Source organism: Bos mutus, chromosome 21, assembly GCF_027580195.1.
Source record: "Bos mutus isolate GX-2022 chromosome 21, NWIPB_WYAK_1.1, whole genome shotgun sequence".
NCBI classification, from domain to species: Eukaryota; Metazoa; Chordata; class Mammalia; order Artiodactyla; family Bovidae; genus Bos; species Bos mutus.
Genome location: NC_091637.1, coordinates 1,274,437 through 1,418,615, shown reverse-complemented (window position 1 = coordinate 1,418,615; position 144,179 = coordinate 1,274,437). Strand labels below are relative to the sequence as shown.

The 144,179-nt window shown below is 44.2% G+C and overlaps 3 long non-coding RNA genes, 27 other non-coding genes and 1 pseudogene across 48 annotated transcripts; all 31 read right to left on the bottom strand.

The window, feature by feature from the left end:
* Window positions 1-31,857: 31,857 nt before the first annotated feature.
* Window positions 31,858-31,938, bottom strand: LOC138984464 (small nucleolar RNA SNORD116; annotated as a pseudogene).
* A 14,495-nt stretch (window positions 31,939-46,433) lies between these two features.
* Window positions 46,434-46,528, bottom strand: LOC138984463 (small nucleolar RNA SNORD116). The gene has a single exon (XR_011461759.1). It is a non-coding gene; the product is annotated as a small nucleolar RNA SNORD116 (small nucleolar RNA).
* A 2,357-nt stretch (window positions 46,529-48,885) lies between these two features.
* Window positions 48,886-48,976, bottom strand: LOC138984461 (small nucleolar RNA SNORD116). The gene has a single exon (XR_011461757.1). It is a non-coding gene; the product is annotated as a small nucleolar RNA SNORD116 (small nucleolar RNA).
* Window positions 48,977-52,137: 3,161 nt separating this feature from the next.
* On the bottom strand, window positions 52,138-52,226 carry LOC138984465 (small nucleolar RNA SNORD116). The gene has a single exon (XR_011461760.1). It is a non-coding gene; the product is annotated as a small nucleolar RNA SNORD116 (small nucleolar RNA).
* A 2,416-nt stretch (window positions 52,227-54,642) lies between these two features.
* LOC138984458 (small nucleolar RNA SNORD116) lies at window positions 54,643-54,734 on the bottom strand. The gene has a single exon (XR_011461754.1). It is a non-coding gene; the product is annotated as a small nucleolar RNA SNORD116 (small nucleolar RNA).
* Window positions 54,735-57,448: 2,714 nt separating this feature from the next.
* On the bottom strand, window positions 57,449-57,540 carry LOC138984457 (small nucleolar RNA SNORD116). The gene has a single exon (XR_011461753.1). It is a non-coding gene; the product is annotated as a small nucleolar RNA SNORD116 (small nucleolar RNA).
* A 2,353-nt stretch (window positions 57,541-59,893) lies between these two features.
* Window positions 59,894-59,985, bottom strand: LOC138984456 (small nucleolar RNA SNORD116). Its single transcript, XR_011461751.1, has one exon. It is a non-coding gene; the product is annotated as a small nucleolar RNA SNORD116 (small nucleolar RNA).
* A 2,356-nt stretch (window positions 59,986-62,341) lies between these two features.
* LOC138984455 (small nucleolar RNA SNORD116) lies at window positions 62,342-62,433 on the bottom strand. Its single transcript, XR_011461750.1, has one exon. It is a non-coding gene; the product is annotated as a small nucleolar RNA SNORD116 (small nucleolar RNA).
* A 2,360-nt stretch (window positions 62,434-64,793) lies between these two features.
* Window positions 64,794-64,885, bottom strand: LOC138984454 (small nucleolar RNA SNORD116). The gene has a single exon (XR_011461749.1). It is a non-coding gene; the product is annotated as a small nucleolar RNA SNORD116 (small nucleolar RNA).
* Window positions 64,886-65,129: 244 nt separating this feature from the next.
* LOC138984351 (uncharacterized) lies at window positions 65,130-94,491 on the bottom strand. Of its 17 annotated transcripts, none has more exons than XR_011461599.1 (15): window positions 91,657-91,694; window positions 90,717-90,839; window positions 90,044-90,176; window positions 88,926-89,066; window positions 87,316-87,448; window positions 86,199-86,338; window positions 84,584-84,716; window positions 83,467-83,606; window positions 81,853-81,985; window positions 80,738-80,877; window positions 79,125-79,257; window positions 78,005-78,144; window positions 70,030-70,177; window positions 67,570-67,720; window positions 65,130-65,271 (listed from the first exon to the last, which is right to left on the bottom strand). It is a non-coding gene; the product is annotated as an uncharacterized lncRNA (long non-coding RNA). The 17 variants fall into 17 exon arrangements; XR_011461601.1 differs by lacking the exon at window positions 91,657-91,694 and adding an exon at window positions 91,472-91,488; XR_011461607.1 differs by lacking the exon at window positions 91,657-91,694 and adding an exon at window positions 85,257-85,379 and having other exon boundaries at window positions 90,717-91,203.
* Window positions 67,243-67,334, bottom strand: LOC138984453 (small nucleolar RNA SNORD116). The gene has a single exon (XR_011461748.1). It is a non-coding gene; the product is annotated as a small nucleolar RNA SNORD116 (small nucleolar RNA).
* LOC138984452 (small nucleolar RNA SNORD116) lies at window positions 69,694-69,785 on the bottom strand. Its single transcript, XR_011461747.1, has one exon. It is a non-coding gene; the product is annotated as a small nucleolar RNA SNORD116 (small nucleolar RNA).
* LOC138984460 (small nucleolar RNA SNORD116) lies at window positions 72,161-72,254 on the bottom strand. The gene has a single exon (XR_011461756.1). It is a non-coding gene; the product is annotated as a small nucleolar RNA SNORD116 (small nucleolar RNA).
* LOC138984466 (small nucleolar RNA SNORD116) lies at window positions 74,943-75,032 on the bottom strand. The gene has a single exon (XR_011461761.1). It is a non-coding gene; the product is annotated as a small nucleolar RNA SNORD116 (small nucleolar RNA).
* On the bottom strand, window positions 77,702-77,794 carry LOC138984450 (small nucleolar RNA SNORD116). The gene has a single exon (XR_011461746.1). It is a non-coding gene; the product is annotated as a small nucleolar RNA SNORD116 (small nucleolar RNA).
* Window positions 80,435-80,527, bottom strand: LOC138984449 (small nucleolar RNA SNORD116). The gene has a single exon (XR_011461745.1). It is a non-coding gene; the product is annotated as a small nucleolar RNA SNORD116 (small nucleolar RNA).
* On the bottom strand, window positions 83,164-83,256 carry LOC138984448 (small nucleolar RNA SNORD116). The gene has a single exon (XR_011461744.1). It is a non-coding gene; the product is annotated as a small nucleolar RNA SNORD116 (small nucleolar RNA).
* On the bottom strand, window positions 85,896-85,988 carry LOC138984447 (small nucleolar RNA SNORD116). The gene has a single exon (XR_011461743.1). It is a non-coding gene; the product is annotated as a small nucleolar RNA SNORD116 (small nucleolar RNA).
* LOC138984446 (small nucleolar RNA SNORD116) lies at window positions 88,625-88,717 on the bottom strand. Its single transcript, XR_011461742.1, has one exon. It is a non-coding gene; the product is annotated as a small nucleolar RNA SNORD116 (small nucleolar RNA).
* Window positions 91,354-91,446, bottom strand: LOC138984445 (small nucleolar RNA SNORD116). The gene has a single exon (XR_011461740.1). It is a non-coding gene; the product is annotated as a small nucleolar RNA SNORD116 (small nucleolar RNA).
* LOC138984352 (uncharacterized) lies at window positions 91,712-94,424 on the bottom strand. Of its 3 annotated transcripts, none has more exons than XR_011461614.1 (4): window positions 94,387-94,424; window positions 93,447-93,569; window positions 92,775-92,907; window positions 91,712-91,797 (listed from the first exon to the last, which is right to left on the bottom strand). It is a non-coding gene; the product is annotated as an uncharacterized lncRNA (long non-coding RNA). The 3 variants fall into 3 exon arrangements; XR_011461615.1 differs by lacking the exon at window positions 94,387-94,424 and adding an exon at window positions 94,202-94,380; XR_011461613.1 differs by lacking the exon at window positions 94,387-94,424 and having other exon boundaries at window positions 93,447-93,674.
* LOC138984444 (small nucleolar RNA SNORD116) lies at window positions 94,084-94,176 on the bottom strand. Its single transcript, XR_011461739.1, has one exon. It is a non-coding gene; the product is annotated as a small nucleolar RNA SNORD116 (small nucleolar RNA).
* Window positions 94,487-96,550, bottom strand: LOC138984353 (uncharacterized). Its single transcript, XR_011461616.1, has 3 exons — window positions 96,179-96,550; window positions 95,505-95,637; window positions 94,487-94,524 (listed from the first exon to the last, which is right to left on the bottom strand). It is a non-coding gene; the product is annotated as an uncharacterized lncRNA (long non-coding RNA).
* A 264-nt stretch (window positions 96,551-96,814) lies between these two features.
* Window positions 96,815-96,908, bottom strand: LOC138984459 (small nucleolar RNA SNORD116). The gene has a single exon (XR_011461755.1). It is a non-coding gene; the product is annotated as a small nucleolar RNA SNORD116 (small nucleolar RNA).
* A 2,627-nt stretch (window positions 96,909-99,535) lies between these two features.
* LOC138984443 (small nucleolar RNA SNORD116) lies at window positions 99,536-99,628 on the bottom strand. The gene has a single exon (XR_011461738.1). It is a non-coding gene; the product is annotated as a small nucleolar RNA SNORD116 (small nucleolar RNA).
* Window positions 99,629-102,260: 2,632 nt separating this feature from the next.
* LOC138984442 (small nucleolar RNA SNORD116) lies at window positions 102,261-102,353 on the bottom strand. The gene has a single exon (XR_011461737.1). It is a non-coding gene; the product is annotated as a small nucleolar RNA SNORD116 (small nucleolar RNA).
* Window positions 102,354-106,504: 4,151 nt separating this feature from the next.
* LOC138984441 (small nucleolar RNA SNORD116) lies at window positions 106,505-106,597 on the bottom strand. The gene has a single exon (XR_011461736.1). It is a non-coding gene; the product is annotated as a small nucleolar RNA SNORD116 (small nucleolar RNA).
* A 10,758-nt stretch (window positions 106,598-117,355) lies between these two features.
* LOC138984563 (small nucleolar RNA SNORD116) lies at window positions 117,356-117,448 on the bottom strand. The gene has a single exon (XR_011461844.1). It is a non-coding gene; the product is annotated as a small nucleolar RNA SNORD116 (small nucleolar RNA).
* A 2,664-nt stretch (window positions 117,449-120,112) lies between these two features.
* Window positions 120,113-120,204, bottom strand: LOC138984462 (small nucleolar RNA SNORD116). Its single transcript, XR_011461758.1, has one exon. It is a non-coding gene; the product is annotated as a small nucleolar RNA SNORD116 (small nucleolar RNA).
* A 3,688-nt stretch (window positions 120,205-123,892) lies between these two features.
* Window positions 123,893-123,985, bottom strand: LOC138984562 (small nucleolar RNA SNORD116). Its single transcript, XR_011461843.1, has one exon. It is a non-coding gene; the product is annotated as a small nucleolar RNA SNORD116 (small nucleolar RNA).
* A 7,923-nt stretch (window positions 123,986-131,908) lies between these two features.
* On the bottom strand, window positions 131,909-131,975 carry LOC138984523 (small nucleolar RNA SNORD109A). The gene has a single exon (XR_011461812.1). It is a non-coding gene; the product is annotated as a small nucleolar RNA SNORD109A (small nucleolar RNA).
* Window positions 131,976-144,179: the final 12,204 nt, after the last annotated feature.

The window sequence follows — 144,179 nt, the reverse complement described above, 5'->3', positions numbered from 1 at the left end:
TGATATATGTTTCTTAGTACCTTTTCTGAAAGGTTCCTCAATACCTTTATTGACCTAAATCTTTAATTTTAAAGTAGGTTTCTTGTAGACAACATTTAGTTGTCTTTATTTTTCCTTTCAAAATTCATTCTGGCAATCCCTGTACTTTAAACCATCACATTTAAAATAATTATTAATACTACCAATTAATATCTATCAATTTGTAACTGTTTTCTAGTCATTGAATTATTTCTTCCCATTTTACTGCATTCTCCGCTTTTAGTTGATTTTTACATGATTCCATTTTATCTCTTTTAGCATATAAATTACTCTTTTTATCAGTTTCTCTAGAACTTATAAATTTTCAACTCATCCAAACTCACTTTACAAATTACACTATACCACTTCACATGCAGTACAGGTTCCTTAGACCAGAGTATTATCAATTTCTCCTTCCCATCTCTTGTGACATTACTGTCATTTGCTTCACTATCCATATGCCATAATCAACCAGCATTTTATAGCTATTATTACTTTAGGCATTTTAAGATTATTTAAGAATAATGGGAACTAATAATTTTATTTTACCTCATTTATTCTCCAATGCTCTTTTCTTATGGCAATCCAAGTTTCTGACCTGTATAATTCTTCTTCCTAAAGAACTGCTAGCATTTCTTGTACACCACGTCTTTCAGCAAGAATTTCCTCATTTTTGGTTTGTCTGAGAGTATTTATATCTCCTTTATTTCTGAAGAATAATCTTGTTCTAGGTCGATATTTCTTTCCTGCAACATTTTAAATATCTCACATCATATTCTCTTAACTTTGTTTCTGATAAGTCCACTGTAATTCTCTATAGTTAAGGCATTGTGGGTATTTTTCTAACTTCAAGATTTTCTCTTTGTCTTTGGTTTCCTTCAATTGAGGGCTTCCCTGATAGCTCAGTTGGTAAAGAATCTCCCTGCAATGCAGGAGACCCCGGTTGGATTCCTGAGTTGGGAAGATCCACTGGAGAAGGGATAGGTTCCAGTATTCCTGGGCTGCCCTTGTGGTTCAGCTGGTAAAGAATCCACCTGCATGTGAGAGACCTGGGTTCAATCCCTGGGTTGGGAAGATTCCCTGGAGAAGGGAGAGGCTACCCACTCCAGTATTCTGGCCTGGAGAATTCCATAGACTTGTATAGTCAATGGGGTCACAAAGAGTTGGACACGAATGAGTGACTTTCACTTTCTTTCAATTGAATAGGTTATGCCTAGGCTTTAATGTTGTTTGCTTGTGTTTCTGTGCTTTACATTTTTTCTTGCTTTGTGTTCTCTAAATTCCCACACTTGTGATTTAATGTTTTTCATTTTGAAACATCCTTGACCATTATTACTTTGAAAATTTCTTCTGCTCTCTCTTCTCATTCTGGGATCACAGTTATATATATTTCACTTTTTAAAATTGTTTGACAGTTCTTGGATGGTTTTTCATTTTTTCTTTTTGTATTTCACTTTGTGAAATTTCTATTGGATTGTTTTCAATAGCATTGTTTTTCTCAATTGTGTTGAATCTAGTGATGAGTCTATTGAAGGAATTCATTTTTTTTGGTAGCATTTCCTTTTGATTCTTGTAGTTTTTATTTCTCTGCTTATATATTCTTGCATGATGTCTTATTTTTCTGAGAGCTCTTAACGTATGAATCAGTTATTTTAACAATTTGATAATTTCAACATCTGTGTCCTGAGTCTGGTTTTGCTGATTGTTTTCTCTCTTCAAACTGCTTTTTTCTTGCTCTGTAACACGCACTATAGTTTTTTGAGTTGTGTCTGGTATTTGGAATTGAGGTAAATAAGCATTTGGTGTGAGATTTGTGGTAATCTAACTAGAAGTTGTGTTCTGTTTAATGTTTGTATTGCTAGAGGTATCAGAAGTGTTAAATTACTTTAGTGTGTTTGTTTTTGTCTCCTCTCTTGACTCTGGGTTTCCCTAAGTACTTCTGAGAGAGCTATTGTCTTGAAGCTCTTTCAACTGTATCCACTGTTATTATAGTGAAGCTTATTGGTGGGATGGTAAGCTTGTGGGGGAGTTGAGTGATCCACAACATTTTTGAATAAGTCTCTGGTTTTGTTTGCCTATGTCTTAGGATTGTGGCCTTTACAAGTGTTTCTAAAGTAGCATAGTTGTTTTCCTTCTTGTCCCCTACCCTTTTCCCTGACTCTAGTGTTCCAAATCTATTTCCTTGAAGCACTGACCTCTACTGACAATTGTGTGTGTGTGTTTTCTGATTGGTAAGACTGAATGGCTATAAAAGGCCAGAGTTAGAGGAATGCCCTTCCCTCAAATTTCCAGTCTTTCCTCTGAAGATTAGGCCTCAGTTATGGAAAATTCTTTGGGTTTATTTCACAAGGATCACTCTCCTCCACCACCCTAGTTCCAGAGTCATAAGGGTGTCTTGGTTTTTTTTTTTTTTCTCAAATCCTTATCTTAAGAAACATGTGAGGTTCTTGTAGGTAAAGCCCACAAAAGTGTAAGAGTTTCCAGAAGTTTCTCCCTTTCACTTCATTCTACATTCAGCCCATCTCTTCATCTAAATTGCAGTTGAATTTTCCTACCAATTTGTAGCTTCTGTTTCAACTAGCAGATCTCACCTGTATCTCAATGGACGTCTGTCTCTCCAGATTTTGGGGTGGCAGTTTTCTTTGCAGCTTCAGGCTTCTGATGGATCCAAGGAAATCGTTGATTTTTCTCAGTTTTCCTACCTTTATCTTGCTGTAAGTACAGAAATAATGACTTCTTATCCCTTCATATTTCAGAGTTGAAACCAGAAGTCTTATTTTTTTAATGTAAAAAAGCAACTTTTATTAAATAAGTCACAAATGGTTCTGATGCATTAGTTTTGACATATTTTATGCAATGTGGTTTACTATTATTATATTTAGGATGTTTGCATCTATATTCATAGTAGTCATATTCTATAAATTCATTTTTAACAGTGTTATCAGGTTTAGTTAAGCTCTTCTGAGAAAATGGGAATTAATACTATATTTTTTCCTTAAATACTTGTAAAAATCTACTGGTGAGAATATTCATGACTGGAGTAGTCTCATTTGGAAGGATTTTCAGTTTGGATTCAGTATCTTTACCAGATATAGGACAATTTATACTTTCTATTTATTCTTGTGATTTTTTTTCACTAGCTGTGTTCTTAAGGAATTTTTTTCCATTTCATTGATACAGCTGACCCTTGAACAACATGATTTCAACTGTGTAGATCCATTTATTATACAAATTGTTTTCAACAAGTATGTACTACAGGATCTGGTTGAGACTGTGAATGTGGATCCTTGGATGCAGAACCACAGACACAGAGTGCTGACTGTAAAGTTATATACAGATTTTCAACTGGGGAGGGAAGACTTATTTGTACCTCTAATTCATGTTGTTCAATGATCAACCATATTTTTATTTTTATTTTTTAAAATTTATTTTAATTAGAGGCTAATTACAATATTGCATTGGTTTTGCCATACATCAACATGAATGGTTGGCAAATTACTTTTCAAATGTTATTGATATTTAAATTTTTAATTTAGGAAAAATTAAAATTATCTACAAAGGCAAGTAAGAGTATTTAAATAACAATGAACTTTATGTTTTCACGTTTATGTTTAGGTTTGGATGGTGAGATTTAAAAAAAAGTCACATTTGCCAGAAGGACCTCATCCACATGTACAAAAATGCTGTAAATTCTACTTTCCTGATAAAATTACCCACTGCTCAGGAAGCTGTAAAAGTGGTTAAAACTGGTTTTTAACTAAATCTTTACATTTAGCAAACACTACTAGAACTGATGGTGACTGCAGCCATGAAATTAAAAGATGCTTACTCCTTGGAAGGAAAGTTATGACCAACCTAGATAGCATATTCAAAAGCAGAGACATTACTTTGCCAACAAAGGTTCGTCTAGTCAAGACTATGGTTTTTCCAGTGATCATGTATGGATGTGAGAGTTGGAGTGTGAAGAAGGCTGAGCGCCGAAAAATTGATGCTTTTGAACTGTGGTGTTGGAGAAGACTCTTGAGAGTCCCTTGGACTGCAAGGAGATCCAACCAGTTCATTCTGAAGGAGATCAGCCCTGGGATTTCTTTGGAAGGAATGATGCTGAAGCTGAAACTCCAGACTTTGGCCACCTCATGCGAAGAGTTGACTCATTGGAAAAGACTCTGATGCTGGGAGGGACTGGGGGCAGGAGGAGAAGGGGACAACAGAGGATGAGATGGCTGGATGGCATCACTGACTCGATGGATGTGAGTCTGGGTGAACTCCGGGAGTTGGTGATGGACAGGGAGGCCTGGCGTGCTGTGATTCATGGGGTCGCAAAGAGTCGGACACGACTGAGCGACTAAACTGAACTGAATAGAACTGATTTACTCTCCAATCCTTCCAATCATCTCTATTTAGGTTTGATCAAATCAATCCATCCAGTCAATGTCATTTTTGCTTTGATTTACCCCAAATGCTGCTTATTATAAATTTAGTCAAATTTCGCTCATCCTCAAAATTCTATGTAATTTTGTTTTTTTCTTCAAGAAGCAAAATATTGAAATTTCTCTTTCAGTTTCTCCCAGACCAATAATTTGAAGTAAGTTTAGCACTTGGTTTTAAAATTTAAGCTAATTTTTATGTTTCTCACAGTCAGAGCATTAGTATTAATACAGTAAAGGACACACAAAAATCTCTATGCTCAACATGTTTACATTCTAGTGCAAGAAGGCAAATACTCATTAAAAATATTAAATAGGGTACTTTATATTAGATAACAAGTATTAAAAAATATGGAACAGGATACAAATAAACTTAAACCAGAAATAGAGGATTTAATATGAACACAAAAAAACTAGAAAGGGAAATACTCACATTATTAGATCTGCAGCACTGCACTAAACATTGAGTTTTATAATAAAAACAAAATCAGACTAGAGACAAAACTACATCCTCCCAGCCCAGACACCTGTAAACATTAAGTACTTTGGGAAAATAATTGTCTTGCATTAGCTGAGAATCTAAACAGTAAAAAAAAAAAAAAAGAAATAAGCAATCAATCAAGGTGCTTTAAGTGCGTATCAGGCAACTAATAACCTACATTTTACCCTTCAAGTCAAAAATATAACAACGTTAAAGGATAAACTTGCAATTAAAAAAATCAATATGGGTGCTGTATCAATTTTAAACACTACCACTATTATATAACTTGTTCCTTAGAAATGACAAGTATTCAGGTGGTAGATTTCTCCAATAACCCAATAACTTTATCTAAATTACACTTGTTCTTCCACTGTAATACCATCTCTACTTTCTTGATAGGTAGAGAATCACTGTATAAATGGAATTTCAAGCTAAATATTCTCTGGATGGTCTAGGCCTCAAGTCCTTGAGGACTCCCCTCCACATAAAGAATGTGGATACTTTAGAAACTGATACACTGCTATTTTTGTATCTAAACTGAGCCCAAACTGAAGATCTCAAGGAAGCACCCATTCCTATGCACAAGAATTTCTACTTACATAGGCAGGACTGTTTGGGCTAAACACAGTTTAGATTTATCCATCTAAGTTGCTCTCCAAACTTCCACTGTATCTTCTAAAACCAGGAACTGAGGACTAAGAATGGAAGTAAAAAACTTATACCAGTCCTTATAATACCTTAACCCTCCAATTCCAAAAACCTACTTGACAGAGACAGAGATTTATTTAGGACCTCAGAGCCATAAATAGAATAGTTTTTCCCTGTTTCCCTATAGTACAACACGCATACCATTTTATTTTCAGTAACTCCTTGAGGCAGTATACTTTATAGTGGTAGATTCATGATCTAGTTTTTTGTTAGTGTCACTCTGGATCAAAATAGCCTATACTTGTCACTCAGGAAAATCAACAGCATATTTAGACTATGTCCCAAGGCAAAATATATCCACAAGGCAGAACTCATTACATTCCACAGATCTGATTAGTTAGAGAGATGTAAGACAGTGATAGAGTGATAGTAAGTATACTTTGAGTGTAGTCCATGGTTCCTAAGAGAGTGACACAGAGTGATAATAAGTATACTTTGAGTGTAGTCCGTTATTTTTGAAATCTTTAAGAATAAACAGGGTTCTTGATTCCTGTAGGAGCCTCAACAAAGAATGGTCAGCAAATTAAGTAACTTTAGAGTGCTCTGAAGTTTTCTAAAGAAGTGGCTGTTATAAAAGTAAACACCCATCATGAGAGGATACCATGAAAACTAAATAAATGCCCTAACAGGCAGCACTCACTAACATCCTGTCCCTCATGATTATATCTTTTGAGAGATTCAAATAGCCTGTTGGCTCCATTGGCTCCAGAGTTATCACAGTTACCGGGAGGAATCTGCAGGTAAATTACATGAGAATAATCTCTACTGCTCTAGATGGATAATGCTCTAAGTATTATGGATACTTAGCTATACCAGGTGACATCAAATGGAGAATTACAAACATTTAACATGAAATTATCTATCACAGCAAAGACAAATTGACTACTGTATATAATCAGCCTGGTGGAGAAACTTTACAAAGTCACTGAAGGTGTCTGGTGAATGTCTCATTTGTTGTTCTTGATAAAACTGTAAAGGTGGGGTATGGATAAGAGCCCAAACCTTAGAATTCCTTTAAACATGTCCAAACAGATTTCATACTTTCTGGAATGTGCTTTAAATATATATCATAATTGCTTTTTTGGAGGGGTGGGGGGCCTAAAGCCTTGTTGGAGAATTCCAGCTCTGCCAGTAGCAATATATTACATGAATTTTGTGTTCCCAAACTATTTCTGAGATAATACTAGGCACAATCATTTTACTGAGACTGTAATTGAAGTTTTGCACATCTCTTCCAGTCACACAGTAACCTTACTGCCCACATTCCTTCAATCTTCAGGAAAGATAGAAAAAACAGAAATCTTAAGGTCAAATCAGCAACATTCTCAGCTTCATTCAAACTCCCATGGCCTAACGATTGCTTTAATGACAACGAGCTTAATTCTTGGGGTTCATTGAATTGTTCCTTTTGAGTTAGTAACAGGACAAGTCTAGTAATATCACCTCTACTTCTGGACTCTGCTCTATTGTAAGAAATCCTGGCCAAATATTTCAGATGAGTCATCAGCAATTCATCCAGTTTTATTTATAATAAAACTTTGTACCAATTCATATCTGAGTAATGTGGACAAACTTGGTGTTCTGATTCAACTTCATTGGAATCCTCAGAGACCACCACATATATGTCTTAACTTTGTTACAATAAATAGTCATAGCAGTTAAACAAGTAGAATTTATGCCAGCTTGATTTTAGGTTAGGGTCTCCTTTAAATCAAATGACACAAATGATTTTCCTCAATAATCTCCTAGAAAGTGAAAGTGTTAGTCTCTCAGTTTTTTGTGACTTTGTGACTCTGTGGATTGTAGTTCACGAGGCTCCTCTGCCCATGGAATTCTCCAGGCAGGAATACTGGATTGGGTAAGCCAGTTCCTTCTCCAGGGGATCCTCCCAACCCAGGGATCAAAGCTGGGTCTCCTGCATTGCAGGCAGATTCTTTACCATCTGAGCCACCAGGGAAGCCCTAATATTCTTTTAAACAACTGTTAAATTCTGGAGGTCTGGTCTAAAATTTGGGAGGGAAAAACAGCCTTCAAACTCTGGGGGGGGGAAAGCCTTATCAAGTACTGTTGAGGATGGTGAGGCTGGTGCAGAAGTAAAATTTCACGAGGTTGATACTTAAGTGTGATATCTTCCAATCAAAGAGGGATAAACCATCTTAAATCATTACTGGAGACCTCAAGCTAAGAAATCTTAGGATCGATTAGAAGCAGATATTCTTTGGAAAGAAATGGCTTCTCCTTAAGATCCACAAAAAAATATGACAAACTGTCATGGTTTAATTTGTATTCCTTCATTGTTTATTTTCTTATCTACCTGGTTTAAGGTTTTGGTTACATTTAATTATGTTACTTATAAGGCATTTATTATTTATATTATTGTATTTATTTTGCATGTAATCACTCCTTAGTATGAGTCTAATAAAAACACATAACATTTTATTTGTGAAGGGTTAAAGCATATAATCAAACTGATTGTTGAATTTGTACACATTTTCCATGGTGAGCCACCCAATTTCTCTTGGTTTCATTCTTTGAAATGAATCAGAAACTGAGGCCCAATCACTGAAGACAAGGCAAACACAACAATATACTAGACAGACAGAAATCTAAAATTACTATCCTGTCATATCTGGAAAAGGAGTTTCCTATGTCTATGAAAACAATACTGGCAGGTCTTTGGTGGAAGTCAGCTTTTGTAACTGAACTTTCACAGGAATAGAATTTCATGAGAACTGCAGAACAAAAAATATCTACTTGGAGGTGTCTCATTTTCTCAGATTTCATAAAATTCACTATTTTTGCTTTAGATCTATCAATGATATTGATACTACATTTATTGTCTAGCACTAAAAGATTCTTGATCAGTAACACTGAGACATTACAAAAATATTTGACAATCTCCTAGGGGTATTTTGGCTTTAAACAGATCACTGTGTATTTATGAAAGACTGGTATTAGATTAGTGAAGCAAAAGTTTCTTGGTAACATCCTGCACACTAGAGGAATCTGCTACCTTGATAAACTAAGTTCTGCCGTCAGTATACTTTCTGACATGACCCAGGTTGTATTTTGACCCATCAATTTCTACTCTAAGAAGAGATCCTCAGATAATTTAATTCTAGAAGAAAAAAAAATTAATCTTGATGTTAGAATCCAAGCCTTACCACTCAACTCTGTATTGCTTACTTTCTCAAGTTCCCACAATGAAAAGATCTAACTTGAATGAAGTTTCAGAGTGTACTGCCCTCTGTGATATACTCCTGAGACTCTGCCAAGATGGGCTCTTACGGTCTTAAAAGGAACAAGCTTTGGTGATATTTTTCAGGAGCTAGCATTTGCTATATGTAATGTAATCAGTTATTTTAAAATGTATATTTTCTCAGAGTCACAAGCAATTTTTATTGAACACATAATGTGCCAGATGTTATTATTTCTTTTAATTTTGGTAATGGCTGGCACATCTACTTCCACTCACTACAGAGACAACCAGGAAACCACGGTGAATGGGAATTGGAATCCAGGAAATCTATTCCGGCACTCATTTCCTTAATGAGTATGCAATTGTACCTACTAATATATTCTATTTCCATGATTGCAGGGGCCCTTATTATCTTGCTCACAGCTATTTCTCCACTGCCTAGAAGAGAAACTTTCTCATACTACATGATCCATAAATATTTTTAGGGTGAATAGATGAATTTAAAGCATATTATATGCTGGTACACAGAGTGATATCCTAGAATGTGGGCTTTGAATCCAGAAGTTCAAAGTTAAGACTAATATATATGCTAGTGAAGTGAAGTTGTTCAGTCATGTCCGACTCTTTGTGACCCCATGGACTGTAGCCTACCAGGCTCCTCTGTCCATGGGATTTTCCAGGCAAGAGTACTGGAGTGGGTTGCCATTTCCTTCTCCAGGGGATCTTCCCAACCCAGGGATCAAACCCAGGTTTCCTGCATTGTAGGCGGACACTTTACCATCTGAGCCACCAGGGAAGACACTAGTATAAATTATTTACCTTAAGGTGGAGAAAATAATATCTAGGTTTGCTCTAAAGATGACATGGTAGGATTATATTAAGCAGCAACCACAGGGGCTTTCCAGGTGATCCTAGTGGTAAAAAATCCGCCTTCCAGTGCAGAAGATGCAAGAAACATAGGTTCGACACCTGGGTCAGGAAGAACCTCTGGAGTAGGAAATGGCAACCCACTCCAGTATTCTTGCCTAGAAAATTCCAAGGACAAAGGAGTCCATGGGGTCTCAAAAAGTCGAGCGCAAGTAAGTGATTGAACACACAGGGGCTAGAATAGATTGGCTCAATAAAAATAGTGTTCATGGTGATGATTCTTACATTGTTTTCTCCTTCTCAGTGTTTTTCTTCCCTACATATGATTTCATTAAGTGACATACTCCCTTACTTTCTTACACTTCAGCTTACTTCTGGTTATTTAGTAACTATATAAAATAAACTGTTCTATAGTTTTAGTTTTCTGATTTTTTAATTTTAGAGGTTTCTGAGTATCTGGAGACAAGGCATGTAAGTGGACCATAACCATTTAATGCCTATTACATCTCAGCCAGAATCAGGGATTTAAAGGACAGAGAAAAATTAGGTTGAGTATGTGAGGGAGTAAGCTTATATTTTTATTGGAGTAGGCATTCTACCCAGCTGCTGTAGAGGTAGCTGCTCTGTCACTAGGGCAATGTATGTCCCAAGACACCTTCCTTGAGCTCTAAACATTGGAGTTTCTCTTTAAGTGGATGTAAGCCATACCTAGATGTACATACATAGATTATATAAGAAAGATGACAATACAGGGTAAACATGAGGCTGGTACATAGCAAAATTTCATTAAGTGGTAATGAAAGGATAGCTTTATCACATATACTTCTGCATTTATTTGGTCATTCAATGTATAATATTAATCAAACAACAAATAACCCTTCCAAAGGAAGGAACTGTATCAGTTCAAGCCCATACAGCATTATGTTTGTAATATTTTTTAAGATGGGCTAAGAAAAGACCCACCATGACCTCAAAAATGAAATCTCATCATTATTTTAGCTATGGATTCTCTCCAGATGCAACTGTCTCTTTCATGGAGAAACTAAAAGAAACTTCCCACAGCAGGCAGGGAACAGATCCTCTTTGTCCATGCACTCAATCATTCAAATCAATCATTTGGTAGTTTATCATTGAATAAATTACCAAAAAGGTTTGGTAATTTATTCAATAGATAAGCACTGCTACAGCATGTACTCTATGCCCAGTACTGTACTAGACATAAGAAGAGCATAATCCTTCCTCTGGCTGATTTCATGGAACTCAGCATAGTGCTGACAGACAATGTGAAGTTGTTAATGCACTCCTGTCGTCTATATCACACCTGCATCTCTGACACTAACCTCAAATTATCTTTCTTCATTATATCCTTTGAACTTTACACATTTGTTCATACTCACTAAAACTCACATCAGATTGAAAGAATAATGTGTATGTGTGCATGTATATATGCAGTTGCATATTCTTAAATCTATATATAGCTTTTTATGTGTATATATATAACATACATATGTGTGTCTAAATATGTAATACATATAATTGCCCATTTCTTTAATCATTGTATTTATTGAACACATACCATGACCAGAAAAGTATAAGAAGTACTAGTATCTAAATATGAAAACGACAGTCTCAAGCTTACAGTTTATCAAGGATGAAACAAACATTGACAGTAATTCAAATAAAAACAATAACTAAACAAAATTACCAAGAAGTCTAACAATGATGACATAACTTCTCCCTGAAGTTTTATGTAGATAGTATTTTTTGCTAACTTCTTCTCAAATTATGCCTCTAATTTTGTTAATGATGAATCTAATTATCCTCTAAACCCAGGTAGAGGAAGGTCAATATTACCTAAAAGAGCTTGGAACATGCTGAAGAGGGTTCCCTGTGGTTTGACACCAGGTATGCTGTCTAGAGCAGGATTCTCAGTTAGAGGTCAGAGACAGAAAATACTGAGCCCTGCCATTTTAAATCGTATAAATATAACACCCAGTTGGTATTGCTTCCCCTATGGTCTACTCAGAACAGAACTAGCTGCTTCTTCTAAGAGTTGTTAATACTGCATTTATATGTCTGCAAATAAAATTTAAAAATCAGTACTCTAATTGCAATTAGAGAAATGAATGATCTCCAGTGTTTTCCTTCAACTGGTACTATTTTCATTTAGGTGGATGAAACCTTTCCATTTGTAGTACAGGTTAATGTCCTATTTCTATTATATATTAGAGACACAGTTTCTTTTTCAAGTTTGTTCCTTTTGTTTATTTTATAAGTGCTAGGAAGAGAAATATTAATTTAATTTTATACACTCAATTCTACAATAGCATGAAAAGAGCCTGAGATGAAGGATGAGCAGGCAGGGTGGAGGTTGGGAGCTCACACATATTTCAGTGGAAAGGAATCAAAGCAAAAAAGAATAATTTGTGTGCCTAACATATATTACATTCTTTACTCCCTAGTTCCTTTGAGGAAGTTCTACCATACTCTTATATTCTATGTCTAACTGGTTGGGCTTTCCAATGGAAAATTGCCAATAATTTTGAGATTATACCAATGCAGTGCATTAACATAGCTTTTTGGATATTCATGACCTGAAGTCTTTGGATCTTTATCAAAAAATGTAATAATGTCAACAGTGTGGTAGTCAGCCACATGGTGCCGCCACAATGAAATAAGTGCCATCCCAAGCTGCTCTTTTAAGAGCAGGGAATAGCACACAGCTTTGTAGATCTTTTCTGCATATAAAATGTAGGAATCTGAAGGTCAAATTGTCATGAAAGTAGAAAATTTGCAATAGCCATATTCTTTCCAAGTCAGAGTGAGATGAGAAATCTTCACCAACACCTCCAGATGTACACTTATTTCCTGAATCACTGACCCTTAAAAGAGTCCATTTAGGTTACTGCCTCAGGAAATAAGTGATGCATTATTACTCATTTCAGCAGCCTGAGGCCAAGACAGAAAGAACTACTTTTTCTCTAAAGGTAGAGTCTTGATTTAAATACCATGATAAATAATAGTGCCCAATTATGTTTCATATCTCAAGATGTCTCCTCAATCAAATTGCCTATGTGCTTCAAGAGAACTGCATATACAAATTTGAAATCTAAAGCCTAACCCTGAAGTCCTGATATAAGGAATTTTTAAGTCATAATAGTCCATAAAGGAGGAACTCTCCAACTACTGTCATCATATACCTTTTAAAGCCCCTAGAAAGCTGAACTCTTTTGATCATTGAACATACTCTAGCAGGGAGGGAGTCCTTCATGTTGTCTATCAGGTTATAATGCATATTTGGTGATATGTAGGATTGTTTGATAATGTAAGCCTGTGGTAATTATTGACATGCATGGTCATAAAGGCTTGCATTAGCACACTTGGCACATTGGTGGCAAGTAGTCGCATTTAAACTTTATAGCTGGCTGGCCATTTTTGCAGCTAACTCCATTTCCCTTTCTCTTAGAGGACATTCTCTTCTAGATTATGAGGCATTGGAAGAGCTGATATTCATGAGGTACCCTACCTCCACTGGGGATATAAGCAGACTACTCATCGTCCCTCTTTTTGAGTCAGTGAACATCTTAGTGACTCAAGTCAGGCCCACTTCTCCACTCTTGGACTTCTACATACAAAAGGGGAGAAAAAAGTTCACATTTTACTCAAATAGATAAACTGACTTTAGAACTTAATTTTTTTTTTTTTGCCAGTCATCTAAATAAAAAAGATGTAGAATTAAAGCCAAGAAACATAACCAAGAGATGAGAAATCGGCAGAAGTCAGATGCTTCTTTAGATCCTGGACTCCTGGATTCCACAGAGATTGAAGACTCATCATGGTTATAGAAGCTTAAGAATTCCCTTTTCTCCTTATAAAGTATTGTGTAATATATCTTTTACTTATAACCAAGATATATGATTAATCAAGGTAATTATGAGGAAATGCAAAGAGTGACTAATAATATCAAGATTGAGGAATTATATTATTTCCAGAGTGCTTCTTGAACAGTTCTTTTTGAGAATATACTACTTCCAATGGGGGAAAAAAGATATAAGTGATGTGAAGGAAGTACCATGGAGCAAGAGGTGACAACCAAATTCTTTTTGATACATAATTATTGTTGATTATACAGTGTATGTGGTACTGCAAAACAGAATCCAATAATGAAATAAATTCACTAATTTGACTTTGTGTAATATAATATATTTCTAAGGATATTAAAATTAAAGATAGTTATATAAATGCAATATGTTAACTAGGGGATTAAAATCTGAGATTATGCCAACAAAATGAAGCAAGGATATGGACAGAATCGAGGTAAAATGGTTAAGCAAATAGTTCTGCAGTTAAAATATATGTGAGTTCAAATTTTGCCTCAGTTACTATAATGACTACCATTATTGTTGCTGTTCCCAGCATCTGTTCACTCCAAGCTGCTTTATCTGTTTATGAAGACATTTATTATTTAAAAGAGCAATTTTAGAAAGGCACTATGAGTATGTTCACAATTTAGACACATATATAAAATAATTACATATATTATACATCAAATTTGTACTATTCTAAAACATATGGGTTAATTGGAGAATTTTTAAAGTTAAAGATTTACAAACATTTCAGCACATACTCTGCTGCTGCTGCTGCTGCTGCTGCTGCTGCTAAGTCGCTTCAGTTGTGTTCGACTCTGTGTGACCCCATAGATGGTAGCCTACCAGGCTCCCCTGTCCCTGGGATTCACTAGGCAAGAACACTGGAGTGGGTTGCCATTTCCTTCTCCAATGCATGAAAGTGCTTAAAATATGCAACCTGACACTGAATCCCAAATACCTGTACACACACTATACCACCTTTAATTGTGTACTTAATAATAAAAACATTTATTGTCAGTTATTAATTATTTTACTACATGAATAAGGAATCCTACCGTGTAGCTGCTAAGTCATGTGACTCTTTGTGACCCCATGGACTGTAACCTGTCAGGCTCCCCCTGTCCATGAGATTGTCCAGGCAAGAATACTGGAGTGGGTTGCCATTTCCTCATCCAGGGGATCATTCTGACCCAAGGATTGAACCCACATCTCCTGCACTGGCAGGCAGGCTCTTCATCAGTGAGCCACCAATGAAGCCCCTAAATCTGTGAGTTTGTTTTTATTTTGCATGTGCATTCATTCATATTGTTTTTAAATAGCACCTAAGTGCTATCATACAGTATCATACAAGTCTCTTCTCCACTCTTGGCTGCCCTAAACCAGTGCAATGCTGTGGTGTAGAGGTGGTGGGAACAGAGCATTACCAGGTAGATAATGGGATCGTTCACAGGAAAGCAGTCAATGCTGCTTCCCAGAGGACAGTTGTGACCCCTAAGCACGGAGTGTAGTGTATCAGCAGGGATCTTGAGGATCGGGGGCAGGGATGGAGGGTGGACTAGGTGTTCCTTGAGTTCCCAAAGTTGGGTTGGAAGGGAAAGAAGAGTACAGTGACCAGACTCCCCTTGTCCTAAAATAGGCAACCTGACACTGAATCCCAAATACCTGTCCATTGCTGGGAGGTAATAATTAGAAGACACACCCTAGATATGTGATATTTTCTTCTCTCAGAAAAGAAAGCCTCTATTAAGTTCATCAAATTAAAATATATGTTTGCTTCACCATATAATTTAAAGGTATGTATGTAACCTAAGCAAAACACACACGCAATATATCTTCTAAATGAGTAAAATGGAGGAAATACAAGTTACATAAAAACAGATTAAAGTCATATAAAACACCATAAGTCACTTTAAAACGAGAGGATTATAAAATGGCATATGCAAATAAAAACAGCACTTCCTGTCATATAAATGAGAAAAAGATTATAATATCTCATCTAAAAAGTCATATTAACCTTAAAAATATAATGCAACAAAATGTTTTTCAAAATAACACACCAGAAATTTAAAGAGCTTTCAATAGAAAAATAAGATGATTGCAATCCACAGGAAGATAAAACTGAATTGACTCCATTAAGTGTAAATACCATAGAATCAGATTTTATAAAGCAAAAATTGCACAAAACCCATGAGATTTAAAGAAAACTACAAAGAAGCTTTAAAACATTTTATCCAGTGATGGAATTCCAGCTGAGCCAATTAAAATCCTAAAAGATGATGCTGTTAAAGTGCTGCAGTCAATATGCCAGTGAATTTAGAAAACTCAGCAGTGGACACAGGACTGGAAAAGATCACTTTCATTCCAATCACAAAGAATGTTCAAACAACACCACAACTGTGGTCATTTCTCATGCTAGCAAGGTAATGATCAAAATCCTTCAAGCTAGACTTCAACAGGACATGACCTGAGAGCTTCCAGATGTATAAGCTGGATTTTAGAAAAGGCAGAGGAACCAGAAATTCAGTTGCCAACATCTGCTGAATCACAGAAACAGCAAGAGAATCCCATAAAACATCTACTTCTGCTTCACTGACTAAACTATTGATGATGTGGATTACAACAAACTAGAAAATTCTTAGAGATGGGAATACTAGACCACCTCACCTGTCTCCTGAGAAACCTGTATGCAGGTCAAGAAGCAACAGTTAGACCCAGACATGGAACAATGGACTGGTTTCAAATTGGGAAAGGAGTACATCAAGGCTGTATACTGTTACCCTGCTTATTTAACTTATATGCAGAGTACATCATGCAAAATGTCGGGCTGGATGAAGCACAAGCTGGAATCAAGATTGCCGGGAGAAATATCAATAACCTCAGTTATGCAGGTGACACCACCCTTATGGCAGAAAGTGAAAAGGAACTAAAGAGTCTCTTGATAAAAGTGAAAGAAGAGACTGAAAAGTAGGCTTAAAACTCAACATTAAGAAAACCAAGATCATGGCCTCTGGTTCTATAATTTCATGGAAAATAGATGGGGAAACAATGACAGTTTATTTTTGGGCTCCAAATCACTGCAGATGGTGACTGCAGCCATGAAATTAAAAGGCACTTGCTTCTTGGAAGAAAAGCTATAAGCAACCTAGACAGTATATTAAAAAGCAGAGACATTACTTTGCAGACAAAGGTTCATCTAGTCAAAGCTATGGGTTTTCCCATAGTCATGTATGGATATAAGAATTTGACTATAAAGAAAGCTGAGCATCAAAGAATTGATGCTTTTGAACTGTGGTGTTGCAGAAGACTCTTGAGAGTCCCTTGGACTGCAAAGAGATCAAACCAGTCCATCCTAAAGGAAATCAGTCCTGAATATTTATTGGAAGGACTGATGCTGAAGCTAAAACTCCAATACTTGGGCCACCTGATGTGAGGAACTGACTCACTGGAAAAGACCCTGATGCTAGGGAATATTGAAGGCAGGAGGAGAAGGGGATGACAGAGGATGAGATGGTTGGATGGCATCACTGACTCAACAGACATGAGTTTGAGCAAGCTCTGGCAGTTGGTGAGGGACAGGGAAGCCTGGCATGCTGTAGTCCATGCGGTCACAAAGAATTGGACATGACTTAGCGACTGAACTGAATTGAACAGCTACTATGGAGAAGAGAGTGGAGATTCCTTAAAAAACTGGAAATAGAACTGCCATACGACCCAGCAACCTCTCTGCTGGGCATACACACGAAGGAAACCAGAATTGAAAGAGATACATGTACCCCAATGTTCACTGCAGCACTATTTACAATAGCTAGGACATGGAAGCAATCTAGATGCCCATATACACATGAATGGATAAGGAAGTTGTGGTACATTTACACAATGGAATGTTACTCAGCTGAAAAGGAACACATTTGAGTCAGTTCTAATGAGATGGATGAAACTGGAGCCTATTATACAGAGTGAAATTAAGTCAGAAAGAGAAACACTAATACAATATACTAATGCCTATATATGGAATTTAGAAAGATGGTAATGACAATCCTATATGCAAGGCAGCAAAAGAGATGTAAAGAACAGACTTTTGGACTATGTGGGAGAAGGCAAGAGTGGGATGATTTAAAAGAACAACACTGAAAGATGTATATTACCATATGTAAAATAGACTACCATCGCAAGTTCGATGCATGATCAGGGCACCCAAAGCTGGTGCTTTGGGACAACCCAGAGGGATGGGGTGGGGAGGGAAATGGGAGGGGGGTTCAGGATGGAGGGACACATGTGCACCTATGGCTGATTGATGTTGATGTATGGCAGAAACCACCACGATATTGTAAAGTAATTATCTTCCAATTAAAATAAGTTGATTAATTAAAAAAACAATGTGACGAACATCCACGGGGTAAACAATAAAATAAAATTATGGTCTTCAGACTAACCAATAGTATTTACATATTTCAAAGATTGCTTTAAGTATTAATATTATAAAATGGTTATATAAGATGTTAACATTAGAAAATCAGGGTAAAGAATACACAAGTATCCTCTGTACTATTTTTGGAAAATTTCCTGTAAGTCTAAAAATTATTTCAAAATAATAAATAAAATTTTAGGAAAAATTAAACAGAAACTTTACCAAAGATTTATAACTGGCAGCTAATCTTATAAAAATGTATCTTCTTAAATGACCAAACTATAAACTGAAGTCACAATAAGATAAGATCTCACACTTACTCAAGTGAGTATGAGAATGACAACTTCAAATATTGGTGATGATGGATAGTAGAAAATATCATATATCACAGGTATGAGTGTGAAAAGTTTCACCTATTTAGAAAACTCTTTGACAGTTTCTCATAAAATTAAGCAAACTATATCTTACAATCAAGCAAATTCCATTTTTAGGTAATTGTATGAAAGATTTGCCAACATATTCAAAATAACTAAAAACTGGAAACAACCCTCATGCCCATCAACAGGAGAATGAATAATAAACTGTAATAGTCCCATTCAATGGAATATTACTCTACTTTACAATTAAATAGAAAAAATTTAAACCTCCTGGTACAGGGAAAATATGTATAAATCTCAATATCATTATGATGAGTGGAAGAAGTCAGACATATACTGTGTGATTCAATTTAATTAATTGCAAGAACAGGTAAAACTAATCTATGACGATAGAAATCAGAATATTGTCTCCTATGAGAATTAGGCTTAGGAGGAAGGAAGCAGTAGAGGAAGTTCTCAAGTAATAAAAACATTCTACTTCTTGAATAAGGTGACAGTTACATGGGTATATACTTTTAAGAAAACTCATTGAATTACACCATTAAGATGCATGAATTTAACTATATTAATTTTACCTACATAAAAGTATAAATATTAAAAAGTAAGAAAGTTCTCATTACTGATATGAGGTATCTGTTAGAAATATTAAAAATATTTATATATTACATAAATATATAAAATAAAAGGAAGTACAGAACATTACAAAAGTATGTGTGGGTGTGTGTATCTATGTATATACTCACACACATTTTGGGATGTGTATTTGTGATGTGTGTATATATATGTTTGAAAGGAGACACAAGAAACCATAAGACTAGCTGTCTCCAGGAAAGGGAAATTGGGTGGCTATGGAAGATAGAACTGAAAAGGTAAATTACCTTTCACTGAAAAGGTGAAAATCCCTTTGTAAATTTTGAATTTTATAACATATATTATGATTTGAAAAATGAAAGTGAAAAATGTAAAATGCTTCTGGAGGAAATCAGTGTTATGAGTTCTCTAACCTATTTAAAAATACTTTAAAAGCGTCATGAAGTGAATATGGCAAAATGTGGTAGAACCTGGATTACTGGTATTTGCAAGGTCATAGTTCTTTTCTCCTTATACTCTGTATGCTTACAATGTGTTAATTATGAATTTTTATAAAAATCAGAACAGAGGAAGTCTTCCATTACCAAGAACAATTTAAAATCAATGAATTACACATGTTTAAGAATTCATTAAGAAAAAAACCACAAGGGAATGTAGAAAAAATAAATAAATTAAAACATTAAAAAGATACACTGATAAGTAATACCAGAGAGCTGACTGGGGAACAGGGGAATGGACAATGAGTGACACTAAAAATCCATGAGTCAAACTTATTACATTAAAAAAGACACAGCAGAAATAATCAAAACTGGATGGAAATGGATATTAGTTGAAATGAGAGAAATTAATGAACATTTTGTATTACTTCATTCTACTGTGTTTGAAAATCTACTTGACTGTGATTTTCTACTAGGAAACAAGTTAAATGTAAGGTATAAAACAAAAAATAAGCAATAACCATAGAAAATGTGAAAACCACCAAAAACACAAAGGTGAGTTCAGATGACTTAAATTATGTGTTTGCTTAACTGCTGATGAAAGCTAAAGCTTTCCAACCTATTCTAGAGCACAGAATAAAAAGAAAATCCTAAAATTATTTAAACACAATCAGAAAATCCAGTATACAAACATGACAAAAATAGAACAAAAAATAAAATTACAGATCAATTTCAGTTAGCAGTATTCCTGCAAAAATTCCAAATCAAACGAAGATACTCATAATTCAATAGTGAAATTAAAACCAAAAGGAATTTGTTGAATGAACAATAAAAGGAATAAAAAAATTTCAATAGTAAAAATGGATTATTTCACAATGACAAAAGTTTAAAGAATAATATAATTGTTTATGCAAAAAGTATTTGGTTACATTTCACCACTTGGTTTTGATGAAAATTCCTTAAGAAATATATAGAAGCTAAGAGACTTTACCTAACATAATATATAAGAATCTCAAATTTAAAATTGGCATTTTAATGACTGAGATCATTTACATCAAAATAACTTAACTATTGGAACTAATAAGACCTGATACCACCCCCATCAGGGTCTTATAAACAAGACAGAACTGTAAACCAACAAATACACTCAAATTTGTTCATCTACCCAAACAGTTCTTCTATCATTGATAATATATTATTCACATAGGGAAACAGCTCATTCATCAGACAAAAATTTGATTATCTAAATTCAATCAACATTTTCATCTTACTCTTTCACCAAGTTTAAACTCTCACAGGATGAATTTTGCCCTCTCCTAACCAGTTCCTTGCTTCCCTGGTGACTCAGTGGTAAAGAAAACCACCTGCCAATGCAGGAGATGTGGATTCAATCCCTGGGTCAGAAAGATCCCCTGGAGAAGGAAATGGCAACCCACTCCAGTATTCTTGTCTGGGAAATCCCATGAACAGAGGAGCCATGGGGTTGCAAAAGAGTTAGATATGACGTAATGACTAAACAACAAGACAGTTTTCTGCCTTGAAATTCCTACCTTAAACCGTCATCCCATCCCTCACAACCTTAATTTCCTGCTTTTGAAATACTACTAAACCTTGTCAAAGTACTGTTTTCCCTTTCTGTTGTAGTTTTAATAAACTCAGCTTTGCTTGCTTATAGCTGTCTCTGAGAGTCTTTTTGTGTAATAGACCAGAAACATGCTGGTCAAACCAAGAAGGGTCCATTAAAACCTAACTAAATCAAGGGTGGGTGATATTTCCACAATCCAGATAATCCGGGAGAGGAGAATCACAACTATCAGTATTTTCAAAGGATTTAGTATGTAATTTGAAAAAAAAAAAAGAAACTCCATGAAAAAGAGGAAGGAGACCACTTACCCCTAAAACAACACAAAACTTTTCAGATACAGAAAAATTATCAAGTAAGAAAATAAACTGAAAGAAGATACTCCTGCCACAAAGTGAAAATATTAACAATAATTAAAATTACTGAATAAAAAGAAAGACATACCTTGTCCTTGAATAGGAAGACTATTATTAAAAACCAATTCTCCCCTAAATTAATTTATTAAAAGTCGATGAAATTGCAGTCTAAACTGTAATTTCTTCTAAGAGAAGACACGAGACAGGAGGCAGAAGAAGAGACACACAACCCACAGAACAAAAATGGAGTCAGTCACAGATGAGAATACAGCATATGTGCAAGATGGCATTACAGATAAATGGGCAATTATTGGCAAATAATCGCAGGTAATGGCAAATAACTTGGCAACTTTAAGATTTCAAATAAAAAAATTTCTGTGATTTAAGAACTTGAATTAAAAAAACACAAAAGAATTAGAAGTTAACATAGGTGAAGAGTTCTATGGGATCAGTATAAATATCTTTCCAAAATGACATGAACTCAGAAGCCATAGAAGTGAACATGGTTATACCTGGACATATAACAATCAAATACATTCTTATAACAAAAACGAAGCTTAAAAGTGTGTTAAAAATATCTGTAATGCGTGACAATCCAAAGCTTATTCCCCCAATAATAAATGAGCTCTTTGAAATCAGCAAAGGACTAAAACCTCCCCGCAGCCCCGAAATTGGACATAAAAAGAAAATAAAAAATACAGATGGCTAATAAACATATGAAAAAATGATCAAACTCAAAAACAAAAGAAATACAATTTAAGACAATAGTTTGGGCTATCACACTGGCAAAGATTTCAAATATTCATAAAATTCATTATCTGTGAGATTGTGGGAAAGTTGGCAATCTCATTCATGTTCATTTGAGGATTAAGTTGTTACCATGTATTTAAGGAAATCATGCAATCATTTTCAAAATTTGAAATATGCATATACTTAATCCCAGTATTTTAACTGCTAAGTAATTTATTATGATATAATAGACAAATGCAAATTATTGATATATAGGGAGGTTCATTTCACAGAATTTGGTACTAACATAAATATCTATGAATAAGAAATGTTTGAAACATTTAATTATATTTCATGTACAAAACAATCATGCAGTCATTCAACAGATGACACAGATATGTATTACTGAAACAGAAAAAAGGGCATTGAAAAAACTGTTAAATGAAAGCAAATTTGCAGAATAATGTGTACAATATAGCTCTATTTCCAGAACCCCCTAAAATAGCTTGTGTCTGTGTGTGTGCATCTATCTACTTAAAGAAGGCACACAACTCCCTTAATAGAGGAAAACTCGGAGATAGGATTAGGAGAGAAAAGGGCACTTAATTTATATATTAGATGTTTAGATATGCTTTGAATTTTTGAAAAAATTTAATAGATCTTATTTTTTTAATTTACTACATGGCAAATGAAAATTATAAATGTATATTTATGGGAGTACTAAGCAATTCCATCACTTTGAGTTTCTTGTGCAATATAATTTCCTCTACTGAGGCTCCTGGGATTGAGTCAAGTGGAAGCAAGGGAAACAGTCACCATGCCCAAATTAAAGTCTCATCGATGATATCCCAACATGAGCATTTCTCAGTTAACCATTTCTTATCTGCAGGAGGTATCCACTGCAACACAGGAAAGAGCAGAGTTTCCATGCACAAAGAAGACTGTCACTGTACTGGAGAAGCTGGTGGCAGAAGTAATGGCACCTACAGTAACAAATCCACCTTGTCTCTGTGGTCATCACCTGCAAGGACATAGTGGGGGAAAATTGGCAAAAGTGAGGCATACATTTTCTCAGGAGCCTGTCTGACGGCTATGAAGTCTTTGTACACTCTTCTTCTATGTGTTCTGGAACAAATCTACCCAGAATACACAGAGAAAGCCACATTTTCAGCAGCTGGGTACCTGCTATGGCCAGAAAAATGACTAAGATTTCTTAAAAACAAGGATGCCAAATACTGGTGATAATTTTTCTCCTTTGCTTGGCCAACAAATGGAGATCTCCAACTATTTCAGACTTTTATCTGTCTCTTTCTCTTTGAATTTGACTCATTAAAGTGCTAGGTCATTCATTCATTGAATCAATTATTTCAGGCAAAACTACTTGTCTACCCTTCAGTCTAATGATTACTGAGAATTACTATATCTCATGAATATAATAATTCTCTGGTAACACAACACATCCAGCAAAGAAGTTTAGTGTGTGTGTGTGTGTGTGTGTGTGTGTGTGCGCATGTGTGTGTTAGCTGCTCAGTTGTGTCTGACTCTTTGTGACCCCATGGACTGTAGCTCACCAGACTCCTCTGTCCGTGGAATTCTCGAGGCAAGAATAGTGGAGTGGGTTGCCATTCCCTTCTCCAGGGGATCTTCCTGACCCAAGGATTGAACCCAGTCTCCCGCATTGTGAGCAGATTCTTTACCATCTGAGCCCCCAGGGAAGCCCGAGAAGTTTAGTTTATTAGATAAGAAAAGTTAAGGAAATATTTTACATTAGCCGTAAATGTACTAACCGAGATGTAGAAAAACTATGAAAGTATGTAAGAAAAGCTGTATCTCTTAACTCATTACACAATCTGGCCTTTCAATTAGAATGTAGCCATAAGACATAAATCTTCAGAAAACTGACACCTAACTTCCTACCCAGACGTGGTTGCTCCTAGAAAGCAAGGACTATTCTGACAAAACCCTTACCTTCAGAGGGCAGCCCTCAGACAAGAGGGAGGCAAAAGGGCTCTGTCTGAGAGTCTTCCTTCAGGGGTTTACTGGTATCATTCATGCTCAAAAGAGCTCCCAGGAAGTCATCTTCTGAGGGGTGGAGGGGGAGAAACACCACTTCCAGTGAAAAAGGCGATTCAGCTGAAGTTGGGAAGTCACCCCTTTTCCATACTGATTTCATTTGAAAGCTGTTTCCTGCTCTGTCATACAGCACCGAAATTACAGCTAGCTGCTCATAACTCTATACATTTCAATATCAGCACCTTGTATCAGAGCCTTTCTCTCTGGTACTTTCCCAGAACTGACTGAATTACCTGGATCCCACTGAAAATTATGTTTCTTTTCTATCGTTTATTATTTGTTCTGCTTAGATGGCCAGGTTTTTTATAAGATCACTCTGTATCGTCTACTCATATATCTATTCTCAATAAAAGTTTGTTGAGAACCTACTCTATGATAACCCATTAGGAGCTTGTGTCACAAAAATGAACTTAAAAGCATCATGCCATTAAAATTAAAACCCCATCTGGTGAATCAATCATACAAAAAAAAAAAAAAAAAACTGAGAAGTAACGTGGTAAATGGTCTTATAGAGGGAGATTCACTGATAGCAATGTGAGTCTAGATATCAGTAGCATGTTATTGAGTTTAAGGTGCAACCAGACTGCTGCTTTCCTCTACAGCCACCAGCCCTCAGGAAAACAAAATGAGACAAACAATAGCATTCCTCATGGAATCTACAGAATCAGTAGTGATGCTTCCTCTCTAATTTCTAAGTTCAGTGATTTATGTCTGTCTAACTAGTGAAAGTCAAAGTCGCTCAGTCGTGTCCAACTCTTTGCAAACCCATGGACTATATAGTTCATGAATTCTCCAGGCCAAGATACTAGAGTGGGTAGCGGTTCCTTTCTCCAGGGGATCATCCCAACCCAGGGATCGAACCCAAGTCTCCCACATTCCAGGCAGATTCTTTACCAACTGAGCCACCAGGGAAGTCCAAGAATACTGGAGTGGGTAGCCTATTCCTTCTCAGCAGATTTTCCTGACCCAGGATTCGAACTGGGGTCTCCTGCATTACAGGTGGATTCTTTACCAGCTGAGCTACTACAGAAGCCCTCTAACTAAAGACTTATCAATTTCATCAATCTGCAGAAATCTAGCTTTTGGTTTCATGAGTTTTCCCTATAGTTTTGCTGAGCTTTACCATTATGTCATTGACCTTTGTTCAAAAATTTATTATTTACTTTGGGTATTCTCTGCATGATATAATTAATAACCTTTTACTTTCAAACAGTTTGGTTTTTGTTCTGAAGTATCTCTCTTAGAAGCAATGTGCACCTGCTTAATTTTTTAAATCTTCCAGTTTCTTTTAAATTTAATATAATCATGTGGTTAGATTTGTGTCTACCATTTTCCTATTCATTTTCTAGATGTCTTATATATTCGTGGTTTCTCTGTTCACTCTAAATTGTCTTTTTGTATTAAATAGACACTTCTTATTGCACTATTTTAATTAGTTGGTAGGTTTTTTTTAAATATTTTGGAGTTATTTGCTTAGTATTGACCCTAGGGTTTGTAAAAGGCACCTTAAATTATCACAATCTATTTCAAGTAACACTAATTTTGTTACCTAACCTTTTATATATATTAAACTTAGTTTCAGAGAAATGATTCTATTACTCCTTTGGTTCAGATTTTCCAAGAGATCAATGATTGAAACCGTCTTTGGCCCTGGCATGTTTATAAAAGCAGCTATGAGCCTAAGATATGTGATAGTCACTAAACACTAAAGATCCCACCACCACTGGCCACACAGGCATGCTATAAAGTCATGGAGACCAGCAAGCACAATCAGTGACCCAGTCTCATGCTTGACTAATGCAGACAGATTCTCACTGTCACTGTAATTCCCTAAAAGAGTATCAGTATCCTTTAGGACAAAATGCTTACCTTTGTGAGAATTCACACAGGCCTTTGAGGATGGAGGCAGAATTATTCCTAACATTTTTCTTTATGTCTCATCTCAAGGGGAAGGAATAAGTTCATTCATATGAAACCTAATTTTTGGAACATGTCAGTCTGTGGGAAAGAATAAATGTGCATCTAGATGAGAAGTAGAATGAGTTCATTTGTCAGCATAAACAAGACAGGAGTGTTCACAATGTATATGCATGTAATACATATAATCATTCTTCTGAGATATTTCTGATATTATTCAAAAGACTGATAGTGAAAAAATTTGGGGTGGAAAAGTGCCTCATATGACTCACCAGATTATTAATGCTTCACACTCTTTGGATTAATAGACATTTCATAAAAGCAATAAAATTCTAAATTGATTAACAACATAGTAAAAATAATCTAGCAACATACATTTATTACAACTGAATATTACCTCTAGAAAGCAATGCTGTGAATTTTCCCAGAGAAAGGAGCTCATACAAGTGACGAAAACAGCACTTCTTTGGGGGTGGCAGTGGAATTCCAAGCAGCAAAATATCCCTTCTCTCTAACATCACTTCCAGTCTACAAAGCACAAAGGAAGTCAGGGAATTGAGAGATAAAATGTTCTTAATGGAATATCTAGTAACAAGTTGTTATAAGAAATACATCAAAGATATTCATTGGGCAGTCAACATGACAAAAACAATAAATGGTCACTCTTTGGAACATATTTGTTTAGAAATATTTTTTCTAAGGCATTGGTCTTCTTAGATCTTTCTTCAAGCATATTAGAAATTCCACTTGGGGTATATAAAAGTGGCTAAGGAAATCCATATAAAAAAACACCAAAAACTAAAAACAAGAACTGGAAATTTAATCATTTCACATCTGAAAATGTTTAATGTAGTATGTAGTTGAAGCCAGTACTCACTGTGTAACTCTCTTGGTTGATGGAAAAAAAAAGAAACAAAGAAACAATGATTCAATCCTAGTAAATGATTGGCAAGCAAATTAAAATATATTGTGAAGGTCTTAAATACAGTAACTACTTTTTAATTATCATATATTTGCTTCAGTTACTGAAGAAAAATAAACATTATGTTTGTATTTTGACCATCTATAAATAGCCCTTATGAGAGGACTCCAGCAGCTTAGACAACTATGTGAATGGCTCAAGTGTAGGTACAACCATTTCTAGAATGTACTAGAATTAGTGCTCACATGCTAATTCTCCAGGGTCTGTTTACTACAAGTGTATTCGTGCTACCAGCTAAACATTCAAAGCGTTGCAATTTCACCCTCAAATTAAAAGCAGAGACATAACTTTGCCAACAAAGGTCCATCTAGTCAAAGCTATGGTTTTTCCAGTAGTCATGTATGGATGTAAGAGTTGAACTATAAAGAAAGCTGAGCCCCGAAGAATTGATGCTTTTGAACTGCGTTGTTGGAGAAGACTCTTGAGAGTCCCTTGGACTGCAAGGAGATCCAACCAATCTATTCTAAAGGAAATCAGTCCTGAATATTCATTGGAAGGACTGATGTTGAAGCTGAAGCTCCAATTTTTGGCCACCTGATGCAAAGAACTGACTCACTGGAAAAAGCCCTGATGCTGGGAAAGGTTGAAGGTGGGAGGAGAAGGGGATGACAGAGGATGAGATTGTTGGATGGCATCACTAACTCAATGGACATGAGTTTGAGTAAACTCTGGGAGTTGGAGATGGACAGGGAGGCCTGGCGTGCTGCAGTCCATGGGGTCGCAAAAAGTTGGACAGGACTGACTGAACTGAACTGAAATGAGAAAATGTACAGCTCCATTCCTCTAATGCATACAAGAAGCTAAACTTTCCAATATCACAGTTCTTCCTGGTACCATACAAATGAAATCACTGATCTCCTTTTTGTAAATATTTTTCTTAGGGTGGCTATCTATGTAAGACCTCAGTTTCTCAGAAGTGATTATCTAACTCATTTTGTTCAGATTTTTAAATGAGATCAATTATTTATAGCAATTGATACACATATGAGTTTCTAAAATATAGCACTGCCACCTCAGAAGGTATAAGTCCAAAGGTTATCATTTATCCACCCTACTCAGTTACAGAGACTAGACCCTACATCAGTGATCCAGGCCCCTAAGGATGAGCCTTTCCTTCATGTTGTACCTCAAGGGGGAGGAATAAACATTTTCATAAGAAACTTGAACTCTATCCTTGTTACCCTGTGGGAATAGAATAAAACTGTGGGAAGATTAGAAGTAAACCTGTCCATTGGTCTGTCAGTTACAAGACAGTAGAGTTCAATAATGTAACTGCCTATTAAATAAACATTGCTCTGCTAGAATGTTTCCAATATTATTCCATCAATATTAATTTTGTTAGGCTCTGGTCTCCATAAGAGCAAATATTGTCCAACATTTTCTGCCAAATTAAATGTGCAATAAGACTGTCTGAACATACTTAAAGTTCCAGGAAAATGTTGGCCTGGTGAATAATTCAGTCACAACAATGCACATATAATGCATATATATACTCTGTAAACTAAACCTCAGAATTATCTTATCCTCAAAGGTGATCCAGTGGATTGGGGAGAACTAACCTGAAAAAAGCCATGATAGGGAAATAAAGAACATTATCTAAAAAATCACTTATAGCACTTGTTTGAGCTCACGAACATGGCAATTTGCAGGGAAAGCACAGGGTTACACTCCGCCTGATGGTAGAGTCACAGCAAAGCAGGCAAGACGCACACATGGACATGTGACTGAGAGGGTAGGAGTGTGCAGAGAGGAAGAGCTAGACACTGAGATGTCTCACCATGAAATACTTCCCATCCCATCGTCACAATGATGCTCACCAGGCCACACTGCTGAGGATTCAGTGATATTTGGGCAAGCACATCCCTCAGTAGAAACAATTTCTCTCTGCCAAACTGGTGAGGAATAGCCTTGCCATTGTTTCCATACTTAATTTCTATATGAAACATCAGCAGGAAGGTGGAAAAAATAAAAAATTCTGAAAAGTACAAAAGAAGCCTCAAAGAATCACCAGATTTTTAAGTACTCAAACTGTTTAAACTGACAGATTGCACAACACCAATGAAATTTTTCATTACTTAAAAAATAATAATTACTCAGAAATTTATAAAAGATTAGATGCTATGTTTAGAGTGCATTATTGGATTTCTTCTTAGATAAGGAGCTGGCAGAAGTGAAAAAACCAGCTTTTCTTTGGTGGAATAAAAATTCTATGCAATTGAAATATTACTTCCAACTGATAAACCACAGAGGAAATTAGAGGAGTTGAAAAAAAAATCTTCCAAACTGAATATTAATTGATCTGAGATTTAATTACACAAATTTTTTGGCCACTTGTGTGACAATAATAAAAATACACTTTGTTCCATGGAAGAGGAGAGTATATAAAGTCATTTGTTCTAAGACCTGGTGAAAGTCTCTCCAAAGGACCCTTAGACTCACTCATTAAAACTGGGATCTCCCTTAAAACACATATGAAATAGACTGAAGGAATATGAATATTAACCTATAAAATGTCAAGATTTGGAAATGCAATGACCTCACAATTAAAAGTATTTAGTGTAGCATATACTTGACCCCATCACTCAAATGTCTAGGAAATTTGTATTTGGGTGAGAAGAAAAACAACTGTATGAATTTTTGTGACAGCTAAAAATCTAATGAGCCAACTCATTAGTAAAGACCCTAATGCTGGGGGAAATTGAAGGCAGGAGAAGGGGACAACAGAGGACAAGATGGTTGGATGGCATCATTGACTCAATGGACATGAGTTTGAGCAAGCTCCAGGAAATGGTGCTGCAGTCCATGGCGTCACAAAGGAGTCAGAAACAACTGAGTAACTGAACACGAACAACAATAATCGATCAAATGCCCAGAGTATAATAATTCTGAGTGGATGGATGCTATTAGCCAAGCACTCCAAGAACTTCAATCTCTCCTTACACTAGATACTTACAGATCTCTGTACAGCTCATTTTCCTTAATATATACTATCAGGTGACCCTTCAAACACTTCATCCTAGTTGGTGCTTATACTAGACCAAGCTCCCTCCACATTTTTTATCTAGCATGGTCCCTGGGAGGGATCTCAGCTGACAAGTGATTTTTGTCACTCAGTTTGTTCATATTCCAATGAGGAAGTCATCATTAATCCAGGCACATTAGTGAAAGGGACTTTGATCCTAAGATATATGGCAGGCTCTGAGCACTCAGAGTTCTGACACCCTCAGACACACTGACCCACAGTATTCAATAATGGAGACCATTCATCACAGTCAATGACAGCCCCATGACTGACTAGTACAGCTAGAATCTCACTGTCATATGACTATTACAGAGTTTTAAAAGGAATGTCAGTATTTTCCAGACAAAATGCTTACTGATGTTACAATTCCCATCGGCTCTTGAGGATGAGATGGTAAAATTATCTTCAATACTTCCCTTCATGCCGCTTCTCAAGAAGGGACAAATTCTTTCAAATGAAACTCAACTAATGGTCCATATAGAGTAAAAATATGAAAAAATGAGATTATATATGTCTATTTGTCAAACAAGCATAAGACAAGAGGGCTTATCATGTACCTTCATATCAAATATACTCATATTACTTTACCAGAATGTTTCTGATATTCAAAAGGAGAAAGCACAAAAATCTTGCAAATAAAGGAGACTAAATATTGGACACCTCACCAATTAATAAGTCACATAATTTGGGTTAATAGACACTTAACAAAACCAAATATCTACTTGATTACAAAATCAAGTATAATTAAAATAAGCCATAAAAAGAAAATTTGTTTAAAAATGGTTATTACCTTTAGAGTGCATTATTTTGTTCCATCCCAAGACAGGGAGCAGGTAAAAGTAACAAAATCGCCCTTTTTTTTTAATGTTAGTGAGTACTCCATGCAACTGAACTGAACTAAGGGACTGAACTGAACTGATTCTATGCAATTCCAAAGTCACTTCCATTTTCCAAAGCACAGAGGAAATAAAGGAAGTTGTGAAACAAAATATTCCCAATTAAATGTCAACTGATAAAAAGTATTATTTTAAAGAATTAACCACAGATATTCACTTGATAATCTATATAATGAAAAAAATTATGTTTGTCCCATGGAAAAGGGTGGTGTAGAAAATCAATTTTTCTAAGACCTTGGTCTCAAATTTGACCCGTAATTCCCCCTGAGCATTACTTATAAACTCACTGAAGGAATATGAATATTAACTGATGATGTCCACATAAAATTCCAATTGGATATTTAATCATTTCATGCTTTAAATGTTTAATGAAGTATCTAATGTAATCCATCATCAAATATCTAGAAAATTTCTCCCTGGGTGACAAGAAAAAAAAACTTAATCCCACTCTTTGAATTAATAGGTTAATAAGCAAATTAAAATATATCATAAGATAATCTCACAAATGCAATCAACTCTTCTATTTCCCACATTTCTTTTACTTAAGAGGTAAATGACAAGCAAAAACTAATAATTTGTTTCTAATTAGCTATCTAATAGACCTAAATATGCTGAGCCTCACAAAAGACTTTAACATCTAAGGAAACTGTGAGAATGCCCAAGGATAAGCACAAACATTTCTTGCAATGTCTATCATTTATGTACTGGTTCTCCACTGTTTGTTTACTACATGTTGCCTGCCAAGCACTCAGAATTTTCATTTTACAATGATTATTCATACTTTCTGTACAACTTATTTCCTCTAACACATACTAGCATCTTGGTTTTCTAATACCATAGTCCTTTTCTGGGGGTTACCATTAGCTGACCAAACTGAGTCCCATCGCAACACTTCTGTCTAGAGTGGTCTCTTATGCTGGACCTCAGTTCACATACTGATTTTGTCACTCATTTTGTTCAGATTCCAATGAGATCTATTTTTAAAGTCATCATCAATGCAGGCACATTTGTGGAAGAGATTTTGATCCTGGGATGTGTTGCAGACATTGAGCTCTCAGGGACACACTGAGAGCTAGTTATCTCTTTGCGACACACTGGCTCACACTATTTAATCATGGAGACCAGCATCAATGGTGACCCATCACAATGTTTGGATTATATGGATCACCAGTGATGGCTAGTTAGCATAGCCAGAGTCTCATTGTCATTGGAGGGTTACACTCCCTGAGAGTAATGTTAGTAGTTTCAGGACAAAGTACTTACCAGCATGGAAATTCCCACTGGCCCATAGGATGAGAGGCAGAATGATTCCCAATATTTTCTTTCATTTCATGTCTCAAGGGAAAAGAATAAAAGCATTTATATATATCTAGCTTGGGGCTAGAGCACTGGGACGACCCAGAGGGATGGTATGGGGAGGGAGGAGGGAGGAGGGTTCAGGATGGGGAACACATGTATACCTGTGGCGGATTCATTTTGATGTTTGGCAAAACTAATACAATTATGTAAAGTTTAAAAATAAAATAAAATTAGAAAAAAAAAAAGAAATGGTAATTATGTGAGGTGATAGAAGTGTTAACAAAACCCACCGTGGTAATCGTTTTGCAATATGTAAGTGTGTCAAGTCATCACAAACTTATACACTGTTATATATCAATTCTATCTCAGTAAAGCTGGAAAAAATAAAATTTGGGGGGCAAAAAGCACTGTTACACATTGAAAAAAAAAAAAAAAAGCATTTATATGAAACTGAGTTCTTAGTCCAGGTCGATCTGCTGGCATAGAGTAAAATTATGGAATGATGAGAAGTACACATGTCCATCTGTTAAAGATGCATAAAGTAAGACATTTAGTATGTACAAGTAAACAAAGAGTTCCAAAGAATAGCAAGGAGAGATAAGAAAGCCTTCTTCAGTGACCAATGCAAAGAAATACAGGGGAAAAAATAGAATAGGAAAGACTAGAGATCTCTTCAAGAAAATCAAGAGATACGAAGGGAACATGTCATGCAAAGATGAGCACCATAAAGGACAGAAATGGTATGGACCTAACAGAAGAAGATATTAAGAGGTGGCAAGAATACACAAAAGAACTATACAAAAAAGATCTTCGTGACCCAGATAACCACGATCATGTGATCAACCACCTAGAGCCAGACATCCTGGAATATAGAGTCACGGGGGCCTTAGAAAGCATCACTATGAACAAAGCTAGTGCAGGTGATGGAATTCTAGTTGAGCTATTTCAAATCCTAAAAGATGATGTTGTGAAAGTGCTCCACTCAATATGCCAGCAAATTTGGAAAACTCAGCAGCAACCACAAGACTGGAAAAGGTCAGTCTTCATTCTAATCCCAAGGAAAGGCAATGCCAAAGAATGTTCAAACTATTGCACAGTTGCACTCATCTCACATGCTAGCAAAGTAATGCTCAAAATTCCCCAAGCCAGGCTTTAACAGTACGTGAACTGTGAACTTCAAGCTGGATTTAGAAAAGCCAGAGGAACCAGAAATCAAATTGCCAACATCTGTTGGATTATCAAAAAAGGTGGAGAGTTCCAGAAAAACATCTACTTCTGTTTTATTGACTAAGCCAAAGTATTTGACTGTGTGGATCACAAGAAACTGTGGAAAATTCTGAAAGAGATGGGAATACCACACCACCTGACCTGCCTCTTGAGAAATCTGTATGAAGGTCAAGAAGCAACATTAGAACCGGACATGGAACAACAGACTGGTTCCAAATTGGGAAAGAAGTATATCAAGTCTGTATATTGTCACCCTGCTTATTTAACTTCTATGCAGAATACATCATGCTAAATGCTGAGCTGGATGAAGCACACGCTGAAATCAAGACTGCCGGGAGAAATATCAATAACCTCTTGATACCACTCTAATAGCAGGAAGTGAAGAAGAACTAAAGAGCCTCTTGATGAAAGTGAAAGAGGAGAGTGAAAAAGCTGGCTTAAAATTAAACATTCAGAAAACTAAGATCAAGGCATCCAGTCCATCACTTCATGGCAAATAGATGGGAAAACAGTGGAAACAGTGACAGATTTATTTTTTGGGGCTCCAAAATCACTGCAGATGGTGACTGCAGCCCTGAAATTAAAAAAAAAAACAAACAAAAAAAAACACACTTGCTCCTTGGAAGAAAAGCTGCAACCAACCCAGATAGCATAAAAAGCAGAGACATTACTTTGCCAACAAAGGTCCATCTAGTCAAAGCTATGGTTTTTCCCATAGTCATGTATAGATATGACTATAGATATTGTCATGTATAGCTTCCCTGGTGGCTCAGAGGGTAAAGCATCTGCCTGCAATGCAGGAGACCCAGGTTGGATCCCTATGTTTGGAAGATAACCTGGAGAAGCAAATGGCAACTCACTCTGGTATTCTTGCCTGGAAAACCCCATTAACGAGAAGCCTGGTAGGCTATGGTCCATGGGGTCACAAAGAGTTGAATACAACTGAGTGACTTCACTTTCTTTCTTTCTTATTTATAGATATGAGAGTTGAACTAGAAGGAAAGCTGACTGCCAAAGAATTGATGCTTTTTTTTTTAAATTTTATTTTAAACTTTACAATATTGTATTAGTTTTGCCAAATATCGAAATGAATCCGCCACTGTGTTCCCCATCCTGAACCCTTCTCCCTCCTTCCTCCCCATACCCTCACTGTGGTGTTGGAGAAGGTTCTTGAGAGTCCCTTGGACTGCAAGGAGATTCAACCAGTCCATCCTAAAGGAGATCAGTCCTGAATATTCATTGGAAGGACTGATGCTGAAGCTGAAACTCCAATCCTTTGGCCACGTGATGCAAAGAACTGACTCATTGGAAAAGACCATGATGCTGGGAAAGATTGAAGGCAGGAGGAGAAGGGGACAACAGAGGATGAGACGGTTAGACTGCATTACTGACTCAATGGACATGAGTTTGAGTAAACTCCAGGAGTTGGTGATGGACAGGGAAGCCAGGCATGCTGCAGTCCATGGGGTCTCAAAGAGTTGGACACGAATGAATGACTGAAATGAACTGAAGTAAACAAAAGTACTATTCCTCTAGTAGGATCTTCTGATGTTATTCAAAACAGAGGAAGCAGAAACCTCAGATGACCCAGACTGTTAAAAGCTTCACATTATTTAGATTAGCAGACTCCAAAAACCATCTATAATCTTGCTTGCTAAAAACACATACCAGAAAAATGTAGAAAATACATTTATTAAAAATTGCAACGTTGCCTCTCTGGAGTGCGTTGTTCTGATAATTTCCATAGAAGGGAGCATATACAATTGTAAAGTCAGCAGTTACTTGGATAACTGGTAGGAATTCCATCCACTCTAATTTCACCTCTAATGTATAGAATATATTGGGAAATTAGGGAATTTGACAAAACCATTATAATTGAAAGTTTATAAACTAATAACATATTATAAGGAATAAACCATAGACTTCACTTGACTATGTAAGAAGAAAAATAATGCTCACTACTTGGATCAGGATAACACTGAAAGTCATAAGACTTTGTCTCAGAGTTCCCCCAAAGCCCTCCCTTGGCATCAGGTATTAATACTAGGATCTCCCCTTCAATATTATGAAACCCACTAACACAATATAAATATCGGGCAATGAAATCTACCTAGAATATCAGTGATTGGAAATGTGATAATTTTTAACTAAAAGTGCTTAATACAGCATCTACTTGGATCCATAACACAAATGCTAAAAAATTCTTTGGGTGACAGGGAAAAAAAAAATTCTCTTCCAATTCTTGTGATTTGTTCAGCAAGGAAATTAAAATGTTCTGGAAAACTTTTTGACAAATAGAAACTACAATTTCTACATTTTTTTTTTTACTTTAAGAAATAAGTAAGTGAAAATCATATATTCTTCCTTGAGTACCTAATCAACCTCAGTCTGAAGATTTGGGCACTGAAGAAAAACGTGTGAATGGTTCATGGTTAGGCATTACCATTTACCACTGGCCTCCCTACTCCTGTGCTGGACCTGGTTACTATGACTGTATGGATACTGCCAGCAAATATTCAAGGAGTTGCCATGCCATCCTTAAGTCAGATACTTATAGACATCTGTGAAATTCAATTCTCTTCCTTTATGGAATCAGGATAGCATTCAGTTACTATGGACCCTATAGTACCACTAGCTGACCAAATTGAACCCCACCCCAACATTTTTACCTAGCATGGTCTCTTGTGCGTCTATAGACCTCAGTTCACATAAGTGCTTTTACCACTCTTCTGGCTCAGATTCCAATGAGATCCATTTTGGAGGTCATCACTAATCTAGGCACATTGATCCTGAGACATGTGGCAGACACTGAGCTCGCAGGACTCCGTCTCCTTGGGACACACTGGTCCATACTATTCAGTCATAGTCATAGTCAGTGGCCCAGCCTCTTGGCTTATTAGCACAGCCAAGAGTATCACTGTCATTGGAGTTATATGATTCCCTAAGAGCAATGTCAGTATTTTCAGGATACTGACATTTCGGTCAATAATTGGAAATGTAATAATTTTTAATTAAAAATGTTTAATACACCATCTATTTGGATCCATAATACAAATGTCTGATTAAAAATTAAAATGCTTACTGATATTAGAATTCCCATTGGCCCTTGAGGATGGAAAGCAGAATTATTCCCAATATTTTCCTTCATGGCTTATATCAAGAAAGAAGAAGCTCATCCATACAAAATCTAGTTTTTGGCCCACATTAACCTGTGGGAAAGTATAAATGTGGGAAGATGAAAGATACATGTCTATGTGTCAAAACTGCATAAGACAGGAAGATTTGCTGTGTATTTTTATGTAAAATGTATGAATTTATTACTCCTCTAGGATGTTTCTGGTTAAAGAAGAAAAAGCATAAAATCTTAAAAATACAGGAGACAGAAGTTTCAGATATCTCAATAGATAATTGGTGCTAATGAAGTTGTATTAACTATTCATCAACTCAGTGCAATTTTTATCATTCAAAAATAATAAATAATATAAAGAACAAATTTACTAAAATTGGCTGTTACCCTAGGAGTGCATTGTTTTGTTACTTCCCAGTTAAGAGAGCTAGCACAAGTGACAAAATCAGTACTTTATTGGTGTGGTGATGATATTTATGGAATTCTAATGTCATGTCCAATACACAAAGTACACATGAAATTAGAGAAACTGCAAAACAAAGTTTTTTAATGGCATATTCAGCTACAAGAAGTTATAAGAATTCATAATAGATATTCCTTGATCATAAGATGACAAGAAAATTATGTTCACAACTTTGATCACAGTAGAAAAGACATATTTTTTCTAAGATATTTGTCTCCAAACTTTCCTAGCACATTTGCTGAAAAATTATTAAAATTAAGATATCTCTTTAAACACATTAGAAACCCAATGAGAATATATGAAAGTGGCCAATGAAATTCATGCAAAAAATCTAAGAATTTGAAGTATAATCCTTTCACATCTAAAAATGTTTAATGTAGTATGTAGTTGAAGCCAGTATTCAAATTATACGAAATTGCTTGCTCCGTTTGTAAGAAAAACAAAAAACAAAGAGACAACTGTCTAATTCTAGTGACTATGTTGGCAACAAATTAAAAGATGTTGTGAAGATTTCATATACCTACTTTCAGTTGGGCTCCCCTGTCTCAGATGGTAAGGAATTCGCCTACAATGCAGGAGATCTGAGTTCAAACCCTGAGTCAAGAAGACCCCCTGGAGAAGGGAATGGCTTCCCATTCCAGTATTCTTGCCTGGAGAATCCCATAGATAGAGGAGCCTGGCAGGCTACAGTTTATGGGGTTGCAAACTCTTCAATTTACATATAACTGTTCTACTTAATAGAAAATGAAGAGCAGAAGTTCGTAACCTTGAATTTTGACAATCCAAGCATGCTGAAGACATCAGTAATCACTCAGAATATTTTGGCAGCTCAGACAAATGTGTGAATGGTTCAAGTGTAGTTACAAAGATTTCTCATGGAACTCATTATTCAAGTAGTGATTACCCAGAGTTTATTTACTACAGGTTTGTAGATGCTGGCAGCCAAGTACCCAGAGTTAATCATACCATCCCAAATTGGTTGTTGATCAACTACTGTACAATTCAGCTCCTCTAGCATATGTTGGCATCTTAGTTTCCCAATACCATAGGTCCCTTTGGGGTACAGCACCTGCTGAGCAAACTGAATATTGCTCCATGTTTTTGCTTAGCATGTCCTGTGGACTGCACGTTAGCTTACATAAGCGATTTTGTACTCATTTTGTTCTGATTCCATTGACGTTCATTTTAAAAGTCATCATTTTTCCAGGTGCACTTATAAAAAGAAATTTTAGAATGAAACATGTAGTAGACCCTGAGCTCTTAGGACTCTGTCTTCCTTGGGACACACTGGTCCACACTATTCAACCATGGAGACCAGCATCAATGGTGACCCCCAAGGTTGACTAGCATAGTCAGAGCCCCATTGTCACTGGAGGATGACACTCCTATTATACCCCCTGAGAGGAATGTCAGTATCTTCAGGAGAAAGTGCTTACCAGCATGAAAAATTCCCACTAACCCTTCAGGATGAGAGGTACAACTGTTCCTGAAGCTCTCCTTCATGTCAGATCTCAAGGGAATAAACTCATTCATATGAAACCAAGCTCTTGGTCCATCTTGAATTGTAGTAACAGAGTAAATACATATAAAGATGGGAAGTGATAACGTCCATTTATCAACCAAACAAAAGATGGAATAGTTCTCTGTGTACTTGTTATTCAGTTGCTCAGTCATGTCTGACTCTTTGTGACTCCATGGACTGCAGCATGCCAGGCTTCCCTGTCCTTTACCATCTCCTGGAGTTTGCTCATCTCCTGGGGTTTACTTAGGTATTTTAAAGTTTTATTCCAAGCAAAGAAAGAGCAAACATTATTGAAATAAAAAAGAAAGAAAACATGAATAACTCACCATATTATTAATGCCTCGCAGTATTTGAATTAACAGAGTCTTCATAAAGCCATGTGAATTCCTGACTTCTTAAAAAACAATAATAAAAACAATCCTGCAAAAATCTTATTGAAAATTGGGTTGTATTTCTGGAATATATTGTTTTGCCATTCTCAGATGCAAAAGCTGTTACCAATGACAAAATGGCACTTCCCTGGTGTGTTGGTGAGAATTCCAAGCAACAAAATGTACCTTCCATTAAACATCACTTCCAATCTATAAAGCACAAGGAAAAATTCAGGAGACTGAGAAAGAAAATCTTAATATAATGATAAAAGTTTATACAATATTCACCATAGATAGTCACTGGACAACTGGACAGCAGAACAGTTACACTCACTCTTCAGAGTATGGTAGTGTACAGATTAAGTTTTTACAAGCCATTAGTTCAAAGTCTCCCAGTACACATGCCTCAGAACCATGCATTACAACCAGAATTGCTCTTATACACATAAGAAACACATTGAGGGCAGAAGTCATGATATATATATACATAAAAATGCAAGAATTTTATTATGATTTCACATCTAAAAATGTTTAATACAGCATATAATTGAAGCAACAATCAAATGTATGTGAAACTGCTTCCTCACATAATGGGAGAAAAAAGAGAGATACAACTAAATGACAGTTGAAAACATTGAAGACAGAGTTGGCAAGCAGATTAAAAATACTACGAAGATATTCCAAAATACAGTATCTATGCTTCAATTTCCATGTAATTGTTTCATTTAATATAGAAGTGAAGAATAAAAACCTATGATCTCTTTGAATTTTGACCATCTAATTGCCCTAAAGAGACTGTCACTCAGAAGACTCCAGCAGCTCAGACAAACATGTGTAGGCATAACTGCACCCCACATTTTTAGCACTCATGTGCTGGTTCTCAAGTCTAATGCTGCCACATGAGCACTCAAGAGAGTTTCAATATTATCCCAACACTGTAGAAGTACAGACCTCTGCCTAATTCAGTTTATCAAACACATGCACATTGGTGAACTTTCAAATACAACAGTCTCTACTGATACCTCACAGATAAAAAAAACTCAACTCTCCCTCCATATATTTTGTACAAGGTGGGTTCTGGTTCTCATTTTCACAGAATTGATTAGGTTCAGATTTTCTGAGATCAACTATTACAGTCATCAATCCAGGCACATTACTAAAGGGGTATTTCAGTTAAACAAAAGACCAGGTATTCAGGAATACATCACCCATAGACACACTAACCTACCATATTCAGTCTTGGAGACCATATACTTCCCAGGCTCCAAGGCTGAAGAGAATAGTCAAAGACTTACCATTATTGACCTCTAATATTCACCTCAATATTATATGACCTCTAAGAAGAATGGAGTATTTTCAGGACAAAATGTTTACCAGCTTGAGAATGAACCTCAAAGATGAAAAGGCTAACTTACTCTCAATCCTGTCCTTTATGTCACTTCTCTTTCATATGAAACTCAGTACTAGATCCATGCTACATGAAAGAAAAAAGTAAAATGTGGAAAAGATAAGAGGTAAATGTGTCCACTGGTCTACTAGATACAAAACGGTAGAGTTCACAAACATACCCTTATTTGAAATAAAATAATGTATTTGTCTCCTAAAATGTTTCTGATGTTATTCCAACATTATGTTAATCTCTACCCTCCATCAGGGCAAATACTGTCCAGTATTTTCTGCCACCAAATCAGATGTTTATAGGCAACTGTAAAATTTGTCAAAGTTATTTGTTAACTTTAAACATGATAGCCACTATTGATACTACTTGACCAACTGAACTCCCTCCATAGCCTAGTATAGTCCCTTGTGCTGGACCTCACCTCACAGAAGTAATTTTGTCAGACATTTTATTCAGATTCCTCTGAGACCCACTTTGAACTCATCACCAATACAGGTACATTTGTAGTAGGACAGTAAGTTATGTAGCAGAGACTGAGCACTCAAGATTCCAACACCCTCAGACACAACAATCAGCAGTTTTAAATGATGGAGACTACGTCATCATAGTCAATTATCTAGTATCAGTTAACTGGCTTGGCCAGAGTTTTATTATCATTGGAATGTTATAACACTCTAATGTCAGTATTCTCAGGACAAAATGCTTACCAGTGTGAGAGTCTCCAATGAACTGTGAGGTTTGAATGGCAGATTTAGTCAGATATTCTCCATCATTTCACTTCTCAAGGTGAAACAAATATAATTAACAAATTATAAAATATAATTTCATAAGAAATCAAGTGTGATTCTGAGTTGAACTATAAAAATAGAGCAAAAGTGAAATTTTTTGGTAACAATTTCACTGATCAACTTGCCTAGGGAATCCCTACACTGCAGTATTCTCCTTAAGTCTTAAAAATCTCTAGACTAGATAATCTTCTAGACCAGAGAATCTCCCTCTGTACCTAAGAAGGCTAAAAGCCAGGTGACACAGATCAGGTTACACCATGAAATTGAGCTGCCTGAACTAACAGAAACTATTGATTTCTGTATATAGAGTCTATCTTACTCCAGAGAGAGCATTCAGTGTAGAAAAAAACCTTCTAACACCTTATGCATGACTAGCAGGAGCTACATGAAGACTGAGCAAAATCAAAGAAACCAAGGGACCAAAATAGCAACAAATCAGCTCTGACAATTGGACTGCAAACAAAACCACAAACCAGAAAGATATAAGACATTGAATTAAACCAAAACAGGGTTTAAGAACTAAAATAAAAATTGTAATAGAAATTAGGTACCCTAATTTAATATAAAAACTGCCCAATAGAGCTACAACTAGAGACTATCATACTAAATGAAGTTAAGTCAGAAAGAGATAGACAAGTAGTATATCACCTACATGTGAAATTGAAATAAGGCACAAATGAATCTATCTACAACACAGAAACACAAGCACAGATATAGAGAACAAACTTGTGGCTGCCAAGGGGAAGGAGAGGAGGCAAAGGGATGAACTGGGAGTTTGGGGTTGGTAGATGCAAACTATTATATTTGGAATTGATAGACAAGGTCCTAAATGTATAACACAAGAAATGATATTCAATACTCTGTGATTAATCATAATGAAAAAGAGTATAAAAATGTATATATGTGTATAACGGAGTCACTCTGCTATATAAAGAAACTGGCACAATATTATTTATCAACTATACTAAAATAAAAAGCTTCCAGATAGAAATGAAAAGATGACCCATTGCAGAAGAAAAGTAATCATGAAAAGAATGTGAATAGAAAATCAATTAAAGAAACAAAAGATGAAACAATACAGTTATCAGAATAAATAATAAAATACTTATGAAAATGTGAAGTGTGAATATAAAATATCTTTAAAAAGTGAAAATGAAGACAAATCTCCCGTAAATAACAACAATATAAATTAAATACATGAAACGAAAATGGAATTGTATAGTAAGTAAGAAAAGTTTACCAGACCGGATCATTATTAGAGAGCACAAAACATGGAAGATATTAAGTGAAACTAGTGCAGATCAAAAGATTAAAAAAATTTAAAATCAGAAAAAATGATCTCAAATCCCACAAAGGATCTGTGTGAAAAAATAAGATACCTAGATATTAAATAACTCATTAAAAAGAATACTAACAAATTAAGGTTGCTGCTGTTGTTCAGTTGCCCAGTCATGTAACTCTTTGTGACCCCATGGACTGTATGTAGCACACCAGGCCTTCATGTCCCTCACCATCTCCTGGAGTTTGCCCAAGTTCATGTTCATTGCATTGGTGACACCATCCAGCCATCTCATCCTCTGATGCCCTCTTCTCTGCCTTCAATCTTTCTCAAAATCAGGGACTTTTCTTATGAGTTGCCTGTTCACATCAGATGGCCAGAATACTGGAGCTTCAGATTGAGTATCAATCTTTGCAGTGAATATGCAGGGTTGATCTCCCTTAAGATTGACTGGTTTGATCTCCTTGCTGTTCAAGGGACTTTCAGGAGTCTTTTCCAGTACAACAGTTTGAAGGCATCAATTTTTGACATTCTGCCTTCTTTACAGTCCAGTTCTCACAACTGTACATGACCACTGAGAGGAGGGAATGGTAAACCACCCCAGTATACTTGCCTCATGAACTGTATAAAAAGCCAAAAAGATATGACACCAAAAGATGAGTGCCTCAGGTCTGAAGGTGTCCAATATGCTACTGGGGAAGAGTGGAGAATTGCTAATAGCCTCAGAATGAATCAAGTGGCTGGGCCAAAGTGGATACGCTGCTCAGTTGTGGGTGTGTCTGGTGATGAAAGTAAAATTCGATGCTGCAAAGAACAGTACTGCATAGGGACCTGGAATGTTAGGCCCATGGATCAAGGGAAATTTGATGCGGTCAAGCAGGAGATGGTAAGAATAAATATCAATATCTTAGCAATCAGTGAACTAAAATGGATAGGAATAAGCAAACTTAATTCAGATGACCATTATATCTGCCACTGTGGGCAAGAATACCATAAAAGAAATGCAGTAGCCCTCATAATCAACAAAAGAGTCCCAAATACAGTACTTGGGTGCAACCTCAAAAATGACAGAAACATCTTGACTTTTTCCAAGGCTAGCCAGTCAACATTATAGTAATCGAAGTCTATACCCTTACCACGGATGCAGAAGAAGCTGACTGACCAATTCTATGAAGACCTAGAAGACCTCCTAGAACTAATACTTAAAAAAGATATTCTATTCATCATCAGGGATTAGAATGCAAAAGTAGGAAGTCAAGAGACACCTGGAGTCATAACAGTAAGTTTGACTTTGGAGAACAAAACGAAGCAGGACAAAGCCTAACTGAATTCTGCCAAGAAAATGCACTAGTCATAGCAAATACCCCTTTTCAACAACACAAGAGATGACTTTACACGTGGACATCAGTTCAGTTCAGTCGCTCAGTCGTGTCTGACTCTTTGTGACCCCATGGGCTGCAGCATGCCAGGCCTCCCTGTTTATCACCAAATCCCAGAGTTTACTCAGGCTCATGTCCATTGAGTCGGTGATGCCATCCAACCATCTCATCCTCTGTCATACCCTTCTCCTCCTGCCTTCAATCTTTCCCAGCATCAGGGTCTTTTCAAATGAGTGAGTTCTTCACATCAGGTAGCCAAAGTATTGGAGTTTCAGCTTCAGCATCAGTCCTTCCAATGAATATTCAGGACTGATTTCCTTTAGGATGGACTAGTTTGATCTTCTTGCAGTCCAAGAGACTCTCCAGAGTCCATAATATTGTACAGTTAAGGTTAAACATACAAAATTAGTAGTATAAACATATGAAACAGTGAATTCACAAAATCTCTACAGTTAAAAATCCAGAAACTAAAAAAGGCAACTAGAAACAGAATGTAAAAAAAAATGTTCAATTATATAACATTTTGAAAAATATGAAGGCAAAAAATGAAAGAGCTATATCTAAGAAACATTTAGGTGTAATTTATTATTTTAAAAAATATTTAAATTGGCAAAAAATTCTTGGTTTAAAAGGTCAATTAAACAATTAAAATAACTAGAGGAAAAAAAAACATGAACTGTGATATTATAAGGTCACATACAACACAAATAAGGGTCAATAAAAGATACATCAATACAAAGAGTTTTTTTAAATTCTTGCAGCACACCAATTAAAAATGAGAAAGGAGGGCTCTGAAACTTATTATAAAGCACTTGACTGAAAACTATGGCAACTATATCACAATATAACACATATGACAAAAAGTGAAGAAAACAAGTAGGAAAATAAAAAGATGAATAAATAAGAAAAAATTCATAATCCTGATTTACAGAGCTAAAATAAAAATGTTCAACGAGCCACATAAAAGAAAAGAAAAGAAAATGTACAATGATATACCATACAAAGTCTACACACAACCTGGGGACAGCTACATTAGCTAGGTAAGTACTTAGAACAAGATTGCTTCTGAGCCTAAGGCAAAGATAAAAGTCCTTCATTTGGACCACACAGAGACAGAAAGGAAACTGAGCCTATCCAATGCCCAAAGTTGTAAGGCAAGACACCTAAAACAACTGAGTAAATTGATGTGGGGCCTTGCAGTTTCGAAAGCCTGTCCCATCAGTGCCCATACTTAAGCAAACCAAGAGGTCTTCTAGGACCATGGTGACATCTATAGTCACCAAAACTACAGAACCTTGCAAATTCATAAACCAAGAATATCACTGCCAACCCCAGTGACATCATGAGACCCAGGTCCTCAAGGACCAATGTGACACTCACAGCCATTCCACAACATAACCCAGCAAACAGCTGCAAGCTCTGAATCCACCATGACTTCTGTGGCCTGAGGCCTGGCATTTCAGGGACCATAGGTTTGATGCACCAGCCAGTGGCATGACAAAATGACCCCCATACCGGACTGCCTTTCCTTGGAAGCTGACTCCCCTGTTTCCACAGGATCCAGACTAATGTCCTCCAGGAAGAGCTCCAAACCTCAGAGAAGGCTAGGTGGGCTGGGTATAGAAATGACCCTGTAATGTCCTGAAGAATATCTTTACATTGTAAACACAGGGAGAACCTGGCCAGACGTGGACAAAACAAACATCCTGCCTCATAATTGGCCTCCATGTCAAGACGTAATACAATGCCTTGATGCCAAAAACCTGCTGCCACAAAGATCTACCACAAAGCAAGTCAATCAAAGGAGAAGCCAACTGGGGGATGGGTACATGAACCTGCACCATCAGTGCTTCCTGAAACTGGCTCAAAATGTACCTGAAGGCAACCCAAAGAGTTCAAGGAACCCTACAGACTTGCCAATTCATCCACAAAGCATTTCACCCAGGGGTTCATGCACAATTCCTAGTGCATTTCTCACTCTCTTTGCCATTCTCTGTCCCTAGTATCTGCCCACCTCAGGGCAAAGTGCCAGACCCTCTCCTCTACACAGAATTTTGATTTCCTCAAAAATTCTGTTAGACATTTTCCAGGCCCAATGTCTCAAGCCCAGTGGCCGTCCCCTCTCCCCCTGACCACCCCTCCCTGCCACACACACACAAGGGGGATGCGATCTGAGGAGGGGCTGTCAGCTTGGCCCACATCCCAGGGATGGTGGTCTGTTAATTTCCTAACAGCATCAGGAAGAACCTTCTAACATTCATCCCATCTCCTCATAGAACATGACAGAGAAGCAGGGCTCCTGCTCTGACCCTGTGTGTAAAGACTTAGGTGCCCTCCAGGGACCTGGCAAAGGCCTGAAGAATTCAACAGCAGGCCAGAGGCCCTAAAAGGCTCCCACTTCCTTTACCACCTGCACTCCCACCTGTGGAAGAAGAACCCAGCTCTGGCTAGCCTCATGCATCCAGGGATAACATACTGTCCCTAGTCATCCCCCAGGGATGGAGTCCCAGACCTTTTCCCAAAGGCTCCTCTCCCCACAAGAAAGTCATCACCCTCAACTTGCACAAAGTAGCTCCTGATGGCCAAGGGGGAAAATGCAATGTGACACCCTGTCTACGTTTCCTGTGGGAGCCACATTTAGGACCCCAGTTCTGATGAGGAGACAGTAGAGGCTTTTCACACTCATTTTATTTAGATTTCCAAGGTATGCCCTTTTCTGGAGTCATCATCAGTTTAAGCATGAGCTCAGATTCTGGACCTATGGCCTCCAGCCTGAGATGGCCAGGGAACTCAATCACATCAGCATTCAGGACCCATCAGAGCCCAGTCATGGGGAGGTAGTGCAGTCAAGCCTCAGGCCATCAGAGCTCGCACGTCCTAGGGAAAAGCCCAGAATCTGAGGGTGCAGCCCCAGCTCACAGAGGTCCAGGCCAAACCACTAGGTTGCCACAAAGAAGTGCCACTTACCACCATGGGCATTCCACCATTACTCCATGGGCTGTATGCCAACATGCCTCCAGGGGCTCCCTTGCCTGACCTCACCTGGCCTGATGTCATGGAATATGGGAAGGATACCACACTGATGGTTTTGATCCCTGGGGACTCCACCTGAGTTGAAGCAAGAATTTACATATACACTTGAAGAACATGCATAGGTGCACAGGAAAAAGGGGCAGTGCCACCTGGAACACTAGGCTCTGTTTTGCCTCTGTTTCATATCCTGCCCCTAGTCTGTGTGGCAGGAGTCAAATGTGAATGCACTGGGGCAAGGACACTTTCAGAGTGGGTAACTATCAGGCCAAAGAAAGCCACTGGTCTATAACATCCCTGGTTTTGGGCCCTCCAATTCCACTCCTGAATACCATGCCTGCTGACACAGCTTAAAGGTGTAATTTTTGAACCTCTTGACATACCCAGGAAAACGGCCTACCCTGCCAACCTAACAGCCACTGACACTCCGGGAAAACACTCAATCTTGGCACCGACTTTGCTCACAATGGACCTGCCAATAGGGTAACAAGGAAACTGGGAGTTTACATGAGAAAATGGTACTTCTCTGAAAGTGAGGTCCACAATGAAAAGTGGCTCCTTGGGCCCCACAAGAAAGAGTCCCTGCACTGACTCTCGGGGACTCAAGAGTGCACTTACTTCCTGGCCTACAGCCAAGACAGAGGCCCTTAACTTGGAAAACACGCAAAGCTACACCAAAACCCACAGTTACAGAGCTAGACACTTTACATCAACTGGGACACTCACCATGAGGCTTTGAAATTTCTTTAGCCAGTAATATCACAGCCATATTCAGAGACATACTGAGACCCAGGTCCTGCAGGAACAATGTGACACCCACAGCCATGCCATGAGAAAACTCAACAAACAGTTGTGACCACAATCCTCACTGATTCTCTGGACTGAGGCCAGGCACGCTAGAGATAATGAGCTCACTGCACCAGCTGGTGGCATGTCAAGATGACCCATCCCCCAGACAGCCTCTCCTGCCCTTAAACCTGCAATCTCTCCTTAGCAGCCAACTCCCTGTTCCTACAAGTTCCCGCCCAATGACCTCTGGGAAGAACTCTAACCTTCAGGGAAGGCTAGGAGGGCTGGGTATAAAAAAAAATTAGGATGGCCTGAGGAACAACTTCACAAGGTCAACACAGAGAAAATGTAGCCAGATGGGGAGAAAATACACACCTCATGCCTCATAATCAGCACCCAGGCCAAGACATGATACAATACTACAATGACAAACACTCACCACCATGAAGACACAAAGTGAAGCAAGTTAATCAAAGAGAGGCCAAATAGGGGATAGTCCCTGAATCTGTTTCGCCAGGCTTTCTAGACACTGAGTACAAATGCACTGAAGGCAACCAAAAGAGTTCAGGGAGCACTCTAGACTCGCTGATACCTCCACTCACCAATCCAGCCATGGGTTCACCAACCATTCCACACACATTAACCACCCTCTCATCTTTCAGTTGCCCCAAAATACACCTGCCTCAGAGCCAATGTGCCAGACTCTCCCATTAACACAGAATATTTATTACCTCAAAACATTTTCCAGGCCCACCCTCCCAACACTCATGTTCACTCACATACAAGGGGGACACAATCCAAAAAGGAGACATAGGCTTGGACAACGTGCTGGGGACAGTGACTGATGTCCTCCAATCATCAGGAGAAACTTACTCTTGTCCTTTCTCTCCAGAACACGACAGAAGACCACCCTAGGCAAGGACTCCTGTTCTGACTCTGAGTGTAAAGATAATGGTTTCCTCCAAGAGACAAGGCAACAACTGAGTGGAGGCATGAACACAGTGGCAGCCCAAAGGCTCTCAAACAACTCCTGCATCCTCTACTATCTCACTCTCACCCACAGCAGGAGACCACAATCCTGACTGGGCTCATAAACCAAGACCAGACATGTTGTCTGTAGCCATCCAAGGAGGACGGGAGTCCCAGGCTCCTTTCCCAGTGGCTCCTCTTCCCATGAGAAGGCTGTCACCCTCAACTTACACAGTGAAGCTGCTAAAGCACAAGGAAGCAAATGCAAGATGGCATTCTATTTTCCCTGTGGGAATCACAGGCTGGAACTTAATTCTAATGAGAAGACCACAAGGACTGCTCACTCATTTTGTTCAAATTCCCAAGGAATGCATTTGTGGGAGTCAACACAATCCTATCATGTGCTCAGACACTGCATGTGGAAAGATGTGGCTTCTACCTTAGGACTGTAGGCGAACTGAATCACATCAGCATTTGGGACCGCCCAGAACCAAGACAAGGGTAGGAACTGTAGTCAAGCCTCAGGCCATGGGACCTTGAATGCCAGAGAGTAAGCACAGAAGGTAAAGGTGTAACCCCGGCACCCAGAGGCCTGTAGACAAACCACTAGGTTTTGGGAAAGAACTGCCACTTACAACCGTGGGTGTTCCACCTGTAAACCCATGGGCTGCGTGTCCACTCAGATATGGGGGATCACTAATTTCACCTAGCCTCACCTCCCCAAGCAAAGTGTCACAGAATATGCAAAGGGTCACCTGTTGCAATGGTATTCCAAGTTGGTGACTCAAATTAACTTGAGGCAAGAAAATATCTGCAGGCATGAGGAATAGCAACAGGCACATAGCAGACAGAGGCAATGCTCACAGGAGAGTTGAGATTCATACTGCATCTATGACACAATTGCTGCAATTCTGTTTGGTGTGTCAGAAGCCAAAAATGCGTGCATTGCTACAGGGAAAATTCAGTGTCAAGGGGCCAGCAGGATGAAGTGCTGATGTTCTGTCAACTCACTGGTCTCAGACTGTGCTAATCTACTTCTCTTATTATCACTGACAACACAATGTAAAGATCAGTTCAGTTCAGTTCAGTCGCTCAGTCATGTCCAACTCTTTGCGACCCCGTGAACTGCAGCATGCCAGGCCTCCCTGTCCATCACCAACTCCCGGAGTTCACCCAGACTCACATCCATCGAGTCGGTGATGCCATCCAGCCATCTCATCCTCTGTCGTCCCCTTCTCCTCCTGCCCTCAATCCCTCCCAGCATCAGATTCTTTTCCAATGAGTCAACTCTTCGCATGAGGTGGCCAAAGTACTGGAGTTTCAGCTTTAGCATAATTCCTTCCAAAGAAATCCCAGGGCTGATCTCCTTCAGAATGAACTGGTTGGATCTCCTTGCAGTCCAAGGGACTCTCAAGAGTCTTCTCCAACACCACACTTCAAAAGCATCAATTCTTCGGTGCTCAGCTTTCTTCACAGTCCAACTCTCACATCCATACATGACCACAGGAAAAACCATAGCCTTGACTAGATGGACCCTTGTTGGCAAAGTAATGTCTCTGCTTTTCAATATGCTATCTAGGTTGGTCATAACTTTTCTTTCAAGGAGTAAGCATTTTTTAATTTCTTGGCTGTAGTCACCATCTGCAGTGATTTTGGAGCCCCCCCAAAAAATAAGGTCTGACACTGTTTCCACTGTTTCCCCATCTATTTCCCATGAAGTGATGGGACCAGATGCCATGATCTTCGTTTTCTGAATGTTGAGCTTTAAGCCAACTTTTTCACCCAATGTAAAGATAACCTCTAAGAAACCCCAATTCACCCTCAGGGGAAGGAGGCCACCTTGTCTGAACTACCACTGTCCCTCCAGGAAAACACACTCTTGGTACCTACTCTGCTCAAAATGGTCTCACCACCATGGGGAAGGAACAAAGGTATCTGAGAGCTTGCATAAGAATAAGGCCCTCCTTTGACAAGGAGATTATCCATGAAACTAGTTCTTGGGCTGTGCAACAAAGGGGCTCCACAGTACAGCTGTGAACAATCTAGGTAGCACACAAGTGTGCTTGTTTCCCAGACTACAGCCATGCTACAAGTGTTTAGCTTGAAAAACACAAAAAGCTACAGGCCATTGGAACTATTCTGAAACGCAAAGATGTGGTGCTCCACCCTTTTTATAGCATGTAAGTTACTCATTGTGATGTATTGCACTTTTTAAGGCAGTGAAACATCACTACAGTGGCCCCGGAGACAACACAAGACCCAGGTGATCCATGACCATCTTGACAGCACAAGCCATGCCATGACAGAATCCAGAAACAGCTGCAGCTGCTGAACCCATGATGATGTCTCTGGCTTGAGGCTAGGAACACAAGAGACCACAGTGTTGCTGCACCAGCAGGCCACAAAACAAAAAGACCCCTGTGACAGAAAGCCTCTCCTGTCCTTAAGACAGCACCCGCTTATGTGGGCAACTGACTCCTGTGTTTTCACCAGGTCCAGCCCACTGAATTCCAGGAAAAACTCCTAAACTTGGGAAAGGATAGGTGGGCTGGATATAGAGATAACATGTGGATATCCTGAGGCACACCTTATGCCATGCACACAGGGAGAACATGGAGAGATGTTTTCTGTTTGCCTCATGCATCCCCTTTGCCTCATAATTGGCCACCAGGACAAGACAGGACATGATACCAACCACTTGTGGATCTGGAATTCTGCCACAGAGGAAACTGATTATGGGAGAGGAAAACTGTTGGATGGTCCATAAATCTGCCACTGTTGTCCTTCGCTCCAAATGCACCTGAAGGAAACCAAAGAAGTCCATGAAACCTGACTGAAAAACTTATCCATCCACCTGCTTACTCACCCATGGGTTCAACCACCATTCTGGGCATATTTCCTGCTGTTCAAGCTTTCCTCACTTCCTGCCATCCACCCGCATCAGGAAAACATGCTGGACCTTCCCATCAACATAGGATTTTGATCTCCTTGGAAAGGCACTAAGGCTCCTTTCAGATTCAGCCTCCCAACACCAGTGCACACTCACACACAAAACGAAAGAAACAATACAAGAAGGGTCCATCAGCTTGCCCAAACTCCTGGACACTATGCTCATTTACTTCTTCAAATATCAGGAGAAAACTACGTAGCATCCTATTCCCCAGGAGAACATGAAAGACAAGTCTGGCTGAGGCCACAACTCCTGTTCTGAATCTGAACAAAAACAATTTGTTTTCTCCAGGGGCCTAGGCAATAGGCAGACAGAGGCCTGATGAACTCAATGTCAGCCCAGAGGCCCACAAATGGCTTTTACTTTCTCTGCCATGGCACTTTCACCCACAGCAAAAGACAACAGCTCTGGACAGTCTCATGCAACCAGAGACAACACATGGTCTCTAGCCATCCCCTGAGGATGGGAGATGCAGGCCCTTTTCCCCATGGCTCACCTACACACCACAAGGTTGTCACTCTCAGCTTCCATGCTGTTGCCGCTGATGCCCCAGGGAGCAAAGGCAATGTGACCCTGGCCATTCCATCCCTCTGGGAGCCACATGCTGGATCTTAGTTCCAAAGAGACATGATAAGGATTGATAACTCATTTTGTCCAATTTTCAAGACTGCCTTTGTGGGAATCATCATCCATCTAAGTGCATGTGCTCAGATGCTGAATGAGCAAAGTCAGGACCTCCACCCTTGGAAGGCCAGCAATCTCAATCACATCAGCAGTTGGAACTGCACAGATCCCAGCCAAGAGGCAGGAATTACAGCTAAGCCTGTGGGCCATGGGACCTTGCATGCCCCAGGGAAAGTACAAAGGTGAAAAAACAGACACCACATCCAGAGCCTTATGGCCAAACCACCAGGTTTATGTGAAGAAGGCCACTTACAGCCATTGGTGTTCCACCTGTACCACCAAGGGCCACGTGTCCAGTGGCCCGTGGCGGCTCGTAGGCCTCGACTTTCCAGGCTGGGAGTCATGGAATATGTGATGGGTCTCCGATGCCAATGGTCTTCCATCCTGGGCCACTCAATCTGGCTTGAGGCAAGGAAATACATGCAAGCATGAGGAAGAGAGACAGGCATACGGGGCAAAGAGGCAAGGCCCCCAGGAGCATTGCCCTCATACTTGCATCTACCATTCAATTGCTGCACCTCAATCTGGTATGTCAGAAGCCAAACATGAATGCGTTGGCATGTGGATTGCTTCAGATTCAAGGGGCCATCAGGACAAACAGCAACAATCTGCCAACTCCCTGGTCTTGGGCCCTGCAATTCCTCTCCCCATGCCATCCCCAACAATACTGCTTAAGGATGTCCTCCATGAATCCCCAAGATGCCCTCAGGGGAACAGAGACCCCTTGGTCTAATAGCCACTGCTATTCCAGAGAAACACACCCACTCTAGGCACCTAGTCTGTTCACAAAGAGCATGCCAGCATGGGAAAGGAAAAAAGTTTCTGATGGTTTCCAAGAAAATAAGGCCCTTCTCTGACAAGAAGCCTATTGATGAAAAATGACAATTTAAGTCCCATGACAAAGGGGCCTCATTGGATACCTGCACTCAGCCCAGTTGACACACGAGCATATTTGCTTCCTGGCTCAAAGCAATACCACAAGCTCTTCCTTGGACAACATGAAAAGTTATAGGCCACTGAACTATTTCAGAACACAAAGATGCCAGGGCTCCACTAACAGCAACTAGGTCACTTGCCATGCTGCCTTGCTCTTTGTAAGCCAATAATATCACTGCTGTGAACCCGGACACAAGACTTAGTTTGTCCACGACCATCCTGACACCACCAGCCATAATATGACAGAACTCAGTAAACAGGCGTGACAACTGGTTGCACATGACATCACTGGCCAGAGATCAAGCAATGAGGAGAGCAATGCATTGCTGTACCAGCAGGCAACAAAACAAAATGAGCCCCACGCCAGATAGCCTCTCCTCTTGTTAATACTGCAGCTGCTCATGGGGACAGCTGACTCCCGTGTTTTCAAAGGGTTCTGTCCATGGATTGCCAGGAAGAGCTCCTTAATTCAGAAAAAAATAGGAGGGATGGGTATAGAAACAACGCTGGGAGGTCAGGAGGCATATCTTTATGCCATGCACATGGTGAGAACATGGCGAGGTGGACAGAAAATATCCCCTGTGCTTCATATTGGTCCCCAGAAAAAACAAGACACAATGTAACGATGGCAAGAACTGAAGGCTCTAGACATCTTCTGCAAAGGAAAGCGACCATGGGAGAGGCCAAGTGTTCAATGGTCCATGAAGGTATGAATTGCCACTGCGATCCTTCCCCACACTCACTCCAACTGTATATGAAGGCAACCCAGACTTCAGGGAACTGGACTGACTCGCCGATCCATCCATGCATCCATCCACCCATGGGTTCCACCACCATTCGAGGGGCATTTCAAGATCTCTGAAATTTGCTCTCCCCCGGCATCCACCCACCTCAGGGCAATGTGCTAGTCCTCCTTTGACACAGAATTTTATCCACAGAAACACCCTAATGCAATTTCCAGGCTCAGCCTCCCAACACCAGCACCCATGCACACCAACCAAAGAAACAATCAGACGAGGGGCCCTCAGCTTGGCCTACCTCCTGGACACTCTGCCCATTGATCTCTTGATATCAGGAGAAAATTATGTAGCAATCCATCCCCAGAAGAACATGACACAGAAGCCTGGCCAAGGCCACAACTCCTGTTCTGACCCTGAGTGAAAACTCTGTGCTATCCGCCAGGGACCAGGCAGTGGGCACATGGAGGCCTGACAAACCCAGTGGCAGCCCAGATGCTCTCAAATGGCTTCTGCTTCCTCTGCTATCCTCACTCTCATCCACACCAGGAGACAAAAGACCTGGATAGCTTGTGCAGAGACAATTTGTGGTCCCCAGTCATAACCCAAACATGGGAGATGCAGCCCCCTTCCCCCATGGCTCGCCTCCACATCACAAGGCCATCACCCTCGGCTTGCACACTGTGGCTGCTCACACCCCAGGGAGCAAATCAATGTGACCCTGGCCCTTTGATCCCTCTGGGAGCCACGTGCTGGACCTCAGTTCCGATGAGGAGACGGTAGGGGTGGCTCACTCATTTTGTTCAGATTTCCAAGGAATGCATTTGTGGGAGTCATCATCGATCCAAGCACGTGTGCTCTAGGTGCTGCATGAGCAAAGTCACCACCTCCATCCCAGGAAGGCCAGGGAGCTCAATCACGTCAGCATTCAAGACTGCACAGATTGCAGCCATGGGGCAGGAACTACAGCCAAGCCTTGGGCCCTGGGACTTTGCATGCCCCAGGGAAACCCCAGAAGGTGAGGGCACGGATCCCATGCCCAAATCCTTGGGGCCAAACTGCTAGGTTTCCTCGAAGAAGGGCTGCTTACCGCCATGGGTGATCCACCTGTACATCGAAGGGCCAATTGCCCAGAAGTCCCTGGGGGCTCACATGCCTTGTCTTGCCAGGACAGTTGTTATGGAATATGCGACAGGTTCTCTGTTGCGAACAGTCTTCCATCCTGGGCCACTCAAGGCCACTGGCTTGGGGTGAGAAAACACACACAAGCATGAGGAAGAGCAATAGCCATACTGGGGAAAGAGGCAAGGCCTCCAGAAGTGCTGCCCTCATTCTTGCATCTACCATTCAATTGGTACACCTTGGTCTGGTGTGTCAGCCATCAAACAGGATGCGTTGGTGTACGGATACCTTCAGAGTCAAGGGGCCTGCAGGACAAAGGCTGCCAATCTGCCAACTCCCTGGTCTTGGGCCCTGCAATTCTGCTCTTTGTGCCGTCCCAGCCGACACAGCTTAAGGATGTCCTCTGTGAATCCCTGACACACCCTCAGGGAACTGGGGCCCCTTGGCCTAACAGCCATTGCCCTTCCAGGGAAACACACCTGCTCCTGGCACATACTCTGCTCACAATGGACTGCCCAGCACAGGGAAGGATAAAAGGTACCTGAGGGCTTCCACAACAATAAGACCCTTCCCTGACAGGGAACACATTCACGAAAAATGTCTCTTTCAGCCCTGCAACAAAGGGGCCCTGAGGGACATCTATGCTTAGTCCAGTTGACACACAAGCATGCTTTGCTTCCTGGCCAAAAACCTTGCTAGAAGGCCTTCCTTAGGCAACACGAAAAGATGCAGGCCATCGGAGATTTCCTGAAGTGCAAAGATGCTGGGGCTCCACCCTTTACAGCAACTGGGTCACTTGCCATGCTACCTTGCTCTCTGTTAAGGCAGTAACATAATTGCTATGAACCCACTCACAGCACAAGACTCAGGTCGTCCACGACCATTCTGACACCAGCAGCCAAGTCATGACACAAACCAGCAAAGAGGCGAGATGATTGAACCCACATGACACCTCTGGCCAGAGGCCATGCATGCAGGAGACTGAATCAGCAGACTGTACAACAAAATGAGCCTCACACCAGATAGATTCCCCTGCCCTTAAAACTGCAGATGCTCACAGGAGCATCTGACTCCCATTTCCATGGGGTCCTACCCTGAGTTTGAGGAAGAGCTACTAAACTTGTGCAAGGATAGGTGGGTTGGGTATAGAAATGACACTGAGATGTCCTGAGGCACAGCATCACCCCATGCACACAGGGAGAATGTGGCAGGATGGAGAGAAAATATCCCTTCTACCTCATACTTGGCCTCCCTGATAGCTCAGTTGGTAAAGAATCTGCCTGCAATTTAGGGAGACCGTCGTTTGATTCCTGAGTTGGGAAGATCCGCTGGAGAAGGGATAAGCTACCCACTACAGTATTCTTGAGCTTCCCAGGTGGCTCAGATGGTAAAGAATCTGCTGGCAATATGGGAGACCTGGGTTCGATCCCGGGGTTGGGAAGATCCCCTGGAGAAGGGAAAGGCTATCCACTCGTGTTTTGGCCTGGAGAATTCCATGGAATGGATAGTTCATACTTGGTCCCCAGGTCAGGACAAGATACAATGCTATGTTGGGAACCACTACTGGCTCTGGAAGCCTGTCACAAAGGAAACCAATGATAGGAGAGGTCAACTGATGGGAGGTCAACAATGGGAGATGGTCCTTGAACCTATGAATCTGCCACTGTGATCCTTCCCCACACTCACTTCAACTGTGTATGAAGGCAACCCAGACTTCAGGAAATCTGACTGAATAGCTGGTCCATCCACCCACCCATCCATTCACGGGTTCCACCACCATTCAAGGTGCATTTCAAGATCTCCGAAATTTGCTCTCCCCTGGCATCCACCTACCTCAGGGCAATGTGCTAGTCCTCCTTTGACACAAGATTTTTATCCACAGAAACATCCTAATGCAATTTCCAGGCTCAGCCTCCCAACACCAGTGCCCACGCACACCAACCAAGGAAACAATCAGATGAGGGGCCCTCAGCTTGGCCCACCTCCTGGACACTCTGCCCAATGATCTCTCAGTATCAGGGGAAAATTATGTAGCAATCCATCCCCAGAAGAACATGACACAGAAGCCTGGCCAAGGCCACAACTCCTGTTCTGACCCTGAGTGAAAACTCTGTGCTATCTGCCAGGGACCAGGCAGTGGGCACACGGAGGCTTGACAAACCCAGTGGCAGCCCAGATGCTCTCAAATGACTTCTGCTTCCTCTGCTATCCTCACTCTCATCCACACCAGGAGACAAAAGACCTGGATAGCTTGTGCAAAGAGAGACAATTTGTGGTCCCCAGTCAAAAACCAAACATGAGAGATGCAGGCCCTTTCCCCAATGGCTCACCTCCACATCACAAGGCCGTCACCCTCGGCTTGCACACTGTGGCTGCTCACACCCCAGGGAGCAAATCAATGTGACCCTGGCCCTTCGATCCACTGGAAATCACGTGCTGGACCTCAGTTCCGATGAGGAGACGGTAGTGATGGCTCACTCATTTTGTTCAGATTTCCAAGGAATGCATTTGTGGGAGTCATCATCGATCCAAGCACGTGTGCTCTAGGTGCTGCATGAGCAAAGTCACCACCTCCATCCCAGGAAAGTCAGTGAGCTTGATCAGGTCAGCATTCAGGACTGTGCAGATTGCAGCCTTGGGGCAGCCAAGCTTCAGGCCCTGGGACCTTGCATGCCCCAGGGAAACCCCAGAAGGTGAGAGTGTGAATCCCATGCCCAGATCCCTGGAGCCAAACCACTAGGTCTCCTTGAAGAAAGGCTGCTTACCGCCATGGTTGTTCCATCTGTACACGCAAGGGCCACTTGTCCAGTTGTCTCTGGGGATTCATGATATTCATCTCGAGAGGCTGGCTATCATGGAATATGCGATGGGTAACCTGTTGCCAACAGTCTTCCATTTTGGGCCACTCAACCTGGCCTGGGGCAAGAAAACACATGTGTGAGGAAGAGCACCAGGTGTACTGGGGAAAGAGGCCAGGCCTCCGGGAGCACTGCCAATCATTCTGGCATCTACCATCCAATTGCTGCAAGAAGGTGTGCTGTGTAGGCAGCCAAACAGGGATGTGTTGGTGCACGGATACATTCAGAGTCAAGGGACCATCAGGACAAAGAATGCCAATCTGCCAACTGCCTGGTCTCAGGCCTGCAATTCCACTCCACGCACCGCCCTGGCCAACACAATTTAATGATGTCCCCAAGAACCCCGACCCCCTCAGGTGAATGGGGCCCCCTTCACCTAATAGCCATTGACCTTCCAGGGAAACACACCCACTCTTGGCACCTACTCTGCTCACAATGGACTCACCAGCATGGGAAAGGATAAAAGGTACCTGAGGGCCTCCATGTCATTAAGCCCCTTCTCTGATATGCAGCATATCCATGAAAAATGGCTTTCAGCCCCATGACAAAGGGCCCCAGTGGACTCAGCCTGGTTGACACATGAGCGTGCCTGCCTCCTGGTCAAAGCCATGCTAAAGCCCTTCCTTGAAAAAAACACGAAGAGCTACAGGCCATTGGAGCCATTCCAAAGCACAAAGATGCTGAGGCTCCACCCTTTAGAGCAACTGAGTCACTTGTCATGCCACCTTGTTCTTTTTGAGCCAGTAACATCACTGCCATGAGCCCAGACACAATATGAAACTCAGGTTGTTCACGACCATCCTGAAACACCAGTCATGACACCACGGAACTCAGCAAAGAGGCACAATGATTGAACTCACATAACACCTCTGGCTACAGATTCACAGAAGAGCACAGCCTTGCTGCTAAGCACCACACCAGAGAGCTTCTCCTGCCCTTAAAACTGTAGCCACTCATCTGACTCCCCTATTTCCACAGGGTCCCTGCCAGCTAATTTCTGGGAAGAGTTACTAAACTTGGGCAAGGATAGGTGGGCTGGGAATAGAAATGACACTGGGATGTCTTGAGGCACAAATTCACTCCATGCACATGGGGAGAACATGGCAAGATGGACAGAAAACATCCCCTCTGCTTCATATGACGCCCAGGCCAGGACAAGATAAGACACCACCTGGGGAACCACTTATGGCTCTGGAGGTCTGCAGCAAAGGAAACCAATCACGGGAGAGGCCAACTGTTCAATAGTCCATGAACCTATGAACCTGCCACCACAGTCCTTCCCCCTCTCACTCCAACCAAACCTGAAGGCAACCCAGAATTCAGGGAACCTGACTGACCTGCCGATCCATTCACCTGCCCATCCATCCATGGGTTCCACCACCACTTGAGGTACATTTCACGATCCCCAAGCTTTGCTCTCCCGACAACTGCCCACCTCAGAGCAATGTGCAGGTCCCTCCTGTTGACTCAGGACTTTCACCCTTGAAATGCCTAATGCATCTGCAAGGCTCACTCTCCCAACACTAGTGCCCACTCACATACCAACCAAAGAAACAATCAGACGAGGGGCCATCAGCTTGGCCCACCTCCTGGACACTCTGCCCAATGATCTCCTCTGACCATCAGGAGAAAACTATGCGGCATCCCGTCCCCCAGAAGAACATGACATAGAAACTTGTCCGAAGCCATGACTCCTTTCAGGACATGAGTGAAAACACTTTCAGGCAAAGGCAGTGTGGCTGACAAACTCAGTGGCAGTCCAGATACTCTCAAATGGCTTCCACTTCTCTGCTACCAACAGAATCATACATACCAGAGACAAAAGCCTTGGTTAGCCTTATGTAACCAGAGATGACTCATGGTCCCTAGCCATATCCCGAGGTTGGGAGGTCAGGGCATTTTCCTCATGGCTCATCTCCATACCACAAGAGGCCATCACCCTCAGCTTGCACACTTGGCTGCTCACGCCCCAGGGAGCAAATGAAATGTGACCCTGGCCCTTCGATCCACTGGAAATCACGTGCTGGACCTCAGTTCCGATGAGGAGACGGTAGTGATGGCTCACTCATTTTGTTCAGATTTCCAAGGAATGCATTTGTGGGAGTCATCATCGATCCAAGCACGTGTGCTCTAGATGCTGCATGAGCAAAGTCGCCACCTCCATCCCAGGGAGGCCAGCAAGCTCAATCAGGTCAGCATTCAAGACTGCACAGATTGCAGCCTTGGGGCAGCCAAGCTTCAGGCCCTGGGACCTTGCATGCCCCAGGGAAACCCCAGAAGGTGAGAGTGTGAATCCCATGCCCAGATCCCTGGAGCCAAACCACTAGGTCTCCTTGAAGAAAGGCTGCTTACCGCCATGGTTGTTCCATCTGTACACGCAAGGGCCACTTGTCCAGTTGTCTCTGGGGATTCATGATATTCATCTCGAGAGGCTGGCTATCACGGAATATGCGATGGGTAACCTGTTGCCAACAGTCTTCCATTTTGGGCCACTCAACCTGGCCTGGGGCAAGAAAACACATGTGTGAGGAAGAGCACCAGGTGTACTGGGGAAAGAGGCCAGGCCTCCGGGAGCACTGCCAATCATTCTGGCATCTACCATTCAATTGCTGCAAGAAGGTGTGCTGTGTAGGCAGCCAAACAGGGATGTGTTGGTGCACGGATACATTCAGAGTCAAGGGACCATCAGGACAAAGAATGCCAATCTGCCAACTGCCTGGTCTCAGGCCTGCAATTCCACTCCACGTACCGTCCTGGCCAACACAATTTAATGATGTCCCCCAAGAACCCCGAGACCCCCTCAGGTGAATGGGGCCCCCTTCACCTAATAGCCATTGACCTTCCAGGGAAACACACCCACTCTTGGCACCTACTCTGCTCACAATGGACTCACCAGCATGGGAAAGGATAAAAGGTACCTGAGGGCCTCCATGTCATTAAGCCCCTTCTCTGATATGCAGCATATCCATGAAAAATGGCTTTCAGCCCCATGACAAAAGGGCCCCAGTGGACTCAGCCTGGTTGACACATGAGCGTGCCTGCCTCCTGGTCAAAGCCATGCTAAAGCCCTTCCTTGAAAAACACGAAGAGCTACAGGCCATTGGAGCCATTCCAAAGCACAAAGATGCTGAGGCTCCACCCTTTAGAGCAACTGAGTCACTTGTCATGCCACCTTGTTCTTTTGAGCCAGTAACATCACTGCCATGATGAGCCCAGACACAATATGAAACTCAGGTTGTTCACGACCATCCTGAAACACCAGTCATGACACCACGGAACTCAGCAAAGAGGCACAATGATTGAACTCACATAACACCTCTGGCTACAGATTCACAGAAGAGCACAGCCTTGCTGCTAAGCACCACACCAGAGAGCTTCTCCTGCCCTTAAAACTGTAGCCACTCATCTGACTCCCCTATTTCCACAGGGTCCCTGCCAGCTAATTTCTGGGAAGAGTTACTAAACTTGGGCAAGGATAGGTGGGCTGGGAATAGAAATGACACTGGGATGTCTTGAGGCACAAATTCACTCCATGCACATGGGGAGAACATGGCAAGATGGACAGAAAACATCCCCTCTGCTTCATATGACGCCCAGGCCAGGACAAGATAAGACACCACCTGGGAACCACTTATGGCTCTGGAGGTCTGCAGCAAAGGAAACCAATCACGGAGAGGCCAACTGTTCAATAGTCCATGAACCTATGAACCTGCCACCACAGTCCTTCCCCACTCTCACTCCAACCAAACCTGAAGGCAACCCAGAATTCAGGAACCTGACTGACCTGCCGATCCATTCACCTGCCCATCCATCCATGGGTTCCACCACCACTTGAGGTACATTTCACGATCCCCAAGCTTTGCTCTCCCCGACAACTGCCCACCTCAGAGCAATGTGCAGGTCCCTCCTGTTGACTCAGGACTTTCACCCTTGAAATGCCCTAATGCATCTGCAAGGCTCACTCTCCCAACACTAGTGCCCACTCACATACCAACCAAAGAAACAATCAGACGAGGGGCCATCAGCTTGGCCCACCTCCTGGACACTCTGCCCAATGATCTCCTCTGACCATCAGGAGAAAACTATCGGCATCCCGTCCCCCAGAAGAACATGACATAGAAACTTGTCCGAAGCCATGACTCCTTTCAGGACATGAGTGAAAACACTTTCAGGCAAAGGCAGTGTGGCTGACAAACTCAGTGGCAGTCCAGATACTCTCAAATGGCTTCCACTTCTCTGCTACCAACAGAATCATACATACCAGGAGACAAAAGCCTTGGTTAGCCTTATGTAACCAGAGATGACTCATGGTCCCTAGCCATATCCCGAGGTTGGGAGGTCAGGGCATTTTCCTCATGGCTCATCTCCATACCACAAGAGGCCATCACCCTCAGCTTGCACACTTGGCTGCTCACGCCCCAGGGAGCAAATGAAATGTGACCCTGGCCCTTGATCCACTGGAAATCACGTGCTGGACCTCAGTTCCGATGAGGAGACGGTAGTGATGGCTCACTCATTTTGTTCAGATTTCCAAGGAATGCATTTGTGGGAGTCATCATCGATCCAAGCACGTGTGCTCTAGGTGCTGCATGAGCAAAGTCACCACCTCCATCCCAGGAAAGTCAGTGAGCTTGATCAGGTCAGCATTCAGGACTGTGCAGATTGCAGCCTTGGGGCAGCCAAGCTTCAGGCCCTGGGACCTTGCATGCCCCAGGGAAACCCCAGAAGGTGAGAGTGTGAATCCCATGCCCAGATCCCTGGAGCCAAACCACCAGGTCTCCTTGAAGAAAGGCTGCTTACCGCCATGGTTGTTCCATCTGTACACGCAAGGGCCACTTGTCCAGTTGTCTCTGGGGATTCATGATATTCATCTCGAGAGGCTGGCTATCATGGAATATGCGATGGGTAACCTGTTGCCAACAGTCTTCCATTTTGGGCCACTCAACCTGGCCTGGGGCAAGAAAACACATGTGTGAGGAAGAGCACCAGGTGTACTGGGGAAAGAGGCCAGGCCTCCGGGAGCACTGCCAATCATTCTGGCATCTACCATCCAATTGCTGCAAGAAGGTGTGCTGTGTAGGCAGCCAAACAGGGATGTGTTGGTGCACGGATACATTCAGAGTCAAGGGACCATCAGGACAAAGAATGCCAATCTGCCAACTGCCTGGTCTCAGGCCTGCAATTCCACTCCACGCACCGCCCTGGCCAACACAATTTAATGATGTCCCCAAGAACCCGAGACCCCCTCAGGTGAATGGGGCCCCCTTCACCTAATAGCCATTGACCTTCCAGGGAAACACACCCACTCTTGGCACCTACTCTGCTCACAATGGACTCACCAGCATGGGAAAGGATAAAAGGTACCTGAGGGCCTCCATGTCATTAAGCCCCTTCTCTGATATGCAGCATATCCATGAAAAATGGCTTTCAGCCCCATGACAAAAGGGCCCCAGTGGACTCAGCCTGGTTGACACATGAGCGTGCCTGCCTCCTGGTCAAAGCCATGCTAAAGCCCTTCCTTGAAAAAAACACGAAGAGCTACAGGCCATTGGAGCCATTCCAAAGCACAAAGATGCTGAGGCTCCACCCTTTAGAGCAACTGAGTCACTTGTCATGCCACCTTGTTCTTTTTGAGCCAGTAACATCACTGCCATGAGCCCAGACACAATATGAAACTCAGGTTGTTCACGACCATCCTGAAACACCAGTCATGACACCACGGAACTCAGCAAAGAGGCACAATGATTGAACTCACATAACACCTCTGGCTACAGATTCACAGAAGAGCACAGCCTTGCTGCTAAGCACCACACCAGAGAGCTTCTCCTGCCCTTAAAACTGTAGCCACTCATCTGACTCCCCTATTTCCACAGGGTCCCTGCCAGCTAATTTCTGGGAAGAGTTACTAAACTTGGGCAAGGATAGGTGGGCTGGGAATAGAAATGACACTGGGATGTCTTGAGGCACAAATTCACTCCATGCACATGGGGAGAACATGGCAAGATGGACAGAAAACATCCCCTCTGCTTCATATGACGCCCAGGCCAGGACAAGATAAGACACCACCTGGGGAACCACTTATGGCTCTGGAGGTCTGCAGCAAAGGAAACCAATCACGGGAGAGGCCAACTGTTCAATAGTCCATGAACCTATGAACCTGCCACCACAGTCCTTCCCCACTCTCACTCCAACCAAACCTGAAGGCAACCCAGAATTCAGGGAACCTGACTGACTTGCCGATCCATTCACCTGCCCATCCATCCATGGGTTCCACCACCACTTGAGGTACATTTCACGATCCCCAAGCTTTGCTCTCCCCCGACAACTGCCCACCTCAGAGCAATGTGCAGGTCCCTCCTGTTGACTCAGGACTTTCACCCTTGGAAATGCCCTAATGCATCTGCAAGGCTCACTCTCCCAACACTAGTGCCCACTCACATACCAACCAAAGAAACAATCAGACGAGGGGCCATCAGCTTGGCCCACCTCCTGGACACTCTGCCCAATGATCTCCTCTGACCATCAGGAGAAAACTATGCGGCATCCCGTCCCCCAGAAGAACATGACATAGAAACTTGTCCGAAGCCATGACTCCTTTCAGGACATGAGTGAAAACACTTTCAGGCAAAGGCAGTGTGGCTGACAAACTCAGTGGCAGTCCAGATACTCTCAAATGGCTTCCACTTCTCTGCTACCAACAGAATCATACATACCAGGAGACAAAAGCCTTGGTTAGCCTTATGTAACCAGAGATGACTCATGGTCCCTAGCCATATCCCGAGGTTGGGAGGTCAGGGCATTTTCCTCATGGCTCATCTCCATACCACAAGAGGCCATCACCCTCAGCTTGCACACTTGGCTGCTCACGCCCAGGGAGCAAATGAAATGTGACCCTGGCCCTTCGATCCACTGGAAATCACGTGCTGGACCTCAGTTCCGATGAGGAGACGGTAGTGATGGCTCACTCATTTTGTTCAGATTTCCAAGGAATGCATTTGTGGGAGTCATCATCGATCCAAGCACGTGTGCTCTAGGTGCTGCATGAGCAAAGTCACCACCTCCATCCCAGGAAAGTCAGTGAGCTTGATCAGGTCAGCATTCAGGACTGTGCAGATTGCAGCCTTGGGGCAGCCAAGCTTCAGGCCCTGGGACCTTGCATGCCCCAGGGAAACCCCAGAAGGTGAGTGTGAATCCCATGCCCAGATCCCTGGAGCCAAACCACCAGGTCTCCTTGAAGAAAGGCTGCTTACCGCCATGGTTGTGTTCCATCTGTACACGCAAGGGCCACTTGTCCAGTTGTCTCTGGGGATTCATGATATTCATCTCGAGAGGCTGGCTATCATGGAATATGCGATGGGTAACCTGTTGCCAACAGTCTTCCATTTTGGGCCACTCAACCTGGCCTGGGGCAAGAAAACACATGTGTGAGGAAGAGCACCAGGTGTACTGGGGAAAGAGGCCAGGCCTCCGGGAGCACTGCCAATCATTCTGGCATCTACCATTCCAATTGCTGCAAGAAGGTGTGCTGTGTAGGCAGCCAAACAGGGATGTGTTGGTGCACGGATACATTCAGAGTCAAGGGACCATCAGGACAAAGAATGCCAATCTGCCAACTGCCTGGTCTCAGGCCTGCAATTCCACTCCACGTACCGTCCTGGCCAACACAATTTAATGATGTCCCCAAGAACCGAGACCCCCTCAGGTGAATGGGGCCCCCTTCACCTAATAGCCATTGACCTTCCAGGGAAACACACCCACTCTTGGCACCTACTCTGCTCACAATGGACTCACCAGCATGGGAAAGGATAAAAGGTACCTGAGGGCCTCCATGTCATTAAGCCCCTTCTCTGATATGCAGCATATCCATGAAAAATGGCTTTCAGCCCCATGACAAAAGGGCCCCAGTGGACTCAGCCTGGTTGACACATGAGCGTGCCTGCCTCCTGGTCAAAGCCATGCTAAAGCCCTTCCTTGAAAAACACGAAGAGCTACAGGCCATTGGAGCCATTCCAAAGCACAAAGATGCTGAGGCTCCACCCTTTAGAGCAACTGAGTCACTTGTCATGCCACCTTGTTCTTTTTGAGCCAGTAACATCACTGCCATGAGCCCAGACACAATATGAAACTCAGGTTGTTCACGACCATCCTGAAACACCAGTCATGACACCACGGAACTCAGCAAAGAGGCACAATGATTGAACTCACATAACACCTCTGGCTACAGATTCACAGAAGAGCACAGCCTTGCTGCTAAGCACCACACCAGAGAGCTTCTCCTGCCCTTAAAACTGTAGCCACTCATCTGACTCCCCTATTTCCACAGGGTCCCTGCCAGCTAATTTCTGGGAAGAGTTACTAAACTTGGGCAAGGATAGGTGGGCTGGGAATAGAAATGACACTGGGATGTCTTGAGGCACAAATTCACTCCATGCACATGGGGAGAACATGGCAAGATGGACAGAAAACATCCCCTCTGCTTCATATGACGCCCAGGCCAGGACAAGATAAGACACCACCTGGGGAACCACTTATGGCTCTGGAGGTCTGCAGCAAAGGAAACCAATCACGGGAGAGGCCAACTGTTCAATAGTCCATGAACCTATGAACCTGCCACCACAGTCCTTCCCCACTCTCACCCAACCAAACCTGAAGGCAACCCAGAATTCAGGAACCTGACTGACTTGCCGATCCATTCACCTGCCCATCCATCCATGGGTTCCACCACCACTTGAGGTACATTTCACGATCCCCAAGCTTTGCTCTCCCCCGACAACTGCCCACCTCAGAGCAATGTGCAGGTCCCTCCTGTTGACTCAGGACTTTCACCCTTGGAAATGCCCTAATGCATCTGCAAGGCTCACTCTCCCAACACTAGTGCCCACTCACATACCAACCAAAGAAACAATCAGACGAGGGGCCATCAGCTTGGCCCACCTCCTGGACACTCTGCCCAATGATCTCCTCTGACCATCAGGAGAAAACTATGCGGCATCCCGTCCCCCAGAAGAACATGACATAGAAACTTGTCCGAAGCCATGACTCCTTTCAGGACATGAGTGAAAACACTTTCAGGCAAAGGCAGTGTGGCTGACAAACTCAGTGGCAGTCCAGATACTCTCAAATGGCTTCCACTTCTCTGCTACCAACAGAATCATACATACCAGGAGACAAAAGCCTTGGTTAGCCTTATGTAACCAGAGATGACTCATGGTCCCTAGCCATATCCCGAGGTTGGGAGGTCAGGGCATTTTCCTCATGGCTCATCTCCATACCACAAGAGGCCATCACCCTCAGCTTGCACACTTGGCTGCTCACGCCCCAGGGAGCAAATGAAATGTGACCCTGGCCCTTCGATCCACTGGAAATCACGTGCTGGACCTCAGTTCCGATGAGGAGACGGTAGTGATGGCTCACTCATTTTGTTCAGATTTCCAAGGAATGCATTTGTGGGAGTCATCATCGATCCAAGCACGTGTGCTCTAGGTGCTGCATGAGCAAAGTCACCACCTCCATCCCAGGAAAGTCAGTGAGCTTGATCAGGTCAGCATTCAGGACTGTGCAGATTGCAGCCTTGGGGCAGCCAAGCTTCAGGCCCTGGGACCTTGCATGCCCCAGGGAAACCCCAGAAGGTGAGAGTGTGAATCCCATGCCCAGATCCCTGGAGCCAAACCACTAGGTCTCCTTGAAGAAAGGCTGCTTACCGCCATGGTTGTTCCATCTGTACACGCAAGGGCCACTTGTCCAGTTGTCTCTGGGGATTCATGATATTCATCTCGAGAGGCTGGCTATCACGGAATATGCGATGGGTAACCTGTTGCCAACAGTCTTCCATTTTGGGCCACTCAACCTGGCCTGGGGCAAGAAAACACATGTGTGAGGAAGAGCACCAGGTGTACTGGGGAAAGAGGCCAGGCCTCCGGGAGCACTGCCAATCATTCTGGCATCTACCATTCAATTGCTGCAAGAAGGTGTGCTGTGTAGGCAGCCAAACAGGGATGTGTTGGTGCACGGATACATTCAGAGTCAAGGGACCATCAGGACAAAGAATGCCAATCTGCCAACTGCCTGGTCTCAGGCCTGCAATTCCACTCCACGTACCGTCCTGGCCAACACAATTTAATGATGTCCCCCAAGAACCCCGAGACCCCCTCAGGTGAATGGGGCCCCCTTCACCTAATAGCCATTGACCTTCCAGGGAAACACACCCACTCTTGGCACCTACTCTGCTCACAATGGACTCACCAGCATGGGAAAGGATAAAAGGTACCTGAGGGCCTCCATGTCATTAAGCCCCTTCTCTGATATGCAGCATATCCATGAAAAATGGCTTTCAGCCCCATGACAAAAGGGCCCCGGTGGACTCAGCCTGGTTGACACATGAGCGTGCCTGCCTCCTGGTCAAAGCCATGCTAAAGCCCTTCCTTGAAAAACACGAAGAGCTACAGGCCATTGGAGCCATTCCAAAGCACAAAGATGCTGAGGCTCCACCCTTTAGAGCAACTGAGTCACTTGTCATGCCACCTTGTTCTTTTTGAGCCAGTAACATCACTGCCATGAGCCCAGACACAATATGAAACTCAGGTTGTTCACGACCATCCTGAAACACCAGTCATGACACCACGGAACTCAGCAAAGAGGCACAATGATTGAACTCACATAACACCTCTGGCTACAGATTCACAGAAGAGCACAGCCTTGCTGCTAAGCACCACACCAGAGAGCTTCTCCTGCCCTTAAAACTGTAGCCACTCATCTGACTCCCCTATTTCCACAGGGTCCCTGCCAGCTAATTTCTGGGAAGAGTTACTAAACTTGGGCAAGGATAGGTGGGCTGGGAATAGAAATGACACTGGGATGTCTTGAGGCACAAATTCACTCCATGCACATGGGGAGAACATGGCAAGATGGACAGAAAACATCCCCTCTGCTTCATATGACGCCCAGGCCAGGACAAGATAAGACACCACCTGGGGAACCACTTATGGCTCTGGAGGTCTGCAGCAAAGGAAACCAATCACGGGAGAGGCCAACTGTTCAATAGTCCATGAACCTATGAACCTGCCACCACAGTCCTTCCCACTCTCACCCAACCAAACCTGAAGGCAACCCAGAATTCAGGAACCTGACTGACTTGCCGATCCATTCACCTGCCCATCCATCCATGGGTTCCACCACCACTTGAGGTACATTTCACGATCCCCAAGCTTTGCTCTCCCCCGACAACTGCCCACCTCAGAGCAATGTGCAGGTCCCTCCTGTTGACTCAGGACTTTCACCCTTGGAAATGCCCTAATGCATCTGCAAGGCTCACTCTCCCAACACTAGTGCCCACTCACATACCAACCAAAGAAACAATCAGACGAGGGGCCATCAGCTTGGCCCACCTCCTGGACACTCTGCCCAATGATCTCCTCTGACCATCAGGAGAAAACTATGCGGCATCCCGTCCCCCCAGAAGAACATGACATAGAAACTTGTCCGAAGCCATGACTCCTTTCAGGACATGAGTGAAAACACTTTCAGGCAAAGGCAGTGTGGCTGACAAACTCAGTGGCAGTCCAGATACTCTCAAATGGCTTCCACTTCTCTGCTACCAACAGAATCATACATACCAGGAGACAAAAGCCTTGGTTAGCCTTATGTAACCAGAGATGACTCATGGTCCCTAGCCATATCCCGAGGTTGGGAGGTCAGGGCATTTTCCTCATGGCTCATCTCCATACCACAAGAGGCCATCACCCTCAGCTTGCACACTTGGCTGCTCACGCCCCAGGGAGCAAATGAAATGTGACCCTGGCCCTTCGATCCACTGGAAATCACGTGCTGGACCTCAGTTCCGATGAGGAGACGGTAGTGATGGCTCACTCATTTTGTTCAGATTTCCAAGGAATGCATTTGTGGGAGTCATCATCGATCCAAGCACGTGTGCTCTAGGTGCTGCATGAGCAAAGTCGCCACCTCCATCCCAGGGAGGCCAGCAAGCTCAATCAGGTCAGCATTCAAGACTGCACAGATTGCAGCCATGGGGCAGGAACTACAGCCAAGCCTTGGGCCCTGGGACTTGGCATACCCTAGGGAAACCCCAGAAGGTGAGAGCACAGATCCCATGCCCAGATCACTGGGGCCAAACCACTCGGTTTCCTCAAATAAGGACCACTTACCTCCATGGGTATTCCATCTTACAGATGGAGCTGCATGCGCAATGGCCCCCAGGGGCTCATGCTCCTTGTCTCACCAGGCTGGGATTCACAGAATGTGTGACGGGTTCCCTGTTGACAATGGTCTTCCATCCTGGGCAACTCAATCTGGCTTGAGGTGAGAAAACACATGCATGCATGAGGAAGAGCAACAGGTGTACGGGGAAAGAGGAAAGGCCTCCAGGAGAGTTGCCCTCATTCTTGAATCTACTATTCAACTGCTGCACCTCGGCCTGGTGTGTCAACAGCCAAATGTGAATGTATTTGCACATGGATACCAATCAGGACAAATAGCACCAATCTGCCAATTCCCTGGTCTCAGGTCCTACAATTTCTCTTCTTTTGCCATTCCCACTGAAAGCTTAAGGATGTCCCCCAAGAACCCTGGAGGGAACTGAGCCCCCTTGGCCTAATAGCCACTGCCCTTCGCACCTATTCTGCTCACAATGGACTTGCCAGCACAGGGAAGGATAAAAGTTACCTGAGGGCTTCCATGATAATAAGTTCCTTTTCCGACAGGCTGTATATCCATGAAAAAAGGCTCTTTCAGCCCTGCAACAAAGGGGTCCCAATGGACACTTGTACTTAGCCTGGTTGACACATGAGGGTGCAGACTTCCTAGCCAACAGCCGTGCTAGAAGACCTTCCTTGAACAGCACAAAGAGCTAAAGGCCATTGCAGACATTCTGAAGGGTAGAGATGCTGGGGCTCCACCCTTTAAAGCAACCGGGTCACTTGTATGTTGACTTTCTCTTTGTAAGGCAGTAACATCACTGCCATGAACTCAGACACAACATGAGAATCAGGTTGTCCCTGACCATCTGGACACCATCAGCCATGCCATCACAGAATCCAGCAAAGAGGCATGATGAATGAATCTACATGACACCTCTGGCCAGAGGCCAGGAACACAGGAGAGCACAGCCTCCCTGCACCAGCGGGGCCAAATGACAAAATGAGCCCCACGCCAGACAGCCTCTCCTGCCCCTACAACTGCCCACTCACATGGGCTGCCAACTCCCCTTTTTCCACAGGATCCTGCTCCCTGATTTCTAGGAAGACCCCCTAAACTCAGACAAGGATAGGTGGGCTGGATTTACAAATGACAATGGGATATCCTGAGGCACAATTTCACGCCAAACACAAGGGGAGAACGAGGCAGGATGGACAGAAAATATCCCATCTTCCTCATACTTGACACCCTGGACAGGACAAGATATGACACCAGACTGGAAACCACTCCCAGCTTCAGAGGTCTGCTGCAAAGGAACTATCACGGGAGAGGCCAACTGTTGGAGGGTCCATGAATCTTATGAACCTGCCACCATGGTGCTTCCCCACACTCACTCCAATCTTAACTGAAGGCAACACAGACTTCATGGAACTTAACTGAGTCACTGATACATCCACTTGCCCATCCACCCATGGGTTCCACCACCATTTGAGGTGCATTTGCACACTCCCCAAGCTTTGCTCTGCCCCAGCATCTGCACCCCCTCTCAGGGCAACGTGCAGTTCCCTCCCATCGACACAGGATTTCCATCCTCGGAAATGTTCTAAGGCATCTGCCAGGCTCAGTCTCCCAACACCAGTGCTCATTCAGACAACAACCAAAGAAACAGTCAGAAGAAGGGCCATTGGCTTGGCCCACCTGCTGGATGCTCTGACCATTGATCTCCTCTTAATATCAGGAGAAAATCTGCAGCATGCCTTCCTGGAGAAAAAAATGACATCGAAGCCAGCTGAGGCCAAATCTGCCGTATGAATCATGAGTGAAAAAACTTGGCTTTTCTCCAGAGCACCAGGCAATGGGCAGCAGGGGGGTCAGTGAAACTCAATGGCAGATCATATGCTCAGATGCTTCAAATGGCTTCAATTACCTCTGGTAACTGCACACACATCATAACAGAGGAGAACATCACAGGCTAGATTATTGAAGCCAGAGACAAACTGAACTCATTTATAAGGGCCACCCAAAGAAAGAAGACAACCAAATGGAGGTGACCCAGGTACTGTATGCATGTGTGTGACCAAGTCTAAGCTGGCCCTAATTGATAACTAGCCCCAACCCTAGCTTCATGGGAGGCAACGTGCTAGAGCTCAGTATTGATGAGGAGATGGTAGTGAGTTCTCACTCATTTTGTTCAGATTTTCCAAGGAATGTATATGAAAGTTGTCATCATTGATCCGAGTATGTGCTGCTTCACTGCACACCTCAGCAGGGCAGGCAGGGCTGCTCCAAGAAGGAGCCAATGACCTGGGAGTCCTCCAGGAGCTAGGAGAATTCAGAGCCCCCAGGCTTCTTGGCAAGAGGAAAAGTCCATTTGCACTTATACGTACTCAGGCAATCCCAGGAAGCCCTAAATTCATGACACATCTTGGGGCAGAGGAAGGCGTACCATCCTTAGTGATCCAAAAAGCAGAAACTGCAAGCTGTTTCTGCCACACTTCTTGCAGGACTCTCTTGCACCTCCATTCACTGAATCACAGGCAGGGATTCTTGTAAGCTACAGTCATACCTGGCAACTTCTCCTGACAAGTCAAAGGAAAGCACAAGCATGCTTCAAATGTGCACCCGGGTTCTCAATGAATAATATCAGTGTCCATGGTTCCCTGAGGTAAAGCCTGCATCTGCTTCTGAACTACCTCGATCCCTCATGTATGACTGGATACGTATCTATAGCAAAAAAGGTAGGAAATTATCTTAAAGTTCCTATCGGTGTCTGTCTGTCTGAGTATGTGTGTGTGGCAGGGGATTTGATATGGGTCTGTGTGTGTGTGTTCCAGTGTACCAAGAAGGAATGTGCCTCAAGACTCTGGGTGTGCCTCTGAAACTCCTTCCAGGTGTCTCCAGGACTCAGAGTCCCACTCCAAAGGCCTTGGTGTCTTAACACGTGTGCCTTCACCACAGAAACCTGACTTTCTGCTGTCCAACAAAATGGCAGATGATGCCTGCCACTGTCCACAAGCTCCATGCAAAATTTCATCCTGAGGGGCTGTTGAAATAGGGCATGGGCTCATGATCTCTTCGACCCATGCCCTCTCACTATGAACATAAACCTGACTGCCCAAGGTCGCCTGGCAAAGCAACTGTGTGAATGCCATGTACCATGAGACATGTCAGCTAAAACTACAGCTCAGGTGTCCATGGTGACAAGACCCACCTCCTCCTGGATCAAGGAAACTTTCCCAAAGAAGGTCAAAAGTATTGGGAACATGACCCAGGGGCAGATATGGCCCACCATTCCTTAAAAGGGCAAAATAATTCAGGGCATGAGCCTCTTCCTGCCCAGTGAGTCTAATCACTCTCCGAGGCTCCACTGGAAAGTGCAAGATGGGACCTGGTCTTCCTCAGGTACCAGGATCCAGGGGTCACTCCCACAGAAACTGGGCCCCTTTGCCGGCCAGATAATGCTCAGATCCACAGCCTGCAGGGCCCTGGGAACCAACCATACCCAGGAAAAACTCCTACAAATTGAACTCCTCCATCCACCCCCAGTGTGACTCACCCACATCAGAAGCCACCAGGTCTTCTGCTCACAAAGGGACATTTAGTACTCAGAAGACCAACAGGAAGAAGGCAGTCTTTGATTATGGTGACATCACGCCATTCTGCCCAGCATCCCTTCTCTGCTACACAAAACCATCAAGTGTTCACAGAACACCAAGCCTGCTTCCAGGAAGACTTGAGAAGAACTTCCAGGGAAAGACCTTTGTTGTGTGAAGTTTCCCACAAGAGTGCCAGGGGAGTCACTTGCTACATCATGGAGGAAGCCTTGGTATGCCAACCAAAGACGAATCTCTAAAAACCACAGGACTCCAAGGTTGATACTTCTCTGCCAGGGTGGCAAACAACTGGGTGCCATCTGGGTGGTCCACCTGCTCCCATCTTTAGGAACTCATACACCTAGCAAATACCAGGCCCAAAGGAAAAACAGATATGTGCAAAGATCTCATTTCTGCCCACACTAGCTGGTTGTGAGGCCTCGCTAAGTGGAATTCTTCAAGGCACCAAAGATATGCTTTGTGAGTCCTTCTGGCAGTGGGCCACCAAGGCCAAAAAGGTCACCTATCACCGAGCCTGCCAGGCACCAAAATGCCCTCTCTTCTGTACCCAGCCAAGGGCAGCTCCAAAAGGACCACAGTATGGAACACTGAAAACACAAAGACAGTGCCTGCAGCCTCAGCGGACAGATAGTCCCAGGAAATCATCCTGTACTTTTTCTCACCTGCACAACCATTCTGCTCTAGGCCTCTGGCCAACCTGCAGGAGGAATGCAAGGCTGGGACCACTGCACAGTCCATGGCAGCCTCTAAGACACAAGCATGTGACAGAAGATGCAACACAGGAACTGCCAAGGGCAGAAACGAGGCCTATTGCCTTTCACCCCTGCCACCATTTGACTAGGTTCCTGCAAACGCTACAGCCCACAGGGCACTCAAGAAACCTCACCAACCCAAAGGGCCTCAACAGCTAGGACCTCAGATCTGACCTGAGGCTCCAATAAGAAACTACAGAATCTTCCTCACTTTGGCTTCCACATCAACACAGCTCCAACTAGCGCACTTGCAGCAGGAACTGGGACAAAATGCACATTTTCAAGCCAAGAGCTCAACAGACCTAGGCCAGGATCTACTCTGACTCCTAGCATCACTGGTCAGGCTAGACATCTCCTGTGAACTTCAGTGGTATTGACCTCAGACCTTGCACTTCAGGAAAACCGCATGAACATCTTACACAGCCCACACTCAGAAGGGAGCCTTGCAAACAGTGGTGATCCTGGTGATCCTCCTGCTCTATGCATGTATGTGACACAGTAAAAGCAGCCCTTACTGCTAATTAGTGCACACTTAGCTCCAGGAGAGGCACTGTGTTGGAATTCACTGTCGGTGAGGAAATAGTAGTGAATTCTGACTCATTTTGTTCAGATGTTCCCAAGGAACGCATATGAGAGTGTCATAGATACGAGCACACGCTGGCTTGCTGCCCACCTCAGGAGGGCAGGTAGAGCTAATCTCAGGAGGAGCCAGTGACCTAGGAGTCCTTCAGGAGCCAGGGGAATTCAGAGGTCTAAGACTTCTCTGCAGAATGGTCCCTCCATACATACAACTACTCAGGCAGTCCCAGGAAACCCTACATCCATGAAACATCTTGTGGTAAGAGAAGGTGCCATCCTCAGTGATCCAAAAAGCAGTGGCAGGAACCTGGGCCTGTGAACTTCTCGCCAGACTCCCCTGCATCTCGAGGTACTGTCTCATGTGCATGGCTTCTTGCCCTGGATGACAGACAGTCATACCCGAGAACTTCTCCTGACAAGTGGAGAGAAAGCAAAGGAACACTTCAGATGTGTACCCAAGTTCTCACTGAACAATGCTGATGCCCATCGTTCCCTGGGGGAAGGCCTTTATCTGCTTAGCCAAATGTATTGATTCCCTACCTAGGACTGGATAAATAAGTGAGCATGAGTGCAGCAAAGTAGGTTCAAGAGCGAGTGGGTGTCTGTCTGACAGCGTGCATGGATGGCAGGGCATGCGATGTGGGGTTGAGTGCATCTGTTCCGGCGTACCAACAAGGATGCACTCTTAGGATTTTGGATGGGCCTTGAACTCCTTCCAGCTATCTCCATGTCTCAGAGACCCACGCAAAGGCCTCGGTGTCTGAACAGGCATGCCGTCTATACAGAGTGTGGACCTCCTACCCTCCCACAAAATGGAGTAGATGCTTGGCACCTTCCACAAGCCTCATGCAAAATTTCACAGAGGGGCTGTTGACATCAGCTCTGGGCCCCCTATCTCCATGACCATTCCCTTTGACCAAAGCATAGGAATCGGACCAAGCAAGGTCGTGCTGCACAGCAACTCTGTGAATGCCACAGAGCTTGAGACTACACCAGGAACTATTTCAGCTCAGGTGTCCTTGCCCACTAGTCCCAGCTCTACTTAGAGCAAGGAAATTTTCCATTAGAATGACAAATGTATGGTGAACTTGGCCCTGGGGCTGATGACCCACGATACCCTTGAAGAGCAAAAGAATTCAAGGCATGAGCCTCTTCCTACCCAGTGAGTCCAATCACTCTCCAGGGACCCAATGGTAAGTGAAAGACAAGAGGCGCTCGTCCTCAGGTACCAACATCTAGGCGTCACTCCCAGAGAAACAGGGCCCGTTGCCCAGCCAGAATAGGTTAAGATCCCCACAGTACAGGCTCCTGGGTACTGACCACATCCTATGGGAAAAACTCCCATAAAGCAGAGCTTGGTCCAAATTGAACACTCCTGCCCCAAATAGAAACTCACCCACATTGGAAGCCTCCAGGGGCTCTATTCACACAGTCAACCAGCACCCAGCAACAGGAAAAAGGTGGGCTTTGACTATGGTGACATCACGTCATTCCACCCTACACCTTGTATCTGCCATGCAAGACCACCAAGTGCTCACAGATCACTAAGGTGGCTTCCAGGAAGACATCAGAAGACCTGCCAGCAGAAGACTTTGGATGTGCCAGGTCTCCCGCCATAGTGCCAGAGGAGCTGCTGGTGCCTACACTGAGGCAGCCTTGGTATGCCAACCAATGACCAATCTCTACCACAAACATGGGCCTTCAAAGTTGCTAATTCACTGCTGGGGGGAGCAGTGAACACCTGGGTGGATCAGGGCCGACTACCTGGCCCCAAATTTTGAGAAATCACACACCTTGCAAATTCCAGGCTGAGGGGCCAAATGGGGGCCAAGGCAATGTATGCACACCACATTACCACTCACGGGCTGCTTTTCAAGGTACCAAAGATACAAATGAAGAGTTCTTCTTCTGGCATCAGACCACCAAGGCCACAAAGGTCACTATTACCAAGCCTCCCAAACACAAGCAATCCTCCCTCCTCTGTACCCAACTGAGGGCAACTCTAAAAGGACCACAGTATGTATCACTGAAAACAAAACAACAGTGCCTTCAGCCTCAGGGGACAGATTGTCCAAGGAAATCACACAGCACATTTCCCTACCTGCAAAACCATTTTGTTCTAGGCCTCTGGTCAACCTGCATGAGGAATTCAGGCCTGGGATCACTTCACAGTTCATGGCAACCTCCTAGACTCAAGCACTGTGATAGCAGTTACAATTCAGGAACTGCCAAGGGCAGAAATGAGGCCTATTAACTTTCACAACTGCCACCTTTCCCCTAGGTCTCTGCAACATCTGCAGCCCACAGGGCACTCAGGAATTTCACCAACACAAAGGGCTGCAATGGCAAGGGCCTCAGATCTGACCTGGGGCGCCAATCAGAAGCCACAGAAGCATCCTTGTTTCAGATTCCACATCACCACTGACCCAACAAGCACATTTGCAGCAGTAACCAGGAAGACATGAACATTTTTAAGCCAAAAGCTCAATTGTCCGAGGCCAGGATCTACTGTGACTCCTGCCACCACTGGACAAGATGGATGCCTCTATGCTCCTCAGTGCCCTTCACCACAGACCTCACATTCCAAGAGCCACCCCAACATCTGTACATGGCACACCCTTAGACGGGAGCCTCGCAAATGGTGGTGACCTGACTGCTCCATGCGTGTGTGTGACACAGTCGGAGATGCCCTCACGGCTAACCAGTCCCACCCTCAACCCCAAGGGAGGCAACGTGCTGGACCTCAGTTTCGATGAGGAGACGGTAGTGAGTTCTCACTCATTTTGTTCAGATTTTCCAAGGAATGCATGTGAGGGTGTCATCATCGATCCGAGCACGTGCTGGCTTGCTGCCCACCACCTCACGGCAGGAAGGGCTGCTCCCAGGAGGAGCCAGTGACCCGGGAGTCCTCCAGCAGCCAGGGGAACTCAGAGCCCTCAGGCTTCTCAGCAAGAGGAACGGTCCCTCTATACGTACAACCACTCAGGCAGTCCCAGGAAACCTGAAATTCACGACACGTCTTGGGGCAGGAGAAGCCGTACCGTGCTGGGTGATCCAAAAAGCAGTGGCAGCAACTCGGGTGCGCCACACTTCTTGCCGGACTCCCTTGCACCTTGAGTCACTGCCTCACGGGTGGGGGTTCATCTCCTGGCTGATGGACAGTCATACCTGGCAACTTCACCTGACAAGTGGACAGAAAGCACAGGAATGCTTAAGATGTGTACTTGGTCTCTCACTAATACTGATGCAAATGTTTCACTAGGGGAAGGCCTGTATCTGCACCCCAACTATATTGATCCTTTACAGACGACTGGTTACCTATCTTTCAAAAGAGAGCGGCAAATGAGGCTCAAGTGCATGTGGGTGTCTTTCTGACCAAGCGTGCAAGGGTAGCACGGGATTTGATGTGAGCTTGAGTGCCTGCATTCTGGTGTACCAATAAAAATGCATTCTCAGCATTTTGGGTGTGTGTCTGGAAATCTGTCTGGGTATCCAAGTCTCAGAGACCGCATGCAAAGGCCCTGCAGTATGAACATGCGTGCCACCTCCATGGAGTCCTGACCTCCCACCATCCCACGAAATGGGATGACACTTGGCATCTTCCACAAGATCCATGCAAAATTTCACTGAGGGGCTGTTGACATAGGCTCTAGGCTCCCAATCTCCATGAACCATGATCTCTGACCAACGCAGAGACCTGACTGCCCAGGGTCACCTTTTGCGGAGAATCTGTGTGAATGCCACATACCCTGAGACTACGTGAGCTACTACTATAGCTCAGGGGTCCTTGTCACAAGTCCCACCTCCTACCTAACAAGAAAATTTTCCCAGACAACTGCACAGTAAGGAGAACTTGGCACTAGGGCAGATATGGCCCACTGCACCCTCCAATAGGAAAAGAATTCAGGGCATGCGTATCTGCCTGCCAGTCAGCCCCAATCAAAGTCCAGCCTCCCCCGGAAACTGCAAGATGGAACCTGGTCACCCTCAGGTACCAGGAACCAGGGGTCACTCCCACAGAAACGGGATTCCTTTCCTGGCCAGATTATCCTCAAATCTACAGCCTGCAGGGCCCTGGGTACTGACCACACCCTAGAGAAAGCTCTCATAATGCAGGGCTTGGTCCAAATTGAATTCATTATGCAACAAAGGGCGACTCACCTAAATCTGAAGCCTCCAGGGCCTCGGCTCACAGGGACAATGAGCATCCAGCAAGACCCACAGGAAGAAGGCGGGCAACACGACCAAGGGCTCACAGATCACCAGGGATGCTTTCAGGAAGACTTCAGAAGACCTGCCAGGGAAGACCGTGGATGTGCCAGGTCTCTGCCATAGTGCCATGGGAGCTGTTGTCTCCTACACTGAGGCAGCCTTGGTATGCCAACCAATGAGCAATGTCTATCACAACTGTGGTGGTCCTCAAAGGTTGATGCCTCACTGCCAGGGGGGCAAACACATGGGTGCTATCAGGGCTGGCCGGCTGGCCCCAACCTTAGGGAATCTTGATAATTCCAGGCCGAAGGGACAAATGGCGGCCAAGGGGCATGTGTGTACACCACGTAACTACCCACTGGGCTGGTTCCTTGGCCTCTTTATTGCAACTCTTCAAGGCACCAAAGATGCCCTTTGAGAGTCCTTCTACTGGCAGTGGGACAACAAGGCCACAAAGGTCACCTTTCACCCAGCCCCCTAAGGACAAGCAATGCCCTGTCCTCTGTACCCAGCTGATGGCAGCTCCAAAAGGACCCCACTGTATTACTGAAAACAGAACAACAGTGCCTGCAAGCCTCAGCGGACATACTGTCCCAGTAAATCACACTGCACTTTTCCTCACCTGCACAAACATTCTTCTCTGGGCCTCTGGCCAACCTGCAGGAGGAATGCAGGCCTAGGACCACAGCATAGTCCATGGCGACCTCCAAGACTCAAGCATGTGACAGGAGTTGCAATTCAGGCACTGCCAAGGGCAGAAATGGGCCTATTAACTTTCACAACTGCCACCATTCCCCCAGGTCTCTGCAGCCACTGCAGCCCACATGGCACTCAGGAATCTCAGCAACCCAAAGGGATGCAACGGCGAGGGCCTCAGATCTGACCTGGGGCTCCAATCACAAACCACAGAAGCTTCATTGCTTTAGAATCGACATCACCAGAGCCCCAATTAGTGCATCTGCAGCAGGAATCAGGACAAAATGCACCTTTCCAAGCTAAGACGTCAACTGTCTTGAGGCTAGGATCTACTGCGACACCTACCACCACTGGACAAGCCAGATGGCTCTATGCTCCTCAGTGCCTTTACATGGACCTTGTATTCCAAGGGGGCCGCTAGAATATCTGTACATGGCCCCACCCTCAGACGGGAGCCTCGCAAATGGTGGTGACCTGGCTCCTCCATGCGTGTGTGTGACACAGTCGGAGACGCCCTCACTGCTAACCAGTCCCACCCTCAACCCCAAGGGAGGCAACGTGCTGGACCTCAGTTTCGATGAGGAGACGGTAGTGAGTTCTCACTCATTTTGTTCAGATTTTCCAAGGAATGCATGTGAGGGTGTCATCATCGATCCGAGCACGTGCTGGCTTGCTGCCCACCTCCTCACGGCAGCAAGGGCTGCTCCCAGGAGGAGCCAGTGACCCGAGAGTCCTCCAGCAGCCAGGGGAACTCAGAGCCCTCAGGCTTCTCAGCAAGAGGAACGGTCCCTCTATACGTACAACCACTCAGGCAGTCCCAGGAAACCTGAAATTCACGACACGTCTTGGGGCAGGAGAAGCCGTACCGTGCTGGGTGATCCAAAAAGCAGTGGCAGCAACTCGGGTGCGCCACACTTCTTGCCGGACTCCCTTGCACCTTGAGTCACTGCCTCACGGGTGGGGGTTCATCTCCTGGCTGATGGACAGTCATACCTGGCAACTTCACCTGACAAGTGGACAGAAAGCACAGGAATGCTTAAGATGTGTACTTGGTCTCTCACTAATATTGATGCAAGTGTTTCACTAGGGGAAGGCCTGTATCTGCACCCCAACTATATTGATCCTTTACAGACGACTGGTTACCTATCTTTCAAAAGAGTGCGGCAAATGAGGCTCAAGTGCATGTGGGTGTCTTTCTGACCAAGCGTGCAAGGGTAGCACGGGATTCGATGTGAGCTTGAGTGCCTGCATTCTGGTGTACCAATAAAAATGCATTCTCAGCATTTTGGGTGTGTGTCTGGAAATCTGTCTGGGTATCCAAGTCTCAGAGACCGCATGCAAAGGCCCTGCAGTATGAACATGCGTGCCACCTCCATGGAGTCCTGACCTCCCACCATCCCACGAAATGGGATGACACTTGGCATCTTCCACAAGATCCATGCAAAATTTCACTGAGGGGCTGTTGACATAGGCTCTAGGCTCCCAATCTCCATGAACCATGATCTCTGACCAACGCAGAGACCTGACTGCCCAGGGTCACCTTTGCGGAGAATCTGTGTGAATGCCACATACCCTGAGACTACGTGAGCTACTACTATAGCTCAGGGGTCCTTGTCACAAGTCCCACCTCCTACCTAACAAGAAAATTTTCCCAGACAACTGCACAGTAAGGAGAACTTGGCACTAGGGCAGATATGGCCCACTGCACCCTCCAATAGGAAAAGAATTCAGGGCATGCGATCTGCCTGCCAGTCAGCCCCAATCAAAGTCCAGCCTCCCTGAAACTGCAAGATGGAACCTGGTCATCCTCAGGTACCAGGAACCAGGGTCACTCCCACAGAAACGGGATTCCTTTCCTGGCCAGATTATCCTCAAATCTACAGCCTGCAGGGCCCTGGGTACTGACCACACCCTAGAGAAAGCTCTCATAATGCAGGGCTTGGTCCAAATTGAATTCATTATGCAACAAAGGGCGACTCACCTAAATCTGAAGCCTCCAGGGCCTCGGCTCACAGGGACAATGAGCATCCAGCAAGACCCACAGGAAGAAGGCGGGCAACACGACCAAGGGCTCACAGATCACCAGGGATGCTTTCAGGAAGACTTCAGAAGACCTGCCAGGGAAGACCGTGGATGTGCCAGGTCTCTGCCACAGTGCCATGGGAGCTGTTGTCTCCTACACTGAGGCAGCCTTGGTATGCCAACCAATGAGCAATGTCTATCACAACTGTGGTGGTCCTCAAAGGTTGATGCCTCACTGCCAGGGGGGGCAAACACATGGGTGCCATCAGGGCTGGCCGGCTGGCCCCAACCTTAGGGAATCTTGATAATTCCAGGCCGAAGGGACAAATGGCGGCCAAGGGGCATGTGTGTACACCACGTAACTACCCACTGGGCTGGTTCCTTGGCCTCTTTATTGCAACTCTTCAAGGCACCAAAGATGCCCTTTGAGAGTCCTTCTACTGGCAGTGGGACAACAAGGCCACAAAGGTCACCTTTCACCGAGCCTCCTAAGGACAAGCAATGCCCTGTCCTCTGTACCCAGCTGATGGCAGCTCCAAAAGGACCCCACTGTATTACTGAAAACAGAACAACAGTGCCTGCAAGCCTCAGCGGACATACTGTCCCAGTAAATCACACTGCACTTTTCCTCACCTGCACAAACATTCTTCTCTGGGCCTCTGGCCAACCTGCAGGAGGAATGCAGGCCTAGGACCACAGCATAGTCCATGGCGACCTCCAAGACTCAAGCATGTGACAGGAGTTGCAATTCAGGCACTGCCAAGGGCAGAAATGGGCCTATTAACTTTCACAACTGCCACCATTCCCCAGGTCTCTGCAGCCACTGCAGCCCACATGGCACTCAGGAATCTCAGCAACCCAAAGGGATGCAACGGCGAGGGCCTCAGATCTGACCTGGGGCTCCAATCACAAACCACAGAAGCTTCATTGCTTTAGAATCGACATCACCAGAGCCCCAATTAGTGCATCTGCAGCAGGAATCAGGACAAAATGCACCTTTCCAAGCTAAGACGTCAACTGTCTTGAGGCTAGGATCTACTGCGACACCTACCACCACTGGACAAGCCAGATGGCTCTATGCTCCTCAGTGCCTTTACATGGACCTTGTATTCCAAGGGGGCCGCTAGAATATCTGTACATGGCCCCACCTCAGACGGGAGCCTCGCAAATGGTGGTGACCTGGCTCCTCTCCATGCGTGTGTGTGACACAGTCGAGACGACGCCTCACTGCTAACCAGTCCCACCTCAACCCCAAGGGAGGCAACGTGCTGGACCTCAGTTTCGATGAGGAGACGGTAGTGAGTTCTCACTCATTTTGTTCAGATTTTCCAAGGAATGCATGTGAGGGTGTCATCATCGATCCGAGCACGTGCTGGCTTGCTGCCCACCTCCTCACGGCAGCAAGGGCTGCTCCCAGGAGGAGCCAGTGACCCGAGAGTCCTCCAGCAGCCAGGGGAACTCAGAGCCCTCAGGCTTCTCAGCAAGAGGAACGGTCCCTCTATACGTACAACCACTCAGGCAGTCCCAGGAAACCTGAAATTCACGACACGCCTTGGGGCAGGAGAAGCCGTACCGTGCTGGGTGATCCAAAAAGCAGTGGCAGCAACTCGGGTGCGCCACACTTCTTGCCGGACTCCCTTGCACCTTGAGTCACTGCCTCACGGGTGGGGGTTCATCTCCTGGCTGATGGACAGTCATACCTGGCAACTTCACCTGACAAGTGGACAGAAAGCACAGGAATGCTTAAGATGTGTACTTGGTCTCTCACTAATATTGATGCAAGTGTTTCACTAGGGGAAGGCCTGTATCTGCACCCCAACTATATTGATCCTTTACAGACGACTGGTTACCTATCTTTCAAAAGAGTGCGGCAAATGAGGCTCAAGTGCATGTGGGTGTCTTTCTGACCAAGCGTGCAAGGGTAGCACGGGATTCGATGTGAGCTTGAGTGCCTGCATTCTGGTGTACCAATAAAAATGCATTCTCAGCATTTTGGGTGTGTGTCTGGAAATCTGTCTGGGTATCCAAGTCTCAGAGACCGCATGCAAAGGCCCTGCAGTATGAACATGCGTGCCACCTCCATGGAGTCCTGACCTCCCACCATCCCACCTAAATGGGATGACACTTGGCATCTTCCACAAGATCCATGCAAAATTTCACTGAGGGGCTGTTGACATAGGCTCTAGGCTCCCAATCTCCATGAACCATGATCTCTGACCAACGCAGAGACCTGACTGCCCAGGGTCACCTTTATGGAGAATCTGTGTGAATGCCACATACCCTGAGACTACGTGAGCTACTACTATAGCTCAGGGGTCCTTGTCACAAGTCCCACCTCCTACCTAACAAGAAAATTTTCCCAGACAACTGCACAGTAAGGAGAACTTGGCACTAGGGCAGATATGGCCCACTGCACCCTCCAATAGGAAAAGAATTCAGGGCATGCGATCTGCCTGCCAGTCAGCCCCAATCAAAGTCCAGCCTCCCTGGAAACTGCAAGATGGAACCTGGTCATCCTCAGGTACCAGGAACCAGGGTCACTCCCACAGAAACGGGATTCCTTTCCTGGCCAGATTATCCTCAAATCTACAGCCTGCAGGGCCCTGGGTACTGACCACACCCTAGAGAAAGCTCTCATAATGCAGGGCTTGGTCCAAATTGAATTCATTATGCAACAAAGGGCGACTCACCTAAATCTGAAGCCTCCAGGGCCTCGGCTCACAGGGACAATGAGCATCCAGCAAGACCCACAGGAAGAAGGCGGGCAACACGACCAAGGGCTCACAGATCACCAGGGATGCTTTCAGGAAGACTTCAGAAGACCTGCCAGGGAAGACCGTGGATGTGCCAGGTCTCTGCCACAGTGCCATGGGAGCTGTTGTCTCCTACACTGAGGCAGCCTTGGTATGCCAACCAATGAGCAATGTCTATCACAACTGTGGTGGTCCTCAAAGGTTGATGCCTCACTGCCAGGGGGGCAAACACATGGGTGCCATCAGGGCTGGCCGGCTGGCCCCAACCTTAGGGAATCTTGATAATTCCAGGCCGAAGGGACAAATGGCGGCCAAGGGGCATGTGTGTACACCACGTAACTACCCACTGGGCTGGTTCCTTGGCCTCTTTATTGCAACTCTTCAAGGCACCAAAGATGCCCTTTGAGAGTCCTTCTACTGGCAGTGGGACAACAAGGCCACAAAGGTCACCTTTCACCGAGCCTCCTAAGGACAAGCAATGCCCTGTCCTCTGTACCCAGCTGATGGCAGCTCCAAAAGGACCCCACTGTATTACTGAAAACAGAACAACAGTGCCTGCAAGCCTCAGCGGACATACTGTCCCAGTAAATCACACTGCACTTTTCCTCACCTGCACAAACATTCTTCTCTGGGCCTCTGGCCAACCTGCAGGAGGAATGCAGGCCTAGGACCACAGCATAGTCCATGGCGACCTCCAAGACTCAAGCATGTGACAGGAGTTGCAATTCAGGCACTGCCAAGGGCAGAAATGGGCCTATTAACTTTCACAACTGCCACCATTCCCCCAGGTCTCTGCAGCCACTGCAGCCCACATGGCACTCAGGAATCTCAGCAACCCAAAGGGATGCAACGGCGCGAGGGCCTCAGATCTGACCTGGGGCTCCAATCACAAACCACAGAAGCTTCATTGCTTTAGAATCGACATCACCAGAGCCCCAATTAGTGCATCTGCAGCAGGAATCAGGACAAAATGCACCTTTCCAAGCTAAGACGTCAACTGTCTTGAGGCTAGGATCTACTGCGACACCTACCACCACTGGACAAGCCAGATGGCTCTATGCTCCTCAGTGCCTTTACATGGACCTTGTATTCCAAGGGGGCCGCTAGAATATCTGTACATGGCCCCACCCTCAGACGGGAGCCTCGCAAATGGTGGTGACCTGGCTCCTCCATGCGTGTGTGTGACACAGTCGGAGACGCCCTCACTGCTAACCAGTCCCACCCTCAACCCCAAGGGAGGCAACGTGCTGGACCTCAGTTTCGATGAGGAGACGGTAGTGAGTTCTCACTCATTTTGTTCAGATTTTCCAAGGAATGCATGTGAGGGTGTCATCATCGATCCGAGCACGTGCTGGCTTGCTGCCCACCTCCTCACGGCAGCAAGGGCTGCTCCCAGGAGGAGCCAGTGACCCGAGAGTCCTCCAGCAGCCAGGGGAACTCAGAGCCCTCAGGCTTCTCAGCAAGAGGAACGGTCCCTCTATACGTACAACCACTCAGGCAGTCCCAGGAAACCTGAAATTCACGACACGTCTTGGGGCAGGAGAAGCCGTACCGTGCTGGGTGATCCAAAAAGCAGTGGCAGCAACTCGGGTGCGCCACACTTCTTGCCGGACTCCCTTGCACCTTGAGTCACTGCCTCACGGGTGGGGGTTCATCTCCTGGCTGATGGACAGTCATACCTGGCAACTTCACCTGACAAGTGGACAGAAAGCACAGGAATGCTTAAGATGTGTACTTGGTCTCTCACTAATATTGATGCAAGTGTTTCACTAGGGGAAGGCCTGTATCTGCACCCCAACTATATTGATCCTTTACAGACGACTGGTTACCTATCTTTCAAAAGAGTGCGGCAAATGAGGCTCAAGTGCATGTGGGTGTCTTTCTGACCAAGCGTGCAAGGGTAGCACGGGATTCGATGTGAGCTTGAGTGCCTGCATTCTGGTGTACCAATAAAAATGCATTCTCAGCATTTTGGGTGTGTGTCTGGAAATCTGTCTGGGTATCCAAGTCTCAGAGACCGCATGCAAAGGCCCTGCAGTATGAACATGCGTGCCACCTCCATGGAGTCCTGACCTCCCACCATCCCACGAAATGGGATGACACTTGGCATCTTCCACAAGATCCATGCAAAATTTCACTGAGGGGCTGTTGACATAGGCTCTAGGCTCCCAATCTCCATGAACCATGATCTCTGACCAACGCAGAGACCTGACTGCCCAGGGTCACCTTTGCGGAGAATCTGTGTGAATGCCACATACCCTGAGACTACGTGAGCTACTACTATAGCTCAGGGGTCCTTGTCACAAGTCCCACCTCCTACCTAACAAGAAAATTTTCCCAGACAACTGCACAGTAAGGAGAACTTGGCACTAGGGCAGATATGGCCCACTGCACCCTCCAATAGGAAAAGAATTCAGGGCATGCGATCTGCCTGCCAGTCAGCCCCAATCAAAGTCCAGCCTCCCCTGGAAACTGCAAGATGGAACCTGGTCATCCTCAGGTACCAGGAACCAGGGGTCACTCCCACAGAAACGGGATTCCTTTCCTGGCCAGATTATCCTCAAATCTACAGCCTGCAGGGCCCTGGGTACTGACCACACCTAGAGAAAGCTCTCATAATGCAGGGCTTGGTCCAAATTGAATTCATTATGCAACAAAGGGCGACTCACCTAAATCTGAAGCCTCCAGGGCCTCGGCTCACAGGGACAATGAGCATCCAGCAAGACCCACAGGAAGAAGGCGGGCAACACGACCAAGGGCTCACAGATCACCAGGGATGCTTTCAGGAAGACTTCAGAAGACCTGCCAGGGAAGACCGTGGATGTGCCAGGTCTCTGCCACAGTGCCATGGGAGCTGTTGTCTCCTACACTGAGGCAGCCTTGGTATGCCAACCAATGAGCAATGTCTATCACAACTGTGGTGGTCCTCAAAGGTTGATGCCTCACTGCCAGGGGGGCAAACACATGGGTGCCATCAGGGCTGGCCGGCTGGCCCCAACCTTAGGGAATCTTGATAATTCCAGGCCGAAGGGACAAATGGCGGCCAAGGGGCATGTGTGTACACCACGTAACTACCCACTGGGCTGGTTCCTTGGCCTCTTTATTGCAACTCTTCAAGGCACCAAAGATGCCCTTTGAGAGTCCTTCTACTGGCAGTGGGACAACAAGGCCACAAAGGTCACCTTTCACCCAGCCCCTAAGGACAAGCAATGCCCTGTCCTCTGTACCCAGCTGATGGCAGCTCCAAAAGGACCCCACTGTATTACTGAAAACAGAACAACAGTGCCTGCAAGCCTCAGCGGACATACTGTCCCAGTAAATCACACTGCACTTTTCCTCACCTGCACAAACATTCTTCTCTGGGCCTCTGGCCAACCTGCAGGAGGAATGCAGGCCTAGGACCACAGCATAGTCCATGGCGACCTCCAAGACTCAAGCATGTGACAGGAGTTGCAATTCAGGCACTGCCAAGGGCAGAAATGGGCCTATTAACTTTCACAACTGCCACCATTCCCCCAGGTCTCTGCAGCCACTGCAGCCCACATGGCACTCAGGAATCTCAGCAACCCAAAGGGATGCAACGGCGAGGGCCTCAGATCTGACCTGGGGCTCCAATCACAAACCACAGAAGCTTCATTGCTTTAGAATCGACATCACCAGAGCCCCAATTAGTGCATCTGCAGCAGGAATCAGGACAAAATGCACCTTTCCAAGCTAAGACGTCAACTGTCTTGAGGCTAGGATCTACTGCGACACCTACCACCACTGGACAAGCCAGATGGCTCTATGCTCCTCAGTGCCTTTACATGGACCTTGTATTCCAAGGAGGGCCGCTAGAATATCTGTACATGGCCCCACCCTCAGACGGAGCCTCGCAAATGGTGGTGACCTGGCTCCTCCACGCGTGTGTGTGACACAGTCGGAGACGCCCTCACTGCTAACCAGTCCCACCCTCAACCCCAAGGGAGGCAACGTGCTGGACCTCAGTTTCGATGAGGAGACGGTAGTGAGTTCTCACTCATTTTGTTCAGATTTTCCAAGGAATGCATGTGAGGGTGTCATCATCGATCCGAGCACGTGCTGGCTTGCTGCCCACCTCCTCACGGCAGCAAGGGCTGCTCCCAGGAGGAGCCAGTGACCCGAGAGTCCTCCAGCAGCCAGGGAACTCAGAGCCCTCAGGCTTCTCAGCAAGAGGAACGTCCCTCTATACGTACAACCACTCAGGCAGTCCCAGGAAACCTGAAATTCACGACACGTCTTGGGGCAGGAGAAGCCGTACCGTGCTGGGTGATCCAAAAAGCAGTGGCAGCAACTCGGGTGCGCCACACTTCTTGCCGGACTCCCTTGCACCTTGAGTCACTGCCTCACGGGGGTGGGGTTCATCTCCTGGCTGATGGACAGTCATACCTGGCAACTTCACCTGACAAGTGGACAGAAAGCACAGGAATGCTTAAGATGTGTACTTGGTCTCTCACTAATATTGATGCAAGTGTTTCACTAGGGGAAGGCCTGTATCTGCACCCCAACTATATTGATCCTTTACAGACGACTGGTTACCTATCTTTCAAAAGAGCGGCAAATGAGGCTCAAGTGCATGTGGGTGTCTTTCTGACCAAGCGTGCAAGGGTAGCACGGGATTCGATGTGAGCTTGAGTGCCTGCATTCTGGTGTACCAATAAAAATGCATTCTCAGCATTTTGGGTGTGTGTCTGGAAATCTGTCTGGGTATCCAAGTCTCAGAGACCGCATGCAAAGGCCCTGCAGTATGAACATGCGTGCCACCTCCATGGAGTCCTGACCTCCCACCATCCCACGAAATGGGATGACACTTGGCATCTTCCACAAGATCCATGCAAAATTTCACTGAGGGGCTGTTGACATAGGCTCTAGGCTCCCAATCTCCATGAACCATGATCTCTGACCAACGCAGAGACCTGACTGCCCAGGGTCACCTTTGCGGAGAATCTGTGTGAATGCCACATACCCTGAGACTACGTGAGCTACTACTATAGCTCAGGGGTCCTTGTCACAAGTCCCACCTCCTACCTAACAAGAAAATTTTCCCAGACAACTGCACAGTAAGGAGAACTTGGCACTAGGGCAGATATGGCCCACTGCACCCTCCAATAGGAAAAGAATTCAGGGCATGCGTATCTGCCTGCCAGTCAGCCCCAATCAAAGTCCAGCCTCCCCTGGAAACTGCAAGATGGAACCTGGTCATCCTCAGGTACCAGGAACCAGGGGTCACTCCCACAGAAACGGGATTCCTTTCCTGGCCAGATTATCCTCAAATCTACAGCCTGCAGGGCCCTGGGTACTGACCACACCCTAGAGAAAGCTCTCATAATGCAGGGCTTGGTCCAAATTGAATTCATTATGCAACAAAGGGCGACTCACCTAAATCTGAAGCCTCCAGGGCCTCGGCTCACAGGGACAATGAGCATCCAGCAAGACCCACAGGAAGAAGGCGGGCAACACGACCAAGGGCTCACAGATCACCAGGGATGCTTTCAGGAAGACTTCAGAAGACCTGCCAGGGAAGACCGTGGATGTGCCAGGTCTCTGCCATAGTGCCATGGGAGCTGTTGTCTCCTACACTGAGGCAGCCTTGGTATGCCAACCAATGAGCAATGTCTATCACAACTGTGGTGGTCCTCAAAGGTTGATGCCTCACTGCCAGGGGGGCAAACACATGGGTGCCATCAGGGCTGGCCGGCTGGCCCCAACCTTAGGGAATCTTGATAATTCCAGGCCGAAGGGACAAATGGCGGCCAAGGGGCATGTGTGTACACCACGTAACTACCCACTGGGCTGGTTCCTTGGCCTCTTTATTGCAACTCTTCAAGGCACCAAAGATGCCCTTTGAGAGTCCTTCTACTGGCAGTGGGACAACAAGGCCACAAAGGTCACCTTTCACCCAGCCCCCTAAGGACAAGCAATGCCCTGTCCTCTGTACCCAGCTGATGGCAGCTCCAAAAGGACCCCACTGTATTACTGAAAACAGAACAACAGTGCCTGCAAGCCTCAGCGGACATACTGTCCCAGTAAATCACACTGCACTTTTCCTCACCTGCACAAACATTCTTCTCTGGGCCTCTGGCCAACCTGCAGGAGGAATGCAGGCCTAGGACCACAGCATAGTCCATGGCGACCTCCAAGACTCAAGCATGTGACAGGAGTTGCAATTCAGGCACTGCCAAGGGCAGAAATGGGCCTATTAACTTTCACAACTGCCACCATTCCCCCAGGTCTCTGCAGCCACTGCAGCCCACATGGCACTCAGGAATCTCAGCAACCCAAAGGGATGCAACGGCGAGGGCCTCAGATCTGACCTGGGGCTCCAATCACAAACCACAGAAGCTTCATTGCTTTAGAATCGACATCACCAGAGCCCCAATTAGTGCATCTGCAGCAGGAATCAGGACAAAATGCACCTTTCCAAGCTAAGACGTCAACTGTCTTGAGGCTAGGATCTACTGCGACACCTACCACCACTGGACAAGCCAGATGGCTCTATGCTCCTCAGTGCCTTTACATGGACCTTGTATTCCAAGAGGGCCGCTAGAATATCTGTACATGGCCCCACCCTCAGACGGGAGCCTCGCAAATGGTGGTGACCTGGCTCCTCCATGCGTGTGTGTGACACAGTCGGAGACGCCCTCACTGCTAACCAGTCCCACCCTCAACCCCAAGGGAGGCAACGTGCTGGACCTCAGTTTCGATGAGGAGACGGTAGTGAGTTCTCACTCATTTTGTTCAGATTTTCCAAGGAATGCATGTGAGGGTGTCATCATCGATCCGAGCACGTGCTGGCTTGCTGCCCACCTCCTCACGGCAGCAAGGGCTGCTCCCAGGAGGAGCCAGTGACCCGAGAGTCCTCCAGCAGCCAGGGGAACTCAGAGCCCTCAGGCTTCTCAGCAAGAGGAACGGTCCCTCTATACGTACAACCACTCAGGCAGTCCCAGGAAACCTGAAATTCACGACACGTCTTGGGGCAGGAGAAGCCGTACCGTGCTGGGTGATCCAAAAAGCAGTGGCAGCAACTCGGTGCGCCCACACACTTCTTGCCGGACTCCCTTGCACCTTGAGTCACTGCCTCACGGGTGGGGTTCATCTCCTGGCTGATGGACAGTCATACCTGGCAACTTCACCTGACAAGTGGACAGAAAGCACAGGAATGCTTAAGATGTGTACTTGGTCTCTCACTAATATTGATGCAAGTGTTTCACTAGGGAAGGCCTGTATCTGCACCCCAACTATATTGATCCTTTACAGACGACTGGTTACCTATCTTTCAAAAGAGTGCGGCAAATGAGGCTCAAGTGCATGTGGGTGTCTTTCTGACCAAGCGTGCAAGGGTAGCACGGGATTCGATGTGAGCTTGAGTGCCTGCATTCTGGTGTACCAATAAAAATGCATTCTCAGCATTTTGGGTGTGTGTCTGGAAATCTGTCTGGGTATCCAAGTCTCAGAGACCGCATGCAAAGGCCCTGCAGTATGAACATGCGTGCCACCTCCATGGAGTCCTGACCTCCCACCATCCCACGAAATGGGATGACACTTGGCATCTTCCACAAGATCCATGCAAAATTTCACTGAGGGGCTGTTGACATAGGCTCTAGGCTCCCAATCTCCATGAACCATGATCTCTGACCAACGCAGAGACCTGACTGCCCAGGGTCACCTTTGCGGAGAATCTGTGTGAATGCCACATACCCCTGAGACTACGTGAGCTACTACTATAGCTCAGGGGTCCTTGTCACAAGTCCCACCTCCTACCTAACAAGAAAATTTTCCCAGACAACTGCACAGTAAGGAGAACTTGGCACTAGGGCAGATATGGCCCACTGCACCCTCCAATAGGAAAAGAATTCAGGGCATGCGTATCTGCCTGCCAGTCAGCCCCAATCAAAGTCCAGCCTCCCTGAAACTGCAAGATGGAACCTGGTCATCCTCAGGTACCAGGAACCAGGGGTCACTCCCACAGAAACGGGATTCCTTTCCTGGCCAGATTATCCTCAAATCTACAGCCTGCAGGGCCCTGGGTACTGACCACACCCTAGAGAAAGCTCTCATAATGCAGGGCTTGGTCCAAATTGAATTCATTATGCAACAAAGGGCGACTCACCTAAATCTGAAGCCTCCAGGGCCTCGGCTCACAGGGACAATGAGCATCCAGCAAGACCCACAGGAAGAAGGCGGGCAACACGACCAAGGGCTCACAGATCACCAGGGATGCTTTCAGGAAGACTTCAGAAGACCTGCCAGGGAAGACCGTGGATGTGCCAGGTCTCTGCCATAGTGCCATGGGAGCTGTTGTCTCCTACACTGAGGCAGCCTTGGTATGCCAACCAATGAGCAATGTCTATCACAACTGTGGTGGTCCTCAAAGGTTGATGCCTCACTGCCAGGGGGGCAAACACATGGGTGCCATCAGGGCTGGCCGGCTGGCCCCAACCTTAGGGAATCTTGATAATTCCAGGCGAAGGGACAAATGGCGGCCAAGGGGCATGTGTGTACACCACGTAACTACCCACTGGGCTGGTTCCTTGGCCTCTTTATTGCAACTCTTCAAGGCACCAAAGATGCCCTTTGAGAGTCCTTCTACTGGCAGTGGGACAACAAGGCCACAAAGGTCACCTTTCACCCAGCCTCCTAAGGACAAGCAATGCCCTGTCCTCTGTACCCAGCTGATGGCAGCTCCAAAAGGACCCCACTGTATTACTGAAAACAGAACAACAGTGCCTGCAAGCCTCAGCGGACATACTGTCCCAGTAAATCACACTGCACTTTTCCTCACCTGCACAAACATTCTTCTCTGGGCCTCTGGCCAACCTGCAGGAGGAATGCAGGCCTAGGACCACAGCATAGTCCATGGCGACCTCCAAGACTCAAGCATGTGACAGGAGTTGCAATTCAGGCACTGCCAAGGGCAGAAATGGGCCTATTAACTTTCACAACTGCCACCATTCCCCCAGGTCTCTGCAGCCACTGCAGCCCACATGGCACTCAGGAATCTCAGCAACCCAAAGGGATGCAACGGGCGAGGGCCTCAGATCTGACCTGGGGCTCCAATCACAAACCACAGAAGCTTCATTGCTTTAGAATCGACATCACCAGAGCCCCAATTAGTGCATCTGCAGCAGGAATCAGGACAAAATGCACCTTTCCAAGCTAAGACGTCAACTGTCTTGAGGCTAGGATCTACTGCGACACCTACCACCACTGGACAAGCCAGATGGCTCTATGCTCCTCAGTGCCTTTACATGGACCTTGTATTCCAAGGGGGCCGCTAGAATATCTGTACATGGCCCCACCCTCAGACGGGAGCCTCGCAAATGGTGGTGACCTGGCTCCTCCATGCGTGTGTGTGACACAGTCGGAGACGCCCTCACTGCTAACCAGTCCACCCTCAACCCCAAGGGAGGCAACGTGCTGGACCTCAGTTTCGATGAGGAGACGGTAGTGAGTTCTCACTCATTTTGTTCAGATTTTCCAAGGAATGCATGTGAGGGTGTCATCATCGATCCGAGCACGTGCTGGCTTGCTGCCCACCTCCTCACGGCAGCAAGGGCTGCTCCCAGGAGGAGCCAGTGACCCGAGAGTCCTCCAGCAGCCAGGGGAACTCAGAGCCCTCAGGCTTCTCAGCAAGAGGAACGGTCCCTCTATACGTACAACCACTCAGGCAGTCCCAGGAAACCTGAAATTCACGACACGTCTTGGGGCAGGAGAAGCCGTACCGTGCTGGGTGATCCAAAAAGCAGTGGCAGCAACTCGGTGCGCCACACTTCTTGCCGGACTCCCTTGCACCTTGAGTCACTGCCTCACGGGTGGGGGTTCATCTCTGGCTGATGGACAGTCATACCTGGCAACTTCACCTGACAAGTGGACAGAAAGCACAGGAATGCTTAAGATGTGTACTTGGTCTCTCACTAATATTGATGCAAGTGTTTCACTAGGGGAAGGCCTGTATCTGCACCCCAACTATATTGATCCTTTACAGACGACTGGTTACCTATCTTTCAAAAAGAGTGCGGCAAATGAGGCTCAAGTGCATGTGGGTGTCTTTCTGACCAAGCGTGCAAGGGTAGCACGGGATTCGATGTGAGCTTGAGTGCCTGCATTCTGGTGTACCAATAAAAATGCATTCTCAGCATTTTGGGTGTGTGTCTGGAAATCTGTCTGGGTATCCAAGTCTCAGAGACCGCATGCAAAGGCCCTGCAGTATGAACATGCGTGCCACCTCCATGGAGTCCTGACCTCCCACCATCCCACGAAATGGGATGACACTTGGCATCTTCCACAAGATCCATGCAAAATTTCACTGAGGGGCTGTTGACATAGGCTCTAGGCTCCCAATCTCCATGAACCATGATCTCTGACCAACGCAGAGACCTGACTGCCCAGGGTCACCTTTGCGGAGAATCTGTGTGAATGCCACATACCCTGAGACTACGTGAGCTACTACTATAGCTCAGGGGTCCTTGTCACAAGTCCCACCTCCTACCTAACAAGAAAATTTTCCCAGACAACTGCACAGTAAGGAGAACTTGGCACTAGGGCAGATATGGCCCACTGCACCCTCCAATAGGAAAAGAATTCAGGGCATGCGTATCTGCCTGCCAGTCAGCCCCAATCAAAGTCCAGCCTCCCCTGGAAACTGCAAGATGGAACCTGGTCATCCTCAGGTACCAGGAACCAGGGGTCACTCCCACAGAAACGGGATTCCTTTCCTGGCCAGATTATCCTCAAATCTACAGCCTGCAGGGCCCTGGGTACTGACCACACCCTAGAGAAAGCTCTCATAATGCAGGGCTTGGTCCAAATTGAATTCATTATGCAACAAAGGGCGACTCACCTAAATCTGAAGCCTCCAGGGCCTCGGCTCACAGGGACAATGAGCATCCAGCAAGACCCACAGGAAGAAGGCGGGCAACACGACCAAGGGCTCACAGATCACCAGGGATGCTTTCAGGAAGACTTCAGAAGACCTGCCAGGGAAGACCGTGGATGTGCCAGGTCTCTGCCACAGTGCCATGGGAGCTGTTGTCTCCTACACTGAGGCAGCCTTGGTATGCCAACCAATGAGCAATGTCTATCACAACTGTGGTGGTCCTCAAAGGTTGATGCCTCACTGCCAGGGGGGGCAAACACATGGGTGCCATCAGGGCTGGCCGGCTGGCCCCAACCTTAGGGAATCTTGATAATTCCAGGCCGAAGGGACAAATGGCGGCCAAGGGGCATGTGTGTACACCACGTAACTACCCACTGGGCTGGTTCCTTGGCCTCTTTATTGCAACTCTTCAAGGCACCAAAGATGCCCTTTGAGAGTCCTTCTACTGGCAGTGGGACAACAAGGCCACAAAGGTCACCTTTCACCGAGCCTCCTAAGGACAAGCAATGCCCTGTCCTCTGTACCCAGCTGATGGCAGCTCCAAAAGGACCCCACTGTATTACTGAAAACAGAACAACAGTGCCTGCAAGCCTCAGCGGACATACTGTCCCAGTAAATCACACTGCACTTTTCCTCACCTGCACAAACATTCTTCTCTGGGCCTCTGGCCAACCTGCAGGAGGAATGCAGGCCTAGGACCACAGCATAGTCCATGGCGACCTCCAAGACTCAAGCATGTGACAGGAGTTGCAATTCAGGCACTGCCAAGGGCAGAAATGGGCCTATTAACTTTCACAACTGCCACCATTCCCCCAGGTCTCTGCAGCCACTGCAGCCCACATGGCACTCAGGAATCTCAGCAACCCAAAGGGATGCAACGGCGAGGGCCTCAGATCTGACCTGGGGCTCCAATCACAAACCACAGAAGCTTCATTGCTTTAGAATCGACATCACCAGAGCCCCAATTAGTGCATCTGCAGCAGGAATCAGGACAAAATGCACCTTTCCAAGCTAAGGCGTCAACTGTCTTGAGGCTAGGATCTACTGCGACACCTACCACCACTGGACAAGCCAGATGGCTCTATGCTCCTCAGTGCCTTTACATGGACCTTTGTATTCCAAGGGGCGCTAGAATATCTGTACATGGCCCCACCCTCAGGCGGGAGCCTCGCAAATGGTGGTGACCTGGCTCCTCCATGCGTGTGTGTGACACAGTCGGAGACGCCCTCACTGCTAACCAGTCCCACCCTCAACCCCAAGGGAGGCAGCGTGCTGGACCTCAGTTTTGATGAGGAGGCGGTAGTGAGTTCTCACTCATTTTGTTCAGATTTTCCAAGGAATGCATGTGAGGGGTGTCATCATCGATCCGAGCACGTGCTGGCTTGCTGCCCACCTCCTCACGGCAGCAAGGGCTGCTCCCAGGAGGAGCCAGTGACCCGAGAGTCCTCCAGCAGCCAGGGAACTCAGAGCCCTCAGGCTTCTCAGCAAGAGGGCGTCCCCTCTATACGTACAACCACTCAGGCAGTCCCAGGAAACCTGAAATTCACGACACGTCTTGGGGCAGGAGAAGCCGTGCCGTGCTGGGTGATCCAAAAGCAGTGGCAGCAACTCGGGTGCGCCACACTTCTTGCGGACTCCCTTGCACCTTGAGTCACTGCCTCACGGGTGGGGTTCATCTCCTGGCTGATGGACAGTCATACCTGGCAACTTCACCTGACAAGTGGACAGAAAGCACAGGAATGCTTAAGATGTGTACTTGGTCTCTCACTAATATTGATGCAAGTGTTTCACTAGGGAAGGCCTGTATCTGCACCCCAACTATATTGATCCTTTACAGGCGACTGGTTACCTATCTTTCAAAAGAGTGCGGCAAATGAGGCTCAAGTGCATGTGGGTGTCTTTCTGACCAAGCGTGCAAGGGTAGCACGGGATTCGATGTGAGCTTGAGTGCCTGCATTCTGGTGTACCAATAAAAATGCATTCTCAGCATTTTGGGTGTGTGTCTGGAAATCTGTCTGGGTATCCAAGTCTCAGAGACCGCATGCAAAGGCCCTGCAGTATGAACATGCGTGCCACCTCCATGGAGTCCTGACCTCCCACCATCCCACGAAATGGGATGACACTTGGCATCTTCCACAAGATCCATGCAAAATTTCACTGAGGGCTGTTGACATAGGCTCTAGGCTCCCAATCTCCATGAACCATGATCTCTGACCAACGCAGAGACCTGACTGCCCAGGGTCACCTTTGCGGAGAATCTGTGTGAATGCCACATACCCTGAGACTACGTGAGCTACTACTATAGCTCAGGGGTCCTTGTCACAAGTCCCACCTCCTACCTAACAAGAAAATTTTCCCAGACAACTGCACAGTAAGGAGAACTTGGCACTAGGGCAGATATGGCCCCTGCACCCTCAATAGGAAAAGAATTCAGGGCATGCGTATCTGCCTGCCAGTCAGCCCCAATCAAAGTCCAGCCTCCCCTGGAAACTGCAAGATGGAACCTGGTCATCCTCAGGTACCAGGAACCAGGGGTCACTCCCACAGAAACGGGATTCCTTTCCTGGCCAGATTATCCTCAAATCTACAGCCTGCAGGGCCCTGGGTACTGACCACACCCTAGAGAAAGCTCTCATAATGCAGGGCTTGGTCCAAATTGAATTCATTATGCAACAAAGGGCGACTCACCTAAATCTGAAGCCTCCAGGGCCTCGGCTCACAGGGACAATGAGCATCCAGCAAGACCCACAGGAAGAAGGCGGGCAACACGACCAAGGGCTCACAGATCACCAGGGATGCTTTCAGGAAGACTTCAGAAGACCTGCCAGGGGAAGACCGTGGATGTGCCAGGTCTCTGCCATAGTGCCATGGGAGCTGTTGTCTCCTACACTGAGGCAGCCTTGGTATGCCAACCAATGAGCAATGTCTATCACAACTGTGGTGGTCCTCAAGGTTGATGCCTCACTGCCAGGGGGCAAACACATGGGTGCCATCAGGGCTGGCCGGCTGGCCCCAACCTTAGGGAATCTTGATAATTCCAGGCCGAAGGGACAAATGGCGGCCAAGGGCATGTGTGTACACCACGTAACTACCCACTGGGCTGGTTCCTTGGCCTCTTTATTGCAACTCTTCAAGGCACCAAAGATGCCCTTTGAGAGTCCTTCTACTGGCAGTGGGACAACAAGGCCACAAAGGTCACCTTTCACCCAGCCCCTAAGGACAAGCAATGCCCTGTCCTCTGTACCCAGCTGATGGCAGCTCCAAAAGGACCCCACTGTATTACTGAAAACAGAACAACAGTGCCTGCAAGCCTCAGCGGACATACTGTCCCAGTAAATCACACTGCACTTTTCCTCACCTGCACAAACATTCTTCTCTGGGCCTCTGGCCAACCTGCAGGAGGAATGCAGGCCTAGGACCACAGCATAGTCCATGGCGACCTCCAAGACTCAAGCATGTGACAGGAGTTGCAATTCAGGCACTGCCAAGGGCAGAAATGGGCCTATTAACTTTCACAACTGCCACCATTCCCCAGGTCTCTGCAGCCACTGCAGCCCACATGGCACTCAGGAATCTCAGCAACCCAAAGGGATGCAACGGCGAGGGCCTCAGATCTGACCTGGGGCTCCAATCACAAACCACAGAAGCTTCATTGCTTTAGAATCGACATCACCAGAGCCCCAATTAGTGCATCTGCAGCAGGAATCAGGACAAAATGCACCTTTCCAAGCTAAGGCGTCAACTGTCTTGAGGCTAGGATCTACTGCGACACCTACCACCACTGGACAAGCCAGATGGCTCTATGCTCCTCAGTGCCTTTACATGGACCTTGTATTCCAAGGGGGCCGCTAGAATATCTGTACATGGCCCCACCCTCAGGCGGGAGCCTGCGCAAATGGTGGTGACCTGGCTCCTCCATGCGTGTGTGTGACACAGTCGGAGGCGCCCTCACTGCTAACCAGTCCCACCCTCAACCCCAAGGGAGGCAGCGTGCTGGACCTCAGTTTCGATGAGGAGACGGTAGTGAGTTCTCACTCATTTTGTTCAGATTTTCCAAGGAATGCATGTGAGGGTGTCATCATCGATCCGAGCACGTGCTGGCTTGCTGCCCACCTCCTCACGGCAGCAAGGGCTGCTCCCAGGAGGAGCCAGTGACCCGAGAGTCCTCCAGCAGCCAGGGAACTCAGAGCCCTCAGGCTTCTCAGCAAGAGGGCGGTCCTCCTACGTTACAACCACTCAGGCAGTCCCAGGAAACCTGAAATTCACGACACGTCTTGGGGCAGGAGAAGCCGTACCGTGCTGGGTGATCCAAAAAGCAGTGGCAGCAACTCGGGTGCGCCACACTTCTTGCCGGACTCCCTTGCACCTTGAGTCACTGCCTCACGGGTGGGGGTTCATCTCCTGGCTGATGGACAGTCATACCTGGCAACTTCACCTGACAAGTGGACAGAAAGCACAGGAATGCTTAAGATGTGTACTTGGTCTCTCACTAATATTGATGCAAGTGTTTCACTAGGGAAGGCCTGTATCTGCACCCCAACTATATTGATCCTTTACAGACGACTGGTTACCTATCTTTCAAAAGAGTGCGGCAAATGAGGCTCAAGTGCATGTGGGTGTCTTTCTGACCAAGCGTGCAAGGGTAGCACGGGATTCGATGTGAGCTTGAGTGCCTGCATTCTGGTGTACCAATAAAAATGCATTCTCAGCATTTTGGGTGTGTGTCTGGAAATCTGTCTGGGTATCCAAGTCTCAGAGACCGCATGCAAAGGCCCTGCAGTATGAACATGCGTGCCACCTCCATGGAGTCCTGACCTCCCACCATCCCACGAAATGGGATGACACTTGGCATCTTCCACAAGATCCATGCAAAATTTCACTGAGGGGCTGTTGACGTAGGCTCTAGGCTCCCAATCTCCATGAACCATGATCTCTGACCAACGCAGAGACCTGACTGCCCAGGGTCACCTTTGCGGAGAATCTGTGTGAATGCCACATACCCTGAGACTACGTGAGCTACTACTATAGCTCAGGGGTCCTTGTCACAAGTCCCACCTCCTACCTAACAAGAAAATTTTCCCAGACAACTGCACAGTAAGGAGAACTTGGCACTAGGGCAGATATGGCCCACTGCACCCTCAATAGGAAAAGAATTCAGGGCATGCGTATCTGCCTGCCAGTCAGCCCCAATCAAAGTCCAGCCTCCCTGGAAACTGCAAGATGGAACCTGGTCATCCTCAGGTACCAGGAACCACCAGGGTCACTCCCACAGAAACGGGATTCCTTTCCTGGCCAGATTATCCTCAAATCTACAGCCTGCAGGGCCCTGGGTACTGACCACACCCTAGAGAAAGCTCTCATAATGCAGGGCTTGGTCCAAATTGAATTCATTATGCAACAAAGGGCGACTCACCTAAATCTGAAGCCTCCAGGGCCTCGGCTCACAGGGACAATGAGCATCCAGCAAGACCCACAGGAAGAAGGCGGGCAACACGACCAAGGGCTCACAGATCACCAGGGATGCTTTCAGGAAGACTTCAGAAGACCTGCCAGGGAAGACCGTGGATGTGCCAGGTCTCTGCCATAGTGCCATGGGAGCTGTTGTCTCCTACACTGAGGCAGCCTTGGTATGCCAACCAATGAGCAATGTCTATCACAACTGTGGTGGTCCTCAAAGGTTGATGCCTCACTGCCAGGGGGGCAAACACATGGGTGCCATCAGGGCTGGCGGCTGGCCCCAACCTTAGGGAATCTTGATAATTCCAGGCCAAGGGACAAATGGCGGCCAAGGGGCATGTGTGTACACCACGTAACTACCCACTGGGCTGGTTCCTTGGCCTCTTTATTGCAACTCTTCAAGGCACCAAAGATGCCCTTTGAGAGTCCTTCTACTGGCAGTGGGACAACAAGGCCACAAAGGTCACCTTTCACCCAGCCCCCTAAGGACAAGCAATGCCCTGTCCTCTGTACCCAGCTGATGGCAGCTCCAAAAGGACCCCACTGTATTACTGAAAACAGAACAACAGTGCCTGCAAGCCTCAGCGGACATACTGTCCCAGTAAATCACACTGCACTTTTCCTCACCTGCACAAACATTCTTCTCTGGGCCTCTGGCCAACCTGCAGGAGGAATGCAGGCCTAGGACCACAGCATAGTCCATGGCGACCTCCAAGACTCAAGCATGTGACAGGAGTTGCAATTCAGGCACTGCCAAGGGCAGAAATGGGCCTATTAACTTTCACAACTGCCACCATTCCCCCAGGTCTCTGCAGCCACTGCAGCCCACATGGCACTCAGGAATCTCAGCAACCCAAAGGGATGCAACGGCGAGGGCCTCAGATCTGACCTGGGGCTCCAATCACAAACCACAGAAGCTTCATTGCTTTAGAATCGACATCACCAGAGCCCCAATTAGTGCATCTGCAGCAGGAATCAGGACAAAATGCACCTTTCCAAGCTAAGACGTCAACTGTCTTGAGGCTAGGATCTACTGCGACACCTACCACCACTGGACAAGCCAGATGGCTCTATGCTCCTCAGTGCCTTTACATGGACCTTGTATTCCAAGAGGGCCGCTAGAATATCTGTACATGGCCCACCCTCAGACGGGAGCCTCGCAAATGGTGGTGACCTGGCTCCTCCATGCATGTGTGTGACACAGTCGGAGACGCCCTCACTGCTAACCAGTCCCACCCTCAACCCCAAGGGAGGCAACGTGCTGGACCTCAGTTTCGATGAGGAGACGGTAGTGAGTTCTCACTCATTTTGTTCAGATTTTCCAAGGAATGCATGTGAGGGTGTCATCATCGATCCGAGCACGTGCTGGCTTGCTGCCCACCTCCTCACGGCAGCAAGGGCTGCTCCCAGGAGGAGCCAGTGACCCGAGAGTCCTCCAGCAGCCAGGGGAACTCAGAGCCCTCAGGCTTCTCAGCAAGAGGAACAGTCCCTCTATACGTACAGCCACTCAGGCAGTCCCAGGAAACCTGAAATTCACAACATGTCTTGGGTCAGGGGAAGGCATACGGTGCTGGGTGATCCAAAAAGCAGTAGCAGCAACCTGTGCCCGCCACACTTCTCGCCGGACTCCTCCGCACCTCAAGTAACTGCCTCACTGGCTCGGCTTCATCTCCTGGGTGATGGGCAGTCATATTAGGCAACTTCACCTGACAAGGGGACAGAAAGCAGAGGCAGGCTTCAGATATGTACCCACCTTCTCACTAAGCAGTACCAATGCCCATGGTTCCCCGAGGCAAGGGCTTTTCTGCTTCCCAACCATAGTATCACTTATGTACGACTGGACACCTATGTGTTGGCATGAGTGCAGCAAGTTAGGTTCATGTGACCGTGGATGTCTGTCTGACTGAGTGTGGAAGTATGTAGGGGAACTTGATGTCGGTCTGAGTACTTGCGTTCTAGTGTACCAATAAGAATGTGCTCTCAGGATTCTCAGTGTGCCTCTGGAACTCTTTTCGTGTATTTCCGTGTCTCAGAATCCCTGTGAAAGGCCTTGGTGTCTGAACACGCACGTCATATCCATGGAGACCTGAACTCCCATCCTCCCACAAAATGGGGGATGACTCCTGTGACCTTCCTCCAACACCATGCAAAATTACACCAAGGGGTTGACATAGGCTCTGGGCTCTTGATCTACATGACCCATGCCGTCTGACCAAAGCACAAGAACCTGACCGCCCAATGTTCCCTTTAGGAGCAGCTGTGTGAATGTCCCTTATGCTGAGACTACCCCAGCTACTATTACAGCTCAGGTCTCCTTGCCACAAGTCCTACCTCCTTCTGAACAAGGAGACTTTTCCAGAAAAGGCCTACAGTGTGGTTAACTTGGCCTTGGGCCAGATACAGCCCACAATACCCTCACAGAGCAAAAGAATACAGGGCATGCACCTCTTCCTGTCCAATCAGTCTGGGCTCTGCTGGAAACTGCAAGACAAGAGGTGGTCATCCTAAGGTACTAGGATCGAGGGGTCACTCCCACAGAAACAGGGCCCCTTTCCTGGCCAGATTATCCTCATCCACAGCCTGCAGGTTCCTGGGTACCAACCACAACCTAGAGAAAAATCCAATAAAGCAAGTTCATTTCAGTTCAGTCGCTCAGTCGTGACTCTTTGCAACCCCATGAACCGCAGCATGCCACAACTCGCTTTCCATCACCAACTCCCAGAGTCCACCCAAAACTATGTCCATTGAATCAGTGATGCCATCCAACTATCTCATCCTCTGTCATCTCCTTCTCCTCCAGCCCTCAATCTTTCCCAGCATCAGGGTCATTTTCAATAAGTCAGCTCTTCGCATCAGGTGGCAAAAGGATTGGAGTTTAAGCTTCACATCAGCCCTTCCAATGAACACCCTGGACTGATCTCCTTTATGATGGACTGGTTAGATCTCCTTGCAGTCCAAGGGACTCTCAAGAGTCTTCTCCAACACCAAAGTTCAAAAGCATCAATTTTCAGCACTCAGATTTCTTTATAATCCAACTCTGACATACATACATGACCACTGGAAAAACCATAGCCTTGACAAGATGGACCTTTGTTGGTAAAGTAATGTCTCTGCTTTTTAATATGCTGTCTAGGTTGGTCATAACTTTCCTTCTAAGGAGTAAGTGTCTTTTAATTTCATGGCTGCAATCACTATCTGCTGTGATTTTGGAGCCCCAAAAAATAAAGTCTGACACTGTTTCCACTGTTTCCCCATCTACTTGCTATGAAGTGATGGTACTGGATGCCATGATCTTAGTTTTCTCAATGTTGAGCTTTAAGCAAACTTTTTCACTCACCTCTTTCACTTTCATCAAGAGGCTTTTTAGTTCTTTTTCACTTTCTGCCGTAAGGGTGGTGTCATCTGCATATCTGAGGTTATTGATATTTCTCCCAGCAATCTTGATTCCAGCTTGTGTTTCCTCCAGCCCAGTGTTTCTCATGATGTACTCTTTATAAGTTAAATAAGTGGGTGGCAATATACAGCCTTGATGTACTCCTTTCTTATTTGGAACCAGTCTGTTGCTCCATGCCCAGTTCGAACTGTTGCCTCCTGACCTGCATACAGATTTCTCAAGAGGCAGGTCAGGTGGTCTGGTATTCCCATCTCTTTCAGAATTTTCCCATAGTTTATTGTGATCCACACAGTCAAACGCTTTGGCATAGTCAATAAAGCAGAAACAGATGTTTTTCTGGAACTCTCTTGCTTTTTCCATGATCCAGCAGATGTTGCCAATATGATCTCTGGTTCCTCTGCCTTTTCTAAAAACAGCTTGAACATCTGGAAGTTCACGGTTCACGTATTGCTGAAGCCTGGCTTGGAGAATTTTGAGCATTACTTTACTAGTGTGTGAGATGAGTGCAACTGTGCGGTAGTCTGAGCATTCTTTGGCATTGCCTTTCTTTCGGACTGGAATGAAAACTGACCTTTTCCAGTCCTGTGGCCACTGCTCAGTTTTCCAAATTTGCTGGCATATTGAGTGAAGCACTTTCACAGCATCACCTTTCAGGATTTGAAATAACTCAACTGGAATTCCATCACCTCCACAAAGCAAGACTTGGTCCAAATTGAACTCTTCCTGCCCCCAAGGGTGACTCACCCACATCAGAAGCCTCCAGGGGCTTTACTCACACAGGGACAATCAGCACTCAGCAAGACCCATAGGAAGAAGGTGGCTTTGAGTATGGTAACACCACGCCATTCCGCCTGGCAGCTCATCTCCACTACCCAAGACCACCAAGCGCTCACAGATCACTAAGGCTGCTTCCAGGAAGACTCCAGAAAAACAGGCAGGGGAAGATCTTGGATTTGCCAGGTTTCCCACCATCATGTCAGGGGAGCCAAAGGCTACTACACTGAAGCAGCTTGGTATGCCAACCAATGCCAGATCTCTACCACAACCATGGTCTTCCAAGGGTGATATGTCACTGCCAGGGTCGTGAACACCTGGGTGGGATCCGGGCCGTCTTGTTGGCCCCATTCTTCAGGAACTCACACACCTTGAAAATTCCAGTCCCAAGGGCTAAAGAGGGGGGGGCGCCAATGGGCATGTGCACATACCTTATTACCACCCAGAGTGCTGGCTCCTAGGCTTAGTTATTGCAACTCTTCAAGGTACCAAAGATACAATTTGAAAGACCTTTTTCTAGCATCAGGCCACCAAGGCCACAAAGGTCACTATCATCGACGCTCCCAAGCACCAGCAATGCCCTGTCCTCTGTACCCCGCCACGATCAGCTCCAAAAGGACCACACTGTATCACTGAAAACAGAACAACAGTGCCTGCAAGCCTCAGCGGACATATCCTAGGAAATCACACTGCACTTTTCCTCACCTGCACAAACATTCTTCTCTGGGCCTCTGGCCAACCTGCAGGAGAAATGCAGGCCTAAGACCACAGCTTAGTCCATGGTGATCTCCAAGACTCAAGCATGTGACAGGAGTTGCAATTCAGGCACTGCTAAGGGCAGAAATGGGGCCTATTAACTTTCACAAGTGCCACCTTTTCCCTACGTCTCTGCAGCCTCTGCAGCCCACACGGCACTCGGGAATCTCAGCAACCCAAAGGGCCACAATGGCAAGGGCCTCAGATCTGACCTGGGGCTCCAATCACAAACCACAGAAACTTCCTTGCTTCAGAATTGACATCACCAGAGCCCCAGTTAGTGCACTTGCTGCATGAACTGGGAGGAAACACACATTTCTGAGTCAAGAGCTCAAGAGCTCAGCCAGGATCTACTGTGACTCCTGCCACCACTGGACAAGCTGGATGCCTCTATGATCCTCAGTGCCCTGCACCACGGACCTCGCATTCCAAGAGCCACTCCAACATCTGTACATGACCCACCCTCAGACGGGGGCCTCGCAAATGGTGGTGAACTGGCTCCTCCATGCGTGTGTGTGACACAGTCGGAGACGCCCTCACTGCTAACCAGTCCCACCCTCAACCCCAAGGGAGGCAACGTGCTGGACCTCAGTTTCGATGAGGAGACGGTAGTGAGTTCTCACTCATTTTGTTCAGATTTTCCAAGGAATGCATGTGAGGGTGTCATCATCGATCCGAGCACGTGCTGGCTTGCTGCCTACCTCTGCAGGGCAGGCAGGGCCGCTCCCAGGAGGAGCCAGTGACCTGGGAGTCCTCCAGCAGCCAGGGGACTCAGATCCCCCAGGCTTCTCAGCAAGAGAAACTGTCCCTCCATATGTACAGTCACTCAGGCAGTCCCAGGAAACCTGAAATCCATGACATGTCTTGAGGTAGGGGAAGGCGTACCATGTGCTTGGTGATTCCAAAAGAACTGGCAGCAACCTGGGCCCACCACATTTCTCGTCAGACTCCCCTGCACCTCGATTCACCACCTCATTGGCGGGGCTTCGTCTCCTGGGTGACGGACAGTCATGCCTGGCAACTTCACCTGACAAGGAGACAGAAAGGACAGGCAGGCTTCAGATGTGTACACCGTCTCTCACTGAGCGAGATCAATGCTCATGCTTCATGGGGGAAGGCCTGTATCTCCAAGCCAAGTGTGTTGATCCTGTATAGACAACTGGATACCTATCTGTCAAAAGAGTGCAGTTATTAGGTTCTAGTGCCTGTGGGTGTATGTCCAACCGATCAGGGGGGCGTGGAATTTGATGTGGACCTGAGTGCCTGTGTTCTGGCATACCAAAAAGGATGCACTCTCGGCACTTTAGGGCTGCCTCGGAAACTCCTTCTGGGTGTCTCCAGGTGATCCAAAAAGCAGTGGCAGCAACCTGGGCCCGCCACACTTCTCACCGGACTCCTTAGCACCTCGAGTCACCACCTCACGAGTAGGGCTCTGTTTCTTGTCTGAAGGACACTCATACTTGGGAACTTCACCTGACAAGGGGACAGAAAGCACAGGCAGGCTTCAGATGTGTACCCAGCTTCTCGCTAAGCAGTATCGATGCCCATGGTTCCCTGAAGGAAGGCCTGTATCTGCAACCCAACTGTATCGATCGTACGGACGACTGGATATATATCTATCAAAAGAGTGCAGTTTTTAGGTTCAAGTGCCTGTGGGTGTCTGTCTGCCTGAGTGTGCAAGGGTGCAGGCCATTTGATGTGCTGCTGAGTGCCTTGTTCTGGTGTACCAACAAAGATGTGCTCTCAGCATTATAGGTGTGCCAGGGGAACTCATTCCAGGTATTTCCGTGTCTCAGAGCCCAAGTGCAAAGACCTTGGTGTCTGAACATGCCTGCCATCTCCACAAAGCCCTGACCTCCCACCCTCCCACAAAATGGGGGATGACGCCTGGCACCTTCCTCCAGCCCCATGCAAAATTTCACCGAAGGGCTGTTGACAGAAGTTCTGGGCTCCCAATCTCCATGCCCTTTGACCAAAGCGCAGGGACCTGACCACCCAAGTTCGCCTTGCTGAGCATCTGTGTGAATTCCACGTACCCTGAGACTATGCCAGCTACTACTACAGCTCAGAGGTCCTTGTCACAAGTCTCATATCTTCCCTGAACAAGGAAACTTTCCCAGATAACCACCAAGGAGCAGTGGCCGAGGGCCGAGAGGAGCTACTCCACATTCAAGGTCAGGGGCGGCCTTGAGGAGACACCCCTAGTCCAAGGTAAGGAGCAGCAGCTACACTGTGCTGGAGCAGCCGTGAAGAGATACCCCACGTCCAAAGTGACTGTTTAAACTTCTTGCATTATGGGAGTGGAACAGAAGCGCGGCGGCTTCCTTTAACCAACAGAAGAATGGCGGCTGTGATGGACTGCGCAGAAGTGTGGCCGAGAGGACCTACCCCATGCCCAAGGTCAGGGGCGGCGACTGAGAGCACCAGGCTGTGATGGTGCAGGAGCGGCCTAGAGGAGCTACCCCATGTCTGAGGTCAGGGGTGGCAGCCGGGAGGAGCTACCACACATCCGAGGAGCAGCGGCTGCATGGGCAGGAGGGCGGACAGGAGCTACTCCACATTCAAGGTCAGGAGGGGCAACCTCATCCAAGGTAAGGAGCAGCCATGAAGAGATAACCCACGTCCAAGGTAAAAGAAAGCCAAGTAAGATGGTAGGTGTTGTGAGAGGGCATCAGAGGGCAGACACACTGAAACCTTAATCACAGAAAACTAGCCAATCTGATCACACAGACCACAGCTTTGTCTAACTCAATGAAACTAAGCCATGCTATGTGGGGCCACCCAAGATGGATGGGTCATGGTGGAGAGGTCTGACAGAATGTGGTCCACTGGAGAAGGGAATGGCAAACCACTTCAGTATTCTTGCCTTGAGAACCCCGTGAACAGTATGAAAAGGCGAAAAGATAGGATACTGAAAGAGGAACTCCCCAGGTTGGTAGGTGCCCAATATGCTACAGGAGATCAGTGGAGAAATAACTCCAGAAAGAATGAAGGGATGGAGCCAAAGCAAAAACAATACCCAGTTGTGGATGTGACTGGTGACAGAAGCAAGGTACAATCTGTAAAGAGCAATATTGCATAGGAACCTGGAATGATAGGTCCATGAATCAAGGCAAATTGGAAGTCATCAAACAGGAGATGTTAAGAGTGAACATCGACATTCTAGGAATCAGCAAACTAAAATGGACTGGAATGAGTGAATTTAACTCAGATGACCATTATATCTACTACTGTGGGCAGGAACCCCTTAGAAGAAATGGAGTAGCCATCATGGTCAACAAGAGAGTCCAAAATGCAGTACTTGGATACAATCTCAAAAACAACAGAACGATCTCTTTTCATTTCAAGGCAAACCATTTAATATCACAGTAATCCAAGCCTATGCCCTGACCATTAACAATGAAGAAGCTAAAGTTGAACAGTTCTATGAAGACCTACAAGACCTTTTAGAACTAACACCCAAAAAGATGTCCTTTTCATTTTAGGAGACTGGAATGCAAAAGTAGGAAGTCAAGGAGGTTCGTGACATTGTACAGGAGACAGGGATCAGGATGATCCCCATGGAAAATAAATGCAAAAAAGCAAAATGGCTGTCTGAGGAGGCCTTACAAATAGCTGTGAAAAGAAGAGAAGTGAAAAGCAAAGGAGAAAAGGAAAGATATTCCCATTTGAATGCAGAGTTCCGAAGAATAGCAAGGAGAGATAAGAAAGCCTTCCTCGCTGAACAATGCAAAGAAACAGAGGAAACCACTAGAATGGGAAAGATTAGAGATCTCTTTAAGAAAATTAGAGATACCAAGGGAACAATTTCATGCAAAGATGGGCTTGATAAAGGACAGAAATGGTATGGAGTTAACAGAAGCAGAAGATATTAAGAAGAGGTGGCAAGAATACATAGAAGAACTGTACAAAAAAGATCTTCATGACCCAGATAATCACGATGGTATGATCACTCACCTAGAGCCAGACATCATGGAATGTGAAGTCAAGTGGGCCTTAGGAAGCATCACTATAAACAAAGCTAGTGGAGGTGATGGAAGTCCAACTGAGCTATTTCAAATCCTGAAAGATGATGCTGTGAAAGTGCTACACTCAACATGCCAGCAAATCTGGACAACTCAGCAGTAGCCACAGGACTGGAAAAGGTCAGTTTTCATTCCAATCCCAAAGAAAGGCAATGTCAAAGAAGGCTCAAACTACCACACAATTGAACTCATCTCATACGCGAGTAAAGTAATGCTTAAAATTCTCCAAGCCAGGCTTTAGCAATAAGTGAACCATGAACTTCCAGGTATTCAAGCTGGTTTTAGAAAAGGCAGAGGAACCAGAGATCAAATTGCCAACAGTCATTGGATCATGGAAAAAGTAAGAGAGTTCCAGAAAAACATCTATTTCTGCTTTACTGACTATGCCAAAGCGTTTGACTGTGTGGATCACAATAAACTGTGGGAAAATTCTGAAAGAGATGGGAATACCAGACTACCTGACCTGCCTCTTGAGAACCCTGTATGCAGGTCAGGAAGCAACAGTTAGAACTGGACATGGAACAACAGACTGGTTCCAAATAGAACAGGAATACCTTAAGGCTGTATATTGTCACCCTGCTTATTTAACTTATATGCAGAGTACATCATGAGAAACAGTGGCTGGATGAAGCACAAGCTGGAATCAAGACTGTTGGGAGAAATATCAATAACCTCAGATATGCAGATGACACCACTGTTATGGCAGAAAGTGAAGAAAAACTAAAAAGATTCTTGATGAAAGTGAAAGAGGAGAGTGAAAAAGATGGCTTAAAGCTCAACCTTCAGAAAACTAAGATCATGGAATCTGGTCCCATCACTTCATGGGAAATAGATGGGGAAACAGTGGAAACAGTGTCAGAGTTTATTTTGGGGGGCTCAAAATCACTGCAGATGGTGACTGCAGCCATGAAATTAAAAGATGCTTACTCCTTGGAAGGAAAGTTATGGCCAACCTTGACAGCATATTCAAAAGCAGAGACATTACTTTGCCAACAAGGGTCCGTCTAGTCAAGGCTATGGTTTTTCCAGTGGTCATGTATGGATGTGAGAGTTGGACTGTGAAGAAAGCTGAGCACTGAAGAATTGATGCTTTTGAACTATGGTATTGGAGAAGACTCTTGAGAGTCCCTTGGACTGCAAGGTGATCCAATCAGACCATTAAAGGAAATCAGTCCTGGGTGTTCATTGGAAGGACTGATATTGAAGCTGAAACTCCAATAGTATGGCCACCTCATGCGAAGAATTGACTGACTGTAAAGACCCTGATGCTGGGAGGGATTGGTTGCAGGAGGAGAAGGGGACGACAGAGGATGAGATGGCTGTATGGCATCACCAACTCGATGAATATGAGTTTGTGTTATTCCAAGAGTTTATGATGGACAGGGAGGCCTGGCATGCTGCAATTCATGGGGTCGAAAAGAGTCGAACTCAACTGAGCGACTGAACTGAACTGATGGTGAAGTTGGCCCTGGGGCAGATACGGCCCATCGCACCATTGAAGAACAAAATCAGGGCACGCATCTCTTCATGCACAGTCAGTCCAATCATTGTCTGGGCCTCCACCAAAAAGTGCAAGATGGGACCTGGTCTTCTTCAGGTACCAGTATCCAGTAGTTGCTCTCACAGAAACGGGACCCATTTCCGGGCCAGATTATCCTCAGATCCACTACCTGCAGGGCTCTGGTTGCCTACCACACCCTATGGGAAAAGCTCGCAAAATGCAGGGCTTGGTCCAAATTGAACTCCTCCTGCCCCAAAGGGCGACTCACGCACATCTGAAGCCTCAACGGCTCTGCTCACACAGGGCCAATCAGCACCCAGGAAGACCCACAGGAAGAAGGCAGGCTTTATTTATGGCAACATCACTCTATTCGGCTGTGCACCTCTTTTCTGCCATGGTAAAACCACTGAGTGCTCACAGATCACCAGGGAGAATTTATAAAAGCCAGGGGATAACCTTGAATGTTCCAGATCCTCTGCTCTAGTGTGATGGGAGCCACTGGCTACTACACTGAGGAAGCCTTGTTATGCCAACCGATTCCAAATTTCTACCACAACCACGGGCCTCCAAGGTCAATACTTCACTACGAGTGTGGTGAACACCTGGATGCCACGTGTGCTGTCTGGCTGGCCCCATCATTTAGGAACTCATATATCTTGCAAATTCCAGCTCTAGCAGCCAAATGGGGGCCAAGCGGCATGGGCACACACTGAATTACCACCCACAGGGCTGGCTCCTTGGCCTCATTTGGTTCAACTCTTCAAGGTATCAAAGATATGCTGGAAGAGTCCTTCTTGCATTGCGCCACCAAGGCCTCAAGCGTTACCTGTGACTGAGCCCACCAAACAGCAGTAATGCCCTCTCCTCTGTACCCAGCTGACGGCAGCTACAAAAGGACCACAGTACATATCGTAAGAACCACAATGACAGTGCCTGCAGCCTCAGGGGACAGATTGTCCCATGCAATCATACTGCACCATTCCTCACCTGCACAACCATTCTGCTCTAGGCCTCTTGCCATCCTGCAGGAGAAATACATGGCTAGGGCCACTGCACAGTCCACGGTGGCCTTCAGGACTCATGCACTGTGACAGGAGTTGCAATACAGCAACTGCCAAGGGCAGAAAGGAGGCCTATTGCTTTTCGCCACTGCCACTGTTCCACTAGGTCCCGCTACTGCTGCAGCCCACAGGCACTCAGGAATATTACTAAACCAAAGGACCTCAACAGTGAGGGCCTCATATCTGACCTGGGTCTCCAATCAGAAACCACAGAATATTCCACGCTTCAGCTTCCGCATCAGCACAGCCCCAACTAGCCCACTTGCAGATGAAACTGGGATGAAACACACCTTTTCAAGCCAAGAGCTCACTGGGCTGAATGGGCCTAGGCCTGGTCTACTGAACAGGATCTAGTATATGATCTCCTGTGAGGGTAATCAGCTGGCTGACTGTCAAGCCATAAAGGTGGCACTTTATGAAACCCCTGCAGATGCCTTTGATCTGGACACATTCAACATTTGTTGAATAGGCAAAACCACAATATTCTGAGAAAGAATTAGAAAGATATAAAAAAGAGAAGTATATAAAAAAGAGAAGTAAAGATTACTGATAAAGCATGGTTACAGTCCAAGGATGGACAATTAATAATTCCTAAAATTGCTAAATGGAAAATTCTTAAGGGTTTACACTAGAGTTTTCCTAAAGCCTTGGAATTGACCAACTATGTAACTCAGCTCTCAGCTTTTCAACAGACGTTTAAAAAATATTGGGAGGTGACTCCTGACCCAGCCTCTGCGTCAAGCACACCATTGTTCCAGCCAGGAACCAAGGTCCTGATAAAGACTTTGGGATCGGGGCGGGGGTTGGGGTAGGGCGCGGATCCCTCAAGCCCCTCTGGGAAGGCCTTTACCACGTTATTCTTTATTCTCTCACAGCTGTCAAAGTGCCTAGAATTGATTTGTGGATGCGCCAAACTAGAGTTAAGAGGTGGCACCCATACTAGAACTAAGTGATGTCATTTTATGCCTTTACTTTCTATGCTCTTTCTTAGTACTCTTCGGATGGGCCTGATAATCTATGTGTGCCTGCTTATGCTGACCCCGAAAGTCCTGAGTCTGCCATTTGGTCCTCAAGACAATGCCTTCCTTTCCTGGGCTCACTCTACATTGCATTCCACAATAGGTCTAGCTGCTGGGTCTTCAGAGTGCTCCCCTCTTCATCAGTGGAAGGCTTCCCATGGTAGGCATCTCCACCTGTGAATACCTTCGACAACAACAACCATATGTGATGCCTGTTCTTAATCTGATGACATCAAACAATCATAAGATGGACTAGTGCAACACTTTGTACCTCATCTACGGACATAATGTGACTTTTAACTTTGCTGATTGTTCTGTTTTTGCTGTTTGCTCCCTGCATCTGTAACTGTGTAATGGGATTTGTTTCTAGCTGCATGAAGGCTTTTAAGTTACAAACGGTTGCTCGAACTGCAACTGCAGCAGCTTCCTGCAACTACTACTTGGGGCCCCTGGATCACAAACCCTCAATATGAGGGTTAGCAGAATATGTTGACTCTCCAATTTAGGGATGATGCTTCTTATCAGCTTGGAAGCAGTTATGTAATGAAAACAATGCCCCTTTCCCTAAGCAAGAAAAGACAGGAAGGCTAGGGGTCCCCAAATGGAGGAAATAGGCTGCAAGTGTCAGACACTTTTTATCTCTCTACTAAGTACCAGGAGGAAACAAACTACAGATGTCATATTTTTTTCCCTTCTCTACACAAAATTAAAAGGTTTCTTTTGAAATTCTATGTTGCCATGACAATAACTGGTTCCACATGAACTTAACTTTCCTCAAACTTTGAGCTAACTAAAGGGCATTACTCATGGAAACATTTTTCTTAAGCTATGTTAATGAACTATGTATTTATTCTCCATTCTGTCTTCACATGGCCATCACCAGATGGTCAATACTGAAATTAGATTGATTATATTTTTTGCAGCCAAAGATGGAGAATCTCTATATAGTCAGCAAAATCAAGAGTGGGAGCTGATTGTGGCTCAAATCATGAACTCCTTATTGCCAAATTCAGACTTAAATTGAATAAAGTATGGAAAACAACTAGACCACTCAGGTATGACCTAAATCAAATCCCTTACAACTATACAGTAGAAGTAACAAATAGATTCAAGGGATTAAATCTGATAGACAGAGTGCCTGAAGAACTATGGACAGAGGTTCATTTCATTGTACAGGAGGCAGTGATCAAGACCATCCCCAAGAAAAAGAAATGCAAAAAGGCAAAATGGTTGTCTGAGAAGGTCTTACAAATAGCTGTGGAAAGAACAGAAGTGAAAGGCAAAGGAGAAAAGTAAAGATATACTCATTTAGATGCAGATTTCCGAAGAATAGCAAGGAGAGATAAGAAAGCCTTCCTCAGTGATCAGTGCAAAGAAAGAGGGAAATAGAGTAAAACAATAGAATGTGAAAGACTAGAGACCTGTTCAAGAAAATTAGAGATACCAAGGGAACATTTCTTGCAAAGATGAACACAATAAAGAACAAAAATGGTATAGACTTAACAGAAGCAGAAGATATTAAGAAGAGGTGACAAGAATATACAGAAGAACTATATAAAAGAGATCTTCATGACCTGGATAATTACAATGGTGTGATCGCTCACCTAGAGCCAGACATCCTGGAATTCAAAGTCAAGGGGGGCCTTAGGAAGCATCACTATGAACAAAGCTAGTGGAGGTGATGGAATTCCAGTTGAGCTATTTCAAATCCTGAAAGATGATGCTGTGAAAGTGCTGCACTCAATATGCCAGCAAATCTGGACAGCTTAGCAGCGGCCACAGGACTAGAAAAGGTCAGTTTTCATTCCAATCCCAAAGACAGGCAATGTCAAAGAATGCTCAAACTACCACACAATTGCACTCATCTCACACGCTAGTAAAGTAATGTTCAAAATTACAGGATGGGATGGCATCACTGACTCAATGGACATGAGTTTGAGTAAACTCCAGGAGTTGGTCACGGACAGGGAGGCCTGGCGTGCTGCAGTCCATTGGGTCATAAAGAGTTGGACATGCCTGAGTGACTGAACTGAAGTGAACCGAAGTGTCTTTAAGTCAGTTCCTCCTAAGATTCAGAACCTATAATGGCTCAGCAAATGAGTATGTTTTACTCATATAATTGTTCTTCTAATCTAAATTAGGAGAAGAAAATGGCAACCCACTCCAGTATTCTTGCCTAGAGAATCCTGTGGACAGAGGAGCCTGGGGGGCTGCTGTCCATAGGGTCACACAGAGTCAGACACTTCTGAAGTGACTTAGCATGCATACATGCATGTAATCTACATTAATAAGACTATGTATTTCCTTGGAAACCTGCCTTTCTTCAAAATTCATGACAATCCTTTTATGGCCCATGCTGACTCACATTGTGCCAAGGTTCCTTCAAGGTGCAAGTTGTGGGTGAGGGGCCTGGTGGTGTTCTCTGAGTTTTGAGATATTTCCTTTTCTCTAATTAGCAGCCTGCTATTAGATATATAATTTCCTGCTAAAGACTAGAAGGGGGGCACTCTTTCTACTCATTTCGATGTCTATATCAGAAGTTTTGCTCTCTCTTTTATACTTTAATAAAACTTTATCACAGAAAAACTCTAAGCAATTAAGCTTCATCACCTGGCCTGGACTGAATTCCTCTCCTCTGGAAGGCCAAGAATCCTGGTGTCATTCACGACTCAGCAATAGCATTTCACCACCATAGTGCCAGGGGAGCCACTGGCTACTACACTGAGGCAGCCTTGGTATGTCAACCAATGCCAATATCTACCACAACCACAGGGCTCAAAGGCAGCTACTTCACTGCCAAGGTGGTGAACACCTGAGTGCCATCTGGGCTGTCTGGCTGGCTCCATCCTAGGAACTCATGCACTTGGCAAATTACAGACCCAAGGACCACAGGAGGGCCAAGGGGCATGTGCACACACCTCATTACTGCTGACAGGGCTGGTTCCTTGGCCTCTGTTACTGCAATTCTTCAAGGCACCAAAGATAAGCTTGTAGAGTCCTTTTTCTGGCAGCAGGCCACCAAGGCCACAAAGGTCACCTATCACTGAGCCTCCCAGGCACCAGCAATGCCCTCCTCTCTGTACCCAGCCTAGGCCAGCTCCAAAAGGATCACAGTATGTATCACTGAAAAAAACGAGAGTGCCTGCAGCCTCAGGGGAGAAAGCTTCCCAGGAAATCACACTGCACCTTTCCTCACTTGCACAACCATTCTGCTCTAGGCCTCAGGTCAATCGCAGGAGGAATGCAAGCCTAGAACCACAGCACAGTCCATGGCAGCCTCCAAGACTCAAGGACTGTGATAGCAGTTGCAATACAGGAAATGCCAAGGGCAGAAACGAGGCCTATTGCCTTTTGCCCCTGACACCATTCCCCTAGGTCCTTGCAACCGCTGCAGCCCACAGGGCACCCAGGAATCTCATTAACCCAAGGGCTGCAATGGCGAAGGCCTCAGATCTGACCTGGGGCTCTGATAAGAAACCACAGAAGCTTCCTCGCTTCAGATTTCAAATCACCACTGCCCCAATGAGCGCACTCGCAGCATGAACTGGGAGGAAACGAACCTTTTCGAGTGAACAGCTCAAGAGCTCAGCCAGGATCTACTGTTGACTCCTGCCACCACTGGACAAGCCAGATGCCTCTATGCTCCAGTGCCCTTCACCACAGATCTCGCATTCCAAGAGCCACTCCAGCATCTGTACACGGCCCACCCTCAGACAGGAGCCTCACAAATGGTAGTGATCTGGCTCTTTCATGCATGTGTGTGACACAGTCGGAGATGCCTTCACTGCTAACCAGTCCCGCCCTTAACCCCAAGGGAGGCAACGTGCTGGACCTCAGTTTCGATGAGGAGACGGTAGTGAGTTCTCACTCATTTTGTTCAGATTTTCCAAGGAATGCATGTGAGGGTGTCATCATCGATCCGAGCACGTGCTGGCTCGCTGCCTACCTCTGCAGGGCAGGCAGGGCCACTCCCAGGAAGAGCCAGTGACCTGGGAGTCCTCCAGCAGTTGGGGGAACTCAGAGCTCCCAGTCTTCTCAGCAAGAGGAACGGTCCCTCCATACGTACAGCCACTTAGGCAGTCCCAGGAAAGCCAAAATCCATGACACATCTTGGGGCAGGGGAAGGCGTACCGTGCTCGATGATCCAAACAGCAGTGGCAGCAACCTGGGCCCACCACACTTCTCACCGGACTTCCCAACACCTCGAGTCAACATCTCATGAGCAGGGCTCCGTTTCCTGAGTGACGGACACTCGTACTTGGAAACTTCACCTGACAAAGGAACAGAAAGTACAGGCAGGCTTCAGATGTGTACCCAGCTTCTCACCAAGCAATATCGATGCCCATGGTTCCCTGAGGGAAGGCCTTTTCTGCTTCCCAACTGTAGTATCCCTTACGTACGACTGGATACCTATGTGTTGGCACGAGTGCAGAAAGTTAGGTTCATGTGACCGTGGATGTCTGTCTGACTGAGTGTGCAAGCGTGTGGGGAGACTAGATGTGGGTCTGAGTACTCGTGTTCTAGTGTACCAACAAGGATGTGCTCTCAGGATTCTGGGTCCCTCTGGAACTCTTTCCATGTATTTCCGTGTTTCAGAGCCCCTGTGCAAAGGCCTTGGTGTCTGAACATGCACGTCTTCTCCATGGAGACCTGAACTCCCACCCTCCGACAAAACACTGTGCAAAATTACACTGAGGGGTTGACACTGAGGGGTTACACTGGGCTCCTGATCTACATGACCCATGGCATCTGACCAAAGCACAGGAACCTGACCACGTAAAGTCCCCTTGTGGAGCATCTGTGTGAATGTCCCTTACCCTGAGACTACCCCAGCTATGATAACAGCTCAGGTGTTCTTGCCGCAAGTCCCACCTCCTCCCTGAACAAGGATACTTTCTGAAGGCCTAGAGTGTAGTTAACTTGGCCTTGGGCCAGATACACCCCACCATACCCTTGCAGAGCAACAGAATACAGGGCATGTGCCTCTTCCTGTGCAATTAGTCCAGTCAATCTCTGGGGCTCTGCTGGAAAGTGCAAGACAAGAGGTGGTCATCCTCAGGTACCAGGATCCAGGGGTCACTCCCACAGAAATGGGGCCCCTTTCCTGGCCAGATTATGCTCAGATCCACAGCCTGCAGGGCCCTGGGCACCAACCACGCCATAGAGAAAGCTCCCATAATGCAAGACTTGGTTGAAATTGAACTCCTCCTGCCCCCAAGGGTGACTCACCTACATCAGAAGCCTCCAGGGGCTCTACTCACACAAAGACAATCAGCACTCAGCAAGATCCACAGGAAGAAGGTGGCTTGGATTATGGCAACACCATGCCATTCCGCCTGGCAGCTTGTCTCCATCACGTAAGACCACCAAGCGCTCACAGATCACTAAGGCTGCTTCCAGGAAGACTCCAGAAAAACAGGCAGGGGAAGATCTTGGATTTGCCAGGTTTCCCACCTTCATGTCAGGGAGCCAATGGCTACTACATTGAAGCAGCTTGGTATGCCAACCAATGCCGGATCTCTACCACAACCATGGTCTTCCAAGGGTGATATGTCACTGCCAGGGTCGTGAACACCTGGGTGGGATCCGGGCCGTCTTGTTGGCCCCATTCTTCAGGAACTCACACACCTTGAAAATTCCAGTCCCAAGGGCTAAAGGGAGGCTGAGGGGCATGTGCACATACTGTATTACCACCCAGAAGGCTGGCTCCTAGGCTCGTTACTGCAACTCTTCAAGGCACCAAAGATACAGTTTGAAAGACCTTTTTCTGGCATCAGGCCAGCAAGGCCACAAAGGTCACTATTACCGAGCCTCCCAAGCCACAGCAATGCCCTGTCATCTGCACCCAGCCACGAGCAGCTCCAAAAGGACCACAGTACATATTATTGCAAACACAAAAACAGTGCCTGAATCTCAGGGGACAGATTGTCCCAGGAAATCAGACTGCACCTTTCCTCACCTGCACAACCATTCTTCTCTGGGCCTCTGGCCAACCCACAGGAGGAATGTATGGCTAGGATCACCTCACAGTCCACAGTGTCCTGCAAGACTCAACACTGTGACAGGAGTTGCAATACAGGAACTGCCAAGAAACTAGGCCTATTTCCTTTCACCCCTGCCAACGTTCCACGAGGTCCCTGCAACCGTTACAGTACACAGGCCACTCAGGAATCTCACCAACCCAAAGGGCTGCAATGGCAAGGGCCTCAGATCTGACCTGGGGCTCCAATCAGAAATCATAGAAGTTTCCTTGCTTCAGCTTCCACATCAGCACAGCCCCAACTAGTGCACTCATAGCAGGAACCAGGATGAAATGTGCCTTTTCAAGTCAAGAGCTCAATGGGACTAGGCCAGGATCTACTGTGACTACTATCGCCATTGGACAAGCCTCTTCTGTTCCTCAGTGGCATTCACCATGAAGCTCTCATTCCAAGAAGACTGCTCAAACATCTGTACATGCCCACCCTCTGACAGGAGCCTCGAAAGTGGTGGTGACCCCAGTGCTCTATGCATGTGTGTGACACAACTGAAGCTGCCCGCACTTCTAACTAGTCCTGCCCTTAGCCCCAGAGGAGACAACATGCTAGACCTTGTTTCGATGAGGAGATGATATCAATTTCTCACTCATTTTGTTTAGATTTTCCAGGGAACACATGTGAGGGTGCCATCATCGATCTGAGCACCTGCTGGTTTGCTGTACACTTTAGCCAGGAAGGAAGGCCAGCCCCCAGAAGGAGCAAGTGACCTGGGAGTCCCCGAGCAGCTGGGGGAACTCAGAGCTCCTAGGCTTCTCAGCAAGAACAGTCCATGTAAATTTACAGCTACTCAGGCAGTCCCAGGAAACTGTAAATCCATGACATATCTTGGGGCAGCCGAAGGCATTCCATGCTCAGTGATCCAAAGAGTAGAGGTAGCAACCTGGGCCCTCCACACTTCTTTTGGACTCCTTTGCACCCTGAATCACCACCTCACGGGCAGGGCTTTGTATCCTGGGTGACAGGCAGTCATACCTGGCAACGTCACCTGACAAGGGGACAGAAAGCACAGGCAGGCTTCAGATGTGTTGCCTCGTTCTCGCTGAACAATACTGATGCCCATGGTTCTCTGGGGGAAGTTCTGGATCTGAGCCCCAACTGTCTTGATCCCTTACATATGACTGGACACCTATCTGTCACCAGGAGCATAGGAAATTAGTTTCAAGTGCCTGTGGGCGTCTGTCTCTCTGAAAGCCATGTGTGGCCAGGGGATTCAATGTGGGGCTGAGTGCATGTGTTCTGGTCTACCAACGAAGATATACTCTCAGGATTCTGGGTGTGCCTCTGGAACTCCTGGAGGTCTCTGTGTGTCAGAGCCCCTTTGCAAAGGCCTCAGTGCCTGAATAAGCATGACTTCTCCACAGAGCCCTAACCCCCTGCCGTCACACAAAATGGCAGATGAAGCATGCCGCCTTCAACAAGCCCCATGCAATATTCATCCAGAGGGCCTGCTGAAATAGGCTCTGGGCTCCTGATCCCCATGACACCCACCCTCTGATCAAAGCACATGGACCTGACTGCTCAAGGTCGCCCTGCAGAGCATCTGTGTGACTGCCACCTACCCTGAGACCATGCCAGCTTCTACTAGAGCTGAGGTGTCCTTGCCCACAAGTCCCCCTTCCTTCAGGAACAAGGGTACTTTCCTCGAGAAGCTTCAGGTGGCTCATTGTACACCTCAGTAGGGCAGGCAGCACAGCTCCCAGGAGGAGCCAGTGAACCTGGGAGTCCTCTAGCAGCTAGGCGATTCAAAGCCCCCAGGCTTCTCAGTAAGAGGATCAGTCCATCCACACTTACAACTACTCAGGCAATCCCATGGAACCCATGGAACCCTTAATCCAAAAGGGGGAAAGTGTAGCCTCCAAAGTGATCAAAAAAGCTGTGGCAGCAACTTGGACCTGCCACACTTCTGACAAGACTCCCTTGCACCTCGAGTCAATGCATACCACACATGGCCTCTTTTCCTGGGTGGTGGACAGTCATACCCGGCAACTGTTCCTGAAAACTGAAAAGCACAGGCATGCTTTAGATGTGCATCCTGTTCTCTCTGAATAACATCCATGCTGATAGTTCCCTGGTTGAAGGCCTTCATTTGCTTTCTAACTGCCTCAATCCCTTATATACCAGTGGATACATATGCGTCAGCAGACTGTAGAAAGTTAGGATGTATTATGTGTGTGTCTGTTTGGCTGAGTGTTTGTGGTGAAAGGCTTGATATTGGGCTGAGTGTGTGCGTTCCAGTGTACAAAGATGAGCTTTCAGGATTCTGGGCATGCATCTGGAACTCCTGGCTGTCTCCTTGTAAAGGCTGAGCCCCTCTGTAAAGGCCTCATTGCCTGAAAAGGTATGCCTTCTCCACAGAGCCCTGATGTCTAGCCTTCCCACAATACGGCAGATCACACCTGACACCTTCCATAAGCCCCATGCAAACTTTCACCCCGAGGGGCTGTTCACATAGGGCATGCGCTTCCAAAACCCACGCCCTCTGACCAAAGCACAGGAACCTGACTGCTCAAAATCAGCAAGCGGAGCCTCTGTGGAACTGCCACATATCCTGAGGCCATGCCAGTACTACTACAATTAGTTGTCCTTTCTCACAAGTCCCAGCTCCTCAAGGTACAACTGAAGTTTCCTGAGAAGACAGGCAATTTCATGAACTTGGCCCCGGAGCAGAAAAGGCCCACCACACCCTCAAAATGCTAAAATAACTCAGGGCATGAAACTTGTCTGGCTGACTGTGTCCAATCACTCTCTGGTGCTCCACTGGAAAGTGAAGATTGGGGAGGTAGTCATTTTCAGGTACCAGGGTTCAGGAGTCACTCTCACAGAAACTGGGACCCTTTAGCAGTCAGATTATGCTCAAATCCACATCCTGCAGGGCCCTGGGTACTGACCACACCTGAGGAAAAGCTCCCCTAGTCCAGGGCCTGGTTCAAACTGAACTTCTCCTGCCCCCAGGGCTTCTCAACCCCATCAGAATCCTCAAGGTGCCCTGCTCAAACAAGGGACAATCAACACCCAGAAAGACCCACAGAAGTAAGGCCTTGATTAGTTGACCCACACAATTCTGCCCAGCACCTCTTCTCCACCACAGCAAAACTACCAAGTCCACCCAGGACACCAAGGCTGCTTCCAAGACCTGAGAAGAACTGTCAGGAGAAGAGCTTTGCTATGCAAGGTTTCCTGAAACCGTGCCAGGGCAGCCACTGGCTATTCCATGGAGGCAGGCTTGGCATGCCAACCAAGGCCAACCTCTACCACAACCATGCCTCAGTGGATGATACTTCTCTGCAGCATGGAAAACACCTGAGTCCCACCCAGGCTGTCCATCTTGCCCCATCCCTTAGGAATTCTTACACCTTGAAAATTTTATGCCCAAGAGCCAAAGGGACCAATAGGCATGTATGCAGACCTCAGTTCTACCCAGACTGGTTGGCAGGCAGGCTTCAGTACATGGAACTCTTCAAGGCCCCTGCAAGATACCCTTGAGTATCCCTCTTCAGGTATCAGGCCACCAAGGCCACAAAAGTCTCCTGAGGACCAGCAGGCCCTCTCTTTTGCAGGGAGCCAAGGGCACCTTCAAGGGGACCAAGGTATCCTTGGAAACACAAAGACAGTGCCTGCAGCCTCAGGGCGACAGTTCATCCCAGGAAATTACACTGCAAATTTCCTCACCTGCTGTACGCTTTTCCTAGGTACTCTGGCTAACCCACAGGAGGAATGCAGAGCTGGTACCTCACCACACTCCACGGTGGTCTCCACAGATCAAGCACTGTGCCAAGAGATGCAATATAGGAGTTGCTAACTGCAGAAATGAGGCCTACTGCCTTTCGTCAATGCCACTAGTCCACCAGGTCGCTGCAACTGCTGCAGTCAACCACACCCTCAAGGATCCTATCATGCCCTCAAGAATCTTAAAAACCCAAAGGGCCGCAATGGCGAGGGCCTCAGATCTGGCCTGGGGCTGCAATCAAGAAACCACTGTAGCTTCCTTGCTTTGGCTTCCACATCAGCACAGCCGCCAACTACTGCACTCGCAGCAGGAACTGGGGCGAAACACACCTGTTCTAGCCAAGAGCTCTATGGGCCTAGGCCAGTATCTACTGCAACTCCTACCACCAGTTGCCAAGCTGGCAGTCTCCTCTGCCCCTCACGGTCATTACCAAGGACCTGGCACTCTGAAGTCCACTCAAATGCCTGTCCACAGCCCACCCTCAGATGGGAGCCTCACAAATTGTGGTGACTGGGGTGGTGTGTGCATGTGTGTGACACAGATGTAGCTGGCCCTCATGCTAACTAGCCCCTCCCGTAGCCCCATGGGCAGCAACGTGCTGGACCTCAGTTTCGATGAGGAGACGGTAGTGAGTTCTCACTCATTTTGTTCAGATTTTCCAAGGAATGCATGTGAGGGTGTCATCATCGATCCGAGCACATGCTGGCTCGCTGCCCACCTCTGCAGGGCAGGTAGGGCCGCTCCCAGGAGGAGCCAGTGACCTGGGAGTCCCCCAGAACCCAGGGGAACTCAGAGCCCCCAGGCTTCTCAGCAAGAGGAACGGTCCCCCCATACTTACAGCCACTCAGGTAGTCCCAGAAAAGCCGAAATCCATGACACATCTTGGGGCAGGGGAAGGCGTACCCTGCTCGGTGATCCTAAAAGAACTGGCAGCAACCTGGGCCCGCCACACTTCTCGCCGGACTCCCTTGCGCCTCGAGTCACCACTTTATGGGTGGGGCTTTGTCTCCTGGGTGACGGACAGTCATGCCTGGCAACTTCACCTGTCAAGGGGACAGAAAGCACAGGCAGGCTTCACATGTGTACCCAGTCTCTCACTGGGCAACATCGATGCGTTTGCTTCATGGGGGGGAAGGCCTGTATCTGCTACCCAACTGTATTGATCCCTCACATACGACTGGATACACATCTGTCAACAGAGTGCAGGAAATTAGGTTCAAGTACCTGTGGGTGTCTGACTGAGCGTGCATGGCTGGTGGGGGATTTGATGTGGGGCTGAATGTCCTCTGGAACTCCTTACGGGTATCTCTGTGTCTCAGAGTCCCCATGCAAAGGCCCTGGTATCTGAATACACATGCCATCTCCATGAAGTCCTACTGCTGTTGTCCCCTGGCTTTAGTCCACCAGGCCTCCACAACCACTGCAACCCACCAGGCACTCAGGACTCTCACCAAATCAAAGGGCTGCAATGGCGGGGTCCTCAAATAGGTTCCAATTAGAAACCACAGAAGCTTCCTCACTTCGACCTCGACATCAGCACAGCCCCAACTACGGCACTCAGAGCAGGAACTGCGTCAAAAATACACCTACCCAAACCAGATCCCACCTGTGTGGCTGGGATCTGACTTCTACTACCTGCAGCCACGCTGGCCTCCTCTCCAGTCACTCAGTCATGTCTGGCTCTTTGTGACCCCATGAAATGCTATATACTAGGTTTCTCTGTCCTTCATCATCTCCTGTAGTTTTCTCAAATCCTTGTCCATTGAGATAGTGATGCCATCCAACCATCTCATCATCTTTTGTCCCCTTCTCCTCCTGCCTTCAATGTTTCCCAGAACAGGGTCTATTCCATTGTGTCGGCTCTTCTCATTAGGTGGCCAAATTACTGGAGCTTCAGCTTAGGCATCAGACCTTTCAGTGAATATTCAGGATTGATTTCCTTTAGGATTCACTGGTTTTTCCTTGTAGTCTGAGGCACTCTTAAGAGTATTTTCTGATACCATGGTACAAAAGCATCAAATCTTCAATGCTCAGCCTTCTTTATGGTCCTAGTCTCACATCCATACACGACTACTAGAAAAACTATTGCTTTGAGTATATGGACCTTTGTCAGCAAATGATGTCTCTAATCATTAGTATGCTGTCTAATTTTGTCATAGCTTTTCTTCCAAGGAGCAAGCACCTTGTAATTTCATGGCTTCAGTCACCAGCCACAGTGATTTGGAGCCCAAGGAAGTGGAGTCTGTCACTGTTTTACTGTGCACGGTACCAGAGCTAGACCCAGTTTTCCCCATAGACACCGTTTTCCCCATAGTTGGTCCCACCTATCAGGAAGCTTCCACAAGCCACTTACTTTCATCCATCATAGAGCAGATAGAAAGAAAACCATTATCACATAAAACTAACCAAATTGATCACATGTATCACAGTCTTGTCTAATTCAGTGAAACTATGAGCCATGCCTTGTAGGGCCACCCAAGATGGATGGGTCATGGTGGCCAGTTCCGACAAAATGTGGTCCACTGGAGAAAAAAATTATAAACTCCTTTGGCTTCTTGTGTTTAGAATCCAGTGAACAATAGGAAAAGGGGAAAAGGTATGACACTGAAAAATGAACTCCCCAAGTCAGTAGGTGCCCAATATGCTACTGTAGAATAGTGGAGAAACAGCTCCAAAGGAATGAAGAGGCTGACCCACAATGGAAACATCTAATTGTGGATGTGTCTGGTGGTGAAAGTAAAGTCCAATGCTGTAAAGAACAATATTGTAAAGGAACCTGGAATGTTAGATCCACAAATCAAAGTAAATTGGAATTAGTCAAACAGGAGATAGTTAAGAATGAACATCAACATTTTAGGAATCAGTGAACTAAAATGGATGGGAATGGGTGAATAATACAGATGACCATTATATCTACTACTCTGGGCAAGAATCCCTTAGAAAAAATGGAATAGCCCTCATGGTCAATAAAAGAAATCAAAATGCAGTACGTGGGTGCAATCTCAAAAACAACACAATGATCTCAGTTCATTGTAAGGCAAACCATTCAATAGCACACTAATCCAAGTCTATGCCTAAATCACAAATGCCAAGGAAGATGAAGTTGAATGGTTCTATGAAGACTCACAACACCTTCTAGAACTAAAAGGACACCAAAAAAAGATGTCCTTTTCATCATAGGGGACTGGAGTGCAAAAGAAGGAAGTCAAGAGACACCTGGAATAACAGGCAAGTTTGGTCTTGTAGTACAAAATGAAGCAGGGCAAAGGCTAACACAGTTTTGCCAAAAGAACACAATGCTCATAGCAAACACCCTCTTCCAATAACACAAGAGAAGACTCTACACATGGACAACTCCAGACTGTCAAATCTGAAATAAGACTGATTGCATTCTTTGCAGGCGAAGTTGGAGAAGCTCTAGACAGTCAGCAAAAACAAGACCGGGAGCTGACTGTCACAGAAAATGAACTCAAAAAAGAAAGAAAGAAAGAAAGAAAATGAACTCATTGCAAACTTTAGACTTAACTGAAGAAAGTAGAGAAAACCACTAGGCCATTCAGGTATGACCTAAATCAAGTATCTCATGATTATACAATGGAAGTGACAAATAGATTCAAGGGATTAGATCTGATAGACAGAGTGCCTGAAGAATTATGGACAGAATTGATACTTTTGAACTGTGGTGTTGGAGAAAACTCTTGAGAGTCTCTTGGACTGCAAGAAGATCAAACCAGTCAATCCTAAAGGAAATTGGTCCTGAATATTCATTGGAAGAACTGATGCTGAAGCTGAAACTCCAACCCTTTGGCCACCTGACGTGAGGAACTGATTCATTGGAAAAGACCCTGATGCTGGGAAAGATTGAAGGCAGGCGGAGAAGGGGACGACAGAGGATGAGATGGTTGGATGGCATAACCGACTCTATGGATATGAGTTTGAGTAAGCTCCGGGAGTTGGTGATAGACAGAGAAGCCTTGCGTGCTGCAGTCCATGGGGTCACCAAGAATCAGACACAACTGAGTGACTGAACTGAACTGAATCTAATGAAAAAATCTTCAATGAACACTACTATAAACAACTTCATCAACAAGGACAACAAATATAGGGAAAATGGATTGTTTGACTTCCAAAGTTGCCAAATTATGATATGCATAATGTCCAATTTTCAACATAAAAGTACTAGAATACTGGACATTCAAAGAAACATGCACATCTCTCACAAAGAAGGAAAAATTAAGAACAAGCAATAGAAACTCAAAGTCAAGACACTGGACTCAACATAGAAATATTTTAGATCAGTTACTTTAAATATGCTGCAAAAGGTAATGGAAAGTAGTTTTAAGAACCAGATGATTCCAACAAACACTATCTCATGAAATAGGTATGTCAATCAACGGACAGAAAATTTTCAAACAAAATCAAGTAGAAATTCTGGAGTTGAAAGCATAATTACAAGTATTAAAAAACTCAGAAAAAGGCCTGCATGACAAATTTGAACTGACAAAAAAAAAAAAAAAAAAACTAAAAAATGTAATTGTTCAAATTATCCAGTTATAGGAAGAAGATTTATTATTTTTTTTAATTTTATTTTTAAACTTTACATAATTGTATTAGTTTTGCCAAATATCAAAATGAATCCGCCACAGGTATACATGTTTTTTAATAGACACAGCCTAAAAGTAATATGAGGCCAGTGTACTAACATACACATAGCAAGAGTTAGAGAAAAAGAAAGGAATGAGCAGAAACTATAAAGAGACACAGATGTATAGAACAGTCTTTTGGACTCTGTGGGAGAGGGAGAGGGTGGGATGATTTGGGAGAATGGCACTGAAACATGTATAATATCATATAAGAAATGAATCGCCAATCCAGGTTTGGTGCAGGATACAGAATGCTTGGGGCTGGTGCACTGGGATGACCCAGAGGGAAGGTACAGGGAGGGAGGTGGGAGGGGGGTTCAGGATGGGGAACATTTGTACACCAGTAGCGGATTCATGCTGATGTATGGCAAAACCAACACAATACTGTAAAGTAATTAGCCTCCAATTAAAATAAATAAATTTAAATTAAAAAAAGGAAATGTACATAAACTTAAAAAAAGTATTCATTTGATTATAAAAATTTAAAAAAGAAATAATACACAAAACTGCCCAAAGTTGATGAAAAGTCACAAACCTAAGAAGTCCATATAGGATAAATTCAAATAGATTCATAAACTGTTCAAATAGAAAGATCAAACAGTGATAGAGAAGACGCAGAAGTGATCTTCAGAAAAACAAGTGATTTCTCATCATACCACATGGTTTCAGAAGGCAGTAGGATGGCATTTTCAAAGTTCTGAAACAAAAAGTTATTCAACTGGGAATTCTTGATCTGATAATAATGCTCTAAAAAAATGAAGGAGACATTAAGACATTCTCAGATTAACAAAGACTGAGAATGTTCTTTAACAGTAAATTTGCCCCATAAGAAATGTCTAAGGGAATCAATCTTAAATGAATGTACAATATACAATAACTTAAATCTGCATCAAGAAATAAATAACATCAGTAAAGGCAATATAAAAGCCAGTATTATCTTTGTAACTCTTTTCCTATATGATGTTTAAATAAAGGCATAAAACAAAAACCATCTGCCTGTGGTGATGAGTGCATAAGTATGAAGACATAATTTGTGACAATCACAACGTATAGGGGAAATGGAGCAATGTTTTTGTTGCCACAAAAATTTTATGTATTATTGAAATTAAATTGTTATTAATCATAACTACTTTATTATAAATTAAGAAGTTAATTGTTATCCCCAGGGCAATGACTAAGAAAATAACTTAAAAATATATAGTAAAAACAAGGAAATAAAGAATTTAAAATGGTACTCTCAATAATATCTATTTCACAGAAAACATGCAATATTGAAGACAAAAAAAAAATACAGAAAAAATGAACAGCAAAATAGCAGTTGTCCTCCCTTATCAGTAATTACTTTAAACAGAGATGGTTTAAAATTTGTAAGTGAAAGGCAGAGATTGGCAAAATGGATTAAAAACAGGATCCAACTATATGTTATCTACAAGAGACATACTTCAGATTCAAAGACACAGATTGGTTAAAAATTAAAGCATGAAATAAATATTTCATATAACATGTAACCAAAAGACAGCTAGAGTGACTATACCAATATCAGACAAAAGTTGAAAGTTTTGTTTTGTCTTCAAACAAAAATTGTTACATGGGTCAATTAAATATTGATAAAAGAATCAAATACATTAAGAAGATAAAGCAATGATAAACATTTACACACCTAACAACAAAGTCCCAAAATATATGAAGCAAAATTGCACAGAATTGAAGAAACAAACAACTCTACAGTATTTGGATACTTTTAATGTCTTGCTTTTAATAAGCAATAGAACAATTAGAAGAACGATCATTATGGAAATAGAATACTTGAACAACCATAAACCAACTACAGTGAACAGACTTACACAGAACACTCCACCTAAAATCAAATGATTATACATTTTTCTCAAGTGCATAAGGAATATACTCCATAAAAGACCAGATATAACACCAAAAATAAGTTTAAATAAATTTTAAAACACTGAAATTGTACAGACTATGTTCACTGATCACAATGGAATTAAACTAGAAATCAGTAACAGAAAGAAATTTAGATGATTTCACACATAAGTAGAAATTAAGAAACAAGTTCCTAATAAAAATGAATCAAGCAGGACATTCTCAGGGAAAATTATTAAATTATTTGAGATGAATGAAAATTAACACACATTCCAAAATTTATGAGATACCAAAAGCAGTACTTGAGGAGAAAATTTTATAGCTGTTGAGATTTACATTTAAAAAAGAAAAATTTCAAATCAGTAATCTACCTTAAGAAGCTAGAAAAAGAAAAGAAAATCAAACATAAAGCAAGAAAGAAAGAAAAGAAAGATTAGTATAAAAATGATACAGATTAAAGATTGAAACAAGCAACTGAATAAAAAATAAAAATCAATGAAACCAAAAATCAATTTCTTGAAAAATTCAACAAAATTCAAAATGTTTTAGCTAAACTGACCAGAGGAAATGAACGACCTTGCTAGTTTGTAGAAAAATGAATATATAAATTACAATACATAAATAAATAAATATAAAAATAACAAAACAACTATTAAAGAATCTGTGAAAATATATTTCTCAAGAGAAAAAGAGAGTTTACTCATTTCAAAAGTATTAAACATCAGGCCCTAGGTAATCATGCCAAGGAATATAGACTATTTTTCTTAACTGATGGATGTTTCAATTTTAACAAGAAATAATGATTAATTATTTAATATATGAAATTTTACTACACTTGATTAACCCAACCTAGTATGTTTTGTGAAATTAATGCAATATGGAAAATTGAAATTTTTTTTTACAAAAAAATGAAGCTTTTTATCATTTAAAATCTTCATGGCCTTAGATAGAGTTCGGAAAGTATAAAGTATAATTTTTCAGATTGAAAAAGTAAAAATCCTAATTAAAGTCAAATGTGGCTCAGCTGGTAAAGAATCTGCCTGCAATGTGGGAGACCTGGGTTTGATCTCTGAGTTGGGAAGATCCCCTGGAGAAGGGAAAGGCTACCCACTCCATTATTCTGGCCTGGAGAATTGCATGGACTGTATAGTCCGTGGGGTCGCAAAGAATCAGACACAACTGAGCACCTTTCACTTTCAACATTTAGAAGAATAGTAATAATAACCCATAATGATCTTACGGATCTGACCAAAATGATCTAACAATGATGATCTCAATCATGGGGTCAACATTCTGAAACCATAATATGTTAAGAAAACTCCCAAGCACAGTTTAATTTCACCAAAGGATATTTCACGGCAACAAGAAAATGTATAAAACAACAATTTCCCAAGATTCTGTATTTGTCAATTTACCCAAAACTCAGATAAAAGAAAACTTAAAATTTGGAAATGAGGCTAGAGGCAATCACTAAAGAAAAGGACACATCATGAAGATATTATCCAGTAAGCCACTGAACAGATGAACACTTAAGACTTCAGGGTGTGGCACAGTGCACAAGACATATGAATTTTAAAGGATCCTGGTACAGTTACTCACCCCTGTTCTCTGAAGTAGAGGCCCTCATTTCAGTCCTTCTACCTCAGAAAAGCGTAGCAGAAAAAAATAAAAACAAACAAAAAGAAAAAAAAAGACATAGTCTCAAAAATATTCAAGAGTAAAAATAACAAAGCACTAATACTGTCAAAACTCATTGTCAAAATTTATTAGTCATGCAATCTTCCCTTCTTCCAGCCCAACCACAAATGATGCTTTCAGTACCCATTACAGTTGCTCAACCCTTTCTTACTTCAACATTTTTCCCCCCTCATTTATTACTCAAGAACAATTCCTTTAAAAAGTTCTGTCTACAACTGGGTTCAAAATGAAGCAAGTCTTGGGTCACTTAGCATATCTACATGCCTCATAAGAGGCATGAGTATGTAGAATAGGATGACTTGCTCTGGAAGAAAGAAAAGGCATGCTCACAGCAGTGTTATGTAGTCAAAGCCAGGCTCTGAGGTTCTTATTTGTCCGGTAAGAGGGGCATTTATCTGGACCTCAGATTGACATCTGGAATGAGTCCCTCAGCATCCTCAGACAGTTTTTCTCATCATCGATCCAGACAAGCACCCTCCCAACAAATAAGCATTTTCATAGCCAGGCTCATTTCCTTCAGGCTTACGTACTGTGTTGTTAACAAAAAACAATACATATACAGAATACAATTTGTTTAGTATTTGAACAATAGAACCCTCATAGCACAAAAGGCACACGACCCTGGATTTCTCTGTATAAAATTAAAATCTATTGAGAACATCCAAAACAACTAAGTCAACTAAAATTTCGAGGAGTAGTGAGGTGAAAGTGTTAGTTTCCCAGTGGAGTCTGACTCTTTGACACCCCATGGACTATAGCCCGCTAGGCTACTCTGTTCGCAGAATTCTCCAAGCAAGAATACTGCAGTGGGTAGTCATTCTCTTCTCCAGGGGATCTTCCTGACCCAGGGGTCAAATCTGTGTTTCCTGTGTAGCAGGAAGGTTCTTTCTCATCTGAGCCATAGTGGGGCAGCATTTGTAAATTAAGTAGCAAATAAGGTTTGATTATAGTGGAAATATGAGTAGAAATATCTAAATTCTGAAATGCTAGTAACAAAAAGATAAATATTTTGGCACATTTAAATTTCACTAAAAAGTTATTTTCACACATAATAAAATAGTATAAAAAGCTAATCTATCAATGATTCTTAAATGTTAACCAAATTATTTTCTTTAATAGAGGGAAAAATAATGAAGATTCCATTAACAAAGTAGATATACCTATGGGGGAAAATTCATCATAAAAATATGCACCCTGGTCACCTGAAAAAATGAGCTCACAAAACTTGAATTTGTGACATCACTGGCCAGAACACAGACCAAAATTTCAATAGCACCAGAGTAGCTGCTCACCTTTCCTCCCTGTAAGTATGATAACTTGTTCTAGCCTTTGACCTGCAACAAAACATCACATAGGATACAAATCAGATCAGAAAAATGCAAGAAATTATTTTAAAAATCAACAGAACAATTGGTTCTATAATAATTATTTATTGTACAGGCATCCTCGCATTTCTAGTCCTCACCAAATAAAAATTCCTTGCTCCTTTATCGTCTTCGTCATTTCACTTCTTCATTTATTTCCTCTCTGAACTCTTCATTCTGCAAATAGTCAATAATCCTCTCTACCACTCTACGTAAATTAGTAACATAGCAGTTATCTTTTAAACTGAGAAATTCTAAAGTTACATTACACCAAATAAAGATTTTGTGAAATGCCTTGTGATGGGTCAAATAAAAAGGATGTTTGTTGTGAGACCCATATTCTGGAAGTAAGAGATAAGAACTCTGAAAATCTATTACAAACATGCTGAACAAATGGACCAATGGCAAGAATAGAAAAATAGAGGAGACATTTCATAAGATAAATGGAAATTATTTACAAAAAGAATCAAATGGAAAAAGACTTTAGAGAGGGGTAAGACCTAAGTGGCTTGGAGAAGGCAATGGCACCCCACTCCAGTACTCTTGCCTGGGAAGTTCCACGGATGGAGGAGCCTGGAAGGCTGCAGTCCATGGGGTCGCTGAGGGTTGGACACGACTGAGTGACTTCACTTTCACTTTTCACTTTCATGCATTGGAGAAGGAAATGGCAACCCACTCCAGTGTTCTTGCCTGGAGAATCCCAGGGATGGGGGAGCCTGGTGGGCTGCCATCTACGGGGTCGCACAGAGTCGGACATGACTGAAGTGACTTAGCAGCAGCAGCAGCAGCAAGACCTAAGTGGAATTAAGATGGAGTAATATTGGCCTGTCTTTTATCAACATGGAATTTAGGAGGAGTACATCAATAACAGAACACAGGTCTCTGAAGGATAAAGGCGTGCAAGTAAACTGGAGAACTCAAATTGCAAGGTAAAAAGAACTAGACCTTAGATACTATGTAATGTTTGATTCCATTTAAATGGCATTCGGTAAAAGAAAAAACCTGTGTGATCGCTCACCTAGAACCAGACATCCTGGAATGTTAAGTCAAGTGGGCCTTAGAAACGATCACTACGAACAAAGCTAGTGGAGGTGATGGAATTCCAGTTGAGCTATTTTAAATCCTGAAAGATGATGCTGTGAAAGTGCTGCACTCAATATGCCAGCCAATTTGAAAAACTCAGCAGTGGCCACAGGACTGGAAAACGTCAGTTTTCATTCTAATCCCAAAGAAAGGCAATGCCAAAGAATGCTCAAACTAATGCACAATTGCACGCATCTCACACGCTAGTAAAGTAACGCTCAAAATTCTCCAAGCCAGGCTTCAGCAATACATGAACCGTGAACTTCCTGATGTTCAAGCTGGTATTAGAAAAGGCAGAGGAACCAGAGATCAAATTGCCAACATTCACTGGATCATGGAAAAAGCAAGAGAGTTCCAGAAAAACATCTATGTCTGCTTTATGGACTATGCCAAAGCGTTTGACTGTGTGGATCACAATAAACTGTGGAAAATTCTGAAAGAGATGGGAATACCAGACCACCTCCCTCTTGAGAAACCTATATGCAGGTCAGGAAGCAACAGTTAGAACTGGACATGGAACAACAGACTGGTTCCAAATAGGAAAAGGAGTACGTCAAGGCTGTATATTGTCACCCACTTATTTAACTTATGCAGAGTACATCATGAGAAATGCTGGGCTGGAAGAAGTACAAGCTGGAATCAAGATTGCCAGGAGAAATATCAATAACCTCAGATAGGCAGATGACACCACCCTTTTGGCAGAAAGTGAAGAGGAACTCAAAAGCCTCTTGATGAAAGTGAAAGAGGAGAGTGAAAAAGTTGGCTTAAAGCTCAACATTCAGAAAACAAAGATCATGGCATCTGGTCCCATCACTTCATGGGAAATAGATGGGGAAACAGTGCAAACAGCGTCAGACTATTTTTTGGGGCTCCAAAATCACTGCAGATCATGACTGCAGCCATGAAATTAAAAGATGCTTACTCCCTGGAAGGAAAGTTATGACCAACCTAGATAGCATATTCAGAAGCAGAGACATTACTTTGTCAACAAAGGTCCATCTAGTCAAGGCTATGTAGTCACGTATGAATGTGAGTTGGACTGTGAAGAAAGTTGAGCGTCAAAGAATTGATGCTTTTGAACTGTGGTATTGGATAAGACTCTTGAGAGTCCCTTGGACTGCAAGGAGATCCAACCAGTCCACTCTAAAGGAGATCAGTCCTGGGTGTTCTTTGGAAGGAATGATGCTAAAGCTGAAACTCCAGTACTTTGGCCACCTCTTACGAAGAGTTGACTCAATGAAAAAGACGCTGATGCTGGCGGGATTGGGGGCAGGAGAAGGGGATGACAGAGGATGAGATGGCTGGATGGCACCACTGACTCGACAGACGTGAGTTTGATTGAACTCCGGAGTTGGTGATGGACAGGGAGGCCTGGCGTCCTATAGTTCATGGGGCCGCAAAGAGCTGGACATGACTGAGTGACTGAACTGAACTGAAAAGACAAAACCTGGTCCCCTGGAGAAGGAAATGGCAACCCACACCATTATTCTTGCCTGAAAAACCACATGGACAGTGTGAAAAGGCAAAAAGATATGACACCAGGAGATGAGCCCCCCAAGTTGGAAGGTATCCAATATGGTACTGGGGAAGAGCAGAGGGCAATTACTAATAACTCCAGAAAGAATGAAGCAATTGGGTGAAAGCAGAAATGATACTCAGTTGTGGATATATCTGGTGGTCAAAGTAATATCTGATGCGGTACGCATTACTGCACAGGAACCTGAAAGGTTAGGTCCATGGATCAAGGTAAATTGGACATGGTCAAGCAGAAGATGACAAGATTAAACATTGATATCTTTAGGAATCAGTGAATTAAAATGGATGGGAATGGACAAATTTAATTCAGATGACCATTAAATCTACTGCTGTGGGCAAGAATTCCTTAGAAGAAATGGAGTAGCCCTCAAAGCACACACCTTTCTCCAGCAACACAAGAGATGACTCTATACGCGGACATCACCAGATAGTCAATACTGAAATCAGACTATGTTCTTTGCAGTGATAGATGAAAAAGCTCTATACAGTCAGTAAAAACAAAACCTGTAGCTGACTGTGGCTCAGATCATGAGCTCCTTATTGCAAAATTCAGGCTTAAATTGAAGAAAGTAGGGAAAACCACTAGGCCATTCAGGTATGACCTAAATCAAATACCTTATGATTGTACAGTGGAGGTGACTAATAGATTCAAGGAATTAGATCTGGTAGACAGAGTTCCTGAAGAACTATTCATGCAGGTTCATAACATTGTACAGGAGGCAGTGACCAAAGCTGTCCCAAAGAAAAAGATGCAAGAAGGCAAAGTGATTGCCTGAGGAGGCTTTACAAATAGCTAAGGGGATAAGAGAAGTGAAAGGCAAGGGAGAAAGAGATATACCCAGCTGAATGCAGAGTTCAGAGAATAGTAAGGAGAGATAAGAAGACCATCTTAAATGAACAATGCAAAGAATACAAGAAAACAATACAATGGAAAGGACCATAGATCTTTTCAAGAAAATACTTGTTGGAGACATCAAGGGAACATTTTATGTAAGCATGGACATGATAAAGGACAGAAACAGTAAAGACCTAAGAGAAGCAGAAGAGATTAAGAAAAGGTGATAAGAATACACAGAAGAACTGTGTAAGAAATGTGTTAATGATTCAGAAAGCCATGATGGTGCAGTCACTCACCTATAACTGGACAACCTGGAGTGTGAAGTGAAGTGGACCTTAGGACATATCAACACAAACAAAGCTAGTGGAGATGATGGAATTCCAGCTGAACTATTTAAAATCCTGAAAGATGATGCTGTGAAAGTGCTGCACTCAATATGCCAGCCAATTTGGAAAACTCAGCAGTGGCCACAGGACTGGAAAACGTCAGTTTTCATTCTAATCCCAAAGAAAGGCAATGCCAAAGAATGCTCAAACTAACGCACAATTGCACGCATCTCACACGCTAGTATTTTCTTGGGCTCCAGAATCACTACAGATGGTGAGTGCAGCCATGAAATTAAAAAGACGCTTGCTCCTTGGAATGAAAACTATTACAAACCTAGACAGCATATTAAAAAGCAGAGACATTACTTTGCCAACAAAGGTTTGTATGGTCAACGCTACGGTTCTTCCAGTAGTCAAGTATGGATGTGAGAGTTATACTATAAAGAATCTCAGTACCTGAAGAACTGATGCTTTTGAACTGTACTGTTGGAGAAGTCCCTTGGACTGCAAAGAGATCAAACCAGTCCATCCTAAAGGAAATCAACCCTGAATATTCATTGGCAGCACTGTTGATAAAGCTGAAGCTCCAATACCTCGGCCACCTGGTACAAAGAGATGACTGACTGGAAAAGACCTTGAGAATATAGTACTGTTCAACAACAGTCATTTTGTTTCTCATTTTCTTCAGATTTTTCACAATGTATATATACATGATCCAGACACATTCATTTAAAAAGACACCTTTTGCTGTTCGCCTGTAAGAAAGGACAGATCCTGAAAATAACCAAGAAATAACACAGGCGTCCATAATCCTAGAAACATACTAAGCCACTTAATTTACATGGGAAAACTGGAGATGAAAATGAGTAAGGGAGGCTACACCAGCTATTAAACCAGTGAGAGAAAATTTTTCATTTTAGTTCTTCATGAACATTATGAGTAAAATCAATTTATTTCCGTGGCAGAATTCTACCTATTTGAATGATCCTACTATCCTTGAATAATATTTAATTCACTTATTCAAGATGCCCTTTCTCCATCATAATTAATGTTGTAAGACAATGAAATCCTTTGTATGCAAACCAACATTGATTCCATAATATTTAAAACAAGAACACAAAAGCAAAAACGCACAACAATATAAATTAAATATATTCAAATTGAATGAACCAGGTATGAGGCAATGGGCTTCAACTGTGTTTATTTTGGTTTTTCAATTTACTTATTTCTACAGGAAGAGTTTCCACCAATATTCAACCAAATGTTCACTGTGCAGACTTGTACACCTTCAAACGAAGCCAAGTACGATCTTAAAATCCTAGTCAGGCAACTTCTCGTGTTCTTATCCCTAAAAGAACTAAAGATATACATATACACAAAAATCTCCATATAAATATTTATAGCAAGATTATTCAAAACAGCCAAAGAGCAGAAATAAGTTAGTAGAATGCCATAAATTGATGAATGAATAAGCAAGCAAAATGTGATCTATAAATGGGGTATTACTCACCCATAAATAGAAATGGAGTTCCAATCCATGCTATAATATGGCTGAACTTTGAAAAATCGAGCAAAGTGAAGGAACTGTGAGTAAAAACACGTTCTATTATAAATGGTTCAAATGCAGATACATATAAAACCCACTGGTATCAAAGTATTCATGCTCTTATTCTACACTTTCATACTTCCTGAGCACGTACACCTGAAACCATGTGCTTCAAGATATTCTCCCCTACGTATTCTTTTATACTATCATTTTGACCAAACTTCAGACTTAAAAGTCTTATAGTTGTAAATCAACTATACTTCAATAAAATAAATATTTTAAAAAATATTTTAAAATGTATTGTTTCCCTCAAATTTTCTCAAGTTTTAGCATCTTTTGATTTTCTTGGTTGAAACAAGTATTGTGATTATTGCCAAATGTTGAGTTTTTATATCCTGTCATTCTTATATGTTTATCCCAACTTTCTGTATTTTACTTTTGACCCTATTAATTCATTCCCTCATTCACATATTAGTTTAGTAATATTATAAACACTTCACCATCATTAGTTTTATTATCCTTAAAGAGATTTACCATATTCAAACACCCCCAAATTGCATCCGTCAAAACCAGAGGCTGAGCAGCTCTGTGTCCAGCAGTCCGCCATGACAGATGCAGCCTTACTTAACTATGACTGATTTTTCCTTCAGTATTCTCTGTTCCAGGGCCCCAGCTATGAATATCTTATACAGGCTCATTTCCCCTCAAGCTACCAGAAAATAAGATGGCAAACTTTGGAATAGCGTAACACACATTTCTTGCTATAAACTATCCAATTTTTAAAATGTACTTTAGCCACTGCTATGGCAAAGTCAGGCAAAACTTTCTGTTGCAACTCACTCTGCTTATCATTCTGGCCAACATTTTAGCTACTAGCTCAGAATTACTAATGAACAGTATTTGTAAGACACAAGGTACTGTCTTTAGAAAAGTGGTTAGAATGAATACAGACAACTGGAGAAAAGTGAATTGATTATGGAACACATATTCATATGAAGTAGATAGTTTATCATCTACACCATATGGTCATAAAGTACAATTTGAAAAATATTTCATTAGAACATTATGACACTTGAATCTATAGCAGTTAGGGATTGTACCTTCAACTCCAAGATCCTCATTGGTCCTTTCCCTGCTATTTATAGTATTTCTTTTGGTGTTACCTGTCATCAATTCTGCGTTAAAGTTGAGTTTTTCCATTTAGTGATACTCTTCTTATTGGCCATTTCTTTTTGGACTTTGATTTGTGCCCCCATGACATCCCAGTCTCTATGAAATAGCTTCCCAAGGAACACTGCCTCATCTCCTAAGCACTGGCACCCCATATTGCAACAAGTCATTCTACAATTTGTAAATTTATACCACAGAATTTCCAACAAACCAATGTCCTATTCGTCTTTTTCTCCTGTTCCTGCAGTATCTCAACACTTATACTTTTAAGTTTAAAGAACTAAACTTCAGAATTCACATGGCTCTGACCTTAACAACACAGAGAAAATAAAGATGACCTCAAAAATGTGTATCTTTCCCCCCAAACAAGAGGAGATGTAGCAAAATATAAGTATTATTTTCATTTTCCAAAGGCTGTGACACTGATTGTGTTTTTCTTAAGTTGTGAATAACAGAATTAATTGCACAATCAAATTTAGTTTCTAACGAGCCTCTATCTTATCTTAAAAAAAGGAATGAATATCCTATACTGTATGGTTATTATTAGTATTAAATGAAATAATCCATGAAAAAGTGTTTATTTCAGCATATGGTACACATACTAAGAATTCAATAAATGCTATATATAATTGAAATATATAAATTTGAGACTACACATCACACACATGCATACACAATAGTAAAATAATGATTCAAACTCACCATCAACAGTTTTTGAACAGTCTTCCTATAAAATAAGTTTATTGACCATATCTAAACAAGAACATACATATTTCATTTTATGTGAATAAAATACAATATTAATGTTTCAAACATAGTTGATACTCAGGAACTAATGGCCAAACTTTTGAAAAACCTAGATTTTAAAGTCAATTAATTTCAATATATTAAATACAATTAAATTGGATAAGTGCATTATTAATTTCCCTAGCATTATTATTTGATAAACAGATTACTTATAATTTTACAAGTATAATTAAGGCTGTAATAAGTACCCTTGAGTTTACATACACATTTGAACACTCCCTATTATGTCCTATAGGTAAATTTCTAAATATAAAATTGTTTGTCAAAATGTGCTAATTCCCATCTAAGACATATTTTTCAGTCTTTTGGACAGACTAACACACAAAGAATTCCAAATTCTCCATACTTTGCTTATAAATGTACCATTAATCTAATAGGTGAAAAAATTTCTGATTTATTTGTGTGTTTGTGACCATGTTTAAAGACACACACAAATAATAATTTCATTATATATTTATAACAATTGATAATTATTTAGTATGTAGTTATTTCATTACCAGGTTGATATGGTTGAGTATTATTTTTTTTTAGGTAAGAAGTAGATTTATCCAGAAACAAACACAGTCCACAGAGTGTGGGCCATTGCAGAGGGCTTGTGTGGCAGCCTGGTTGAGTATGTTTTTATGTGTTCTTGGCCATTCACGGTACTTTCCTTCTCTGATTTGTTCATTTATATGTATTCCTATTTTTGTACTGGAATACTTGTCTTTTTCTAATTGATTTGGGTGAGCCTTTAATAGAATATTAACACTAACCTGGTAATATAAGTTTCAACTAAACATAAAGGTACATATTCAAATGACTGAAGAAAAAGTAATAACCCAAATTTAAACTAGCAGGTTTTAGATATTCCTTCTTTCCTGTAAACCCTCCAATGTAGACAACATGGAGAAAATTTGGAAAACAGTTTAATTGGATTAAAGATTGTGTTCATTAGTTATTTATACTGTTGATTCTTTCACATTTTTATAAACTAGATTATATGATAGCTTTGGAACATACAAATCCTATTATGAGATGTTGAAACAATTATAAAAACTGCTCAGGTGAAATCAAAATGGACTGAAGTCAAAGCCTAAGGAGACCGGATACCACCAAGGAATTGAGAGACAATATTTTGACCTGAAATGTACTTAAGAGGAAAAGAATGCAGGTACGATTTTGGTCACAATCCTTGGGAACTTGTGGGAAAAATATGCTAAATTTAAAATATAATTTATTGGTTGTAACTGGAAAGGGGTTCATATCACTCCAGTAACTTACATTGGTTTTACATTGCTTAGGTTATGATGGCATATAGTATTCACTTAGAGCACTCTCCTGTGAATGAGATTTAGCAGAATTATTAATAATAATTTTCATGAAAGTAAAATGGAAAAATAATTTTCAGATACATTTACCATGTACTGGGGTTAATCTGATTATTTTCCAGGTTCTGGTTTAGCCAATGCTTTAGTTCAGGATGTGGTACTGAAGCACAAAGCCTGCTGTTGTAAACAAGGTTTTACCGAAACACAGCCACACTCATTCAACTACATACTGTGTTTGCCTGCTTTTACACTGCAAGAGCAGAACAGATCAGCTGCAACAGAGATCACACATTCTACAAAACTGAAATTGCTTGTTATTTCACCCTTTACAGAAAAGGCTTACCAATCCATGGTCTACTTTAATGTACATTGAGGTAGTAACTTCATATAATTAAAACTTAGTTTTAAGACACTGTAGCATAAGTGGACTGAGAAGGCAGTTACCATATTTAGACTAAATTTTCTCATGAAAGCTGGCACAGAATGGAGGCAGCTCTACTCTGATTTTCCAAATTTGAACGTAGTAATAAGTCAAGAGTTCCTGCTAGATGAGTCCCTGAATTTAATGGCCCTTTGTCCTCATGCTCTCTTGTTTTCTCCTTATACATCATCACCTCAGAGACCACTGTCATCACTGTCCTTTCACATGGGAGGTAAAGCCCTTGTTTTTCCATTGCCATGCTCTTCTTCCTATTATATTTAATAGCAGGATGGATGGATAGATGACACACAAAAGAAAAATGATCAGTAATGGAATCTGAATGATAACTTATGTATTAATAAGCTAGACAGATGATAGAGACACACAGATAAATTATGGAAGATAAAGTGATAGAGGATAGATCTATGGATAGATGACAGATTTGATAGAGTAAAATGCGGTAGAACTTGAGAATCACTAATAAAAGACATTACAACACTAAAGTGTTTCTCAAAACTGAGCATTTCTGTTTCAAGAGAAATTTATTTATCTTCCATGTCCACGGAATATTATTTCTAAATTTCTCATAAGATCAAGGATGGTAGTATGTTTTAAAAACAATGCAAAAACTACAACAGTTTCCTCTCTCCTGTATGATTATCATGGGAGTTGACATGAGACAATTATGTAAAAGTGAAAAAATATGCCATTCAAATCAAACACATATATTTGGAAGGTTAATTTCATATTCCCTAAATTCAGAGGTTGTAAGGTATATTTCCCATTTATCTTCAATTAAGAAATGTTATTTCAAGAGAATCACACAGAATCAATTCTGTGTTAAGAGAACTCATATCAAATATTTATAACGCAACAAAATTCACGAAATATTCCATACCTCTATGTCTTGACCAGTGGTAATATTATGAATTAATTAAAATATTCCAATCTTTTTACTTCTGCTTTTCTCTCTAACAAAGTCATTCATTTACTCTCTAACTTAATTTATTGTAAATATCATGAAAGCAAACTTAGCCATTAAAAATATAGAATAATTATTTTCTGTATGACTTTCTGGGTAAGAAAACAATATAAATAAAACAAACCCCTGTCAAAAGAAGCTCATTTATTCAAAATTGTCAAAGGACACAGAGAAAAACACATAAAACAAACTGTTTAGTTAAGAACTCTTCATAAGTACCCTTTGAAAAGTAACAATCACATCCTGCTTTGCTAGCCTGAACTTTTGCTTCAACTACTTTCTATACTAACTACTCCCAAACGTTTTTTATTTCAATGAAGCCCAGAAAACTATGGAATATATCTTTAACATACTGGGGGGGGGGAGTAAAATCATAATTCTATATTAAGTAACTATATTCCTCAATAAAAAGGACTAAAAAGGAGACAGTGTCAGATAAAAGAAAACTAAGAAAAATTATCACTAGTACTGGTACTAAATAAAGTTCTTTGGGAAGATAAATAATGATAACTGAAGTAGACATGGATCTTCAGAACAGAATGAAAAGGATTAAAACTGGTTAATATATAGGTAATTATGAAATATTTTCCCTTTTAAATTCTTAAAAATAAATGTATCTATTTAAAACAATTATTCCATTGTCTATATCACTTGTAGTATATATGGCAACCCTAGCATACAAGGGGTAAAGACTAGGTAAATAGATATGTATATTTCCAAGATTCTTCTTTTTATGGGAAATGATTTAATAGTCTTAAAAGGTTAAAACAAATATATATAGTATTCCCTAGAAAACCACTAAAAAAAAAAGTATAGCTAAAAAGGAATTCTGAAAAAAAAATTAAAAGGAAGGCAGAGAAGAGAAAGAAGAATAGAAAGCAGAAGATAGACACTGACAGGGAGTACACACTTAACAAAGAAACAATAAAAGAGGTGGACTTTTTTCCACTTTTTCAATAAATATATTAAATGAACGTTGAATAAACACTCCATCAATGGTTAAAACATACTAAACAACTATACACCATCTAATGACAATATTTTATACATAAAGTTATAGGTTGAAAGATAAAAAGATAACACCATCCTAACAGAAAGCAAAAGAGAGCTATAGCAGTTATATTAATTTTCAATAATGTACCAAAGATAGGGACATTTCAAAATATAAGAGGGTCAATTTATAAAGAAGACATAATAATCACAGAAGTCTGTATGACTAATAAAGTTATAATTTACCTGAAATGAAACTGACAGAAATAAAGGGGACTAACAGACAAATCTAATC